Genomic DNA, 104,658 nt, shown 5'->3' with positions numbered 1-104,658 from the left:
CCACTCTGTCGTTTTGTAGAATCGATTCTTCAACCAGTGGCCGTGTTCAGAGGTTGTTCACAAAAATTCATTTTTTATATAGCCTAATAGTAATTGAAATTTTTATAACTCACAACACAGTACACTATATAAAGATTTTAAGATACTTTAATAATTAATAAAATAACATAAAAACAATTTAAAAGACATTTAAAATATTTAATTTCGTAAAAACGGATTTAAAGAAATAAATATATTTAAAATTAAAAATTGATTATAATCGATAGTATTTTTGTCTTGTCAAATACATCGGCAATAAATATAGAAACGACTTCATCAATCAATAATAAAAATTAATTGATTAAATCACCACAGAACACATTTATTGGCAAGATTCATGGGCTTATTACTGTCACACTTAAATGCTTCAGAAAATTCTTTCGTGTTTGATAATGGCCCTAGGACCCTGAAAATTAAAAAATTGTATTCATAAAATTAATAATTATTTTCATAATTTAATTATTTTAGTACTCTTAATATACCTGAACTTGTTCGGACAGTGCTCATCGGTGTTAACTTTATATTTTAATTCTTCATCTAAACTTGCATCGCAGAATAACTGCAAAAACACTTTAACTTTTTTAAATTCTGTTATATTATTATTCTATAAGATGTACTTATTAATAAACGTAAAGCCTTCAAACATAATATACAATATAAAATTAAATAAAATTATTTTAAACGCTCGACTTCTTACTTTTACTTTCTCAAATCAATTGCTATTTAGATAACTTTATGCTGATTAAACTTTAAAAGTTTATATATATATATATATTAGGATTTACATATGTGTACACACGTAATTTTTTTCTTTATTACAAATAATAATAATCTATTAACCGTGTAGGGGAAATACTTACAAAATGACATAGGCAACATAATTCGAATTTGGCGGTCTCAAGCGAGCAAGTGAACACCACACCACGTTATCCGAGCGGCTTTTTCTAACCTGTCAAAACGTGAACGCATTCCTCTCATTCGCCCGGGTGTCATGGCCGACGACAAGCGTTGATACGTTACGAGTTTTTTTCCTTGCAACAAGTTTTTTGTATAGATGGTACGTTTTTCACTATTTTATCTATTTGTGTAGCATCTATTTCAACCCACAAGAATTTGTTGTTTCACTTAAATAACTTTTTCCATTAAAAATATCATCTTTGTATTTATTTTATAATTTTGTTTTTTATAACGTTATATGGACAAAACGACATACATAGGCAACGGACATAATGACATGGGTATGTCATTTAGTCCATGAGAGCTGAGTCAAGGAACTTACCTTAACCTCTTAACGTTTTATTAATTATAAAAAATGGCTTCCAAAAATAATCTTTCATTATTGTTTAAAAGATTGAAGATTGGAGGTGTCTTCCAGCAAATTTTAATTTGCTGGAAGACACTTCCAATGAGCAACGTCATCAGCAAACAAGTCCTGGTCCAGTTTCCATAGCTGGGCCATCTAAACAGCAGCAAGATTATTCATTTTCGCTTCCTGTATCCAACATTCTTTAGATTTCTGCAACTACACAACCTCATTATCAGCTACAGAGATCCCGTGACGTCACACCTAACGACAATAATACAGCTAAAATAACAGCACCTACCGAACAACAAGCCGATAATTCATCTCTGGTTCCATCAGCAAACACTGAGCAAGGACTTTTTTAACTCATTCAATTCAATATCAATCATCTGCTGCTACTAAAGAACATTCATCGTCCTGTACTCTTGCTGTGTCTATTGAGGAGATTTCTCCAGTCCCAAATGACGTTTTATAAGTGGTCAAAGACTCGACAAACTTCTTTAGTTTTAACTTCTACTCTTAATACGAAACCAATTAAATGAAAAAATGAGCCCAAAGCTCCGCCAGAGAAAAGGAGACCAAACGTTACTAAATCGTTACTTGAAGAAGACAGTGAAGAAAAAAATTTTCCTGAAAACTCTCAAGATGATGAAGAGGACTGTCCTTGCATATGTTGCAATGATCTTTTCTCTCGATCTAAGCCTGGAGAAGACTGGTTACGATGCTTAAATTGTTTGCGTTGGGCTCACGCTTCTTGCGCTGACGTTTCTAAAAGAACCAAGCGTTTTATTTGTGTACTTTGTCAGTAATTTTATGGTTTTTACGTGTATGTCATTTTGTCCTTACGTAATGTGCCATTTTGTCCACATGCTATGGACAAAATGGATTTTGGCTGATCTCAATTAAACTAACAATATTTTTTTTCTATTATTTTTATATTATAAAAGTTTATTATATTTCGTAGGTAAAGAACCATAGATGATTGGTGTAGAATATGACAGTGCTGTGATTTACCAATAAAGAGTTATGAACCTAAAGTAAAACCATATGTCATTTTGTACGTATTTCCCCTACTTTATATAAAACTCCACGATATACTCACACTTGCATATGATATAAAAAACATTTGTTCTGGAGTATAATTTTCAAAACCTATTAAAGTATGAGTATTTGATGTTTTATTGTTATTTATATATTCTTTATATGCCTGTAATAAGAAAACATAATTTAATTTTAAGAAATATTTCTTAAATAAATAGAAATTTCTAATATAAAGTTAATTTATGATTTTCTACTTCAACAAAATACATGCTAATGTATACTAGTGTGAAAAATTTATTATAAAAACAGTAAAAATTTAATATAAATTTAGTTTATATTCTTATTTTCATATTATTGTTGGCAAATGTATCATGCAAAATCTGCTTATATATCTTTCTTAAATTTGATATATTTTTATCTTTTCAACCTAAATATAATTTAAATTAAATTAAAATTTTAATTAAACAATTGCTAACCAAATAAGCATGCCTCAAACCTCCGTTGTCTGCCATATTTTCATTTATTGTTTTCTTTCCGTTAATCTGCAATTAAATAACAATATATATCATAACCATTTTCTATTATATTTATTTAAGTATATTATATTATAAAAATAATAAAATTCTTATTAATAAAAACTATACTTTACAATAATTTACCTTAACTGCACTTAATATTTCATATGATCCATATTGATTTATCAGACACTGCATCCTTTCAATATACTCTTTATTTGAATTTTCTGACCATAGATTCATCACGTTTCCAATGCTGCTCCTTGTAACTTCTAAAGATTTTTAAATATAATTTTCAAGAGTTATATACAAAATATAGAATTAATTGAGAGATAATTCATAATTAAATTTCATTTTATTGTAAATGTATTCAGCTATTTTGAATAGAAATTGCTTCAAAATGAAGGGGAAAATCTCAAAATTGACAAAACTTATCGACAATTTAAAGTAGTAGATATGATCTTTCATATAAAAATAATTACTGTAAAAATTGAAAATTTATTAATGATAAAACATACCTCGTCTATCAAGAGAATGAACAATTTCATGTGCTAGGATAAATCCATATCTTGCAAAATTCACATATCTAGGAATAAAATAATAATAATAATAATAATAAGCAAAGTAATTTATAATCAAATTAATAAATAGCTTAATACGGAACATTTGTAAGTAACTAATGCTTAGATTTTTGTGTCGGTACATTCGATTTCTGCTCAGCTTTCATTTATTTAATACAAAGATTACAAGACTATTCATTTTTATAAATCACTATAACCTTGTTCTCCGAATATAAACAAAATTATACAAAAATTCTGAGTTCTATTCGACTAAAACATTAATTCTTAAAACATTTATGGACAACACTGAAACAAGAGCTACGAAAAGTCATGAAAATACTTGAAAAGTTTAGAGAAAACATCAAACACAGTCTACTGTACAGAATATATTATAAAGAAACTAATAACAATACCAGTGCATTATATTTATATTTTGATTTTAAGCTAAATGATTCACAATTTAAAACGATCGAGTCTTAGACAAAGACATTGTTTGCTTATGCTTAAGATAGGCACCGGATCCATAGGAAAGATTGAAGTTTTTCTTCTTTTACTGTGTAATAGATGGAGGAAATAAAGTTCTTTCGTAGTATTAATATAATTTAATATCAAAATATTTTAAAAAATTTATTTACTTACGCAGGATAATTGACGTTCAACATAAAATCAAGTTGAAAAAACTGAGTAATAACTGAAAAATGCGAATAGAAAATATTGAAATAATACTAAAAATATATGAACCAGAAATATATATATATATATATATATATATATATATATATATATTCTCCATTTGTAAAGGATTAAAATATATAAGTTTGACTTATTTAAAAAGATCGGTTAATGTAACCCTTGGTGCCAAGATGGCGGCTCGTCTCTGATTCCAGTAAGGAAACGGTGGGACACACGTTCTAAAATAACCCAACCTATTCTAATAATTTGGTTGCTAATAATTATGGTAATTTATTAGAATAGGTTAAGTTAGGTTAGAACGTGTGTCTCACTGTTTCCTTGCTGGAATCAGAGACGAGCCGCCATCTTGGCACCAAGGGTTACATTAACAAAAAAATCTTACCAACTTTATTCTGATGTGATACATAACGTGGAGAAATTCCCGTTGCTGAAATTCTGCTGTAAGTATCCGTTTCCCATCTATCAAGATAGACTTTTCTTATTATTCCTAATATTACTTTTAAATCTGTACACCAAAATATTTTATAACATTCCTTACGCTTCTCTGTTATTATGTTTGGATAGAGTTTCGAGAATTTTTCGGTAATGAAATTTCTCTAAATTAATTATGTTTTCATAAGGATTCGAAGTCATAATTGGCAACTAATAATGAATATCATAAAATAAAATAAGATTTATTTAAATTTTAATAATATCTACACAATAATTATTTAATACTCACGTCTTTATAATATTGAATAAACGTGTCTGTATTTTCAATAAATTCGGGAAATCTTGTTGTTATTATCATTTTTTTAATCTAAAAAGATATATTAATAGACATTATTAATTTTATAAATGCCTTTCTACTCGATGAAATAACGTGTAGGAATAAATTGCCGAAATTGAATTGGATAAGGCAATGCTACACATGGGTAACCTACCAAGAGGAGTACCTTTCGATAGAAGTTTCTATAAGAAACTGGTTCCTATTTAGGTATCATACACGTAAAAAAAATCCCGAAATAATCTACTGTTGGGCACGAACCCACGACAAACTAATGTTCGGGCTTGAATAATTAAAAATTAAAATATACAAAACTCACCTTATCATCAATTACTCTTTTCGTTTCGGCATCCAACCAAGATTTATTACTCAACGAATGAGACATGAATTCCTTTATGTGATCAGTAATTTCGCTAGTAAAATTTATTTTCTGTAACTAAAAAAAATGAAAATATTAAATTGAATATAAATACATATAATTTGTTACATACAATTTACTTCAAACAGAAATTATTAATCCCTCACACAAGAACGTAATTCATATTAAATGTGATACTCGAAGGCATACTCTTCAGTTCAACGATGGAAGATAGTTATTTATTTTCATGAACTGTTAGCTCTTGCTTCTCAAGAAATTCTCATAAAAAAAATCCCTAGAAGTATTTTATTACACCAGATATTAAGAGTTTAATCAAGTCTCTGATGGATATACCTTGTAATATACTTCTTATGTAAATACAACAAAAAATTTGATAGATTTTAGACAAAAATAAGCCTTTTTCTTATATATTTTTAGAAATAAATACGTGTAACATGATTTTTGTCAGAAAATAGCAATTTTAGTGCAGTTGTTAATAAATTTTCTCCACAAGAATTGTATTTCCTTAAAGAAATTCATAAAAAGACAAGGTTGCACTTACTTGAGTTTTCTTGTGATGATAATATAAGTAGTCCAGAGCATAACCAAATGAACTGCTTAATTTCTCCATTAAATTTATTGTAGAAGAAATAACTTTCCCCGTTTCATTCGAAATTAAAATGGTATCTGCGAATTTCTCGGTCAACGTAACACAAAGATAATTTGCTAATTGTCTAGAAATATTTAATTAAATAACTTCTAATCTTTATTAATATAAATACCGAATTCCATTGAATTGATTCTACCTTTTAGAAATTATCCTCTTATAAATTTTCTTAATAAACTTCGATAAGAATGTTTTCCCCACTAACAGAATTTCTGTATTAGAAGTCACTTTTAATTTTGTAGGTAGATGAATATCTTCGAAAATAATCTGAATTAATCGTTCCCAATTAACCTGAGTATAATAATAATTATTATTATTACTAATTATCTCAACGTTAAAACAGTTAATATAATTAAAAACTATATAAATACTTCTGGTATAAACTCCTCTAATTTCTCAATAGTCATAAACTCAGTTTCTTTTTCATCCATCATTACATCACTGGCTGCACTTTCCTTGCGTAAATAAAATTGTTTTATTAATTAATTAATGAAGCAATATAATTATTAATAATCTGGAATTTAGAAACTCACATCTAGTAATAGTTCTTTATCAATTTCGTCAATTTCTTTTAGTAGTTCTTCGAAATTTTCCTGTGTTAAGTCAGCGAGGAAAGGCAAATATGTCGTTCGTAATGCACGGTTTTTTTCATTATTTTCTGGTGTTAGAAACGTTCTCATGATCTAAAACAAAATAAACGATTATTCATTTTACATCCCAATAAAAACTAATAACTTTTATTTAAAAATAAATTTACTGTAATAATATTTCTTTTTGTATTTCTTCTGTCCGGATTGACGGAAATTGAAAATATTGGCGTATGAGCACCCATTTTCATGGCTTTGGCATAACTTTCTTCCCAGTTATAAATATATTCTCTCCAATTTTCGTCAATTATTGAACATCCTCCCAATTTATAAATAAGTATTTTTATCCATTCGAGATCCTTTTCTTTTACATATTCTGAAATAAATCGAATAATATATTTAAGAAACAGTGTTATAATTTATATAAATCTGTTTTTATAAACTTTGACTTTACACTATTAATCCAATTTTATTTTATAAATTCGTCCAGCCATATTATTTTAACCTGTGCCATCTTCTTCAGTGCTTCTTTTAGTTTCATTTATGCTAATTACTTTACAAACACGACTGTAAAACTCAAAGATAGCAATGTGGCTATTTTACCTTTGCGAAAAATAACATGAAGTGATCGCGTATGGGGGGCCCTATTGCATGCTTTTTCTTGTTTTAAATAATAACCTTTCGGTTAATGTTACCTATGGTTCCAAAATGGCGGCTCGTCTCTGATTCCAGCAAATAGAAGAAAGGAAACAGTGGAGACGCACCTTCTAACCTAACCTAACCTATTCTAATAATTTTGTTGGAAATAATTATGGTAATTTATTAGAATAGGTTGGGTTAGGTTATAACGTGCGTCCCCACTGTTTCCTTTCTTCTATTTGCTGGAATCAGAGACGAGCCGCCATTTTGGAACCATAGGTAACATTAACCAAACTTTCCTTGGTCTGTCTTACGTATTTCGTTAATTTCTTGTATCAATAACATATCGTTCATTGTTATCACAATCTTCTTCTCTTTCCATTTCATCCTCTTTCTAGTTTCTCCTTTAATTTTCTTCCATCCTCTCTTCAATTTCATTCTAATTCTTTTAATAGTCTTTGTTGAAATCGTAACTATTTTTACTTGTTTCGTTAATTTTATTTATTTAGGCCTATATTTTTGGCTTTTTCGCATAAGGATAGGAACTTATACTTGCACCTTGCTTGGCTCCATTGAGTTCATTCATCTTTTTCAATCTCCACTCACTGTAATGCAATATTAGAAGCACCAAAATCTAATTCACATACAAAATCGAAAACATTTCCTTTTTTCTCTATATTTTGTCTTAATTTTGGTACGTAGTTTTTATTAATTCTTTTATTAAAATATTGAAAATTATACTTCAGAAACTCATTTGTATAAGTATAAGTAAATATTATTCTTTATAAATTTCCTTTGAGTGAGTGTTTTTCTTAAGGTACAATACAATACAATCCATACAATCCATACAATCCATACAATACAATCCATACAATCCAATACAGTACATACAATCAAATCTCATCTGACTATATATAATTTTAACATATTATAATAGTAATATGATATAATCAATGAAATACTTACGATAACTAGTGTAACTGTTATACACAATGAAGAATTGTTTAAGGGGATTTGGTAAGTTCGGAATAATCCAAGCGTCGTCGATAATATCTGATTAATTAATAATGAATTATTAAATTGTGTTTTTTTAATCTGTAAGGAAGAAAATGATATTTACCTTTTAGATTTTTTATAAAATCGCTTCTAATTTCACTAATTTTATCATTTCTATTAGCATTAGTGTATTTTCCACACGCAAACGTATAAAAATCTTCACAAGGATCTACAGATTCGTTGATTCCCCTCTTTAAATCTAATGCTAAAAAAAAAATGCACATTTTAAAATTTAAGTATAAGACCTGAATCATAAGACGTAGATTGTAAAATTTGGCAGTTTTATTAGAATAGATTATTATTATTATTTAATTTTACCTGCTTCTAAACAGCTGATAGACCTGCAGACTTCATTCTTTTCTGTAAACAATGTTAAAATTTAGTTATTTTTTTAATACAAAAATTGTATTAGGATCTCTAGGATTAAAATTCTTCAATTAAATTTCATTAAACTATTATCCTTTATAGTATTTAATAAAAAATTTGAAAATTAATTAATACACTAAATAGATCTGACGATAGAGAGGAATATCATTAATATATATACATTAATGTGTTTTATTTTATTATACAAAGCAGTAAAAATCTTTGGCATAATCCGATAATATCACTATACCCATAAATATCAATAGATAGTTTACATTATTTTCACCAGATGTTATCAACGTTTCTGACTCGAAAATAAACCCAAACAATAATTATAATTATCGTTCAATGCGAGGAAATTAATACATTGTAAATACATATTTGTTGACGTTTAAACTACTTAACTTTACTTAACGAAGTATTCATGACTGACGTCATAGTGTCGTTAAATTAGAGTCCAATTTGTGAATGGCATTCTTGGTTTATATATTTAGAGCGACGACTACGATAAAGGTTTATTTAACGCAGGATTATTCTTTTAAAACATAAATACAAACGTTACAAATATACGTACAGACACACATACAAACATTTATATACATACCACATATTATTTCTCTCTGTTTTTGCAAAATAACTCCTGGTAATTGCGGTTTATATTTTTTGTGGGGCCCTTATTGGTTAATGTTACCCTAGGTATACAAAATGGCGGCTCGTCTCCGATTCCAGCAATCAGAAGACAGGGAACAGTGGGGACGCACGTTCTAACCTGTCTTCTGATTGCTGGAATCGGAGACGAGCCGCCATTTTGTATACCTAGGGTAACATTAATCCAATTATTTAAGTAAACGTTTATTAAATAAACAAAGAGAAACGTTCACAGAAGAAACATATTGTATATCACTATTTCTCTGTATACATAAAAACAAAGCAATTATTAAGAATATATGCAAGCGTACATATGTGTACGTATATGTGTATAATTTTGATTTTTTTACGGCTTTATAGACTTAGTAAGTATGGCATTTTTTTTTTATAAAAAATAAAATAAAGACTTACCTGGCCTATATGAGACGATAATTATCAGAGCTATTAAAGCCGACGCAAATAATAATACAAGTATTATAATTACAGTCACAATCTTTTTGCCTGTCCATGTATTGGAAACACCTAAAAACCTATTATTATATAAATTTCGTAAGATATTTAACATAAGATTATACTTCATGCCGTAACATATTTTTATTTATTTCCGTTATAAAACAATACACCCCCGTATTTCCTTTTATATTAAAATATGACATCTACTCTTTACATTTCTATATGAATTTATTATTTAAATTCCCGCTTACAAGTCGACGTCGTAAAACGAGCCTTTCCTTTGTAAGTTAGTGTTATGAAACAAACTGGGATTGTCTTCCTAGAAACCATTTTAATTATATATAATAATTTAATATACTTATTTGAACTTATGAGTATTACAGCAACATAAGTTCGAATAAGTATTTATAAGTTCCTCGTTAGTTAGAATAAGGATTTGTATTGTTTAATGTTGTTTAATACTGATTAATCACTTACCTTGAAATTAAAAAATAATGTTTCTCGACTTTCATCTCCGCATTTTTCCAATCATAATCAACATTAGAGCTAAATAATAATTTTATACATTATAATACGAAATTAAATTTTCTTATAATTTATTTTAATTATAATTAGGAATCAGATTAAAATCAGAATAAACTTCTTTTCTAATTGTCATAAAAAAAATAGATGCAAACGTAATTAAATTTCTTGCTTTATATTCTATTTTTTAATTAAATATTAAGGTTAAAGAAAGTAATCTTTTCCTTATGAAATATTTTCTTCTTTAATTTCCTTTATTTATAATTAAATTTAATTATAATTAAGTTTCTTGTTTACGATAATCTGCATTCAACTTGCAATAAACTAAACATAAGAATACTGTATGTAATTAATTTTGCCATTGTCAATAAACGTAATTAAATGTCTATTTTTAGGAATTTCCAAAATAATTTTGGAAATTGTCACTTACGATTAATCCTACGTAATAATTGATTTTACCAATTAACTTGTTTAAAGGTAGTCAGGAATGATAATAAAGGTAAAGTTTAAGCTACTTGACCTCCCCTTAATAACATGCTGACATAATGTTTTCTTATAATAGATTATTATATTTTAAATAGCACACAGAAACACCACTAAGTGAAATACTTATTGGTGACGTAATAATTATATTTTGGTTAATTAATAATTAAGCTCGGTCGTTGACGTAGCGATGAAATCACTTCGAAGAAACTCGTTTCGTCATTGAACACGTGTGCGGTTTTACGAACAGGTTTGACAATTGTTGCAACAATCATTTCGCTTCTAATGCCGATCCAACGGGTGTGATTTTATATAAGTGACGTCATAAATAGCATTGTCAAAATATATTTTCTATTAAGATGAATGCGGATGATATTATGACAAGATAATAAAATTACGGCTTGTTTGGAACCATCTATTATGGTTTATTTTGGCAGAAAGCTTAATTTTGACCATATCGACCCCATTGGGAATACCTAGCATCGAGATAATGGGCATGCTAAGCTCGATAAGCGATTTTGGGCACTGTTAGATTTCGGACCAGATGATTAGAACGAGCAAAACGAGTTTAAGATTTGGGTTTCAATCGAATCCTTCAGTATAAAGCCGAGTTTATGAGTACATAGCAACACACGAAATGATAATACAGTATTCATATCTAACACAAAGGAAAATATATAAATTTATTCGTAATAGAAATATTTTAATAGAATAGGGGCCATTGTAATTTGTCCGAATTACTTTCAATTAGATTAATTGTGAAACTTAATGTCGTATTTATTAATTACAAGATGATCTGTGTTGTACTGTACAGTACGTTTGTTTCAATTTCTTACTTCATTTTTTTATTTTACAATATACTTTATGTAATGTAAAATACCTTTTTTTTTAAATAAAATGGTAGCTTATTCGAGGTTTTTTTTCTGTGTGGGTCGATATCAAACAAACAGTTTATTAGTCTCATTCACAGTCACTAGCGTGAAATGTGTTGAATGGTAGCAGATATTAGCTGAAAAAACAAGTTGTGTAACGGAGACGTTGCCAAAATTCCAAAAAATATCAGTTTTCTACGAAGCATCATATCTTAATTACTGACGATTATAAAACAAACGGAACATTACAAATGCCACCTGTGTACTATTGAAAAACTTAATAACTGCAGTATTAAATTGCAATATTTTCTTACGTCTTACTAACGATTTTTATTATTTTTTTAATTTTTTCATTTATAGATTAGATTACCGTAAATAATATGTGTCGTTTATAAAAAAAAGGTTTTAAATAAAAATATAAGGAAAGCGCCGAGAAACGTTGAAGTTGGTCGTAGTCAAGGGCGGAGTCATTAGTATTATTACTCGTAACATGATGAGTAGAGCAATAAGCTTAGTATTAGTATTAATAAAGTTATTCAGATGCAAAATAAGTAATATTTTAGTTGCTTAAAAGTTAAATCAGGAGGAAATTTTCTAAAATATTTATTTATTTATTGGAACAAATGTTACGATTACTTTTACTATGATTAATATCTGATGTCGATAATTACTTATTATAAAAACACGAAACATGATAAATATGAACTAATTTTTGTAATTAAATATCAAGATTAAAAATTTAGATTATGATATATCTTTCCTTCTCATGGCAAATAAAAACATTACATATAAGACACAAAACATTTCAAGCTGTTGAAGGTGAAAATTAATCATTCCGGGAAGAAAAAGATGTATCAAGGTTAAGCATTAAATAAAAAGAGTAGTGTTAAAAACAATCATTTTTCCCCTGTATTATAAAGTTTATATCATATGTTAATATATAAAAAAAGTCATTTTTCATATTAATTTAAGCTGATGAAAGGGTTAAAGATGTATCATTTATATGTATAAAAAATTAGTAAACATTCTTTATTATCAGATAAAATATTAATGATAATGAATATTAGTTTAATACGTATCTAAGCACGTATAAATAATATTCATTATTCTGTTATTAATTTTATTAATTAAATGTTAAATAAATGCAATTTTATTTCTCGTTAATTATTTTTAAGATTTTTACTTGTAATAAATCATACACACAATTCATAAGATAAAGAAATTACTTCAAAAATAACAATATATTCTATCATTAATATTAATATCAGTAATTAATATCTCATTTATCATCTTAAAAGAAAAACGAGATACAAAATACATTCTGACAGTGTGATGACACTTTCATATAACTGTTTCGTTGTGTTATAATTAAATAAGAGTTAATGTTACCTATGGTTCCAAGATGGCAGCTCGTCTCTGATTCCAGCAAATAGAAGAAGGGAAACAAGGGGACGCACGTTCTAACCTAACCTATTCTAATAAATTACCATAATTATTACCAACAAAATTATTAGAATAGGTTAGGTTAGGTTAGAAGTTTCCTTGCTGGAATCAGATGAGCCGCCATCTTGGAACCATAGGTAACATTAATCTAAATAAGTAAAATACTGAATGTATTTTTAGTAGATTTAATAAAAATATTCAATGTGTGTAATAAATTATACAATTATTTTTCTCTCTTTCAATGTATTATATACAGTAACTAGTTTTGAATTATTGGTATAAATGAAATGAACTTGTAATTTTAATATTAAAATTTAAGATTTTAAATATTTAAAATTATAATTTTAAAGATGTTTATTAAATAGAAAACATTCTAAAATATATATAAGTATAATTAATAATTTTGTTTTTTGAAATATAATCCTCAAAGTTTGGATATAAAAGAAAACAGCCATATTAAAACGATGATTAATGTTAAGTGATGAATATAATCTCCCTAACTTATATAATTTTTTTATACGTAATAGCCTACTTTTTCTTTTTATTAAAAATATAAATATTATATTAAAAATTAAGTTTAAAGTTTATACGAATAAAGTAAGATAACTTTGTTTAACTTACGGCTTTAGCTTCGACTCCATTATCATTTGGCTATTTTGGATGCTAAAAAATGTAAACTTGAACAACAATTTATCCACTAATTGACCGGAAAGAATTACATTTTAACTAGCACCATCTGTCTACTAAAATATGTAATACTTAGTCGTAAACAATGTAAACAAAATAATTGTTTTAATACGCGATCGAAATGTGCTACAATGACTAAATTTTCCATCATTTTACGAACGTAACTTTTGATTTTAACAATGCAAAATTTTAACGTAGGACAGTTGTATATTAGATAATAAAGTGAATTAAGAATGGCTTAATGTAGGCGTAGTTTTATACGAGATAATCGGTGTTCTGCGAAACAAGTGCGGTCACATCTTCAAGGTTATAAACCTAATTCGTAAATCTATACGTTAGTCGAGTGTTATATAAAACTGATAATTTATTATTTAAAATTGAAAGAAGAGTGTAAATATTTTAATAAACACAGTATAAAAGTACAGATAACGCATTAAGCAAATGAAATCAATCTCATTGTAATTGTAAGGTATTTTTTTTATAAAATATTGGGTAAGACGTATTTATATTTACATAACTAGACGAAATATATTTGCATGTATGCAAAATTTATGTGGTAAGTTGATATCCTTATTATTAACTGTATAAGAAGAGTTTCTGCAATTTAATAATGGACTTTCGTACAGTTGTTAGAGAGCGATTCTGCCTCAAAAAAATTAAGCTATTCTTTTAATAGTACTTTATCTAAATTCAAAATGTAGATCACATTAAAAGACTTCCACCAATAAACCTAATGAGTACTAACTTTTAGTGTTTTATATATTTATACTCTCTGCCAAAAATGGTCTTTTTTATACTAAAATAATCGGTTGATGGATAAGGCAACGAAATATATAAACGATCTTTCAAGAGATCCCTCCCGGAGGGATTTTCTCCGAAAAACTGGCCCACATATATTCACGTGAAGAGAACACGGAAAACTTTACTTCAGTGCCAATGGGCAGCCCATTGATGAAGCCCATTGATTTTAGTGGTTTTGTCCACTCGATCACTCTTAGGCTAGAGCTATAAAAAAAGTGTGTACTTTTAAAACACAAGATGTAAAATATAAATTACTTGAAATATGATAGTGTTAGTATGAGATATATAGTAGCATTTGTTGCAAAAATTAAAAAAAAGTGTTATTTTATGAATCTGTTTCTAAAAGAATGAATGCAGATAGTTAAGTCTCGTTTCATATATAAATTAGTTTACTATTTACCTTAAACTCTAAATTTCATTGATAAAATTTATGCCAATTACCTCTTTATGTGTGTGTGTTGAGATTGTTGTATGTTACAAATAGAATTTTAAGAAGAGAGAACATAAAGTTCTCTCTTCTTTAAGAAAAAACACTAAGTCTTCTCTTGTTTTCCCTACTAAAAAAGTACTTAATATTTGTTTAAAAATTTATAGATTTATCAATAAGTACAGTACATAAATGCTTAAAAAATGTATTATGAATATATTTAAACTATTTATATGTACTGGCACATTACTTATAACCTTGCCATCTGCAGCTAAAAGATTAAAGGGAGGGAGGGGGGAAAAAACTATTTTTAAATCGTTCAAAGAAAGACTATTAAATGCTTACAATATGCAGTTAATGTGTTAAATAGGTCACTAGAGATTTGTGTATTTTTCAGTGTATTTTTAAAGAATATAAAATTACAAATATTAAAAATATACAACAACGAAATATTTATTATTCGAATAAATGCTTAATTTTTACAAAAAAAAATCTATTAATTAAAGTACTTTTAAAATTTAATAAAATAAAATAAAAAATACATTTATCGATTAACAATTTCTTAATATTTTCATAAAATCATATCAATAAAATATATTAATTTTTATAATGAATAATAATAATAACAAATATCAAACAGTATTTATATTTAAATTCCTTTAAACATATTTTATTAATATATAATTGAATATGAAAACATACCATAGAAAATGTAACATATTTATCCACAAAACATTATATGTATGTTACGTTATTAACGACAAATGTTATTTTAATATGTATACAAATACAATAATTCGGACTAGAAAAATAATTTGTATTTGCTTACAAAAATAATATATTTAAAATATTTATTTTATAATTAATAATGTCTTATAAATATTTAAATTTTCTCAAAATAATTGTTTTATATAGATATATATATATATATATTTTACAATTAATTTTACAGTAATATAGAATATCAATTCAAAATTATGTACTTATTTGAATTACGTGTACAGTAGACATAGATATTTTTGAAAAATAATATAATATCTTTAATAAATTTCAAATTTAACAAAGGTTTTTATCAGTATTATTTTAATACTATAATACAAAAATAAAGGTTTTCTTTTGCAACAAACATAAAGAAATGGCAGTGAATATTCGTATACAAAATACACTAAATGAATATTTGTTATAAGTATATATAAATTAAATGAATATGGAACAACATTTCAAATTTTTCCTGATTTTTTTTTTTTTTTCTTTTTTCTGGTGTCAAATTTTCACCAAATGATGCATTTATTTTTAGGATTCATTTTAGATCCTGATTTGCACTTGAAAACTTCAGAAAATTCTTTCATATTGGCTAAACTACCAATTACCCTAAAAGTTAAAATTGAAGTATAATATATTAGTGTTATATTATAAAAGAGAACACACGATTATAACGTAATTTTTACCTGAATTGATCAGCAGTATGGCTATCGTCTGCATGACTAGTGGCTAATAAGGACGGTGGATGAATACTGCTACACCATGACTGAAAGAAAAAACATTTTATCACGATAACTATTGAATTAAAAATTTTTAAAGTATATTATTTAATTAGAATGTTACCTCGGCGAATGCTACAAAAAACAATTGCTCGGGACTGTACTTTTCTAAACCTGGAAGTCTTTTCTCTTTACCGTGATCTTTCACCCATTTTTGGTAACCCTGGTTTTATAAAATTATAAGAATATATAAAATTTTTGTATAGTACAATTAATAATTTATTTTATTTCGGTATTTAAATCAGATACAATTACCAGATAAGCCTGACGTAGCCCACCGTTATCGGCAATGTTTTCTGATAAAGTTTGCTTTCCATCGACCTAATAGGTAAGAAAACAATTTAAAATTTATCTAAATTCGAAAGTAACATGATGTTGACATCATTATGTTATATTCCAGTATATTTTATGTGGAATTGTTCTTTTGTAAAAACAACGGAAGCGTATGATCTGCATGGATGCTATTGAAAAGGATGGTTGCTTTTATATCTTCTATACACTTCTAGAGATAAGTGGTGAATTATATAACAAAACTATTTGATAAAATTAATATAAAATTAACCAATAATTAGAAATAAATTGATGATTTTTAACTTAATAAACAGTTATTGTTTTTTTCTATCACGTTACCTAGCAGTAACATTATGTATTTATAGAGTTATAGAGAAAAGCATGTAGAGAATATTTTTATTAAAATGTTTTATTCTACTAAATATAATGAATGATTTAAGATAGCTTTCTCTTGTTTAAGATAGTAAATAATCATCTAATACACAGTAATTTCAAGTGTGTATAATTACTAATCTTTTACAATTGATATATACAATATCCTCGCATCAGTAACTATTTTATAACTATACTATAATTTGAATAAGATTTATTTTTGTAATTTTACAATGCTTTTATAAGATAACTACTTTATTTCAAAATATTATGCTTAAAAAATGAATATATAACCAGCTATTTATAAGGGTTGATAAAGGAATAATTAGCCAAAAGAAACAGCATGGCTGGTTGCCCAATTTGGTTATTTATTTATCCACTTTTATATATTAAAATTAATTATTAAAAATGTCTGATAAAAGGTAAACTTACAGTTATATCCAATCCTTCGTATCGATAGGAATTATATTGGTCTACAAAACATTTCGATCTTTTCTTAAATTCTGTCTTCGATTTATCTGTCCACCAATTTTTCAAATTTCCATATTTATCTCTTAAACTTCCTAATGGTATTAAAATATATTATATATAAATATCTTTATAAGCAGTACAATAACTGAAATAAATTCAAAAACAAATACCTGATTCATCAAGACCGTGAGTCATTTCGTGGCCATAAATAAGACCCATTCCACCGAAATTCATGTAACTAAAAAAAAAAAATGAAAAATTTATTATTTTATTCACTCGAAAGTATTTAAAAATCTTAAAATAGCTTTAGAAATTTTTAAATCAATATTTACTTAGGTCGATCGGCATGATAGTAAGGTAGTTGTTGAATACCAGCAGGAATTACTGAAAACATTAATTATTTCTATAAATATTTGTGATTGCGATAGATAAAACTGTCACTAGACATAGATAAATTCCACATAAATTAATATATATATATATTTTTTTCGAATTTCTTAAAGTTTTACGGTATTTTCAAAGCAGTGTCCTGTTAAACAGATGGCTAAATATGACCTTCGCTTTATTTTCAGAGCGATAAAAAACAGAAAAGATAACATTGCTTGAATAGTTTATGTTACTAAAACAGCATAATACTGTTTCGCAGGAAACGTAGATAAATCTATTGAAATGTATTTCTCTCGTAAAATTTACGATGCTACATTTATAAGAACTCGTATATAAAAAAAATAACTGTTTACACTATTAAATGTTAAGAAGAAATCCTTGAAAATCTTATACTTTTTCTCAGTTTATAAATAATTTGAATACCGATAGATTTATTTAATTAATATGCAGCATACTATAATGATTAAGAAAGTCATTCTTGCATGATTTTCTGTGCAATTTAAACGGTAAAATTTATTTAAATGTATTTTAAAATAGAAATATTTAGAAGTAGAGTATTAAGAGATTTTAATAATCTTTAACGATATAATATAAAACCTACCAACAATGTTAAAGTCTGGTACGTAAAATGCATTAACTTGTGATCCTCCCATTTCGGAAAATCGCGGCCACCTAAAATAGTAATTATTTATTCGAGTGTTATAGAATAAAATTTTAAAAAATAGAAATTTTTATATGTAATTTAAAGGTAAAATTTACTTGTATCTATCATTTTTCCTTCCGCGAAATTGAACGAGTTTTTTAATGTCGAATTGTTTTATGTTTAACGCATTTTCGAAAGCATTGGACGTCATTTTAGGAAGCTAAAAATTAAAAGTAATAAATAAAAGAATTAATTTATTTTAAAAAGTTTTAAATAACTTTTATTATTCATGCTTTTTCGGGTTGGGAGTGATGTGGGAACATCACTCCCAACTTGATAAGGATAATGGACACCACGCCACATACAGTGTTTTCACACATACATTATGTTTAAATACTACATTTGATTATGCTTATTCAGTTTTGTAACGGAGATTCAAAATGATTTATAATTATTTATAAATTTTTTAATAAATAAAAAGAACCGACACTTACGTCTTCAAAATACTTTTCTAATTCTTTTACGTCTTGAGTCCATGGTGGTAGACTTACGAATGCAACCATATTATTCAACTATTTCGAAAATATCTTTAAATTTGAAACTATTTCGAAAGACTGTTGTATTTACATTCATTTATTTCCACTTACTTTATCTTGGACAGCATTTTTTGTCGGTTCATCTAACCATGTCGATTGAGCTACCATTTCTTCCATCGCTTTCACCATATAATCGATTAATTCTTTGTCCTGGCGTAAAAATTTACTTAAATCTCTTATTGTAAAACTTAATTTTTTTTCCTTCTTTTACTAAACAATGAAAGACATAAGCTAGCTTACAATTGTTTTTTCTTTTCTGTAGTTTCCATAAAGATAATCTAAAACAGGACTGGCTGTTTTCGTTAAGTAGGTTTTGCATTGAGACCATTTCATTTCGCTACTCGAAGCGGTAGTTTTTCGTTTTAATTTAATGTTAACACCATTTTGTGGAACAAAATGGAAAGTCAGCAATTCGTTGAGAAACGTAGCACCACCATAATTCAATAACATTCTGAAATATAAAACATTTTTAATTTAAAATAATGGGATTGTTCTTTACATAGCAATGCTCTTTGGGCATTGCCATGTAAAGAGTTGATAAAATGTCACAAAACATTCAGAAGAAATTACTTAAAATGTATTAACCTTTCTGTAATTTTTTTGCTTTCAAAAAGCTCTATAATCGTCTGAATGTAACTTTTACCACGTAAGAATACTTTATCATTTTCGGTGATTTCATCACCTGGCTTTAAATAATCTCCGAATAAATCCGTGAGAAAATCCAACCAATCTACCTAAATGATTTATTTTTTAAAAAGAAGTAAATAAAATCATTTTATATTTAAAATTATCGTCATTATATCTAATTTTTACATACTTCAGGATATAATAGATTTAATTCTTCGATCGTCACCACTGCATATTCTTCCGGATCGTCCATTAATTCCGGGTATGGGCGTGATAACTGTGTATAATTTAATAAATTATTCTTAAAGTTTAATTTGCTTATTAAATTATTATTATTTTGTAGGGACATTTCTTACATTAGTAACTTTTTCTTTCAACCAAAATATATCATCGATATCTCTTAAGATGGAAACATTATTCGGATGACTTTGGAAGGCAGTTGAAATTTGATATAATGTTTCTCTTTCCAGTTCTGGTAATTCCGATTCTAAAGCAGGTTGAGAAATCTGTAAGCATACATTATAACTATAAATTTGTCATGTAATAATCTTTAATTAATAATAATAATTCTGTTGAAATGCAATAACGACTTACATGTATTATATTTTCACTAGTGTCTAGCGGATTAGCAAAGACACTTATCGATAAAGGAAAGTCAATTATGTACGTTTTGTACTGTTTCTGATATAATTCTGTCCAATCCGCAGTTAATGATCTACGGTAATTTTTATCAATTAAAGGAAAACCTCCGGCTTGATGACTTTTATTTCTTATCCAAGCCATGTTTTCGGTATCTAAACCTTCTGCAGATTATAATATTAACTATTGATTATTTTATTTCAATAATTCTTACTTAATACAAAGATAAAATTCTAATATTTTAATATTTTTTTTACCATAATCCACGCAAGTTTCAAAGGCTTTAATGATTTTTTTTACACTTATGGGTAAATCATCTTTCTCTTTTGCTAATTTAAAAATTTCTGCAAAAATTTATAATGATGTTATAACATTAAAATAATTGTAATAAATATATTAAATAAAATAAAACCTTTAAAATCTTTCTCCAGTTTGTCGCTTGCCATCTGCAACGTTCTTGTTCCGTGTCCTTCCATGTGTTCCGATATCCATTTACCACAACTAAACTCGTAAAAATCTTCGCAAGGATCAGCAGAAGTATTCATTGAATTCAATAAAAAGTTGGCTAACAAAATACACAAAATTTCTTTAATTATATAATTTTTTGTTTAAAAAAAAAATTTAAAATACGCGCTTTATTAAAAAAGTTACCTGATTTTACACAGGAAGGATCTGTACAAATTTCTTCCATTTTGGACTTCCTCCCTTGAATAATAAATTATAACTCACGTTATATATTATATAAAATACTTATCAAATATATAAACAATAATTATATATTATATGAGCAGTTTTCAAGATAAGACAGCTGCGATGGTGTAAGATACAAAAAAGAAAATGCAGTGTGTTACAAACAGTAAGTTGCCTGTTAAAATTTTAACGTGGATAAGTCTCACATCTTGAAGTCTTGATGCGGTTCTCGTGATTTTTTAATGGATAATTTGGGTCGACATATCGTTTTCAAGTCTTTTTATCTATGTAAACTCCACTCTGAGTTGGTGTAGACATAATTAGTACTACACTCGATTTAGTACGAATTTCAGAACTGTGGCGCTAAATCGAAGTTTGTATTTATTATTTACAATAAATTACATACTAATAATTATAAACTCTCACATGTCTTCAGTAGAATGCACTACTTATCCACCTTACATCCTATTAACAGCCAAGGATTAAGTAGTAGAATTAGAGATTAACTAATTATCACTTATGGTACGTTTTATTAATTACTTTTTAATTCAAATTCTTGATCTTTGATTGTGAATTTTCGAAAATCAGAGGTTTCGAACATCATCTAAATTGATAAAACAGAAGCTAATGTTATCATCCATTTGATCCTGAAAACCTCGCAAGAAATGTTCAGTTTTCTGTTTGTTTTTAAAAAATATGTCAATAATTTATCACTTAAAAATTTCGGTTAACGTTACCTATGGTTCCAAGATGGCGGCTCGTTTCTGATTCCAGCAAATAGAGGAAGGGAAACAGTGGGGACGCACGTTCTAACCTAACCTAACCTATTCTAATAAATTACTATAATTATTACCAAAAATATTATTAGAATAAGTTAGGTTAGGTTAGAACGTGCGTCCCCACTGTTTCCTTGCTGGAATCAGGCAAGCCGCCATCTTGGAACCATAGGTAACATTAGCATCAAGTGCAGATTGATTGTGTGGGTTTAGCACTATGAATTCAATTAACACGAAAAATTCCAAACAAATAAACAACTGTGAATTTATTTTTAATGCTTAACTGGAATTGAAACAATTGTTATTGATAATTTTGTTATTTGAGAAACTTATTTTTTTATTATTATTTTCAAGCTTGAAAGTTCCGTAAACGTTAAAACTTTGAAAACTACTACTGTTTATACTACTATTAAATTAATATTAGAAATAAATAAAATAAATTTAAAAATCAATTAAACACTCTTACCTAAAGTAGCAAGTAGAATTAGAGCAATTATGAGACCGCAAATTAAAATAGCAAGAACGATAACAGCTATACGTAATTTTTTTTCTCTATCTGTATTTTTCTCCGTATGTCTATTATATATATTATATATATATAAACAATTACATATACCAATTATTGATTTTATATACACAAAATACTTCTTCCAAAACTACTTACGTAACTTTACTTCCATTAGCTTCGACATCACGCATAGGATACGAACCTGCACTCATCTTTTTTATCACAGTTACTTTTATCTAAAAAATATTTTTGGTATAAAATAATTATTTACATAAGCAAATTATATAAAATAAAGAAAATTAATAACACAAGAGTATTATTACAAACTTCTTTATCCTGGCTGAAACGAAATATAAATTGTTACAAATTTCACCGTATTCGATTACCACGCATTACATAATTCCATGTGTAAATTTAATATTCCCTTAAACATATTTTACATTCCTCATACATCTCCTCAACGTTATAAAAATAGTAAAGCGTATCTGCTGTCAATCCCAACAGTTTTGCATTACAGATGTAAAAAGAAAAAATAACTTAACAGGGCTAAACCCATTTATATTTTATATCTAGGGGCTTAAAATTGTTACCTTTTTATAACAGTTAATAAAATAAACCATCTGTTTACATATACATTTAAAAATGTCAATAAAAATTCCATTAATAAGCGAATGTTCTTCTTCACATCCTCTAACGACGTTTACAACTTAAACAATTCGAAAATTCGCGTTGTATTAGTTAATTACGTGTTATATTCCTTTGTATTTTAATAAACACTTTAAAATATTTCAATAATTTGATAAATATTAACAGAAACATCTACTCTAAACTAGGATATTAATGTTTTATCTTTATAACACGTTGTAAACTACAGATATACTTCGATAATTTTGTAAAGCCGTGAAAGTATTGATAATCATTCTTTTCTAATAAGAAAAAAGAACGAAATTTTATATTTACGTTACTGCATTAACTGGAAAACATCCTTACTTCTTAACTGACTCCAGATATTTGCTGTCCTTAAAACACTCGATGTTATATTTAGAATCGTGATGCCCTCCCTGTTCATGCTTATCTATGCGACACATACACACATATTCACTTTCTTGAAAGTGTTTTACTTTTTTTATATTCATTTTTCCTCCCTTTAACCTTCAATTCGGCGATGTAATTTCTTAATAAAGTTACTCATTTCGTTTCTATTAATTTCTAATCGGTTAACACTACAATATCCTTCAATCTAATCGATTTAAATTCAGTGTTATTATTTTAATTGCCGATGCTTTCGATAAAAAAATATATATGTGTGTGTGTTTCTATTGGTTATAAATATTTTGTAATATAGAAATAAATTTTAAATTATTCGTCACTTCGAAGTACAGTAGATGTACTTCGAAGGAACACTCCTCCAATTCTTTAAAAAAAATTAAAAATGATTTAATTACCATTTTTTTTCTATATAACATTCAAGGTCTAAGTCATTTGACAATTAAAATTATCTAATTGGTATTTTTATAAAGGCCTGCGCGACGTATAATTTAATAAAGAAATTTAAAATATTTTACTTTATTCCTCTCGCGTAAACGTTTAAAACTGTTTCCCGCAAAATTATTTTAAACACGTGAAAATAAACATTTCAATGGCATCTGATAAATTTCAAGTGAATAAAAAATAAATAAATGAATAATTAAAATAATAATTAAATGCATTATTAATCATTGGCTATTCTGTAAAATAGTAGCAATCAAGGGCAAAGTAAATTTAATTACATAAAGCACCAAACAAAGAATTTTATTAATGAGATTTGATAATTTTAATTCAATGTTTTATACAAAAATATTCCTTTATTATTCTGTTAAATGTAAGGAAGAGCGAAATTAATATCAATTTATAAAATATTAAATGTAATTAATACTTAAAATTCATTTTAAACAGGTCGAAATATGTTATTATAATCAACTTTTTTCTATTTTATGATAAAAAATTTATCACAGTTTGAAATAAATATTAATGATTTCGTAGATAATTTTATAAATATTATTTTACTAACTATTTTAAAAACGACTAAATAATTTAATTAAATTACTATAAAGTGATTTTAAAATATTACACAGGAGCTTATTCAAAAATAATATAAAAACACACATTGATAAATACAGTAAAGTACACATAGTTCTATTAAAAATATTTAACTAGCAACTAGTAAATTTATCAAGATAGAAATATATTATGATTGATATCTTACCTCCTACTAGAATGAGGATTAGAGAGTGTTATTCTAATATATCTATTCGCAGAAAGTAGTTGATACTGTACATGTGACACGTGATATCTGTCCAGATGACTTCGTCACCCTATACACTTTTAATTGTCGGTTTGTTCTACCCATCCAATCAACTCCTCTGCTGGATATAAAGATAAAAAATATATACTGTATATATATATATATTTACTCACACATACTTTTCTTACATTGTCATTTAAATACCGAATAGAATGTGTTTATTATTACTTTATAGATTTTCAACTAAAACTAATTAGTCCTATTTAACTAACAGTAAGTGACCACACGTATAATGATGATATTCCAATTTGGAATGATCAGCTACCGGAACAAATGTAACGCTATTAAAGATGATGATAATGTCCTTGGTATGTGCGACAGAAGTACTTTTAACTGTTACTTAATACGTGTTTAATATATGGACAGCGTAAAATATTCCTAGTAAAGTCTTAAAAATTAATTATCACGTTAAATGTGTATATTAATTACACAGAATGTGTGTGTGTGTGTGTTTTTTTTTCTTTGTATATTTAGCTACTTTGTCTAGTTTGTTAAACGAATGGTTACAATTAATTTTAAAGTTAATTGTGTCCATTTTCTTTATCTTCGTTTCGTTATTAACTTTATTAATTTATTACTGCGAGCAAACGACCTTTTGATTTCTCAAATAGGTGACATCACCCGAAATGATTTCATAAATAATTCCAAGTTAAATAATAAATTTTATTTCAGGATGAGTTTTATTACACTACTTCCAGTGTTTATTATATTGCGCTCTCTTCCGTTATATTATTAAAAGTTTTTAAAAACTTTTTATATCAACTTAGCACCAATCGTTACATTACTCTATATAATTTATAAACAATAGAAATTACTTATAAGCTATACACTTAGGTTAAAAAATTTGCCCCCTCAGAATTTGACAATAATAGACAGAATTTGACTCTCGATATCGGCAAATTCTGCTGAATAATAGACAAAAATCACCCTAAGTATAATAATTCAGAATTAAGAGAAATACAGAAAGAAGAGGAAGAGTGGAAAGGAAGAATGGGAAATAGAGACAGCCTTCTTGATTAGAACTATTGATATCAGCCATAGGTATCAGTAATTTCAACGCTCCTCAATGGTAAATAAGTACGTATTTGTTTATAATATCACGTTAGAATGTGGCCAAATTTATTAATAGTTTGATGTAAATATTGTATAATAAAAATTCGATAGGAAATTTTTAGAAAATTTTTCATATTTGAAATAATTATTTTTAATTACAATAAATGATTCAGCATATCTACTAAGAAAATGAATGCCTTTGGAATATAAGAAATGTTTAATTAAATATACTTAAAAAAAAAATATATTATTTATTAAGAAGTAAGAAGTATAATTGCCGCATTGTATGAAGGCATGGATTTTACTAATTAGTTACAGCTATGTCAGAGATTAATACCATAACCACAACGAAAACAGTGCTAACCAATTTCTAATACGGCATTTTTGGATAGGTCCAATTACCACTAATCGGAATTGCAGAGGGGGATGTTGCGCCTGAAGAACTTTGTGGTGACAACGAATATGATGGTATCGAACGTATGATATTTGCATCCAATGAGGCGAGGGGCATGACAATAGTACAGATATAGTGTGTTCAAATTAGGACCAAGCAGAATGCGCGGACTTTGACTAAATCGATGAGAATATCTTAAATTTCTTTCGGCAATGATGAATATTAACAGTAAAACGAAGCGATTCTTTTCATTGATTAACACTTTCATATGTTGCAAGTATACATGATAGGAATTGTCAGAGGAACATGTCTGGAAATCCCACCAAAACTATATTTGATAAAAAGGTTAATTTTCAATGTTTTCGATTGATATTTATATGTAGCTATGTAGAGCTAAAGTTGCTAATTATATATAGCTTTTGCACATGTAACGAATGAATTTTCTTTTCGCTAACATTTCTCCTTTAACTTGTCCACTTTATCTTAAAATAAACGTATCAGATAGATGCAATTACTATTCTCCTCTTTATATCCCTATAACAGTGTGCAACGATAAAAGGAAATTCAAAAAATCAATGAAATGGTTCTAAAAATATGAAGTTCTTTGGGTTTAAAAATTCAACAAAAACATCTGAAATGTAAAAAGATTATAACGATTCACGAAGCAGTACCCATAGCATTTTTACGTGTATTATTGTTTCATACATTTCGATTTAAAGCTCCAAGCCTACCTTTACTAAAGAAAAACTCATAAGAAAAAATTTTGACTGGTATTTATATTGTCATATTGTTTTACATGGCGCAATTTTTTACATCCCAGATAAATTTGAACTTTTGTTATTCTAGATAACATTTTGTTCCACGCAATTTTATCTTTATAAGCATTAGACATGACCATTGACAATACCAATTATGTGTTGTATTAGACATGCAGATGATTCTTATAGACAATCATAATATATAAATTTTCATAATTCGATTGGCCCAAATCACTTAATTATTTAATATATAGGTTAATGTTACCCTTGGTGCCAAGATGGCGGCTCGTCTCTGATTCCAGCAAGGAAACAGTGGGACGCACGTTCTAACCTAATCTAACCTAATCTAATAAATTACCATAATTATTAGCAACCAAATTAGAATAGGTCAGGTTAGGTTAGAACGTACGTCCCACTGTTTCCTTGCTGGAATCAGAGACGAGCCACCATCTTGGCACTAAGGGTAACATTAACCAATATGTATATATATTTATATCCATTATCAAATCTCTCAACTATCCGTGTTTTGCGCGGACAGTCCGCTTTTCAAGGATTCTGTCCGGTATAAGCACAAATCAACTAATCTTTTTTTCTTGTTGCTTCTTTATATTTTTAATTATTATTGAATGACAAAAACCTTAATTTTGAGGGTAGTGTTGAATTCCTAAAAATTGTAAATGTTAATAACGAATAACATTTTCATTAAGTTTGTCCCTTCTCGAGATATGGCACACGATACCCCTCTATCTCTACACCCCTCGACCTTTCACAACCAAAATTCAATAGCATGAATACCCCCTTATATACAAGCTACCATGCCAAATTCGTTTCTTAATCTTCACTCCATTTTGAGATATTAAACGAAATAGACACCAACACACAAGAGAAGGAAAACAACTGCAGAATTTTGTAGTTATAATAGTTGTTTTATAACTAACAAATAAACGATATAATGAAAATAAACTAATGAAAGCAAATCTCACCAAAATTTTCGAAATTAGAATAAGAATACTTTGTACTTCGAATGTTATATTAATATGGAATAATAAAATTTAAATGTGTTCAATACTGTGTTATTTAAAAATTTAAATTTAAGTTTAAATGACGTACAGTACATAACGACGAGCAACCATCTAGCGGACATTTTGCGAAACGTAACTTTTTTTTTAGCTAAAAATCGATCGAATTTCATAAAAATTTAGGGTCGAAATGAATAGCAGAGCATGATGATACTCGTATTTTATTGGGATTACACGTATATATTTAGTTCTTTAATCAGTGCTGTTCCAGTGGCGGCCTTAGGGGGGTGGCGAGCAGGGCAATTAATATGTTTTACAGTCAATTTGTAATTTGACTGTAAAACATATTTGAAAAAAGTATTACTATTTGAATCTTGCGCCTCGCGCACTAGAAAGCCCACTTGAACACGTGGTTTTGTTACTTTCGTGATTCATCGTGTTTACGATTTACACTCGGGGAATCCCCGTGTTTCATTTCGTTCGTTAACCATTGTCACCTTACGCTTATTTTGCTAGCAGCTGTATGCGTTACATAATCGTTTGTATGGCACATATCTTTCAGTAGGTAAATAAACAAACATTAAATGATATTAAGTTTTAGTGAATCTTACATTATTAAATGCACTTATGGTAAAGTACTTAAAACATTTTACACCTTCTATCGCTGAGAATACTTTATTTAATTAAACACAAACGTTCTCAGCCTAAAGTAATAGGCCGTCCTCAGGTGAACTGGCATTCGAACGTATTTCAAAATTGTAATAAATAGAACGTTCGATCATTATATATTCAAATTTAAAACGAAAAAAATAGATAAATTAACAAAATAAAATGTAATAAATACACTAAAGCCACAACAATATAAATAATAAAATAAATACATAAAAAGGCATCATAATATAAGGGCAGATACGGAATAAAAATTTTTATATTTTAATTTTTATGTAGAACTTCCATTCAGAAGCTAATCCATCCGCATCCCTTGCATTAATACAGCCATCTCTTAATTTACTTTTATAGATTTCAATCTTTTCTTGTTGCAAAGCTAATGATGGGGACCGCATGGTCTTGAAGATAGTTGCTTCACTCCATTTAACTACAGAGTCCTCCGCTTGTGCCATACTTGACAATGTAGTTAAATGGAGTGAAGCAACTATCTTCAAGACCATGCGGTCCCCATCATTAGCTTTGCAACAAGCTTTGCAGTGTCCTTTATTAATGTCATATTTGTGTTCCTTAAGTCTAATAGCTAAATTCCTTCTTGTGACTCCAATATAGTTCTTAATTCCTAACTGTTGATTTTCAAACACTATATACGCCCGCTTTTACTTCTTTCTTAAATATGTCTTTGTCATTTACTAAAATACTATACAAATTAGGAGGTCTTTTTAAACTATTTTGGAGGGTTTTTTGTCCGATACTTGTTTCATGATGTCCTTGATGTTTTTATTATAAGTGAGCTTTGCGATTTTTAACTGATTTGTTTAGGTTCTTAACCTTTTGCCTCCTTCATATGTTTTAATTAGCTCTTCTATTGTACTTTTTTTATATCCCAAGTTTGAAGCTATTTCTTTGATTCCATTAATCTCCTTTACCCTGTCTAGTACATTAGAGCAATATGAATACGCTCTTAATGAGTGCACGAAAAGCTGACGGTTTGTATCCATACGGGTCGTTCGAGTTAGTTGGAACGTAAAGAGGACTGTGTGTTGGTTTTATGTAAATACCCATTGTTATACAATCTCCTTTCAATTCACCTCTATATCTAGAAAATGTATTCGTTCGTGACTCTTTTGCTCTAGTTTAAGTTTTAATTCATCATTGTTGGTGTTGTTGATTGCTTGTACGGAAACTCGTGTATTCTCTTGCCGTTTTTCCAAATAATGCACACATCGTCCACATATCTTTTGTAAAATACAATATCTTTTCTGAATCTATTAATAATGTGTTTCTCCAAGTTGCGTAGAACCAGCTCACATAACAATCCTTACATTGGGCTTCCCATAGGTACTCCTTTTGTCTGTATGCTTATCGAAACTGAAGAAGGACTCATAGCCTATCAATTTGGCTAATTCCATCAAATCATTCGCAAATGCACCAACTTTCGGTTTTATGTAGAGCATATTAATTCATTAATATGCTCTAAATAAAACCATTTGCTTATTTTTTACCTTGTGGGAGTCACAGCTGGAATCTCATCCTAGGAGATGCAACATCGTCTTGTGTTCAAGCAAAATCGTTCTTTGGTTTGCCACGAAGACTGTACACACTGTTTGCCGGCTCGAGTCAGCGGTGGGCTATTTTAAAAGCACACGTAAAATCCTTATCGCTAAAACCACTTTCAGAAACTAGATGGGAATGCAGGGTAGAATCGGTGAAGGCCGTTAAATACCAACTAAGCGATATATGTGATGCTTTGAAGGATCTAGCAGAAAATACAACAGATTGTCGGTTGGCTAGTGAATGCCATTCTATAGAAAAGGAAATAACTACCTTCGAATTTTTGTTGCTCTCGTCGTATGGTATGATATTCTTACAAAGATAAACGTTATAAATAAAACGTGGCAGAGTAAAAAAATGCACCTAGATGCGGGGCATTTACACATTGGATTGATAATTATCGAGAAAATGGTTTCCAATCATCCTTAATAACAGGAATGGAGCAGCAGCTGCTCCATTTAGTAATATTCACTTCCCATTACCGTTCGTTCGTTTACTTGACGGCTTGCCTCTACCGAGCCTTATGATCATTTATTTAAAACTTAAAACAATCGCTAAATAATAATAGTTTATTTATAAAAATCGCTATTAATTATTTCAATTTAATTTAACTTTAAATATAATTTTTATTATAACTTTATGGATTTAAATATATCGTAGATGTTGCAAAATAATTCGGTCAAAAATTTCTTGTTTTCAGGCATAATTTCAGCTATTGAAAATCTTCTGTACATTTAATACTTGATAATTTATAAATATGCTTAATCAAACATTGTTTCTATCATTAATTACAAAATAATTAATTACAAAGCTATAAAGAATTTTTATTAAGGATTGTATCTTAATCGATTTATACATTTAACAATACAACTCATGACCTACACTTATGCTACAGACCATTTGCCTTACAAGTTAATAGCCGTTTTCACTATGTAATTAGCTGTCGTTAGCTTTCAAGGAATTCTTGTGAAACTTACTTTAGTCATCGTCATAATGATAACGTAGTCAGAGGAATATGTCACAGATAATGAATTTACATTGTTGAATGTATTATTTAATGAAGATGGAGTTTTTAGAATTTAGAAAAAGTATTTATGTTTTTATACTAAGAACCTAATTAAAAATAAAACTAGAGATTAGACATATTCAAAAGGACTTTCTAATAGGCTTTCGCGTGTCTTTATGTGTTAAGCACCTAAATAGGGCAAGTTTCCCGTAAAAGTCTTCCCTCCTTGGCAGCTCGCCATGTGATCCCATCGACCTCAAACCCCAAACAAATTCAAAAGCTAGGAATCGTAATGTTACATCCATTTGCGTTGTATTTTAAATCTACACCTTTTTATCACCATCAGAATTTAATAAATAACATTTCCAAGAGTTAAAACTTCAAATCATTGCATAAATAAGAATAAATTTTGCTACTATAGTTAGGAGTTTTTACAGTTGAAAAGAAGTTTAATTTAGTTTGTCACGTTTCAAGTAAATGGGAAAAATAATATATATATATTTTTAATATAAACTAATTAAATAAAAACCTTACCTCGTTCATAGGCGAGCTGCTAATATGTAGGATACAAAAAAGAATGAAGTACAGTACTTTAATTCTTACGTAATAGCTACGGTGTACGTGAAACGAACAAACACGTTTAAATGGCAATTCATTCCGAGTCGTATTATTATTAATTCTGCATCGTTATTTAACAGAAGATAATTTTAGATAACTTCTACAGATATCACATTTCCTTTCAAGTCTTTATCATATTTCCCAGACAATATTTATACACACCCACATATATATATAAATTCCTAAAACTTTTCGTTTAATTAGAATATTTCCTTTCTACGAAATAATTTTTATTGATCTTATTTGTATTTTAACAATCGATATTTTATTTAAGAATTAATCAATATCAGTTGTCCTATTCAAGGAAGAAAACAAAATATAAATATGACAATGCCCAATATTTTATTTTTAATACAAAATAAATATGTGAAATTTATACCATAAAATAAGTCATAATACATATGTAATAACTCATTATTTACCTTATTTAACTGTAAATTTTTTTCCTTGTAGTAAAAGGTGTAGTTGTATTCCTGCATGGATAATTTACACTAAAGAAAAATACTTCTCCTTTTTAAATAATAAGAGTTCAACACGTAATGTTTAGATTATTTTAATACAATGAATAGATTTAAAATTTATTACATAATAATTAAACATTTTATGGAAGTTATTCTAATTTAAATCAGAAATTACAGGATAAATTTTATTGATAAAATTGCATTATTAAGATAACGTAATAAGAATGATTAGAAGTTGAAAACATTTCTGACTAATTGGCTTATTGTTTGGATATTGATAACCATCATTATCCATATACCATGAGCAAAAATTATAAATAATTACTTTCTTCATAATATTTTCCATTTCTTTTTACATTATTTATTTATTTTCAATGTACTATAATGTTGATATTGTAAAATGAACTCCTGAAATATAGAATTTATAAACTCTGGCAGTGGCGTGCCGTCCATGATTCTTCCCTTGTATTTTCTAAAATATAAATACATATTGTATGATTATTTTCGTATTTTAACGTACTTTGAATTACTTAAAATTAATATTTTATTATGTGTTTTATTACAAATTTCTATACACGTGAAAAACAATGATAAGATTGCTATTCTATATCCGAATATAAATTCGTATATGCATATTCCCAATGAAAGAGCTGTATTGTCGAATACGGGATAGCTTCCACGATGAAAATATTTGAATTGTGTAAAGTAGCCAGATTACAGGCATATTAATATCATTAATTTTTTTTACCATTACCATCTACGAGTGCATTGTTGAGCGCCATGAAGCGAATTGATACATTGGCGAGAAACACTCAATCAGAGGAAATATTTTCGTCACTAGTGTTGCTTTCAATAGAAACACACCGCCACTGAAGTGTTGACAAGTTTATGTCTTCTTTCAAGAGAACTTGATGCTCCATCTGTCAACAAATATTATCACTATTTTCTTCGAATCTATAGTCTTCGATTCATACCGTACCGCACTATCTGGACTGTTTTTTTTAATTTAAACGCTTTTTGCTTGTCGTTTATCAAAGCCTATCTCATGGTCTTAGTCCACAAAGGGAGCGGCTGGGTCATCGTAAATACGACCCGTCTTCGTGTCTCTAATATCAAGTTTAAAATTTTGCAAAAGATCTTAGTCCTCAAGAAATATTTGTTCATTTACAAAATAATAAGTAGATAGTCTTTTACTTACGTTCATGCGGACTTACGGCGGTGCTGATCATCCCATAAACATTATCATAGATTGGACAAGGATCCTGCCTGAAGAATCAGCAGACACTTCTGGAAGGCCTTCTAAACAGTCTTATAACTCTTGACTGAGGCATTTTATCGTTTTCCTGGTTAATCATGGTTGCTCCTCATATCTTAATTTAACAAAATTGAAAAAAATGAGAGGGAGCAAGCCATTTTTCAGCCATGAGGATTGTAGTAGGGCGCGAATTACTACTGGTCAAATGCAACTTTTCCTAAACAGTGGGAGTCTGCTAGGAGTTTGTGAAGTACAAAACGTTATTGATTTAAGTATTGTATTGAACTTCAACTATTATCTGAACAGGAATTTTTTATTCATATAAATTATCAATTATAGCTTACACTTCGTGGCAGAGTTTAACGGAGAGATATCACAAATGAACATTTGCGTGTCACAAAAACACTTTGCATTTGCAACTATTTCCGGATTAATTAAATTTCACAGACGTGTTTGATGTAGAAAAAAAAGCAATGGACAAATTTCACGAATGAGCGGAAGGATTTCACCTTGAACGTACGGCGTGGCTAAAAATACGACTTATTATGAGGAATAGAGAGAACGAATCCCACAATTTAACGGAAGATTTCGCCTAATTACGAACAGATTTGTATGTTGCTCTCGCAAAAATTATTCTGATTTTTATTCTGTCGCATTGTGTAAATGTATGTTAGAAGCAACTCTCACTAAAGAATATAACAAACTGAATTTTATTTGCTATCATTCCGAATTAAAAATTTAGTGTCTCGCTGATATAAAGGCAGGCATACGTTACATAAAACGAATACTTCGATGAAGTTATACTAACGGTAATACATTATATGCTCCAAAGAGCATAACTCTCATATGCAGGTAAAAACGATAGAATTCAATGTCCAAATTCATTGTATTGATAATAGGGTCGATGACACGCAACAACTCATCAGTTGTTGCAGGTTTGAGTGTAGCATTGTAGTATCTGCTTTTGAATGTGGAGAAGCATTCTTCCATAGTTACGGTGTATACGGTGGTTAGTATTTGTAATTTATGGACTGCTCTGTCAAATATGTAACGATGTTGTTCATTATTAAATGGAATCCCACATATCGTCACAATGTTCACATAAAAGGACACGAATTATTCCCAATCTTTTACAGCCCTTATGTTTCATAATTCCGGTTGGACCCAAAATAGCTACGGGACTTACATTCTTTCCTTTATTCTATAGACAGGATGATAGTCACGTTTATATCTTCAGGAGAATACCCATAATGTCGGCGGGTGTAGTCCTCAGTCTTTTCAGGGTGATGTTTGCGGCCCTGGTATAGATTTTACTCAGAAAACAACTTTATATTATTACTTAAGAGTACAGTAAATTTAAAGAAAGTTTTCGAGAAAAATGGAACAAATTACGTTAAAAAATTAAATTAGAATTTCGTCTAAATACAAGAATAATGTGAAAAGGAATCAGCTAGGTTTCCTGGTCCGAAATGCATAATTTTAATAGAAATAAATAAGAATAAAGTTGTCTTCTTTTGCTTCATACCAAATAGTTCCACACGATTACTTTAACTCTCATGCAATCATTTACAATTAACAAAAAAACGAAAAGGAAAGGAAATTATTAAACATTTTACTTACGTTTCTACTATAATAAATAACATGTTACTCGGATGTTTTTGAATATACAGTGTAAAATTTTATTACACTCAGCACTTGAGAAAAGTACAAATGCGAACCAGAGTATCGATTACAGTGTATAATATTCAGTGGTTCTCCATATTCGGCATATCAGAAGCTGGAGAAATATGGTTTTTATGATTTTAAGAGAGATTCAATGGCAATAGGAATGTTGCACAATATTTTACACATTGATGTAATACTATTATCACTTCCTTTCCAATTGTCTTTTGGAGAAACAAAGCGATCGGAAGCTTGTGCTCCTTTCGTTTTTAATTCTCTGAACATTACTATATATAATGTTAAAATATCGTCATCTTTCCTTAAATTTCGTTGTCTACGTTAGAACCTTCTATTTTCGTAGTTTTTATGATTTTAATAACTTTTTTTAAAGGTATGCTGTAGAAAATTACTTCTAACTCTTAAATCATTACTTTTACAATACAATGAATTACACAGGAGAAATAATCAGAGTACACATAACAGTCAGAATAATCTCTGCGCATCCAAAATTTAATCTAATCATTTGTCTACTGCAAAAATACGAATCGCGTATATTAATATCGCATAAAATTACTGTATTATATTTTTAATTTAATTACTTTTATGTTCGTTTTTCAAACTATTAATTATCGGCATGTTCTAGGGTCATATTATAAACACACAGTAGATCCTGTGGAACCTCCTACCTGAAGATTTCACAGTAGTGTAAAACATACCTTAAATGATCTCTTGCTTCGTCATGAAATAAAGAATCGTTCCTTTGGTTTCAATTTCGTCTTTTTGTCATTTTATGCGGCAATATTCCATACAATAAGGATTCAGTACCGAATGAATCACCGTGTAGTTCTGACTAGAAAAGGAATGGACTATAATCATTAGTCAGTTTTTTCTTCAGCGAAGTTACACTCCGTTGCAAAATTTAGCAAAAGTATTTCACGAAAGAAAGTGTGAATTTCGAAATTAAGTAGACTTTTGTAATTAATTTTTACAAAGATTTCAAGATTAATGATTAAAAAGTTCAGGAATTCGCGAACGGTGTGCGATAATAAACGAAAATTCCTCGCGATTTAGCCAAAACTATTCACGAAATACTAAATAAAGGTGACGGAATTTCACAAATTAAAGAATATATATGTATACAGTAGATCCCCCTATAACACGGTAAATAAGTTCCGTGTTGTACGAGTCACTTAAATACATGAACCAATCACAGCCCGGCACACGGGCTGTGATTGGCTCATGTATTTAAGTGACTCGTACAACACGGATTCATATAACACGAAACTTATCTACCGTGTTATAGGGGGTCTACTATATACAGCAAATAAAACTATCAAATACCGTTTTTATTTAACCTTAGAATGAGTGTATATCATATTTTAAATAATATTTTCGTATTAAAATACGTCTAAAAATAAGAAACAAAAATTAAATTTTAAATATTTTTAAAAAATTACTTAAAATATAATAAATAAGACAAGCAATAAAAATCGCCTTATGTTTACAAGGTGGCTACTAAATGTTATAAAAGTTAATTTAATTTGCCAAAATATGCTTCAGTTGCCACTGTCCATCGGATAGAGAGTGGCAACTGAAGCATATTTTGGTAAATTAAATACATGTAAATTAACTTTTATAACATTTATAAAATCATTTTTCAACTTTAAAATATGTGTGATGTTGTTTAAGTTACAAGTAACAATTGTAATTACATTACTTGGAATGGATTGCCATTTAAAAGCGTATGTTGTGTTATCAGTACACGGTGACTATTACATAAGTATTAAAGGAACTTACAACCGATTCATATGGTATATACCAATAGATCGTTTAGGAAAGAAAGTTACCTTATCATTTGGAGGTAAGAATTATAATTTTCTCTTGTTTTGAATAAAAATTATAATTTTATATGTTAATAGAGTTATTTAATACCTTAATATTTCTATGATATTATGTATATTTTATTTAAAAATTATTAAAGATTTTAAATATATATTTATTTTTTTATAATAGACTGATATGCGCGTTAAAATGATACAATAAATGCCTACTTTAACAAAATTTATATAATATTATTTTAGGCGAATTTAAGCATTCTTTGAAGCAGAGAGAATGGTTCATAGCTCGGTATAATAAATCATATTGCAGTAAATAATGTCGTTGAGCTAGTCATAAAATAAACAAGTATAGTACTTATTTTTCTGATTAAATCACTAAAGGCAAAGACGTTTATTCAGATTGAATCAAATAAAACAGGGAAAAAAATTGCATATTATATTAAATTGCATATATATTTCCTTATACTTCCATATTTACTTCCTTATTTCCTAGATTCATATAGCCTAGTTTAATTTCATATTACACAATATTTTACGTTATGAAAAATTTGTTCCGTTTAGAATTATTCAACTTTACTTTTGTAAGTGTTTTTTTAAATACTGAAATAAATAATTCTTACTAAATTACTACTGAACAAAACTTTAAAACGTTTTATAAATATTAACAAATTTTTTTTATGTTTTACCGTAAATTTTTTCTTCTATTTTCTCACTTGAAATTAATGTATCGGTTCGCACTTATCATCAGATAGATCAGAATACGTGGTCTATCTGATGATAAGTGCGTGGTTCGTGGGTTCTCGCCCCACCAATGTGGAGTTTTCTGGGTTTTCTTCACGTTTGTAACACCTAAATAGATGCCAGTTTCTCATAGAAAGTCCTCCCTTGCCGTAAACGAATAAGCCAAACCAAATCCTTATCCATGTACTTCTATGAAGCATATTATAAACTGTTAAATTATATAAACAGTAGGATAATAAGTTTCAATGACACTTCTACATTTTTAATGACAATGATTACAATTTTTTGTACAAATAAGAATTTATTATATAAGAGAGTAATAGATTCATTTAAACTATGAATAAGAAACAATATCCTATCCACTTCAATGTCGTTAATGAAATAAAATCATTAAAGGCATTGACAAGTTGATTCTATTCTTCACTAAAAAATTCAAAATATTAGATCTGGAATGTAACTCGTGTATTATATCCATTGAAAGGAAAGTACACAATACCTTATATAACGCGGTTTCCATATGAAAAGAAATCATCCCTTTTATCTTATTCCAGTAAATGTTCTTTACTTTCCTATAATATAGTTCGTCAATGTAGATTGCGTGTAAGTATGTAATTATACACCGGAAATATCCTTTGGCAATTTGTATGTAAGCTGCATTAATTGCTTATAATTCTTTTTCCTCTTGCCGTCTTGGAACTATCAATTAGATAATAGTTCATTTCATAATTGAGTATCAATCCTAATCGATTAAAATCGTATTTCACGAATTTTAAATAAGCTTTATTTTTGTTTTATAATTCACGATAGTTAATTTTAAAATTAATGTATAATTCGAATTTACAGGTTTTTCCCTACCCCTTTTATGAATGATCTGGTATACAATCAGTATTTATTTCAATGTCAGGTACTTTTCACTTGTGTAACCTCTTTCATACAAATACTGAGGAAACACGGATGGGTGAAAGAGAAATTTATATAACAAAATTTATTTATACTTCATACATTCCAGAAAGGGAACTTATCATATTTAGCTTAATGATTTTTGCGTAAATGTAAATACATGCAGGGAGTGATAGGAATCACTATTGGTGTGTAAGTTTTCTTTGAGTATGAGAAAAAGTAGCCACCTCCACCCTCTCGATGGCCCTAATACACCAGTATGGTTGATTTTTTGAGTCTTCGAGGTATGAAAGAACCTGAGGACATTGATGGTACAGCGGTTGTTCACGAAAATCCGTTTCGTCATGTGTTGCCTTTTATGACAAGGCTGTTTTCCAGCAAGTTAATGCTCCGCCTCATACAGTTAGTGTTTTCCAGATCCATTAATAACGTTTCATTCGATTTCAACATTTTTTTCTTGAAATGTAACTTTGTCAATGAGTGTAGGGAAATATAATGTATTATAGGCTGTATCTTTATTTATATTAATAATAAAAAAATGAGAATAAAAACGATAACTGTATGCAGAATTTTTGAATATTGTCTTCTATAAGAAAAACTGATTAATATAAATTATATGGTAATATAGCATAATTAATGTTAAAATAAACAAAATAAGTATTAAAATATATAAATTTCGATGTGTTTGAATATTGTTTATATATTATTTTTATATTCACTATATATTTGCCATTTTACATGCAATTGAATGAATGTATTATGGATTATTTTATCTAGGTAACATCTGTGATATTTACTTTAACCGGATCGAAAAAATGACGCCAGATACACATCCAATATGCGATTTAGAAGCTGACGGAAGCATAAATCAGTGGGTATTTTAATAATAAACACGGTAGAATCGCTTATTGTAATCACTGTGCGATTGACAAACTGATAATAATAACCGACCGATAATATTATGAGACTGAGTAAAAAAACATTGCAATTACCTAAAATATTGGTTTTATTGACTTTGTCATTAAAATTATATGTTAAAAAAAGTAAAATTATATAAATATTTATTAATCTATCTATATACTACTAAAAGCCTGATATCGTTTGATTGGTTGATAGTAATTAAATATAGATAAAAACGGCACAAAATACAATCACACTTTCAAGAATCTTACCCCCAAATTAGAATATAAACAAAATAAAACAAATTTAGTTAAAATCAGGCGACGGATTGTCGAGTTATCACCTGTTTTCTGCCCTTGACCTTTTTAAATTCACATCACTCTGCTGAAGGAATGTTCGTGTAGAACATTTTCTATTTATTCCGTACACAATAGATTCGATTGAACGGCTGTACTATATGACGTAAAAAATGTTAATATTACAAAATTCACAAAAGAACGAAAAAAAAAAAAAAATGATAGCAGCACCCGGTATTCCCAGGTCGTCTCCGTCCCAAGTACTGACCAGGCCCGACACTGCTTGACTTCGGGGATCAGACGAGAACCGGTATTTTCAGTGTGGTATGGCCGCTATCGAGAGATTGTTTCTCTTATGCTCTCTTTTATACATACTTATGTACTACTTTTATCCAAATTGCATTTTGTATTGCAATTTGAAGAGTTGTAGACTTATAAATTGCCACTGTCTTACGTCTGTCTGTCTGCATGTCTGTCCTTTCTTAATCTTGAGAACAAAGTCAGATAAATGACCGACGTGACTATATTGCTAACAGGAAAAGTATGATGTACAGGGGCAAGACACTTCTAATTTGATGTAAAGAGCATATATTTTAAATTGATTTAATTAACAATCTGATTAAAAATTGAAGTCTGGCATTGTGATTATTTATTTGTTTCTTTCACTCCAATCTCGCCCACTGCTTATTCGGCATGACATCAAATACGGTGACAGAAGTGCATGTACAGTACAGTACTTTATACTTAGCTAATGCACTCGCAATTCTCTCTAAGTTATACGAGATATAATTGGGAGAAAATTGCGAGTGATTGATGTCATAATAGCATGTTTGATGTCATGCCAATAAGCAATGGGCGAATTTGGACCTGTACGTCATACTTTTCCTGTTAGCAATATAGTCACGTCGGTCATTTATCTGACTTTGTTCTCAAGATTAAGAAAGGACAGACATGCAGACAGACAGACGTAAGACAGTGGCAATTTATAAGTCTACAACTCTTCAAATTGCAATACAAAATGCAATTTGGATAAAAGTAGTACGTAAGTATGTATAAAAGAGGGCATAAGAGAAACAATCTTTCGATAGCGGCCATACCACACTGAAAATACCGGTTCTCGTCTGATCCCCGAAGTCAAGCAGTGTCGGGCCCGGTCAGTACTTGGGACGGAGACGACCTGGGAATACCGGGTGCTGCTATCATTTCTTTTTTTCGTTCTTTTGTGAATTTTGTAATATTAACATTTTTTACGTCATATAGTACAGCCGTTCAATCGAATCTATTGTGTACGGAATAAATAGAAAATGTTCTACACGAACATTCCCTCAGCAGAGTGATGTGAATTTAATAAGGTCATGGGCAGAAAACAGGTGATAACTCGACAATCCGTTGCCTGATTTTAACAAAACTTGTTTTAAGCAAAGAAAAAACAAAGTCTCATCTGTATTAATTGTTCTTTTTAACTGATAAACGAATAAAACTGAAAGTAATTAAAATAAATAGGCACAAATGACAATGCTCAACTCAAAAAAATGATTTCTGTTAAAAAGTGAAGTTTGGCAGGTTTCGACTTCTGGGCATCTATCTTCTGAAGAATGCCAGATGAATTTTCTCCCGTTTAAAATCGTTCTTTCCTCTTTACTGCCTGCTAAGTGTGAGTATCATATAATGCAGGCAGATTTTCTCTCCATCTGTCTGTTTGCCCAAGTATGCACCTACCCTTATCATTTAGTTACCCTTTTAAGGTTACGTTACTAGTTATGCTTACAATTCGAGTGTATTTCGCACTACAAAATAGTCAGCCAACTTACAAAAACATATTTGTATGTAGTATGTACCGAGTTTATATATATATAAATTGTATAAGTATAGCCCTACGGGACTTCTAAAAGAGCCCCAGTTTGACCACCGCCAACATGCAACGCTTAAAGAATAATAACGTTTGCTCGTTCTCGGCCAGGTATTGAGGTAATAACGCGATAAAGATGTCAATTTACCTGAAGGTTATGATAACTATAACCGAAATTCCGATTATCATAAGCAAAGTTACATTAGTGTGTGTGTTTAACATATATATAATTCTGATAACATTACGGGACTGATAATAGCCGTGATTACAATAAACGAATTCGCTTATTAAAACCTTGGATTTTTACAAAAATGCATTTACATTATGATTTACAGTGACTTATACTTTATGTTACAGATTTTCGGGGAAAAGTAAAAACGATAACAACAGATTATGTATACCTGTAAGAGCTTTTTTGACTTTGATAAGCTTTATTGTCATCGCTGTAACTTTAACAGTACTTTTGGGTAAGGAAGTTAATTGTTATTTCTCATTTCATCGTAATATTTATTAATTTAACACAGGGGTTTCCAACCTTCGTCATGTTTGACTCGCTCTGCATGATTGTGCTAAAATAGAATCGTTATTCTCATTAAATATATTTTATTTTTCAAGCGATGAAACTTCAATTAAAAGATGTTCGTACTGAAGATTCTTCAACAAATTTTGGTAATTTAATTGAAATTTCTTCAAAGTTTAAATCATAATTTTTCGTATATAATTTATAAAAATTTAATATTTACTCAATTAGCTCAATTTATACTGAATTCAATGGATGAATCGGTTGATCCTTGCGAAGATTTTTATCAATTCAGTTGTGGTAATTGGATAGAGGATCACATGGATAGAAATGGAACGAATGTTTTACAAATCGTAAACGATAAAATGGAGAAAGATTTTAAAAGTTGGCAAGAATTTTTATTTAATTTTCTTCTTATTATTATTGTTTGAAAATAAGTTTATAAAATATTACGATTATTTTTCCTAGAAATATTTAGTTTAGCAAAACAGAAATATTTGCCAAGAGGCGTAAAAGAAATCATAAAAGCTTTTGATACTTGCTTAAATTATAGTAAGTAACGGATATAAATAATGGAATTTTATTTTAAATGATAAATGACAAGAAAATTAACGATTATTAACAAGTATTCTTTTCTTATAGATGGTTTGGATATCGATAAATTATATTGGATAATATATGAGGCTATTAAAGCTGGAGGTTTCCCATTGATCGATAAGACTTTTAATGAACGATTATTTTATAATTGGCCTGATGTTTATATCAAGCAATTTAAAACTTATTTCATCTCTTCCCCGTTATCGATAAGCATTTATTCGAATTTTTTAAATACGAGTGAAAATGTGATATATGTAAGCTATTGTGATATATTTTATTACATGATTTCTATTGTAGTTAATGCAAACGAATGATTTTATTTGATATTATTTGTTTCAGATCTCTGTACCTAATTCAGATGTCTCTTCTCCGAATAAAGAATTTTTACATACAATCGCCTCGTTCTTCGGTAATAATAAAACCGCTGATAAAGATATCGAAGACATACTTTGGCTTCATAATTATATTTCTAAAGTATGAAATGTTTAAATATTTATTCAGATATTAATACTTTTATTATATATAAATAGGTATTTAATTAAAAATTTCTATAGATTTCACGTCCATCCTCTGAATTATTGGAAGATGATCAGGAGTACGAGTTAATAAAGATAAATGAATTAAAATCGATATATCCAGATGTGAGTATTCGAATAGTAATAAAAGTTTTCACGTAAATTGTTATAATTGTTTTCTTTTTATATTTATTCAGATCGATTGGTTGTTTTTTCTAAAAAATCTACTTGAAGACTTTCTAGAAACAGGAACCACTATTACTGGCAACGATAAAGTCTTCTTGCTTGGAAAAACATATATTAAAACTATCTTAGAACTTCTCAACAATGGAACAATTTCTCAAAGGTTTGTTTTACTTCAAATAATTTCTCATATATCCTACTTGTAAGCTTAATTTTTCAAGAAAACCCCCCAATTTTGCTGCATTTCTCGACATTTTAAGGTTTCCTAGACCAAAAATGTGCTCTTCGGGGTCATTTTTTTGACCCGCCAAGTTATATACGACAGCCAGAAAAAAAAAATATTGTAATGTTATCAGTTAATGGATTTAAATACATTTATTTGATTTTAGTTTTTTCTAGTTAAAGCTTTAGTCATTACGATTAGTGTTACCTATGGTTCCAAAATGGCGGATCGTCTCCGATTCCAGCAAATAGAAGAAAGGAGGTTAGGTTAGAACGTGCGTCTCCACTATTTCCTTTCTTCTATCTGCTGGAATCAGAGACGAGCCGCCATTTTGGAACCATAGGTAACATTAACCGTCATGATTGTTGTTAAATTAAACACTTAATCCTATTTATTTATTTACTTATTTACTTTATATTAGGTTATTATTGAATTACGGCGGTTCTGCATTTCTGACAGAGTTATTTACGTATAATTATTTTGAAGGAAGTAGTCTAAAGTTAAAACATAACACAGCTACAAATGTAAAATGGTCCCAGTGTAAAAGATTCTTTATACAAACAGTCAGTCCCGCTTTGGATTATTTATATGGAAAATACAGAGAGGAAAAATTTATTGTAAGGAGATAATTTTCATCGTTAGTAATAAAATATACTGTGTAATGTTAATAGTTTAATGATTTTTTTTCTGTATTAGAGTGAAGAATTGATCGATTATACGATGATGGCTGTGAAAGAAATGGTAAATCAATCGACGTGGTTGGATGAACCAATCAAAGAAGCAGTCCAAGACAAAGTAAGTAGAAAATTAATCACTTTATAACGTTGTGCTTATTCAAACAATTTTTAAACATGTTTTAATATAGTTGGATCACATGATAATACACGTGGGTTTTCCATCTTGGACTCAGGACGTTGAAAAAATAGAAGAATACTTTAAATTTGTATGTACAGTAAAAGAGTATACAGTAGAGAGTCGTTAATCGGAATCAATTGGGGACTGGGGTTGTTCAGATTAGTGATTTGTTCCGATTACCGATTATGTACGAAAAAATACATTAACCTGTCCGATGTTCAAATTTTTCTCCGTTGCGTGTCGCTTCGTGTTGAATTTTCGTCGATTTTAAGCCTAACGAAAATTTTTATAATAATAATCGAGGCTATCGTATCGTTAAAAATTATTTCTTTATTTTGTACAAACAAAATAAATATATTGAAGAAAATAAAAACATGAAAATTATACTTTAGAAGTAAATCTAGTATCAAAAACGTTCGATTCAGCACGACACAGTCCGACTGAAAATCGTGCTGATTACCGGCGATTCCGATTACCGGGGTTCCGATTAACGACTCTCTACTGTATTTGGCTTCATTATATGTTATTTATTTATATTTAATAACGTCCATTGTAAATTTTTATAGCTTCCTAGAATGACTAAAAATTCTTTTGAAAATATGAATAATTTAAATAAGTTCTCATTAAAGAAGTTATTCTCACTCTATCGGAAGAACAATGATAGAACCAAGTATGTTGATTTTAATTTTGAATTAATATATAAATATTTCATAGATTTAAAATTCTGTTATCGTATTATAATCAATTATTATTATTATTTTTTGTAAGATGGCCACCGTATTCGCGATTGGCAGGATCGCAAGTTAACGGATTTTATGTACCTAATTTTAATTCTATTGGTGAGTAACTTTACGTTTTAAAAATATTATATTTTATTATTTCAACATTCAATTAAATTTTTAATTAATAACATTAAGGAGCCAAATGAATTATACATTTAAACAATTGTAATCACGAATACAATGCAGTAATATTTTCAGTTCTTCCCGCTGGTATTCAACAACTGCCATTCTATCACGCCGATCAACCAAAGTAAATATATATCTGAAATATTTATTAAAAATTATATTGGCTTATATATTTAAATAAATAATAATTTCTACAGATTTATGAATTTCGGAGGAGTGGGGTTCATATTTGCTCACGAAATTACTCATGGACTTGATAACTCAGGTATTCGTTTGAAATAATTTTACCATATATATATGACTGATATATATTAAATTTTTATTAAAAAAAAAAAATGGTTAATGTTACCTATGGTTCCAAAATGGCGGCTCGTCTGATTCCAGCAAGGAAACAGTGGGGATGCACGTTCTGACCTAACCTAACCTATTCTAATAATTTTGTTGGTAATAATTATGGTCATTTATTAGAATAGGTTAGGTTAAGTTAGAACGTGCGTCCCCACTGTTTCCTTTCTTCTATTTGCTGCAATCAGAGACGAGCCGCCATTTTGGAACCATAGGTAACATTAACCAAAAAATACATATTAATAATTTTTATTTTCAGGACGTTTAAAAGATAAATATGGAAATTTAAACAATTGGTGGAATGAGAAATCGGAAACGGAATTTGAAAAAAAATCGGAGTGTTTTGTCAATCAATACAATTCCTATCATTACGATGGACTGAGTACAACGGTAAGTCCTGTATCGTATAGAAAAAATTTTCGGATAATCGATGCTTTTCTGTATTAATTTTTTTCTTTTAATTAAATCTAATACAGAATTTTCATAAAGTGAGATATATTTTACACTTGTTACACTGTATTTTTTAATTATTATTATTATATCATTAACGTACAGTACTTTTACAAATTTATCTGTAAGACTATTTTCTACGTGTTTTCAAAGGTCGGGTTGCATATTAAATTCGAATTTATTTATTTTTGCAAATATTTTCTTTATATTTCAATTATAGGTTAATGGAAAGAAAACTTTATCAGAGAATATTCCAGACAACGGTGGAATTCGTCAAGCTTATTTGGTAAATGTGTATTAATTTCATATTAATTATATATTTAAATCATAAAAAATAAAGTTTTCGTCGTCATTTTAAAAAAAATTAATTTAAAAAATATTGAATAATTTAAATCAGGGTTATCAGAAATGGGTAAAAGATAACGGAAAAGAAAATCATCTTCCAGGTTTAGAAAAGTACAGTCCTGAACAATTATTCTTTATATCATTCGCTAAGGTAATTGTTTTTAAAAGTGAATAACTAATTTAAGGCTAAATATTTAACATATATTTTATATTATAGTCATGGTGCAGCAGCATTCATCCGCCATCGTTACTAGCAAAACTTTATGCAGGCGATACCCATTCTGCAAATCCATTCAGGTAGAATCTCAGAAACTTAATTTAATTTTATGCTTACTGATTTGATTTCTCTAATTTAATTATTTAGGGTGATCGGCAGTTTATCCAATATGAAAGAATTTTCTGAAGCTTTCAATTGTAAACCAGGATCGAGAATGAATCCCGAAAACAAATGCATCATATGGTGAAAGTATGGAATCAAATCACAAAAACTTAAATGACAATGTTGTTCAAATTCGTTTAATTTATATTTTTGTATAATAATTTTATGTTTAGTAATTATACAAACGAATGTTTAAAGTTTTGTGGTATTTTCGAAAAAAAAAATCTTAAATTATTTTATTTTTTACGAAGTTTTTAAAGTGTAAAATATATGATGTACATATTATCAAAATAGTTATTTATTTTATTTAATATTTATATGATTTTTTTTTACCTCTTAATATGATGTAATATCATAAGCGATCTCTCATAAAATTACTTATTTTACATTTATACACATAAAATTATGTAAATTTGTATCTAAAGATATTGTAAGATATATTTTTATAATAAAAAATTAATTATAAAAATTATTTGAAATGTTATTCTCTTATTCTTTCTATCTCATTCATTCTTTTTTCAATCCCCTCCTAATATTTCACTTATTAATGATTTTACAAACACAGAAAGCTGGGAAACCCTAATTTCATGTGCTATAGCTAGCTAAATAGCTAGAAAATAGCCAATTTAAAAGCTTCGGTTAATGTTACCTATGGTTCCAAAATGGCGGCTCGCCATTTTGGAACCATAGGTAACATTAACCGAATCTTCTATTGCTTTCTGTTTTTAATGACATTGCATAGATGCATAGATGTGTAACTTTTAGAAATAAATTCTTGCTATATAACACACTGAAAAAGTTACAGATGTAATAAATAATTTATTCTACTTATTTATTAATAGAATAAATAATAAATAAAAATGCGTTAATTCATTCTAAATAATAATTATTAATGCTATATTGCAAAATCAGATATTTTTAAAAACAAACGAGTAATTATTTATCGTGACATCATCACAATGCCGAACTGCAATTCAATGTTTTAATAATATTTTTAATTAATTTAATTTAAAATATATTTTCTCAATCTCAAATTAGTAGTGGCTTGCCCCTGTACATTATAATTTTCCTTTACAAGGCAAAGCAGGAATCGATTAGTGACCAGCTTTCGGAGATTACATGACCTTATTCAAGAGTTCTTATTTGTTTTTATACTGTAGGTCTAATCAAAAATTTTGGAGCGAGGATGTTAACATCTTTTAAGCTACTCCTAGTGTATTTCTGGGAAAGAAGTAAATTTATTATAGCTTTAAAATATATTCAAAATAGTTTATAACAGCATTATTTTTAAAACAATTTGATTCGGGTTAATTTGCAATGTATCATTAATAATTATATTATTTGTAATGAATCAACATTTAAAGTTACTTTGATCCAGAACAACGTGACTAGAAAAAAATATTGAAGAAAACGTATATCGGATTCATATCGTTCACATCAGCATATGAACTAGAAAATTAAAGTCAGTTTATTATTTGGAGGTAAGAATACATAGACTACAATTATGTGTATTTTATTTAAGTGTTGAGTCTTACTATCAAATCTGTTTCCATTGTTCTTTAGCCGCAACTTTCAAACGGGTTTCCTTTATTTAGATGTTTATGCTGAGCTCTAGTTTCTCAACCTAGTTTCACCAGTTTTTTAATGGACTTCTTAAGTATTTTTCAGTCATATATAACTTCACAATATAATAGAATTAAAACTTAGTTTCTCAGGTAATAAATATATAAAATTTGATGCAGATCGGGCAGAGTTTAGAAGTTAATAAGAGGGGTAAAATCAGGGCAAGTTTTTAGGTTTAAATTGTAGTCTATACTTTCCTTGGTGTCTCAAAGAATAAATACAGTAAATAAAATTTGATGCAGATAGAGCAAAGGGTATATATAGGTTCTATTTTAAAATCATTTGGCTTGTCTTAATTGCAAAACATCACGTCACCTGATAAACGATCGACCAATGAAATGTTAATATTTAAAAAATGGCCTATAATTTTATATATACTCAATATTTTTAAATAAAACAATCAAAAGGACCACAAAAGAAGTGGTCAGCTCTCGAAAATGATATTAAGCATACGCAGACTCCTTCTAGATTTTCCGGTAGCTTGGTGTCGCGAAAATCTCTCGGGGCCCACCAAGGCCCAGACGGTTCCGTTCCCTGAACACTGAGAGTTCGAGCCTCGCCAGGGTTTTCTCCGCGTCTCTAACGCCTGAATATGGCCAGTTACCCTTATAAAAACCTCTTGGAAGGCCTGTTGTTCAGCCAGCCAATAGTGCAGGCCGTATCCGACGGTGTTCCAGCAAGCTAATGCCTGACCGCACGTCGCATGATGTACTCTCACCAGCCTGAACGGAATTCATATCTTTCTTTGGTCGGTAGTCTCGCTCGATCTAAACATCCCACCAAACATCTGTGGGACCTCGTCCTACGTAAGGTACACTGGAGACCACCGCCAAATACCGTAGACGAAATACAGTGGAAGCCTTGGCAAGGGATACCTTAGGTAACCATTTATCGCTTCATTGATAGTATGCCTCACCGTATAGATGTCTGTATAGCTGCCCGTTGGGGCCATATTCGTTACTGAATAAACAGGTGTCTTCTGTTGCTTATCTTTGTTCTTTCATTCATTTGCATTTCTCTGTCACCTCTACCGGTCCTGCAATGTGCAATGTGCCCAAGCGCATTCCTTTGCGGTGTTAAGTTTTCACTTTTGAGGAGTGTAACTGGTTATTTAAACTTGCATTAAAATTAATCATTGTTTACATCATTGTTTATATTCCATTGTATTGACTGTATGTTCTGTATATTATACGAATTCAATGGATTATTACAAACTGCATTATTTAGGCAATACCGGGTGATACTTTAAAGTAACAGTCGAAAAGATGGATACAAGACCACTATCTGTATATGATAGCGAAGTTGGAGGTACAATTGTGTGAGTATTTTATTATGAATATTAAAAACTCTAATTTCACGAAAAAAAAATCATTTACATCTTTCATTTTTAACTAATTTATCCTCTATAAATAACAGAAATTTGAGAAAGAATATACTCAAAGAAAAGGGATTATGTATACCAGTAATCGCACTTTCGATTTTGTTGTTCAGTCTCATTATTGCTGTAATTGTATTAGCAGTTTCACCTTTAGGTAAGGAACGTTTATTGTTATTAGTATTATAATATTTCGCCAGTTTTATAAGTCCATATCTTAATATCTATTAATTTGAGAAGATATAATTTATTTTTCAAGAAAGAAAACCTGAACTTGAAATGTCTGAAGACGTCTGTTTAAATGCCGATTGTTTAAACACTGGTAATTTAATTTTTCAAATTCCTTCGAAATTTAATTATAAATATCGTAGATAAGAAATCATTTTATAAAATGTATATATACATTTTTTTTATTTTTATCAAATTAGCTCACTTTATGTTGAATTCAATCAAAGATTCGGTGGATCCTTGTGAAGATTTTTATGAATTCAGTTGTGGAAAATGGATAGAGGAACACCCGAAAAAAAATGGATTGTCAGTTCCAACTATTCTATATGATAAATTGGATAAAGATTTTAAAGGTTTGCAAAAATGTTTATTTTTAAATGAAATTATTTCTGTCGTTGAGAGTAAAATTCGCGATCTCCATGAGCATAAAACTCCACGTGATCAGCCCGTTGACGAAACTCGAACCCAAAACTAGAGTTTAGTGCTTTGTTTTTGGTATAATTCTGTTAAATTATATTACAATTGACATTGATGAATTGGAAAATTACTTCGAAGACAGTGATTTCGAATCAAATATAATATAATCTTTTATTTGTTTTATAGAAATGTTTAAATTAATAAAAGAGGAGAAAGATCTGCCAAGAAGCGTAAGAAACGTTATGAAAGCTTTTCATGCTTGCGTACATTATGGTAATTCACCAAATAAATATGACTTTTTTACTTCGCGTGATGGTTATGAGGAAACAAAAGGGTATTAATGAGTTTTTCTTTATATAGGTGGTTTAAATCCTGACAGTAAAGCTTGGATAAGAAATATCACTAGACAAGCTGGAGGTTTTCCATTGATTGGAGAGAATATTGTAGAATCGTCATCACATTTTAATTGGACTGATATTTATTTGAAGCAATTCAAAACTTACTTCACGAGTTTTCCATTTTTGATAACTATTGATGTAAATCCATTCGATACGAGTGAAAATATAATACACGTAAGTCATTGCGAGTATTTATATCATTCATAGGTCAGACCTAAACGGCAATCGCGATTGACGGAGTTGATCGTTGCTTTCATGGTGGGCGGGCGATCTGCAAAGGGGATGCCTCCATGAAAGACTTTCCTTGGAAAGCTGGTCTTTATTTAGGTGTTATACGGATGAAGAAAACCCTTAAAACTCTACATGGTAAGTCCGTTGGTGAGGCGTTCAACTACCAGTGTTCAGTGGTTTTATCCACTAGTGGGCCCAAATTGATCGCCTCGGGTCCTACCAACAGGGTACCCCAAATCAATCTTTTAGAAACTCATTACTATAGTAAGAATATTGAAATTTAAATTCGGACCACATCTGGAGATCGATTCAAATGAGAATGCGATTAGAGTCACGTCTTACTGGAACATCATGGTCTGAAGGTCTTTCAATTGAAGCTGCCCAAAATGCGGCGAGAGATTGAATATCGTATGATGTCATTTAAGAAGCTCAGAAATTATTTTTTAAATTATACTATAATTTTTCAATATGTTTTTATATATATTTTTTTCCTCTTTCAGATCGGTGCGCATTTAGCCCCATGGCTAAATCAAAATCGATTATTCAAACTTGTCGATTTGTTCGAACAACGCTCGTATAACAAAGAGAGAGATATTTCCGAAATACTTTGGTTTAGAGAAACCATTTCTGAAGTACGAAATGTCTAAATAAGTATCGAGTATTAATATATAAGATTTATTTATAAATATGTAAATATCTAATTTAAAATTTGTACAGTTAACAGATTCATATGATCAAATGATAACAGATGACAAGGAACATCAGTTAGTAAAAATTGATGAATTAAAATCTATTTATCCGGAGGTAAGTATTTACTTTTTAATAGAAATTTTCCCATACTTTATTCTAACTATTCTTTTTTTTTATTTTATGCTTATTTAGATCGATTGGTTACCTTTTCTCAATAATCTGTTTGATGGTTTTCTAGAATCAAACACCGTCATAACAGGTGATGACAAAGTCTTCTTACATGGAAAAACATATATTAAAAGAACTTTCGAAATTCTCAAGACTGGACAAGTTACTAAAAGGTTTGATTTACTTTGGTCAATTTCTTATGTTCCTATAAGATTCTATGAATATTTCCACACATATATTATATCTTTGTCCACCACTTTGCATGTTCATTTATATTAGATTATTGTTGAATTACGGCGGTGCTATTTTTGCAATGGAATTTCTTGATATTGAGCATTCTCTTGACGATGAAACGATTAATTACCTTGATATTACCCCATTACCTAAAGAACCTGATTATAATGATTGGGTTACTTGTAAATACTATCTAGGAGAAACAGCTGATCCAGTTTTTGATTATTTATATGGAAGATATAAATATAAAGATACTACTGTAAGCATATAATTATTTAATCGTAAGAAACTATATATTCAATATATCATAAAATTGTCAACAGTTTAATATTATTCCCCGTGTTAGAGCAAAGAAATGTTCGATTATATAGGAAAGCTAAGAAAGAACTGGTAGATCAATCGACATGGTTAGATGAACCAACCAGAAAAGCAATTCAAGACAAAGTAAGTAGAAAATTAATCATTTCATAACGTTGTGCTGCTTATTTAAACACATAAATATAATATATTTTAATATAGTTGGAACACATGGTGACATTCATAGGTTTACCATCTTGGACTCAAGACGTTGAAAAGTTGGAAGAATATTATAAATTGGTATGTCCAAAAATAAGTTTTGTTGTATATTTTGCATGTGTATCTAATAATGCTATATAATAATCACTATATATTTTAATAGTTACCCGAAATGACGGATAATTATTACGAAAACGTGTACAAATTAAATAAATTTATGAAGAAAAAACAGGCTTCATTTTATCGAAAGAAAAATGACAGGACTAAGTATGTTGGTTTACTTTTGAAACTAATAAAATAATCTTAAAATTTCATCAATTAATTAAAACAAATTATTATTTTGAAGATGGCTACCATATTTCAGAGTTGGAGGAGCACATGCTGAAGTACTTACTTCACTTGAATTTAATAGTATTGGTAAGAAAAAATAGACCGAATTTTGCACATTTTTGTCATATTTTAATCATAATAAGTACATAATATTTTCAGTAATTCCTGCCGGTATTCTTCAAATACCAATGTATGAAGAAGGTCGACCTAAGTAAATAATCATATGAAATATCTATAAAAACCTCTTGTTTATTTGAATGTTTGTAAAATAATTATTTTTTTTTTTACAGATATATCAATTTTGCAAAAGTGGGTTTCTTCTATGGACATGCAATGAATCTCGGTTTGGGGAATTTAGGTATTCTTTTGGAGTAATTTTATTGTAAATATTCACATTCCAAAGAAACACTTAATTATTTTCAATCGACAGGTATTTTAAGAGATAAATATGGAAATTTAAAAAACTTATTGACGGAGAAATCGAAAGATGAAGTTGAAAAAAAGATCTCAATGTTTTATTGATCGATATATCAATAATCCCTATCATTACTATAAACTGAATAAAACTGTAAGTTCTCTACTTATCTTTCTTATTTTCTTCTGTAATTAAATGTATTAAGAATTTTTCTATGTGTACTTAATATAGTCTTTGTTGGCCATATTGGTTCCATCTTACAAACAGTTTGGTTTTAAAAAGGGAGTTGTTGTGACAAAAATATTAACTGAAGTATGGTAAAGTTTAAATACAGTGCTATAATTGTATGGCCTGCAAAAATTACTAACCGCCATTCGGTAGTTATAGAAGAAAATAATCTGTCTAATAACGAGGAACACAAATTACAATGTTCTTCATTTGTCTGTTGAGTTTATCGTGTAATTACCTAGATCTTATTGTGTACAATTATCTTATACTGTATATTAATTGATTTAGCTTCACAGAGAGCAAATTTTATCAATGAACGTAGCTGATAATGGTGGAATTCGTCAAGCCTATTTGGTAATTGTATATATTAAAATTAAAAACTAACTTTTTATTAATTATAAAATTCATAAATTTTTAATTGATTTTTTGCTATTTAACTTTAAATAAGGGTTATCAAAAATGGGTTAAAGATAACGGAAAAGAAAAATCCCTTCCAGGTCTACAGAAGTATAGTCATGAACAATTATTCTTTATATCATTTGCTCAGGTAATTTTTCGAACGAATAATTAATTTGAAGCTATTTTTTTAATATTTACCTTTATTTTTTGAATATTTTAGTCGTTTTGCAGCAACGTTCAACATTCATTAGATACGGTTAAAGCTTCCGAAGGCGTGAATACTACTGTATATCAATTCAGGTATAATTAATCGAATTTTTGTTGAGAAATATTAAAATTTAAGATCAATAATCTAATTTATGTAATTTTAAAATTTAGGGTAATTAGTAGTTTGCCAAACATGAAAGAGTTTTCTGAAGTTTTCAATTGTAAACCAGGATCGAGAATGAATCCCGAAAACAAATGCATCCTATGGTAAAAGTATGGCGCCAAATCAGAAAAGATTTTTTTAAAAAAAAAACATTATTTTAAATATATTATTTTGTACATTCTTATAACTGTCATTTAATAAATTTTGTATACGAATATCCACCGACATTTCCTAAGTTGTACTTCCTTCGCCATATTTTATACAGAAAACGTTGTGCACAGACTGTACTTCAATGCAACCATTATTAAAACATAGTTGATCGCTCGATCATACCCACCAGTGGCCGAATGGATAACAATACCGAATACTGGTAGTTAGTTGGTCGAGGGTTTGCGCTTCGCAATGGGATGGTACTGTACATGAAGCTTTCCGGGTTTTCTTCACGTTAGTAACACATAAGTAGGGGTTAGTTTCTCATAAAAAGAAGACCTTCCATGTGTCGCGTTGCCGTAAACAAATAAAACAGTGTGAAACAAAAGTGTATAATATCATTTCAAGGGTAGAAGAAGGGGAGCGTGCAGAAAGAAGAATGGAAAGTGAACGAAATTAGAACCAATTGGAAGAAGAAGCTTTGGAAAAGGTTGAACAAACGCTTAGAAATTGGAAAGAAAGTGTTCGCTAGATTCAGAAGGAAGGTCAAGTGACTCACAAGAAACAAATGTCTGCTACGGAATACAAGACTAAGCAATTCGTAACTGAAAAACGCCCTTCTGCAAAGCCGAAGTGATGGAGTCTCGAAGGCATCAAACAATTTTGATATGGTTATAAACGAGTCCTATTTCACTTTTGACGGGAGTGAATGTGTCAATGAAAAATCACTATTTCATCAGAGAATGGCTAAACGTGAATCCTGAAGTCAAATTCAAACGACAATCAAAATTTTCGCCGATGCTTCTGGTTTGGCCGGCAGCCAGTCCAAAGAAACGTTTACGGATCTTCGTGCTATCGGTCATCAAAGAAATTTATGGTAATTCATCTTGCGTATATTTCTACACACAGTAAATTATCTCTCTCTCTCTCTCTCTAATCTTTTCTATTTTAAATACATTTATAATTATGTAATACTATTTGTATTACCTAAGAAAAATATAAAATACAGTACTGAAAAAAACCTTTATTTAAATAACAATAAATTTTTAATTAATAAAAATATTGAAGTTTAATAATAAACATCTTACATAAAAAATTAAAATTACATTTTAAAAACAGCACTTAAATTACTATCAATTTTCAATTCAGTTAATTATTATTCACATTTTCATTATAAGATGTTGCACTTCTTACTGCGATTCATTTTACTGCCTTTCTTGCATTTAAAAGCTTTAGAGAATTCCTTCGTATTAGTTACAGTTCCTAAAATTCTGTAATCATGTTTTTTTAAAAAAATAAACTATTTTAATAAAAATAATATCAATTTAACATGTATTGAATTATCCAAATACTATCTTTAATTATTTCAAATTATGTTTGTAAGAACTCACCTAAATTTAGATGGTGAATGATCTGACTTATCGTTTTTCCAATAATTCTCAGTCGCTTCTTCAGTTTGACACCAACTCTAAAACGAAATGATTTTTCTGTAAATTACAGTAAAAAGATTAAATTAAATATGATGTAAATGAGTGGCATACTGTTGCAAAGGATATAAAAAACAGTTGATCGCTTGTATACTCTTCTAAACCTGCAAGAAATGGTTCCCGTCCTCGAAGACGTTCTTCTCTTTTAAAAGCCTAGTTATACAATGAATTAAATTAATTTCACTTCATTTTTCATCGTCTTAACTTGCCCGGAAGTAAATAATAAAACCCACTCTATAACTTATCCTAAGACCTATATGGTCAGCAATATTTTGAGAAAGCGTTTTCTTGCCGTCCAACTATACAGGGAAGAATAAATAAATACAATATAATAATATGACAATAAATGATTGAATATAGACTACATATTACTAAATTATTATATAATTCATTACCTGAATACCGAATTTGTTCAGTGTGTAATTACTGTACTGATCTACGAGACATTGTGATCGTTTCAAGTATCCTTTTTTGAAATTGTCGTTAGTCCAGTTTACCAAAACTCCGTGTTTATCTCGCTGAATACCTATAAATAAATTCATTTAGGTATAATAATTTAATTTCTACTTTTTATGGTCTTACTGTATTTGTCGAATCCGTGTCCCATTTCGTGTCCTATTATCATTCCAACAGATCCGTAATTAAGGTAACTGTTAAGATATTTTAAATAACAATTTTAATTTAATACATTATAACAAGTAAAAAACTTAAAAAGAAATCAAAACGGTTAATGTTACCTATGGTTCCAAAATGGCGGCTCGTCTCTGATTCCAGCAAATAGAAGAAAGGAAACAGTGGAAATGTGGAAATAAATTACCATAATTATTACCAACAAAATTATTAGAATAGGTTAGGTTAGGTTAGAACGTGCGTCCCCACTGTTTCCTTTCTTCTATCTGCTGGAATCAGAGACGAGCCGCCATTTTGGAACCATAGGTAACATTAACCGTCAAAACAATTACATGCCTTAAATAAATGCAAACAGAAAAAATTCGAAAGGACTTACTTCGGTCTTTGTTGGTTAAAAATCTTAGGATGTTTCAGAACGAATGGTAACACTAAAAATTATAAAATATAAATTAATAATTATATTATTTAAATATATTAAATTAAGTATTCAAAAGACTTACTGACTGTATTAAACCCTTTGAGATAATATGCATTCAACGTCGATGCCGATATTCCTACGAGTAAAGGCCATCTGAAAGTTAATCAGAGAAGTGTTCAAATTTTATAACATATTATTTTGTAATAATTTTACAAATAAATACTTCAGTCTGTTGTTTTCATTCGTAATAAATAGCAAATTTTCTCTTCGTGCAAATTGGACCATTAGCAAATAATTTTCTAAAGGATCATTGGTTACTTCTGGAAACTATAAGGTTTACAAATTATAAAAATAACTCAAATATTTTCTTCAATTCTTTACGTTTTTATTAGAGTAAAATGCGTACGCTTTCGTAAAACTTCTCGATATTAGACGGATCGTTTATCCACTTCGGATAATCGTATATCGCGGCCATTTCTTTTTGCTTTAAAAAATTAATATTTTTGTACAGTAATGTAAAGAATAAGCTATCAGAGAATATTCACAGCTTACTTTATCTAGAAGGAACTTCTTCGTATCCTTGTCTATCCAATTTTGCTTTTTTAATATTTGTCTCAGAGATATACTTAAGTTTTCGACTACGTCATTCAACTAGAATAGAATAATAATTATATTAAAAAAAATGTTTTTAAATTAAAAATAAACAACATTATACATCTCTTACTTTTGATTGCCAAGGTTTTTTCCGTGTTATAAACATATGATCGACGGCGAAGTTAAGAGGTAACATGATGGAGTACAGACAAACTATTTTATGTGTTTCTTCGGATGTAAATTCTCTATCTGTATCGGTTTGATTAATATCTATTACACTCCTTTTCATATATTTCGGTCGAAAATTTTCGATCAGATAGTTTGAAGACTTAGGAAAATATTGTATTATTTTTACGAAAGCGTTATAGCTCAGAAAATTGGCAATCGTTCTATCAATCAATCAAAAAAAAAAGATTAATAAAACCAATGAATATATTTATTCAATAAAACTTTTTGTAAGTGCTCATCATTTACCTTTTGCTGATTGTTCCATTGTTAATCATTTCTATTAAACTTATTATATAATGTGCCGATTTGACAGCAATATCATCATCTTCATTAATTGTTATCAAATGTCCCGTGGCTCTTCTAAGAAAACCAATGAGATCGATCTAGAGCCAATTAGAATCCATACATCAGCATAGATTTTCTATAAGCTTTACTGTATATTAGCTGTACTTACAGAAGGTATTAAGTTCTGGAGATCTCTTATTTTCATTATCGATTCTAATTTATCAGTATCATCAAAATCTTCTTCATATTTATAAATCTAAAATAAGAACATTAAAAAATATCCATAACTTAAATTGCATTAATTACATACTTTAATACACTCACAGAATTTAATTTGTCTTGTAAAATGTTCAAATCCAATATATCATTATAAGCAGTTCCTCCTCTTTCTGTTGAAATCTGTTCCCCTCTGGCTTTTGCAAAATATAACGGATAGAGAGCTACTGCTTTTATATTAACAGCTTCTCCTCTTGGAGGTTGACTTATCTGTTTCAATAATTTACATATTTATTCTTATTAAGTTACGTTAAATTTATTTTTATTCAATTAAGTTATTCATAATATAATACCATTAAAATATTTCTTGAAGGATTTCTGTTGTCGATTGTCGATTGTACCAGTATCAGTGGTTCTAAATGTACTATAAGAGAAAGTTGAGAGAATGCTTCTATCCAATCGTAATCGTCTTCGTTCCATTCGGGATTTAACATAGGAAAACCTCCAATTTTCTCGAACAGATCCTCAAACCATTTCACCGTATCATTGTCAAAAGTCTCTAACAGAGGAACGATAATGATGGAATTCAAGAAAAAATCAACTATTTAAAAAATTTAATGCTTAAAAACTGAGCTTAATTAAAAAACTAAGGAATACTTCAACTTTTTACATTGCCTGTGTATTTTTTAATATGGATTCCATTCGTGGTACAACAAACATCACGTCAATATTCCACTTACCCGCATTCATCACTTCCATCAATGTGTAAGATCTCACAGCTGCAACAGGAACTCTATTCTTCTTTATAAAGCATCGAGTGAATATGGAAAAATAGAGACCTAAACAGTCCTTTACATGAATTAAATCAGGAGAAGAACCGAGAGGCTGAGATATAATGGCTCCATCGGCCAATCTACGAGTCAAGAAAGTTCTAAATACTACTATAGTGGTTCTTATCTACTGTAATTGTAACCTCATGTACTTATTTTTAATTGTCAATTCATCTATATCTACATAGTCATATCTATACCTTAATGCCTAAAAGTGTTGAAAGTTAAGAGGTCCACTCTATGATTATTTAAATTAAAAAAATAAGTGACTTACCGTAAGCTTTGCATGTATTATATATCTTAATAATTTTACGTTCTATTTTTGTTAGGGATTTTTCTGGAGCTTCTTCTAATACCTCTAAATGGAAAAAAAATTATAATTTTGCAAACATCTTTACTTAAACTGAACGAACTTTTCATATTTGTAAATACTGTACACCACCGATTTTCGGTATCTTCGGTTCAGAAGCTTTGCCTGATTAATGGCTCGGCCAGATCAAACATATTAATAACTCAACAGTAAATCTCCCACCACTGATGTTTTGCCTGATTGTTTCTTTATATCATAAACAATTTGCTTTATGACATAAAAAATACTAAATGTCACAAAATGACCTGCAATGAGTAAACGTTAACCCATCTATTGCCATTCATTGAACTACTAATTGATCTTTTATAATTCTGTTTAAACTAAAAAGAAAATCGATGGTGTAACGGTACAGAAAATTATAAAATTCTTTTGCTTTTAAAAGTAATAATTACTTATTATATCCAGCAAAATTTCCATGCGGATTGATTTAATTACATTGCCATCTAAATGCTTCTTTTTCATCCAACCATCGCATGAAAAAGAATAAAAATCTTCACAGGGATCAACTGATTTATTCATACAATTCAAAATAACAGTAGCTGTTCGATCAAAATCATAAAATATCAATAAATAATTAATACAAATTCAATAAAAATATTATTTTAAAAAAAAATACAGACCAGAGAGTTTGCAAGCTTCCGTTTCGCAAATTTTCTTTTTAGAAGTATTGTTTTCATCTTTCGCTATATTAATTTCATTTAATTACATATTTGTGCCTTTTAAAAAATATACTTTTTAATTCTCTTACCTTGATTAGCTTCGTGTAATAAAACTATTAACAATAACCACATAAACCAATTCATCTTCCTGAAATATTAAGTAAAACCTATTTATATATTTAATGTAATATTACAAAATATAAAACCTTACCTAATTTAAGTAAACGTTTCATACGTTATATAGATAAAATTATCTTCATCAGAGGAAATCCTCAATTCTGAAAAAGTTTATCTAATTTTATTCTTTGAATTTTTTTGTACTATATTTTAAAAGTAAATAAAAAGTTAAAGTTCTATTTTATATTAATTTAAATATGTAATATATATTGCATACTTTGATGTGATTCAAACGGTATATAGTATTATGTGCATACATAATTGCATACGTATTTAATTACTTTTATGTACTGTTTAACGTAAAAATAATTAATTTTTTTTAGTGTATGAAATTCAAATGCTTTATCAAGATTTATAATCGTATATTTTTTAGAAAAATAAGAATTTCCTGCACAAAAAAAGGATATCCTTAGACAAAATTGAGGCATTTTTTTCATACATAACATCCTCTTTCGCATATTGTTTTATAATTGGCCCATTAAAAAACGTTCGTATAAATTATTCTCGTTTTCAATTCGATAGTTGTTTAATTAAATTTCTTCTTATTAATTTATTGATTCCTATATACTATATGTGACGATATACACCTATAATATAGATATGTAATTGTCTGTTGAAGGTATTTTCCTCATTATTTATTATTCCAAAACATTCCAAAGAATTTATATATTTCGTAAAGATGCATGAACTGTATTTATACATTTTCTTTATACATTACTTGTAAATTATAAAGAATTACGTTATTACATAATATTTCAATTATAATTTTGTTGAATAACAACAGATGGCGATCCGATCGATAATATAAGCAAAATCCGTTGATCAGTGCTGCCATTTCCATTTTGCTCGGTCTTCAGGCCCTTCAAGCTTGTCTACACTTACCTTGTAATCCCCTCTGACAGCCATTTTCTTCCTGTTCGTTCTCGTTTGCACGTATTTAGAGGCGCACCAAAACGGTCTTTTTCATTTAAAATTGTACACTTCTTGTCTTCACGTCGACTGGGCCCATAACCTATTACTTTTTTTTCATTGAAATAAAGAGTTTTACACGTGGACTTTACGAGAAAACAACATGGCTGACTTGCACGTGGTTGATTACGAAAATAAACCGTTAATTTTACATGATTATGTTGTCTATAAGCTACACGTATTTTTTTAAATTAGCAATGAATTAATTACTAAGCGATATATGATCAGATGCATCCGCTGAATTCATTTACGTGGCAAACATCTATGGATCTATGTGACATCTAAGTCGTAAACTCTTATTTTTTTTACATTTAAATGGAGCCTAATTACATTTTTGGATTCCTCGTCGCAATTAATGGAAAATTGCAACGTTTCGACAAGATCGGTCCAACAAAGTTTGGGATCTAACGCAATTTTTTAAGTCACATAGAAGAGAGTTTGCTAACGTTCCGCCTCAATTAAGTGTGCTAAACAGATTTAATTCAATTTCTCTATTATTTAGCATTTTGCACAATAGTATCAATGCAAAGTTTTAACTTTTTTGAGAGATTTCCCACATTAATTTGATTATTTTGCCAACGTTGATGAGTAGTACTAGGTTTCGTCCCTGTTACACAAATTATATATATAGTCTACACATAATCTGACTGACAAGGACGAAAATATACCTACCAATATTGCATATATTGATACAGTAATTCGCTTTATACTTTCAAATTTCAATCCATTATGAAATTCTTTAGGAAACTTCATATTGCATTTAGATTTAATTGTTTAAACCGATTGATTTCCCCTTAAAAAAAGTAAATTCTAGTAAATTCAATTAGAAAACCGTAAAAATTCAGATTGATTTTAATTATATATTTATTTTCCATTTTAAAAAATCTATTTTTAAATACATATATTTAAAATTTCAATCGACATATTATTTATTTCTTTATTACTTTTATACAAATTTTAAATTTTACAATGGAAAGTATTCAGAAATTCATTCATTATATGCACATCTTGATTAAACCTTAAAAATAAGTACAAACGTAAAAAAACGTAAATAAAAAGCAATAAAATCATGCATAATATAACATATTTTTCTTTAAAAATTGCTTAAATTTACCTCGAGTATTGTTCTGAACTACACCACATCTAAATATATTAAAAATTATTATTATTATTATTATTATTATTATTTTCATTCTGATGACTAAAACAAATATTTTAAAAGGTATTAATAACAATTACCAATTGATGGAAAATAATAAATAATTCTTCCTTCGAATAATTGATACCAGGTAATTTCTTTTCTTCGCCATGTTCCAGCTCCCATAATTTATATGCCTTAAATATATATAATAAAATAATAAAAATTGAATTTAAAAATATTTCAGGAAAAAAAAATAAATATTTTATTTACCAAAAATGCTAATTTGATTCCTGAATTATCATCAACAAATTCTGGAAAATGATAGCTTGTGCTTAGCTTCAAAAGAATATATTATAGCAATTGTAAACTTTTTAAATATAATGTCGAATAAAGTGTGTTTAAATACGTATTCTATTCTAAATATTACCACGTTTAGGCTATTGTATTCTTTAGAAAATTCCTGCTCTTTTTCCTTATTTTCCATTGTGTTTTCATCACTATCACTCGCAATTTTGTTGATATCTTTAAAACGAGAATGAAGAATAAAATAAATAATTAAAGTATATGAAAAAGTAATTTATATTTAACTGAATACTTACTAAATTTAAAAAATTCTTTAATAAATTTATTCCCAAAAATTGTTCCAACAGCGGCAAAATTCATCAAACTAAATTCAGAATATGATTAATTGGTTGTTACCCTAGGTATACAAAATGGCGGCGCTTCCGACTGTTCGCGCTCCCGACAGTTCCTCCCGGAGGGGAGCCGCCGGCAGACCGCCCAGTGTTTAACGTTACTAGTTATTGATTCACGGTAGTTCTTAAACAAAAGAAAAAAAGGAAACATCTACTAAAAATATAGTTAATCTAACGGAAACGAAACGAACCTAACCGAAGCGCCGCCATTTTGACTACCTAGGTACACATTAACCGATTAATTAAACGGAACGTTTTATTTTAAACAAAAATGAACCTTTGTTTTATTACTTACTTCGGATAATTGGATTTATAAAGAGGATAGTGTGTCATAAAAGCTGGAATAACTAAAATTAATAATTAAAATAAACTAATTAACCATTTGTTTTATATGTATATATATATAATAACACATAAACGTTAATTACTTAGAGAATTAAGATGCGGATTATATACGATTTCATTATCAGATAGGGATACAGTCGGTGGCCAGCTATAATTAAATTTATAAAATGTTAATTGTATTTTTTCTTTATTAAAAATTAAATTAAATAAAACTTACTTATCTCTTGTATTGATACTTCTGAGATTTCTGAAAGAAGACATTAATGAATTCGATGATAATTTAATAATACTTTCTAAAATATTAAAATTCAATTCGGGTATCTGCAAAAAAACAAAAATCACATTATATTAAAATATGGTTAATGTTACCTATGGTTCCAAAATGGCGGCTCGTCTCTGATTCCAGCAAATAGAAGAAAGGAAACAGTGGAAAATTATTAGAATAGGTTAGGTTAGCCGGCGGCTCCCCTCCGGGAGGAACTGTCGGGAGCGCGAACAGCCGCACGTTTTAATCTAAAGACGAGCCGCCATTTTGGAACCATAGGTAACATTAACCTAAAATATAATTCCATCATAATATTTTAAAATGAATATTTACCTGGTTGTATAACTCGTCTATAAAATCCTGTTTAAATATCCAATCTGGAGCATTGTTTATTATTATTAAATCATTCAGCTAGAAATTATTAATAAATATATATAATTTTAGAGGGAGATAGAAGAAAGGGGAAGATTCTTTTTACGTAAATTAACCTTTAAAGTAAGAGCTTGTTTATCAGAAGAAGGCAAATTTTCCATCTTTGAAATGATATATTTCATTGCTTTCATCAAGTAACCATTCATTTCTTCTCCCTGTTTATTAAATTATAATAATTTCTATTTGTTTTTACAGAATATTTACAATTTTCTGTACTTACTTCGTTCAGTTTCAAGTGGCTATAAACTGCCAAAAGATGATCGAATGCATAATTCATTGTATTCTTCAGAAACTGGATACAATAAAAAGAACTAATACTACCAAAACCGTTGATTCTCGTTGGCTGATCGAGGAAGAATTCTTGTATTTGGAAAGGTTTATAAAACCAACGAAGTAAATTTACAGCAGAATTCGCTCCTATATAATTGGCTAGAATTCTAGAAAAATTATTGTTTCAAGCGCTAAATTGCTTGTTTAATATCGAATAAACTTAATATTATTTAAGAATTAAACAAGATTTTCTTTACTTACCGCTTACTAAAAGTTCTGTTTAGAAGCATTTCATTCATATTAATAAAATATTCTTTATCTTCTAACATAACAATCTCGTCATCATTTATCGAAATATTTGAATATTTAAAAGTGGAATTAGTGATGACGTGTACAAGTTTTATCCAATTGATCTATAAAACATTAACAACATCATTTACAATTATAACTTTAATATAATTTAATCATTTTAAACAACTTACCGAAGGTAATAAACTGTGTAATTCTCTTAACGTTAACTTTTCGCTTTGATTATCCGTTTTTGGCTGATCAAAACGATAAATATAAGATATAAATCATAATAAAAATGACTATTAAGATGAATGGAATTTATATAATATTTAATCTCACGTAATTAATTATTCTATCCACAAGTTTAATACGTCCTATCTGGGTTTGTAGTTGGATGTTGTCATTAGCACCCACACTAATGGCTAGTTCTTTAACGGCTTTAAAGTAATTGATAGAAGATATATCGATGGAATTTTCGGGTTTCTTTATCTGATTAGGAAAGAAAAACGTAAATTATACAACGATACAACAAATAAGATGATAATTTTTACTTTCCTGGCTGTTATAACATAATAAAGTAGCCCCTGGTTGTATCGTGGATTCGGATGTATCGAGCTTTATCTATGTCTCCCTTACCTTTAGGATGTTTTTTTGACTGTTGTTTTCGTCTAATTGAGTCGAAACAGAAATAAGTAAACTGATTCCGGCCATGTTGGCAGCTTTTCCTATAGAGTAAATCCAATCAAAATAGAGCCCGTCCCATTGTTCTTCGATCAAAGGCCATCCTCCGAGATCGCGAAGAAACGTTCTCAACCAGTACAGGTGTCCTTCATCCAATTTATCTTAGTGCAAAAAAAGAAAAAAAATGATAGTTTTTAGTCGTGGCGTAAACTTTAAAAACAGTATTTTATTTATATATTTACCGAAAACTTTACAATTCCTATAAAATGTTAACAAATTCCTGGAAGATCTAGATCTTATGGAGTTTTTATTAACAGTCTCCAGCATCTCTGGAATTATGTTATCAACGTAAACCATCGATATAAAGAATTAATTCTATATATAGAATGTCTAGCACCTCTAATTTCTTTGTCTAAAGTTAACTGAGTTTTTTCTACATTCGGAATGAATGTAGGTCTTGTATGATTCCAAACGGGGCATATATCAGATGCTAAATCTTCACAAGCTTCGGAAGAATTCGAAAGATTCAGAAGAAAATTTGCTAAAAATAATTTTTTAAATAAGAAAATCATTTTTTTAAATTTTATTTATTACGTAAAACGTAGAAACACTTACCTACTTTCACGCACGTTTCTGATATACAGACATCAGTTTCGTTCGATTTTTGTTGGTTAGCTACTAAATTTATAAATTTATTAAATGTTTAAACATATAAATAATACCTTATATAATTTAAATTAAAAAAAAAACAATTTTAAACGCTTACAATTTCCAACAATTATAAGATAAAGCAAAACAGAGAGAATGAAAAATATTAACAAAAGTATTATGACGATTACAATTAACTTCCCTTCCTGTCTCGAATGTATCCTTAAAATTCTAAAATAAAATAAAATAATTAATTAAATTAACAAATAGACAAGTTCATTAACAAGTTAAACTCATTAAAAAATAAAGCGGCATTACCTTGGCATGTCAATTTTTAGTTCTTCCTCTACATTAACTAATCTAAATATTAATAGAAAGTCGTTTTTAAACGTAAGGAAACTTAACCTTACTCTACTTAAATATAATTATTAAACTTACGCCATAGTAATTACTAATTTTATTACTAATACTAATGGCTAATTTTAATTAAATTAATTATTTTCGATAGTTAATTAATTGGGAATTTAAATAAGCCAAGAGATGCAGATGATTTACTTACAGTTGTTTTCAGACTGCTGAATACACTGAGTTTGACTGTGTTTAAAAATAGTCACTTCGGTTTATCCGAGCTGGCAGATTGTTTAAAACAGTAAAATATATTATCGATTTTTAAATTAAAATTAATTATTACAGTTAATAATTTACTTACACAATAATAATAATAATTATTATTATTATTAATGGATGAATATTTGTATAGATTTATTCTTATAAATTTAAAGAATTTACTTAAAAAATTAAATATTTTTTAGTTAATTTTCCGAATGTTTATGTGTAAATATCTTTTTTAAGTAGCATCTAAAATCAGTCAAGGATTTTTTTGGAGCAAGAATGGAGGATTTGATGCCTTTCCAGGTTAATGAGGTTAATGCATTCTGTAGGAAAATACACTTAAAAAAGAAAAGGATTAAGATTTTTTGAAGGATTTTAGAGTTTAACGAAGCTTTCTGTCGATAATTCTCTTCATAATTACGTTTGTAACGCTTCTGTCGGGTTAATTAAATGCATAAAGAAGAAGAAAAGTTATGAGTTTTTACACGCCGTGACATAATTAACTACAAATTAAATTTCAATACCAAGACCTAAATAAGGCAAAGAGTTTAATAGGTAATGTCTTAGTTAATGATCTGCATCAGTTGAGAGATTCAGTTACGATCAGGTGGTTTGCTCGTGGTTTCGTGTAACACGAAACGTTACGTTATATTTACGATTAAACAGTTTATAATAACACATTAACACACAATTATCCATCTTTCTACGTAGAAAAAAAGCTCAATAAATCATTCGAATAATATATATATATATATTTTTTTTTTTCTATCTTCAGTTTTAAATGCTTTTGACGATGCTGAATTGAGTCTTTTAATGGTTACGTGTATACAGTTTACCGGTTTTAGTACCATCACTTTTATTAATGTAATAAATACTATTATCTGAACACAATCACGGTCAGTCAAGCCCAAAGAATGACTTTATTCGAACCATAGCAATTCGGTCCAGTACACTTGGTTAGTCTCTTGTCCTTTGGTCCTTTCGGAGTCAAGTACAAAGAAACAGTTATTGTGACGAAGACAGTAAGGTTAAAGATTAGTGTACATTACTGGTTGCTCTCCTGTATCCTCGAACTTCTTTATGAAACCAGCCGGATAACATATATTAATTTAAGTCTGGAATTTTATGAATTATATCCTTGTACAAATGATAGAAAATCATGGGAAATTTTGGAGGTAAATTTCTTATTAAAATATAAAGTAGGACCTATTTTGAATTATTTTTTAATTAATTAATTATCTTGAATTATTCTTACAGGGCAGAGAATGACCACAAATCGACTAACACAATTCTAATCAGTGTAATCCTCCTCACTATTTTAGCCATTCTTCTTTTAATAACTTTGATAATGCATTCGGGTTTCGGTAAGTTTTTCGCGATATAAATTCAATTTTTTTCGTTTTAAAATTAATTTTAATTTATTTTACTGTGTATACAGGATACGAACCATTGAATATTAACAAAACATGTACATCTAGTCATTGCGTAAAATTAGGTAAGAGTCTTTGCCTGGTGCAAATTTACATTTACACAAGTCTATCGTATACAGTAATAACGAAAATTTCTACTTGTTTTATTTAATTATTTTAAAAGCTATGTCTATTATGCAATCCATGAACACATCCGCGGATCCTTGCGAAGATTTTTACAACTTTGCATGCGGTAAATGGATCGAAAGAAAAGTTAAAGAAGGGATAGAAACATCTACATTCGAGGATTTACACAAAAGAATCCTTATCAGATTTATAGGTAAATTGCTTTATAATATAAAAAAAAACAATCATTTTACCTGGAGAATGTAGATTCGAGAAACTTTAAACAATTCCAGACTCACTGGACAATTACCGAAACGTAGATTCTTTACCACATTCGTCCAAGATGGCTCTACAAAATTACAGACTCTGCAGGAATTTCAGTGAGTGAATATGTGATGAAAATATTCAATTTCTCATGTTAAATTATAAAATTTACTGGAAAATTTCTAGAAAGATTGGAAGCTCAACATTTCGATTGGTTGAAAACGTACTTGAAACAATTCGGAGGTTGGCCAATCATCGACGAAGAGTGGAGCAAAGAAAATTACGACTGGATACAAAGTATCGCAACCGCTACGAGAAAACTGGAAATATTTTCTATATTACCCGTTACGGTTAGTTACGACAGTAGAGATACGAGCAGGAATATTATCGTGGTGAGTAAAAATGCTATAGGTTATATATACAGCTGCGAAGTATGCTCAGCTGAGTGGTATTCAGATAGGGCAAAACGACGAACCAGATAAGCTTAGTATATCACAAATGATTAACTACATCATGGCCATAGCTGTGTATTTTGGTGAATTGCCGTATACTTTAATTATGGAAGATATAGATAAAATGCTGAAGTTAGAAACTAAATTATCATCCGTGAGTATGAAATTTATAGGCCTATATGTATATTTTTGGAGTGAGAAATGGATACAATTTTTTTTCGATTATCCAGATGACCGAAGATGTGGCCGTCTTAGCTAATGATTATAAAATAATGACGATAAGACATCTCCACGAATTGATACCTACGGTAAATATTTAATTAAATTGAACTTTATTTAAACTTTGCAATCATTATTATTGTTTTTTTCTTAATTTTTCTGAAGATTAATTGGCTCAAAATGGTACAAGCTATAACTGATGGTTCTTCGATTGTTATTGACGAAGATGAACCGGTCGTTATAAAGGGAATTAACTTTCTAACCGATTTTGGTAATCTTCTAAATGATAAATCCTTTTCTTTCAGGTAAGATAGTTGATTTTTCGCCATTAAAATTACTTAAAATGTTAACTTATGACATAATTTTCAGAAATTTGGCTAATTTGGTGGGTGCTAAAGTCATTTTGAAGTTCCTTTTTCCGTTTCTTCTGGCATTGCAATCGTCATTACCGGTTCGTGGTTTCAACGACGACGAACATCGACTGCAGCAAGAAAGAGCCGAATTATGCATCACCGAACTAGCCGAAATTTTAACTTTTGCAGTCGACTTTATTTATATTCGCTCGTTAGCTCCTCAGAAAGGTGTAAGTTTACTTAATCAAATGGGAAATCGTTTAACAAAATACATATTCATCTGGAACCATTTCTAGGCAACCGATATCATTCCGTATCTCTTCAATGCTTTTCGTGTTATCATACGTAAATCTGATTGGTTAGATGAACAAACAAAAGAATACGTAGAGACGAAAGTAAATCCTTTATTTCTTTTTTAAATCTAAACACTTTAAATCATTGTTATACAAATTGCTTTTCCTCTACAGTTGAACGAAATGATCCCTATCGTCAATTATCCGACTTGGATACTTAACGAGACTCAATTAGATAATTTCTACGATTGTGTAAGTAATGAAAATACTATAATCATTATAATTATTAATTACTTTTCATTTTTCTAAAGTTTTTTTTTTCGCTCTAGTTACCAGAAATGACCGATAATCCTTTAGAGAACTTCGCAAACCTTCACGAATATATATATAAGAAATCTATTGCTTTATTACGCAAAAGAAATATCCGAAATGGGTATGTAAAAATGGAGATTTATTTAATATATTATATATTTATTTATTTAATATATTATAATGCAGTTGGCCCGTAGCTTTGCGTAAAAGTGCCTCCACAGTCGGAGCTTTCTATGTAGTAGAAGTCAACTCTATAGGTAAGACACTCGCTTTCTATGTATCAACCGATGAAAAATAATAAAAATTCTTCTATTAATCAACAGTTATCCCTCGTGGTTTTCATAATCCACCGAATTTTCATATTAAAAATCCAAGGTAAAAAAAAAATTCCCGTTTAATAACACAATTGAGTAAAAAAACCCTTTTTTATATGTTTGCTCCATATTTAATTTTAGATACATGACCTATGGTTCTATGGGTTCTGGAATTGGCCATGAAATCACTCATGCTTTTGATAATATAGGTAAACGATCGTAAATTTCTATTTTATTGTTGTTTTACAACTGTAAATGCAGCCTAAAAACTTATCTTTTTTTTTTTATTTTTAATCAGGTAGATTTCGAGATGATCAAGGAAGATTAAGAGATTTGTGGACAGAACATTCTAAAAATGAGTTTGCAAAACGATCGCAATGTTTTGTAGACTTTTATAGCAAATACGGTTTCTCCGACGTTTTTGTAAGTTATTATATAAATTTCCATCCATTCGATTTTCATGTTTATGGCTTATAAAATCTTTTCTTCTGCAAAGGTGAATGGAAATTTGACATTGTCTGAAAATATTGCTGATGTGGGAGGACTGAGACAAGCGTATATGGTATTCCCATTATGTTTAAGCATTTTTATAGTAATATATATATTTCTAAAACTGATTTCTAATTATTTAACAGGCTTACAAACTATGGGAAAAAGATCATGGTAGAGAAGAAAAGTTGCCTGGTTTGGAATCTTTTACAACTCACCAATTATTTTTTATATCTTACGGAATGGTATAGATAATTTACAATTTAGAGAAGTTAAAAATAATTTTTAAGTACTAAAACTGTACTCTTTTCCCCCCCCTCAGAACTGGTGTGATAGTAAAAACCTAAACACACTTAAAGAATCTTTAATGCAAGATGATCACGCACCCAATAAATATAGGTATTTTGTGAGTATAATTTACTAAAAGATACAATTAACTATTTAAATTTACAATATATAATTTCTTTCAGAGTACTTGGAACTCTCTCTAACATGAAAGAATTCTCACAAGTGTTTAAATGCAAGCCAAATTCCAACATGAATCCAACACAGAAGTGTGTGATTTGGTGATTGTCAAGCAAGAAGAAGAAGAAGGAGCAAGTTTTACTTTGTATAATTTATTAATGGTGTCTTTATTATAAAGATGCTATTAGTATGATCATTAGTGCAATAAAATCTATCCACGATAACTATGCACTAATCAAATAATTTGATTAACGCATAGTCTTATTTACAAAATTATATGAGAGGGGGGAGAGAATTTTACAATAGACAATAGATCTAACAGTTTTTTCCCTCGTAAAGTTCTTTTTTTCAAGCTATTAATTAGCTTTGGTTCGGCAATTTTATGATCGGAAAATGCAAACACTTAGTCTACATCCAAAGACATGCATGACTGAATTTTGTCTTGATTTTTTTTCATGTAGTAGTAAGAAACTTATTTAAACTAATATATGTATGTATCTTTGTATAGTTATTGTATCAATATATATATATATAATGTTACTAAAGTTAATTCTTTAATACAATTGAAAATAAAATTATTTTATTTGTACAATTATATCTAATTGTATTGTCTGTAAAGTGATTTTTAATAATAAATTTTATAATACAATAACAAATTTAATTGGCAATGCTTAAACTTCATTAATTTAAATTTTTTCTCCTCTTTAATAGTACTGATAATAATAATAATTTTAGAAATTTATCTAATTGTTATTAAAGTTTTATATTTAATTATATAATTAGACATTCTATTAGATAATTAAATCTAACAATTATAAAAAAAATTACATTTATTAAAAGAGAATAAATACATTATAAAATTCCCTCAATTTAATTGTTTTAAGTACAAAGAAAAATGTTATAAAAGACTATCTATACAGAAAATTTTACTTCTTTTGTTCTTCTAAAGCAGTTTATAGAAAATTACATTAGCCACAGGTATATTTTAGAAATTCGATTAGATGGATGGGATAAGGCAACACGAGTGATCTGTCAAGAGAGCATGACTACCCGCAAGACTTTCTATGGAAAGCTTGCCCGTTTAGATGTTACAAACATGAAAAAAACTTGGGAAACGTCACGTGGTCAGCCCATTGGTCAGGCACGAACCCACAACTAATGTTCAATGGTTTTATCTAGCCGGGAGGATTGGCTTGGCTCGATAGAAGGCAACACGACACTTGGGAAATCTGCCAAAAAGATCTCCTAGGGGGCATCTCGTCTTCCGGGAAGATGTTTTACAAAAAGCTAGCCCCTATTTAGGTGTTAAAAAAAACTCGAAAACTTCCCGCAGCCCGGGGACCGACTAAGTGTTCGCCAATTCTATCCACTCGGTCGTGGTGGGCCGCCGTGTATTTGGGGAATCATACAAAGATATATTATGAACAATTATATTTCTTGCATAGAATTTTAACGTGTATTATATTAAGTTATATGATATGAATATATATATGTTAAAAATTTGTTAATTTTCTATAAATTTTCTATGATTTTGGAAGTTTGTAGAAAACTAAAACATTTTGAATCACATCCCATAATTGATCTGGGAGGGAAAAAATGCTCTCTTAATGTCTACAGAATGGAGAACATTCAAAAATTAAAATAAAATGTGTCTCCTTTGCAATATTTATCATTTCAAAACCATTACTTTATTAGTTGAAACAATAAAATTGTGACTTTCCAGTCAAAATGAGAAATAATGCAAAGTTAGATACAATCTAAATGTGATTTATCATAGCTAATACATATTGGAATTATGTTGAGATTAGATAAGCCAACTACATATTGTATAAACATAGACTCAATGCCAAAACACAAGTACAGCTGTCTGTCTATCTTCAGAGTATGACTAATGTAAGTCAGTGTGGTAAGCAAACAGGAGGAAGCAGATTTACAAAAATTAAGAAAATATTTAAATTCATCACACAAATGTTCCAAAAAATTGGGAATACCGTATACTTAATACAAATAATGGTTTGTTTGAAACTGTCTTATGTTTGTAGTAGATCACAAAATTTATAAAAGTCTACGAAAGGTTGAAATAGATGTTATTTTATCTAAATTTTTATTGTTTTACTTTCCAACTAAATTTTTTAAATGTTTTTATTAAGAGAAAAATTATTCGATGTTTTTTGGAGGCCCTTTCCATTCTATTTTGCATGAAACTTTGGATACCATCAAATTACATTTTCTAATGTTCTTTTGAATAAATGTTATGTTCTTCATTTGTATCATTATTCAAAATTATGTTGTATGCAGAATTTTTAAACATATGCATGAAAAAAAGGTTAAATTGTGCAGAACCAACAGGTAACATGTAGTGGGGTGAGTGGTTGGGCTGACCACAACTAACCATTTTGCCAATTCTTCTCGACATATATTACTGCCAATTGAAAACATGTAATATTTTCTCTTACTTTCAATTTGTAATGAATAAATACACACCTACAAGTGTAAATTTCTTGACACTTTTCTAAAAGCAGATGCCTGTTGTAAATAAAGGACTCTTTCAACTTATATTCCTTACTGTTGAAAAATGTCATATGACAAATGAATCATTTCTTTAATCTGAGATTGTAGTTAAGAAAAAATGTTTATTCATTATTTACATTTTAAGAATTTAATATATTTATTAATTAATTATGTTTTTTACATTTGACAATTACACAAATAAAATTCTTTCTGGAAGAACTTGCAAAAACAAACATTAATTCTAGATATTGCTTTATTAATTTAATATATTTTTAATTGTTATATAAAAAAGAGCTTTGTGAAGAAATTTTAAAAAACTTGACACCATCTTTACAAATAAATAAATCGAATCACTGGTAGTGGTACTAATTGGTGCCAAGTATTTTGTGAACTTTTATAAGTGAGTCACAATGCTAGGCAAACAACAAAAAATTTGCTTCTGGCTTCTAAGAAATTAAAACTAATTAAATATTCTTTAAATGTGTTATTGTGTGTTTATATATATATATGTTTTTTCAAGTTTATTTTAGTAAAATATAGTTATCCAGTCTATAGAAAATTTAGTTCTTCAGTAAATTCTATGTAGGAAAAGGAGCTTTACTAAAGAAATAAAATAATAAGACACTATTCAGTTTAAAAGACACCTTTATTTAAAAATATACATTATTTACAGTTAATATTAATCCTAATAATAACCAAATACAAAATTAATTCTTTTTACTAATTTGAAGTTGACATTCTTGTTGAAACTGATCTATCAACTCCTGCTGTACATCTGGTAGAGCAGGTGAATAACGACTATACTCCATGGTGAATTCTCCCTTTCCCTGACTCGAAGACCGTAAGTCGGTAGAATATCCAAACATTTTGTTAAGTGGTACCTTTCACATATTTTTTACAATAAGTTTATGTATATTTGATCTATCTTAAAAATTTAAAGACACTTACCTCTACTCTGATAATAGACCAGCCCTCATTGGCATCTGTTCCAAGTATAATTCCATGACGTCTAGACATATGCGTCATTACATCGCCGTGAAATTCTTCTGGAACTGTAATTTCTACAAACATAATTGGCTCTAAGATATGCCAAGAACCATATTCATAAACTGTAATAAGAAAAGATACAATAAGCTTCCAAAACTAATATTTGATTTTTCAATAAAAAACAAATTTAAACCTCAACCATCAAAATTTATCTATTTATCAAATATTCTCAGCTGTCTAAGCAAGATCCAATGGAAAAGAAATATCAATAGAATATAATAAAGAATTAAATACATATAATTTGAAATTGGACAGGAATTGAATTTAAATATATTAAGATCATAATAAGAATTACAAAATAAATAAATAAAACACAAAAGAGTATGTAAATAAAAGAGTAAAAGAAACAAATAAAAACACAATAAAACACATAAAAAATAAACAAATAAAATATAGTTACAAGTTGGTCTCTACCAGACTTCAGGAAGTCATTAAGAAGTTAACTATAAGCATGCCAAGAATAATCTCTGTATATGCTATAAAACTGAATGCCTGCCGAATAAAGCCATAAAGATGCAGGGTGCCTTTCCTAAGTATGTTCCCATGTAAGTATTGTGTATAAATACAGCAGAAATATTAACTTAAATAGGGTACTCTATTTATTTAGTATACTACAAGCCGTTTGCTACGTATATTTGTATTTGACGTACTAGGACAGGTCAATGTTGAAAATTCAAAACAGATAAATTTTGAGGATTGAACAGGAGATTAAATCAAAACCTGACAACAGTGAAATACTAAAACTGAATGATGTGAGATCCATCAGAAAAATGCATTAATGTGTTTATAATTAATTTTGTTCACTGCAGTTTAAGCATATGATAAAGGCATCAGCCTGCCACTCTGAGGAATCAAGATTCACTGCCCAGATAAATCTGGCCAGTGAATCTTGATTCCTCAGAGGTTCATTTTTTAAGGTTCCTCAGAATCTTGATTCCTCAGAAAATCACTTTTTGAGGTTCACTGCTAATCTGGGCAGTGAACCTCAAAAATTTTTCATCTGGCTTGTCTCAGGTATGTCAAGCCCCTTCCCTCATAACCTGTTGCTATTGTGGGCATAGAAAAACAATCATCTTAGAGGAGGTCCACAAGGTGAAAAGAAATAAAAAAAGAAAAACATTCGTATTGACAAACCTTGTTTAATTGCTCCTTGAACTGCAAGTGAAAATGATAAATCATTGGAATCTACTATATGATGATCTCCTAGAAAAAAAAAAAGGAAAAATAAAAACAATAATTACTAAATCTGATAAACAATTTAAGTCAATCACTAATAAAAATACATACCATCTGTCAGACGAAATCTAACACCAGCAATTTTATGACCAGACAGCAATCCTTTCTCACAGCAAGACCTAAATGACTAAATGAAATATTAATTCACATATAAACACTACAGTTAATGGAATTTTATGAAATTCTGAGATGATAACATTAAATACTCTTTAATTAAAAACTGATTAAAGTAACTAATAAGTAAAAAATTTCAAATTAAACAGAAATATATCAACAATATAATTCTTAAAATAAAAACTGTGATAATAGAAATTCAGACTCTCGGGAAACCTTCACAAGCAGCAAAACCAATTTAACTACAAACGTTTTCAGTCATTTTTAAAGACCATCCTCTGGTAAAATACAAAAATCAAACTCAGCAAAAATAGAATATAATGGATAAACTTTGAAACATAGAATTCCGGTTGATTTAAATTAAAAATTAAAACAAAGGAATAAAAATACAAATAAATGTGAAGATAAATGAAGAAAAATAAATAAATAAAAATTATATTATAAGTACATAAAAATCTACAATGTGTAAATAAATAAGAAATATATATATAAAAATACGCTGCTTGTCAAAAGTTAAGCACAAGAAATTTCAAAAGGTGAGAAGACAAAAGACTGGTTTGGAGGTCGCCGAGAGTTTGTGGAGGGGATATGACAATGTTTTCATAAAGGTATTGGTCAACCAATCTTGCTCAATGTGGACGAGCATTATCATCTACTAAAATAAAATTTTCTCCAATTGCACTAGCATACGGTTTGACATAGTGGTCCAACATCTCATCCGGAGACCTCTGAGAAGTAATGGTACCTCCATCAAACACATGGAGGTCGGTGCATCCACCTAATGAAAACCCAGCCCAGACCGTCTTTCTACGACCACTGAAAGCATGTCTTTCCATTACATTTTGTGGTTTGTAATGGATTTCAACCTTGCTCCATATCAATATATGCCTGCTGTCAGATTCCAGGGTGAACTTAGACTCATCTGTGAATAGGACATGAGCCTATTGTTCTCAAACCCAGCCTACATGCTCCTGATAACACTTCAGGCAAGCCTGTCTACGTCTGGAGGTTAAAGCACACATGTCAGTTGACAAGCATAGAGACTAGCCTTATGAAGCCTTCTGATAACAGTTGAGACAAACACCTTCCTTCCTGTGGATGACACGAGACTAGCATGCAGAGATGATGCAGATGACCTACTGTTTCTTTTAGCTAGGAGCCATTTAAAACGATTATTCCGAGATGGTGTCATCCACGAACAACCTAAAACTAGTCTTATGACAATGGTTCCTGTTGCTTGGAATTCTCTCTAAAGCCTTGATGGACATTAAAGAATCTCACCCCTTTGGTAATTGATTGATCAACCTCCAATCTTCCAATAGCCATCCATTTTTCTGAATCCTGTAAACATCTTTGGGACATGATTATGTACTGTTTGCACCATAACAATTCTGTTTTCTGTTCTTTACTGTCTACAGTACTATTTTAGCAAAAATAGCACTCTCTGGAAGATGCTGGTATTGCCCCGAAACATATTTATGTATATTTTGCATAATTTTAAAAGGTAAATGTTAGTTCTCATATTAAATTATATCTATACACTAATTTTCATTAAGCTTCCATGCTATTTAGGCATTTATTTAGCCAGGTGATTCATGCTTAACTTTTGACAAGTAGTGTATTTTTGTATATATTTATTATTTATTTACTCGTGGATTTTTATGTATTTATAATATCATTTTTATTCATTTATCTTTACATTTATTTGTATTTTTATTCTTTTGTTTTAACTTTTAATTTAAACCTACCAGCAGGTTCTGCATAATTTACTCATAAGCTGCTTGCAATTTTTTAACTTTTTTAAAACACTATTTTTATAACTGTTCTCAATATAACAGAAATATTTTAAAATAGTAATCAATAATTTATGCTACTTTTTAAATTATATCATTTTCTAGTTTTTACTTGAAATGTAATACAGTAGACCCCCCTATAACACGGATTCATATAACACAGCAAAAAAATTGCGATCGTATTCGTATAACACACTAAAAGAGACTCGTATAACACGGTAAAACGTCATCACCGACTCGTGTCACGATAGGATTGGTCAAATCTGGACCAATAGTGGATATTGTACAAACCGTTGAGTTTAAACGAGCAGCGAACCTACTAAAAAACATTTATTATTCAACGAACATAAAAATTATATTTTTATTAATAATGTCTCCAAAGTTAAGTTATTTTTCTGTGAAAAATTCGCTGATCAGGAAACACGCGTCCACCGTTCGACGAGCCGCTCCATGACGAAAACAAGCTTAAGCAATTGTGTCGTCAAACAGTGCGCACTCGGTAAGTAATCCTACAATTTTTTACATAGTTTATATGGATTATTCCTAAAAAAATTATATGTGATTTGGAAATGTTGAGTCAAATTAGTCTAGAATCAATTAATTTTATGGAAGAAAACCTTTCAAACAGCCGTAGCCCCTAAACTGCACACGTGCTGGGCTGTGATTGGCCCATGTATTTAAGTGACTCGTACAACATGGATTCATATAACACGAAATGTATCTACCGTGTTATAGGGGGGTGTACTGTATATAAATTATATTTCAAGAAAGTCTGTTTCAAGTGCTACAAATTCTGAATAAATTGAGAAATATAAATTAAAACTTAGATTTATAAAACTTTTTTCTAATCAAGATATAATTTAATATGAAGTTGCTGATCTGATAGCAAAATTAGATGAGATATTGTTCTTTATTCATTATATTATAGATTAAATCCAATTCAAGTATCAATCTTTATGTTTATTAGATTTTAACAGGACTTCATCTATGGAAGAAAGATTATAATTATTCTTTTAAAATCAGTCATACAAAATTATATAAATACAGATCATATAAAATTAGTAAATAAATAAATAATATTTAAAGAATTTTAAATAGAATAGAATAATCATTAATTAAAGAAAAAGCAAACAACATTTAAAATTAAGATTTTTTTTACATTAAAACATTCTACAGATGTTGAAAAATAAAGTCTATTCATATTATCAAAACATTGAAAACAATTAAACTGGACTGAAAAATTATATTAAGATACGCAAATGAGATTATTTGCATTGAATATTTGAATTATAAAATAACTTTAACATAAATTGCTAAAAGTTAAAGGTTAGAAAATACACATGACTATATATTAATATACAGATCATATGTATCACAGATCAAAATTAGTAAATCTTTACATACCTTTTCAATTGCAGGTATAAATTGTTTTGGAACATTCGGTCCTACGGTCTCATCAGAAAAAATCAATTGAGTATTTTGATCAGGTGGAAGAGGCTAAAAATGTAATAAATATTACAATTATCATTCCACAGTTAAATAAATCTTTAATCATAATGCATTGCTTTAAAGATATAGTACATAGTTTTAAATACTAAACTTAAATAATGTAAAATAATAATTATACATATATATATAGAGTATATTATATTTTCAACAAATCAAGTATCAACTGTTATAAACATAATAATTTTCTCATTTAAACAATACATGTAATAAATACAACAGAATCCACTTATGGTAATCATTATAAGACTCTATTCTAATAGTATTAACTCTGATAGTAAAAAGACACATTAAAACAATTAAAAAATGTATAACTTGAGAATTATTAATAAATTCGCAGCCTAACACAGAGGCAAATATCACACATGAAAGACCACTACATATTATTCAACATATTTTTCCTTAGTCTCGATGCACTAGCTACAGGAACATTCTAAAGTTTTTATCCCGTTATAAAAAAAATTCAGAACTTTGGTCCTCCAGCCACTCCTCCATAGTCTCTTTCAAGTGTTTTTTCAAATGGAGAAACAGTTAGTAATCCTAAGCAACTAAGTAAGGGAAATAGGATGAATGTTAAACCCATCCGAATTTCAGTTCACTGAAGTTTTGTTTCCATTTTCTGAATGGTGTGCGCCAAGTCTATTTTGTCAAATTAGACTTTGCTTTCTACCATTTTGTTTTTGTGACTTCACTTGCCCAAAAGGATGCAAAATTACCCTTCATTTTTGGTAAAAGTATCATCAAAGATTTAATTTATTCTATCATGCTGCATTATTCTTTTCTGCCAAATATATTATTAAATAGGTCAGACCTTATTATTATTATTATGTTACAAATGTCATGCTCTGCTGATTATGGTGCCAAGTGCTATGCCAGAGTAAAGTCAAAGTATAGCTACCAAACAAGCGTTTAAGCTGTGTTATTGGTATGTGTGTCAACATCTAGAAACTTCCTAACAATGTGACATGTGTGCAATATTGAAGATTTCTGTAGTGCCCTGTATATGTTTTTATTAGGATTTAATGTTTTCAGACTTTTGTGTAGTATATGTGGTAAACACCAGTAGAAAAGAGGACAACAGGTATGTACAATAAATACCTTATCTAGCTCCACTCTGTCTTATTTCTTGAGCAAGTGGAGTGTATTTTTTCAATGGGAGCATTTTTTATGTTATGAGTGTTTGAAACAGATGTTTATTATATAAGTGATCTTACTGCATTTGTCAATGAAAGTGATGTCGGGTCTATTGTGATGAATTGTTTTATCTGTGATTATAGCTATGGTACCTGGATGTTTAATAATCTGTGCGTGCAAACTCTTGGTATATTATATTTGCTACTTGATTATGCCTATGTAAAGAGCAAACTCTTGTGCTAAGAGCTTGCAACCAGAAGTTATATGTTGTATTGTTTCTGGCAGAATGTGGCATTTTGTGCAAGAGTCATTTGCAAGTGATGTATCCTTCAGGACATGTTTTCTGTAGTGTTTAGTGTTTATGACCTGATCTTGAATGGCAATCATTAATCCCCTAGCTCCCCAAAGAGATAGTCCCTACTCAGCCAGTAGTTTGATGCAGTTTTGTCAACATAGTCCTGAGCTAGGTTATAAGCATGCCTGCCATGAAGTGCCTTTTGGGTCTATTATTATTATTATTGTGGTGTTGGTGAAGTGGATCCTACTCAGCTTATATACAGATGGCTAATACTATCTCAGATAAAGATCAAGACATACAAAAGTAGCTATTATTATGTTTATGTGTATATTGTGTTTAAAAATTTCCCATGTTACATGTGTTTCATATTGCAGCTTTTATAGTGTAATGTATGTGTTGTTGTTGTTGTTGTTGTGAAACACTAATATTTCTGAACTTTTGTGTAGTTATGTGGTTTGATGCTTATGCAAAAAGGAACTATGAGCACAATTGGTAATCAATAAATTCATCTAATATTGTTTTCCTGCTTATGTACCAGCTTTAATAACAGCTTACATATATAGGAAATAAGAAATTCCAGCAATTTGAACCACTGTGCTGAGAGCAAATAATAATTAAAGCAATTAATGTTTAGCATTTATAACACTCATTTAGACTAATAATAATTGCTCATTATTAGCCAGAAAATAATACTAATAGCACAAAAAGTGCTTAAAAATTTCAGTTTACATAAAATTGATGATGATGATGACCAAAATTTTTAAAATACACTTAGAAAACTATTATTATAGCTTGCATGATTTGGGACATACTAATTCTAATGACTGACGATAATATCCTGGACTACAATAAGCAAATTTTACTGTATTTTTATAATTTTACATCAATTATTATTAGAGAAACATAATGATACCTCCATAATTCCGATCACTCTACCATACTGACCAGCACCACCATGTTGTTTCTTATGTAAATAATCAAATTCACATGCTTTCAATAAACTCTCTCTAAAAGCAACTTTCGGCTTTCCTAAAATCACAGGGCAATTATATTCTCTTTCCATTCTCTATTTGAAAAGAAATTTTTGTTAAAATAAAGTTTTAAATAATTCAAATATATTATAAAAATTATATTTTTAATTAATATTTTTAAAAACATCTTACCTGGGCATAAATTTCTAAATGTAATTCTCCCATTCCAGAAGCAATTGTCTACGAAATTTTTCAAAAATCACTTATATGTAGCAATTTTTAAAATATTTTAATTTTATTTATTTCTAGGAATAAAATATATTAACCTCCTTAATGTCAGGATCATAGTGAATTCGATAGGTAGGATCTTCTCTAGTATATCTGCCTAGACCTTTCGCAAAAGCATCTAAATTATGTTTATCTTTGGGTTTGATAGACATTGATATCACAGGTTCAGGAACAAACATGGGTTCCTAAAATATATATTTAAAAAATTATTCTAAACCTTTTAGTTATTTTCCTGTCAAAATACCATGATTAACATTTACCATAGATAATTTTAAATTTTTCTCTGTTACAAATGTATCACCAGTAGCACAATCAACCCCAAACAAAGCACATATGTCTCCAGCATAGGATTCTTCAATATCTTCCATCTCATCCGCGTGCATTCTCACAAGTCGAGATACTTTTAATCTTTTACCAGTTCTTGTATTAAATATCCAATCTCCCCTTTTTATCACTCCTTGATACACACGTAAATAAGTTAACTGACCAAATTTTCCAGCCTAAAATAAACACACATTTATTTGTATTTAATATAATAATAAAAATTTAGTATATAATGCTGAATATCAATAATGGAAAAATTACGAAAATTACTTACTTCTAACTTAAAAGCCAAACAAACGCCTGTTTTAGAGTTATTTCTTGTTGGATCCATTACTACTCTCACAGCTTCATTTCTATACCAAATTTTTAAAATAAGTTTTGTAAATCAAGATGTATTATTGAAAGTAAGTAGAATAAGTCTATTTTGAGACGTAACAATAAAACACTTGTACTATTTAGGGGTATATTTTTTCTTATAGTAAATCTATGGCAATTTAACAATATACTTTGGCACACATCAATGTAAAATTCAATATACTTTGGGATATATTAATTCAAACTTTTCAATTTAAACACAAAACTTTATTCAGCCTTTACTTTTTTATTTTCTAAATACAGTGGACTTTCATTATAGCACTGCTCACTATACTGCATACTCGATTATAGCGCGGGTGATGTTCGCAATGCAATAAGCTCAAACATGTTTATACAGGTCCGTGCAGCATTAGTGAGTAGCACATTTTATTGTTACTGCGTATTGAGTAATTGTGTATGTATTGAGTTCCTGAATGTATTTTGAATAGTGTTTAATTATTGTATGCATGACGAGTAAAAGAAAAGCTTACAGTGTGAAAGAAAAGCTTGACATTATTGCTAAAGTAAAGAGGTGAACCGCGTTACACCGCGCCGCTCGGTATAACGCGGTTTACCTTATAACGTGGGTGTTGTTTCCCGCCCAACATGCGCATTATATCGGGGGTCCACTGTATAACTTTCAAAGGTTTTAATAACTTTTTTGTTTTCATTTGAACTGCCAATTAAGTCACTTCAAAATTCTGCATCTAAAACTTTTTCATTTAATACAATATAGGTACATTTTTAATCTTTGCAAAATGTCCTCACTTGAAGTCACATTTATCTTTATGCAACAACGTATTTTAAGTAATTTTTACAAGCAACACAACAAATCAGGAAGTTCAAGAAAAGACCTTGAAATTTCCTGTCAAAATACCATGATTAACATTTACCATAGATAATTTTAAATTTTTCTCTATTTGAGCTTATTGTGTCATGAACATAGCCCGCGCTATAACCGAGTGCACGGTATAGTAAACAGTGCTATAATGAAGGTCCACTGTATTTAGAAAATGAAAAAATAAAGGCTGAATAAAGTTTTGTGTTTAATGTAAAGAGACCTTGATTATAATTCAATTTATTGCTAACAATATAGAACAGTAATGCTGCCATCTTTTTGTCTCTTCATTACTGTTGTATATTGATTTTTCTCAGGAGGTACACAAGTATGTAAATGTTTATTTTTAAACACATACACACAATAATTTTCACATACATCTATATTTTTGTATTATATGTGTACAGTGATACAAGATTTGGTTTCATTTTTGTATTTAGAGTTGACGAAATATTAAACAGCAAAATAAAATTATATTATATTAAACTATATAAAAGTTTAAAAATAATCATAATGCATCATAATTCCAGTATACTAATCTTTATGCTACATGATAATTTAGAATAATTATATTCCAAATTATAATTTGGGATATCAAGTATTATTAAAGTGATCGTTATAAAGTAATTCCTATACTTTATAGCTCGTGCTCGGATAATAAATAAGACAAACGATTCTATGACACTGATCCCTGTACTATTATCACGAAATAATAATTAGAACAATTCTTAATTTATTGTTTTAAAAATCTTAATAACTAAAATGTCTTAGGATTTTTAGGCTTTATCAGAGGTTTACATCTGGTAAAGCATAAATTTGAATTTGAAATTCTGAATTTACATCTGATATGGAGGTAATTGATGTTTTAGTTTGGTAATCCCAATGAGAAAAAATTCACCTGATCTTTAAATCATCATAAAATATATCCACAAGTCTAATGAATGCTTAACTTAATTTTATTTAATTCACTTTCAACATGTGTTGTGTATCTTAGCTGAAGATAGAAAATTAAATAAGCTATTCAGTTGATTTCAAACATACTGTAATACATAAATGATCAGTTTTTTAAATTAATTAATTTATATATATATATATAATATATTTGTGTTTTAACATTCACTTTGAAGGTTCAAATGAAACCACCAATCCGCTTTATTCCTTTAGCTTCTGTTGTCCTATCTTAAAACCCTCCATTTACAGGGGAAAACAAAATGGTTTTAGGCTAAAACTTTTTCCAGCAAAACTTGTGGTGCAATGGGTAACAGCATCAAATCACAGGACAGTTTTATCCTAGATTTACCCTAAATATAAGACTACCCTAAACATTAATTTAGAAAAGGGCAATTACCCTAGAAACGGCAGCACTGCATATAATATACATATATAATACTAATTCACTAACCATAATATAACATATATTTTCATCTGCTAAAGATTCATAAATATAAGTATACTAAACATCCTGAAATCCGATACTTAGATACTCAACCAAATGATTGCCTTAAACAATTGGACTATAAATCTGCTATTATTAATAATTAAATACTAAGTAATTTGGTACTAGAGGTAGACGTTAGACACCATCTCTTATTTAATTAATAATTATTATTTTAATAATTTATTAAATAATTTAAATTCATCTGGAGGAAAAAAACTAGTCTGGAGTGAATCTGCAACCTCCACTTACAGTGTGGTGTACTTGCCAGTTACATCATCCAGACCTCAAGCAGGCCTTCCTTCCAGATTTATTTCAATTTAGATATAACCTTACGTGGTTATTCACAGCACTGGCTGGGGATGATTCCTTTAGGATATTTAGCACATATATATATACCTCACTAGGTAAAGCATTACCTGGCTGAGTGCCATTGTGGAGACGTACTTAGGCCGTGGACACAGGAGTTATCTCCAGCCAGCGCCGTGAGTAAACGTGTAAGGTTATATCTAAATTTAAACACATCTGGAAGCAAAGGCTTACTTGGGATCTGGATGGAAAAACTGCACAGTAAGCAAAGGTCATGGGTTCAAGTCTAGCGGGCTAGTTGTTTTCTTCCAGATGATTCTAAATTAGTTAATAAATTATTAAAATTATAATTATTAATTTCGATAAGAGATGGTGCCTAACATCTACCTCTAGTACCAAATTACTTAGTATTTAATCATCAATAATAGCAAATTTACAGCCCTATTGTTTAAGGCAATCGTTTAGTTGAGATTTAAGAATATTAATTGTTTTAAAATAATATAGAATACATAAGTAATAATATTTAAAATAAACTTTTAAACATTTTAAATAATAATACTCACTCTACTTCAGTATATGCAATATTTTCTACTTCAGAAGGATTTGGTAAGTAGGAAACAATAGCATCTAGTAATGGCTGAACACCTTTGTTCTTCAAAGCAGTTCCCAATAAAACAGGATGAAATTTTCTCTGAAGACAAGCTCTTCTGATAGCTGCCTGAAATTGAAAAATTACAAAAAAGAAATTAAACAAAATTTCTTCAAAAATTTTAAGAATTAATTATATACATTCTCATTTCATATAAATCAACTTCTAATTATTATTATATATAAAAATTTATTATTAAATAATAACTTAAACAAAAGTCAAGCACTCAAAAAATTTGTTAATATATAGTATTTATAAACATTCGATGGACAGGTATCCCTCGTACAACACGGTACTTCTACACAGTGGCGTAATGAACATAACTGGCGCCTGGGGCACGACACTTTATTGGTGCCCCCTCCCCCTCCAGAAAGACATATAGTTTGTCTTGGAGACCATTTGAACGCCCCTCTGCAAGTGGCGCCCAGTGCATGATACGCTCCCTTGCACCCCCTCGCTACGCCACTGCTTCTACAATATGGTTTTGGAAATCCTCTGTACAAAATTTCACAAATTTTTAAGTGTAAGCTTCACTATTCAATAACTTTTTTTTTATTCAGGTAAGCATGCGTGTTGTCTCAAATTTGCCCATAGATTTTAGAATATTGAAATTTTCAATCATTTTGTGCTTTTTGTCAGGTTTACTTTAGTGCAAACTGAGAGGACAAGGAAGAAAATATTTGCACTAACTTTCCTATCAACCAAGTGTCGTCATTATTTCTTTCAGACTTCAGCTCTTAAGACTGTCACTGTTTTCTTTTTATTGATTAATCTTCATATTTAGTAAAATTTATTTAAACATTTTTAGGTAAGTGTTATTAAACTTTTTTTAACCATAGGTATTACTTACTTATGAATGAAGTAATCATTCATATACACGATGAATGAAATACAGCGATATCTCAATGTACTCAAACACAAATTCTGGAAAAAAGTCACTCAATATTCAACTGAACAAATGTGACCCGCTAGAACAAATTTTCGATTAATAACATTTTTATTTCGTCATCCATGAAAAATTTTTATGATAAAAATAAAAAATATGAAAATGTTACTGATACTTCTGATCAAAATCAACAAAAAAGCTAAGATGACAACGATACTTTGTAAAAGAAAACGCTCTTGTTTAACTAAAATTAATATTAATGCATAATACAGTACTTTTAATTGTGATTTTTAATTAATTATTGATTGGGAAATAGATTATCGATTGCTTTCGTAAACATAGTGACAAAAAATAATATTATACTTTTGCTAACTTCTGGAACATAACCCTTTTGTTCATTTGTTTTGAATTAGTCCTTTGTTTTGTATGGCACAGATTCACATAATAAGCACTTTTTTGGAACATAACTACCGTATTATGTGAGGGTACCTGTACACAAATAATATATAAAAGTCAATGCCAGTCAATCAATCACATATGAAGTTGAAGTTGAATGAGTTAAACGAGAATGACGTCATTGTTATTCTAATTTCGTAAGACTTTTTGATCGATTCGTTTATAACTAAATGGCTGTTTCTAAAATCAAAGATATGAATGTTGCTAGTGCAGCCTTATCCGAAATATTTTTCTTAGATTGCTTCGGGTAAACAGTTATTTCTATCATTTCACCTTTTAATTCACAATTTAAACACTCGAGTAGATTTAGAAACATCGATATCATCAGGCACCATTTTCTTAACGAAGTAAACTAACTCTTTCCTTTGTAAACTTCGTTAGAGTTTCATTCAAAACGTCATCACGGCAGAGCATGCGCAACTGAGCGAGACTACTTTTTGACTGATTCATTACTAACGTGTTTAACTCATTTGACTTTATGAACGTATCCTTAGAACAACGAGTTATTTTATCTCATTGCCCTCTCATGGTCGCGCCAGTGCTGCCAGCTAAAATACGCACACCAACAAAAATAATATTGGAGTAGTTGGAGTAGCTCAAGACAGCCAAATATTTCAGCACCACAGCACTGACAGAAATTTGAATTTGCCAACTGGAACGCTTTCGGTTAACCGATGTTTCGGTTGATTGGTATTCAGATAATTGATGCTCTACTGTAATTATATGTTACTAAGAAAAATAATATTCCTTACTATTATTATATTGTGCATATCAAAAAATAAATTATGAAAATAATCTTTACTAAAAAGGTTTTAAAAATATAATTACCATTAATTCTGCTTCTGTTGGCTTTTTATCTTCTAAAAACATTTCTCCCAATGTATCATCAACGTTTGAAACACTTTCTATTAAAAATATAATAATTTTTACATAATTATTTTGTTACATACTATTACAATTAAATATATATGTAGATATACCTTGACTTACAATGGTCTCCCATTCTGATAGTCTAGTAACAAGTTTACTGAACATAGTACATGCAAACGAAAATATAATGCGAGATGGTAAGGTCACACGACTGCTACCAAAGTATGATACTGTGAGACACTTTTATTTTTATGCTAAGGCTGGCTCGGGTGCAGGATTTTTAAAAGGATGAGATTTAAAAACACGTCACCTTTTCATAACATAGTTTATTAATTTTTACAATATAGAATAGAGAATTATATACTTATAGAAGGTAACACAATACAATTGATCAAAGAGAAATGAATGCAAAATAAATATATTCAAGTTATATTCAATATACTATTTAATTTTACATTTTTTTAAATTGTTAATTCTTTCCAAATATGAAAAGTTAAACCCCCAAACACCCATGAACATGGCCTTACGCTAAGGTGACTACTATAAACAATGTCAGTAATGATAAAAATAAAATGCACAAATTATTTAATAAAGCAAGTTATTATAGCTATTATGAAGTGTATTAAAGAGACCATGAGATTATGTGTAGTTATGTAGCTGGTAGCATGGTTTCTTGTTTTGTTTTAACCATATGTGCCTCGCATTTGTTGATAAAACTACAATGAATGCTTTATGAATAAATTGTAACTTCAAATATTTATATGTTGAGGGGTTGTAAGTCAAGGTACAGTACATATGAATATATATTTATATAATTTAAAAACACATATACTAATGTAAAATGACAAAAAAAAATCAAATATTGAAAAATAAGAAATATATTTTCCAGTTTTTCTTGTTAGATGAACAATGCTTAATACTTTGAGGTCATTAAAAAAAAAAATACCAAAATTGAAATGAGTGATATCAGATTCTATGGAAGATCAAACTCATATACACTAAAACTAAAACACAAACACTTGAAAGATTATTAGTATAAATGTTTGCATAAACAAAATATCAGCTGATTTCTTGGTAAAAAGGGCTGGCAAAATTACTATTTAATAAAAGGTAAAATTACATTACGGATGGATACTAGTCCTATCTTCACTGCTTGCCATGTCCAATGCTGCAATGGAAATAGTTGTTCCTAGTGATTGGGCATGGCAAGCAGTGAAGAGAGGACTAGTATCCATCCGTAATGTAATTTTACCTTTTATTAAAATACCAGCTGAGCTTCATAACAGAAATAAAAGGTCTCAAAAAACTTATATCCAAGATCAATGGAATGATTTTCATGCCAAATACTGTATAATAAAACGGAGAAAACACAGAGATCAGCATTATATGTACATTTTCTTATCAGAAGCACTTTCGATGAACCTATAAGTTGTCATCGTCAGGCAAATACGGAAATTTACTAAAAATAAACAGAAATAATCCAATGAAAAACAGAACGCTTACAATTTAAATTAAAACTTTTGTCAAAACCATTAAAAACGTGTAACAAATATTCAAATGTGTTCAAAATTAAATGAGTGGTAACCTCTGTGATATGCGAAGTGGCGCATGCGTGGATCCAGGCTCATGCTACACATATACTGGAGGATGCTAATAATTGCTTAATCGCTTGTACAGTGTGACCCATACACTGGGCAGGTTGAGGTAGGGGTGTTGCATGTATCCAAAGTAGTAGTAAGAAGAGATTCCCATATAAAAACGAGTTTCCGATTTTTACATCTCTTGAGCATAATTGATTGGAACCATAACAAGTTGTAACCTTGCTCAAGTACTTTTAAGTTCTGTGGTGTGCGTATCCCTCACAACATCCAACATCCTCTTGGTGTTCCACAAGGCGACTGTAGTAGTTCTAGTAGTGGCCCCGATATACCTTGTGTTTACTGCCGTTGCAAGATTCTCCAGTGGAACCACATAGTCCCTGACTTCTTGAGAGTATAAAACTTGTCCCTATCAATACTGGTAGGACAAGGTTACATTGCTTAAAAATACGGCAAATGCGTATAGAAAGGGGTCCAAGGTATGGCAACGATGTTGGACCACAGAAAATTCCCTCTTACTGCATAGCATAGTGCTTGGAAATAGTGATTTTTTACCATACTGAGCACATGCATAAATTTAGCACATGAAAAACCAGCAGTGCTTACCATCAAACTGATGTTGTCTAATTCAATGTTTACCAGCGCTTGCGAAGATGATAGTGAGAAAGCTCTTCTGATGAGGGTGGCAATGGCAGCATTAACATATCATGAAGACTGAAAGGCCTCTGCTGAGATAATGTGTGTGGTGCCATGTTAGATTTGTAGTGAACAGAGAATTGTGGTCCTTCAGGAGATTTATGTATGTGCAAATCTAAGAATGTTATTGCAGCATCATTTTCTTTCTCCCAAGTAAAATTGATGGAACGATGCTTGAGAGTTGCTGCATAAAGGTGAGAAATGTCTCAACTGTGTCTTCCCACGCTTTGAGAATTTAGCAAGCACTTTTTAGAAAAAGCACTTGCTTAATTCCTTCGCACAATAGTTCCACTCTCTCCATATGTTACTCCCTCATCTGTAATTGCTAAATCCACCATTGCTTCATGCATTGGTGCCCTACAGTCAGACACCTACACCTTCTTCAAACTAGATGTAATATCTTTATATCCTTCAGTGCCCACCTTCGAGACTGAACTGATTGCAAATTCTCTGCTCCTAAAAAAGGGCTTTAACATCCAACAGGTTCTTGATATATGTGATGCGCTCACCTTCGTCACCGAGTATAATTATTTCTGTTTCAATCAGAAAATCTATTTACAAAAGCAAGGGGTCCCTATGGGTTCCCCTTTATCCGCCATCCTAGCAGAATTCATTATGAGAGAGATTAAGCACAGAATGTTCAATTCCCTGCTTGCCATCCACTACTTGTGGCTATATTTGTATTATGTTGATGTTCTCATAGCATGGGAAGACACAGATGAGACATTTTTCACCTTTATGCAGCAACTCTCAAGTATATATCCTTCCATCAATTTTACTTGGGAGAAAGAAAATGATGCTGCAATAACATTCTTAGATTTGCACATACATAAATCTCCTGAAGGACCACAATTCTCTGTTCACTACAAATCTAACATGGCACCACACACATTATCCCAGCAGAGGCCTTTCAGTCTTCATGATATGTTAATGCTGCCATTGCCGCCCTCATCAGAAGAGCTTTCTCACTATCATCTTCGCAAGCGCTGGTAAACTTTGAATTAGACAACATCAGTTTGATGGTAAGCACTGCTGGTTTTTCATGTGCTAAATTTATGCATGTGCTCAGTATGGTAAAAAATCACTATTTCCAAGCACTACGCTATGCAGTAAGAGGGAATTTTCTGTGGTCCAACATCGTTGCCATACCTTGGACCCCTTTCTATACGCATTTGCCGTATTTTTAAGCAATGTAACCTTGTCCTACCAGTATTGATAGGGACAAGTTTTATACTCTCAAGAAGTCAGGGACTATGTGGTTCCACTGGAGAATCTTGTAACGGCAGTAAACACAAGGTATATCGGGGCCACTACTAGAACTACTACAGTCGCCTTGTGGAACACCAAGAGGATGTTGGATGTTGTGAGGGATACGCACACCACAGAACTTAAAAGTACTTGAGCAAGGTTACAACCTGTTATGGTTCCAATCAATTATGCTCAAGAGATGTAAAAATCGGAAACTCGTTTTTATATGGGAATCTCTTCTTACTGCTACTTTGGATACATGCAACACCCCTACCTCGACCTGCCCAGTGTATGGGTCACACTGTACAAGCGATTAAGCAATTATTAGCATCCTCCAGTATACGTGTAGCATGAGCCTGGATCCACGCATGCGCCACTTCGCATATCACAGAGGTTACCACTCATTTAATTTTGAACACATTTGAATATTTGTTACACGTTTTTAATGGTTTTGACAAAAGTTTTAATTTAAATTGTAAGCGTTCTGTTTTTCATTGGATTATTTCCGTTTATTTTTAATAAATTTCCGTTGGTCGATGATGACTACAGATTCGTCGAAAGTGCTTGTGATAAGAAAACGTACATATAACGCCGATCTCAGTGTTTTCTCCATTTTATTATCTTATACCCATGCATACATTGATTCTTATAACCTTTCAGATACTTGTCTTTGAATTTAATGTTTGTAAAATGTTTCCACATGTCTTATCCAACTTTTCAATTCAAAATAATCCAAAAAGTTGGATACAAACAATACTTATAAGATTATATGTTAAAACAGATGTACATTGAAGAATAATTTTATTTCTGAAATATATTCATGTGTGAAAACTTTTAACACATAAATAAAGGTTTTTGGCAAATTTGTCTGCTTATTATATATGAAACATACAGTTAACATATATAATTTAAAAAAACCAATCTTCTAATGATGATTTTAAATAAAATTGAAATTATCAAATTTCAATAAATAATCAATAAATAATTAATATTTTTGAATTCAATGAATTAAAAAAAATTAATGAAATATTTAAGTATAACCAGAGGAGGAAAAAATATTCTTATTATGAGTTTTTTATATTAAAATACTTGTGCTGTACTAACTGTTATAAATTAATAGTTGTAAATGATTTATAAAATAAATATACCTATCAGCTCTTGTCTCAATTCTTCTATTTCTACTTTCATATTTGAAGGTGGTTCTCTTTCTTCTACAATTTCACTATAAAATAATTACATAATTTAAAGGAATTTATTCATTACAAATGTAAAATTAATCTATAATTTGCACTAACCCAAATGAACCTTCAAAATAAAAAGCTTTTCTATGTATCAAGTCCACCACAGCTTCATGTTTTCCTTCTAATCCAATAGGAAGTTGCAACAAAGCACAGTTATAACCTAATTTTGATCTGAAATTTTTTCATTCATTTAAAAATGACATGTATAAAAATAAATCAAAATTAAGATAACATTTAAATAATATATATATACCTCATTTGGGATAATACTCGAAAATGATTTGCACCTACTCTATCCAATTTATTAATAAATGCTATATTTGGAACATTGTAGCGTTTCATTTGTCTAGATACAGTCATTGTTTGGGATTGCACTCCACCAACAGCACAAAGCACAAGAACTGCACCATCTAATACTCTAAGAGCCCTTTCTACTTCAACTGTAAAATCCACATGACCAGGCGTATCAATGATATTAATATTCGTATCCTTCCAATTAACGTATGTTGCTGCAGATTGTATAGTAATTCCTCTTTGACGTTCTAATTCCATAGAATCCATTTTAGCTCCTACACGATCCTTGCCTTTAACCTTAAAATAAGGATATTTAATATAATTAATTTATTTTAATTACCACCTAATATCTATTTTTATTCTTAATGTATATACACTATATAATAATACATATTACACAAAATTATAAAATTTTATGAACAAAAACAGAAGAAAATGTTTTATTTAAACTAAAAGGTTAAGGACTGTTTACAAAAACATTATGTAATGCTAGAGTCTCAACTCTTGGGTAACAATAATGCATTTTTGTTATTAGTGATGTGTTGCATAGCAAATTATAATCCTTACGTTTCTATATTCATCGGTTGACTCAACAGTGAATTTTCCATTGAGTCCCTTTGTTGAACAATTTGACATCATGTTTTGTAGAAAAAAGAAATGTTTCCGTTGAAAGGGCACTTTTCATGATGGCCAACTTAAGGAGAAGGCAACGATTGTGACTGTTTTGCTAAATAATTAAAGTAACTCGCTTAACCATTATTCAAATAAATCCTTTTATTCAAATGAACTTCCATATCTGTATCATTTTCTTCTATACTGGGTCTTTCTTTAATAATTTGAATTTCTTGAATATTTATATCATTAGGAACAGAGGGCCAAATATTGGTCATAATCAATTTTGGACAAATTCATGGAGGTAGTTTGTTTATGAAACAAAGTTTAAGATTTCAATATTGACCAAACTATCCGACATAATCATGCAATCACATGTTTTATCATATACAGAACATTCATTAATCTGTCCACTATTACAGCATCCACAGCAACAGCAAATGGATAGTTTCTATAAACGAAATTTACTTTTTCATGGAAACTTCCATGTTAGTATGTCGAATACTCAACGGTCTTTCAGGTTATTGAGACCGTTAAGCTCAACGATGAAACGAGGTTGATGTTACTAGTCTCAACAGAGAACTCAACAATCCATTTAGAAACGTCATTTTCTAACTGTTGAGTCATCCGTTGAATATAGAAACGTACGAAATGTTTGTCACTGCTATGTATGTTATACAGGTACTTAATAAAATAATGTAATATTTAGTATCCATGTTGTGTATAATTAATATACAGTATAAAGTACTGAACTCAAATCAAACACTTTCTGAAAAGGTGTTCGATTTGAGTTGTTGCATGATGACGATGTTTATATGAATATCGAAAGCGCTAGCAAAGGAATTAAAAGCCCTTTAACACCATTTTCTGTTGATTTATTCTTTTCTCTCAAGTAAAATTACACATAACTTACTTCATGCATTTGTTTTATTCTCCCAGTATAGAAAAGTAATCTTTCAGTTAAAGTTGTCTTTCCTGAATCAATATGTGCTGAAATACCAATATTCCTTATATCTTCAACATCTTTATGGATCTAAATAGCAAATTAAAAGAAACATTAATATATTTCAGTAATAACATTACTTAAAGGATACTATATTACTGTTTAACATTATTAAACAATTGTTAATGTTATTATATTGATTAAAAGAATACTTACAACATTTGATGATGTTGCATATCCAGAATAAACCTGAGAAAGAAAATCTTTGCATTAAAAACCCCTTAAGATGATAATTTTAACTTCACATTCACTATAAGTATATAATTCTCTATTCTATATTTATATAAATCTTTAAATATAATTTACAAACCATATTAAAGGTTCTCCGGAATTTTAATAATTGTGAATAATTTAATTGTAAACGCCACATTTTGATATATTTTAATCTTCTGTAAAGTAAATCACAAGCTCACGAAACGTGAATGTCCATGCTTTAAATTAGTGCCAATATCCAACAGCAGACGGCGCCTTTCGAACCCATTTTGTATTAAAATATAATTATATATTTAAATATTATAAAATAATTGTTTTGATAATAAATTTGTTTTTACATAAAATAAACAATAACTTTAAATTTTTAAATAGTTGAATGTTATAATGACGTTTTATTACATTAAAACTTTTTACGTTTTCATTTTTGCTCATTTTGTCCTTGTGTTTTTTTTTTTTTTTTTAACTCTTTCCGCCCTGTGGGCACTAAGAGGGCCTCTTTTAGTAGGTCCATTATGGGGTTCGGCCAGGCCCACAATGGGGCGACCGGGTGGTGAGGGACGGGGCCCGACATATCCGAACGGACCACCCCCCGAAAAATTCCTGGGGATTATTCGACCCGTTCGGATTCGATCCCGGGTCCCCTAGAGCGGTAGGCTGCCACCTTGGCCTCTCGGCCATCCGGCCGTTTTTGTCCTTGTGTTATTAAATAAAGGGTTAAATAAAGAAAGGTCTTATTTACTTCCAAAATTTAAAAAAATAAAAAATAAAAAAATAAAAAAGAAGTAGGGTCATTTTGACTCTCGCCATCTTAGTTTAAAACGCTTTCTTTCCTTTGCACACTTTTACACAACGAATTAGAATATTCTAGTTCCTCGCCTTTACACAACACAAATGGCAATGGCGTCTAATTACAGAACGATTCCGTAGCCGTAGTTATGTTTTTTTACCACGAGATGTTGCTACTTTGTGATGTCAAGAACAAGGTCTGTATAAAAAGGTCAGGACACGCTCCCGTGATTCTATGCGGCAGCGGCCATGTTGGGGCATATCGATAGAGATACGTGGTCCCTGCGTGAGTCGACTATTATTACGTATATACGTACTCAGAACGTTAAACAATGGGTTATTCTATGGCACCTAATTGTAAAAGTAAGTCTACCAACCTTCGATCGTTTAGATTTCATGCAGATAAGCAGAGGAAAGCGAAATGGGTGCAGAACTGCAGACGGGATAAGCGGCAGCCAACTGAACATTCTAAACTATGTGAGAGTAGTGTATATTATGTATTTTTCTATAGGTACTGTGTTTGAGATATACACTCAAACCTGTTTTTGTGCGGTGGATAGGGACCGCATAAAAGAAAACGCATAAAAGAAAACGCACAAAACTTTACGAGTAGCTATAAAAAATAGTTTTCGCAACACAATTAAAAAGTATTCTTTTATGCGGTGAATAGGGACCGCATAAAAAAAGTCTCAAGTAGAAAATAACTCAAAACCGTACGAAATAACTAGGAATTGCTTTTTTAACTCCTTGGGCCTTTTTCTGCAATCCCTAATGGGGAAAAAATCCTCTAAGAATTTTATTTTTTATATTAATTAATTATTTCCACTTAAATACCAATCTAACATTAAAAAGTTAAAAATAATCGTTAAAAAATGATTTTATTTGATAAATATAGCTGCAGAAAGTGTTATTTCATTTAACAAGGCGTGAAATTTCACACCCGCAGTCTAAAGCCGGAGGGGAGCTAACTTACCGCATCTGTTCAAATATAACATAATATTTATGATTTTTATGCTATTAAAATGAGAGGGGACCGAAAAAAACGTATGAGAAAAAAAATTTTACTGAATAAAAAATGAAAAAACCTGCTGATGTCATAGAAAACATCCAATAGAGTTTTAAAAAATTTTACAGGAGTCAATTATGTTCCAATTCGATTGAAATTTTCATATACCGCACAAAACAAATCGCACAAAAATAGGTTTGAGTGTATACGTGAGCTCACATTAAATTATTTGTTGTTCAGCTTCATTTCGAAGAATCTCAGTAGAACTGTTAATCTCAACTTTTCTGTCAGTGAGATTACATATTTTTGCCAGAGATATGAACAGTACTTTGAATGTAAAAAAACTGTATGGAAGCAAAAACTCATTTATGCGTACTTCTGCTGACTTCCGAAAATAGTATTTTATTATATTTGTATCTTGTGTGTTTACAGAGAAAGAAGTTATGTCTCAGATAAGCTCTGTTAATAACCATCTTGAATATTGTAAGTACGAAAAACCGTGTAATGCTACAAAAGTTGTAAATTTTAAATCATATTGTCTAGTAAGTCAAAACCGAAATATATATCTTATGGAGATAAGTAAGATTTTTTTTTCCAGAACAACTAAATTTAATGTGAGAGAAAAAGAAATAAGAACAGTGAATAAGAAGTATTTGTTGAATGGATACCAGGGAAATTGTTAAAAAAGTGGTATGATGATTTCATGTTACGTAGATATCAAGTAAAGAAAAAACAGGAAGTTAAAATGCATGTATCCTTTCCGTATATTAAAGGATTATATAAAAAATATCAAAAAATTTTTAATGAAACTTTAATAAAATTAGCTCCTATCGAAAAAAATAGGTTGTCTGAACTAATGAAAATAGGTAATACTGTATTAATAAAAAAGATCCGTTGGAAGAAAGAGTGGTGTACAGATTACAATGCACGTACGGAATTCCAAGTTTTTACGTTGGAGAAACAGAACGGAAGTTGAAGGTTAGACTATCGGAACATCTTGCTGCGGTACGACTAAAAGTTAGTACTTCACCGGTATTTTTGCATTGTAATGTTCATAATTGTCAAATTAATATTAATAAAGTAAAGATTGTATACAAAGAAACAAACTGTGTAAAAAGAAAATTTAAAGAACACTTTGTAATTGTTATGCAAAGTAACTCTGTAAATTTGAATAATGGCGTGCTGCCAGCGTAATGCTGAGTAAACCTTGTCTGGTATAAAAGTTGTAAACACGAGATAAGAGATGGTAATGGATATTTGTCATTGTTGGCTTTATGAATTATGTTTTGTATTTGCAAGCCCTACTGAAGAGGCCGGAAAAACTGGCGAAATGCATTTAGGGATAAATATCGTGTAATAAAAAAAGTATTTTCTCTCTACAAAAAAACTTGTTTGATTTTTGGGGATATTGCAGACTTTACCTATGGAATTTCGGGTCTTTGGGTATATATCCGAACTCAGGAGACCGAGACGAGTTCAACGATAACCTACTTTTACGCCGGAGACGAAAAATAAAAAAGTTATCATACTTTTTTCCAGCGATCGCGCGATGATAGGGAGTCGCGTCGCTCTCTCCGCTAAGTCGGCCTCGCTATCGCGATCGGGAGTCGCGTCGCTTGCCGTTAAAATTGCCTTTAGTAGACGTTTCTCTCCTTTTTTACTTTGTTCAAGAACTACCGTGAATCAATAACTAGTGACGTTTAGCACATGGCGGCCTGCCGGCTCCCCTCCGGGAGGTCAGTCGGGAGCATGAACACTGGGAACGGCCGCCATGTTCGCTGCCATAAGTAACATTAACCGAAATGGCGATCGCGCGATGATCGGAAGTCGCGTCGCTCTCTCCGCTCTCGTATCGCGTGTTTAACCCTATTGGAGATGACCGTAGTCCGACGTCATGGTTTGTAGACTTTACCGCAAGATGGCAGTACTAGCAACTATGGTGCCGTCTTCATGAGAGCATTAAAAAAGTATAGTAACTTAAAAAGTATGATAACTTTTTTATTTTTCGTCTCCGGTCCAAAAATAGGGAACCGTTGAACTCGTCTCGGTCACCTGAGTTCAAATATATAATTAAAGTCCTGAAATTTTATAGGTGGTAATCTATAGTACACCCGACTTTTTAACTTTTTAAAAATTCAGTTTCATTTTTTAACAAATGATTTACAGTTAAATTATTTTTTAGCCCTCTATAAGTCAGAAAAAAAAGAAAATTTAAATTTTCGTGTACTCTTTGATAGTACAATTACGTCAGATTGAAAAATTCTGACTCAATTGCTTTGAATAATTTTTTATTTTTACAATCTATTAATTGTATTGTTATTCGTATTTTAATTCTTTGTTACGAGCATTATTTTTCGGGGATGATATCAATAGTGTTGTGACATTTTGTTTTGTATGTGTAATAAATAATACATAACTACTTTTCAGCAAAGAGTATTTATTTAAAGCTAATACTTATAATTTAAAAAAAAAAAATATTTTACAAATATTATTTACTATTATTTCATATATCAACGAAAAGAATTTTGCAAAATAGTCAAAAATAAAACGCTGAAATTCAAAATCGATTCTATTTGATACGAGTAATTAATTATGTAACAAATTTTAGTTATAATTCCTTTGTTTTCAAGTTAATGCAGCCTCTTCTATCATTAAATCTCCTTTTCTCCCTGAAAATCAAATGTAAAGATGCAGATTTAAAAAAATAAATAAAAAAAAACATTATATCGAGTTATATATTTCATTAGTAATTCATAACTTACGGAAATCTCACTGATATCCTCAATTTTTGCTCTTTTTTCTGGAGGTTCCTCTGATGAATCTCTTTGCGGCTCCAACGATTCCGTTACGACTGTTTTTGATGGAGTCGTTTCTGCTGCTACTTCCATTTCAGTTATACTCGGAGCAGAAGCTGCAATGTCACGAATTTCTTCAGTTTGTCGTTCCACTGACAAATCCTTTATAATTTGTGGGTTCTCATTGCAAGTCACAGGAGAACAAGGTCGTTCGCAGATCATATCAAAATTCTTAAATTCATCCTCAGATTTGTCTTTAGGCTCCTTATGAAACAGTAATTCAGATAGTAAGATGATTATTTATTATATCGAGCTATAAATGTCATTATTAATAATTCATAACTTACGGGATCTTGAATGATACCCTTAACTTTGAGATGGAGGACTCTCATGATTGTCGGTCCGCGTGCACTCATTGGAGACAAATAACTCGTGAAAAGTTATGTTTCGAATTATGATTATTTGGCCTTTTTTATTTTTATTTTTTGGTTTATAGGGGTTTGACAATGCTGGAGTCCTCTCATCTCAGAACTAGAATCTTACAATTCAAATTGCAATTCGTTTATCACGTGTTCTTACCTCTTTGGAATCATTGTGAGGTTCGATGGCAATTTCTGGGTTTTCGTTATTCTGCTGGAAATTTAAATATCTGTGTTTAAACGTAACAAAATGTTTGGAAAATTGAAACAAAACTTCAACTTACTTCAATAAATTCCGCCGAATCCTTAACTTGAGCAGCCAATCTGAAAAGTATTGAAATTACTTAATTTGTTCGATTCTTCGAAGAAAATAAAATGAATCGAATGATTTGCTTACTGCTTCTGTTTCGAACACAAGTTGCCCATTTTCTTTTTCTCTTGGAATCAACCTTCAAATCGAACAGAATATTAGTTTGTTGAATTTAATTAATAATAAGTCGCTAAATTATAACGCAATAAATGCTTTTTGATATTATATCTTCGTTTTGCATTGTCGAAAATGTAATTGAAATACTGGAAACATAATAAAAACACTGTAAATCTGGGGCTTATCCAGGAAAAAGGGTGCATATGATATGATGCGACACTCTTGATACCAAAGAAATCAGTTTTGTTACTTTAAAATAAAAAAACAAATATAATAACGTCTATCGCATGACTTCAATTAAGTAATTTTAAGCAAATAAAGTAATTTTAAAAGAAATTTAGTAACATTGTCCGAAAAACAACCCAGTACCTCGAATCTACCCGTATTTTCTAATCCTGGAGCCACTGCTGTAAATAATTAAAAAGAACTTTACTAGAATATTCTTGTGCAAAACTTTATGGTTTTTTTAAATAATGAATTTGTTGTATTAAATTATATATGGAGTACTTGATGTAATACATCGCATTTCCCCCGCTTTACGACTTTGTATACACTTTCTATTATGACTGTAGTGATTTTTGTTAGTCATATCGGTGTATGTTATAAAATAATGTTGTAAAGTTTCCATTTGTTTGCTTCTAAAATATATTAACTAACTATTTCGAGGATGGTTCGTCCGGATATGTCAGGCCCCGTTCTTCACCACCCAGCCTCCCCATTGTGGGCCCAGCCAAACCCATAATGGGCCTGCTAAAAAGAGGCCCTCTTAGTGCCTACAGGGTGGGGAGAGTTAAAAAAACCATCGTACTGAAATTAGACTAGAGTTTATCAATTCCTAACTGGAATTGGCAAACTTTCAGCTAAGTGTCCGGAACACTGCGCGCCAGAAAAATTAGATACACTTAGCATCGAGAATGATCCAAACATTGTATCAGAATAATAAAACGAAATCTTTTTCCCTCTTCAGTACATTAGAATTTGGGCCTGCCAGTGGCCAAGCGGTCTTCGTACCCCGAACACTGGGAGTTCGGTCGTGGGTTCGCGCCTCGCTCGGACGGGCTGGCCAAGTGGAGTTTTCCGGATTTTCTCCACGTCTGTAACGCCTAAATAGGGGCAGTTTCCATTAAAAAACTTCCCGAAAGGCATCTCCCTAGGCAGATCGCCAAGTGTTGCGTTGCCATAACTTAACGAACCGAACCGAACCAAAACATTAGGATTTGATATTAGAAAATGTAATAAACAGGGCCGTGTTCAGTAACGCAGAATTCTTGCTAAGTCTAGTTATGCTGTAATGTTGAACTCGTTTCTAACTACTGCTTGACTCCTCCCACCACTAGCTTCCTTTATCTATTCTTAGCTCCGCCTACTAAGCCACTCAGAATTCTAACATAGGTGTTCTGCGTTACTGAACACGGCCCAGTATAAGGAAGTAATTTGGGGTTTAATGCAAAACATGTAAAATATCGACTGTTATTTAATAAAAGTTTTAAGTTTAAAAGTAAATAATAATAAAAGTTTAATAAAACTACTTTAAATGATGGATTTATGATATTTACCAAAATGAACGTTCGTAGGGTTAGTTTATATTTTATTGCTGCTTGAGATACTAACGATTGATCTCTTACAACATAAACATTAATCTTATTAAGAACATCCATTTCATTTTTAAAAATTATAGATATAACTGCTGGAATCTTTCTGGGGATTTTAAACCGATTCGGATGAATTTTGTTTTTTTTGAAGCCAGAGTTTTACCCGTTTAGGTACGATCCAAGGTGCCGCTCTGGGGACCCGAATACAAACCCGGACATCAGGCACCTCAGAAAAACCTCCAGGAATTTTTCTGAGGTGCCTGACGTCTAGATACATCGGGTCCATTTCTGACCCCCGACATTATGGGCCTGGCCGAACTCATAAAGAAGGTCAGAGGGCCCACAGAGCGGAAAGAGTTTAAAAAGAAAAAAAACCTCTATTAACTGTAATTTTGTAGAATGGAGTAATTTCCACAAGACATGCAATTTTATGATCGTCATTCTCGTGTAATATAGGCTTGTAATGACAGTTTATTTACTTTTTTTTTCTTTCGTTTTGCGATAAAAACTGTAATTAAAAACTTATAAATGTTAATCATGTAGCTAACAGATAATATTCTGATATTTTAATCGATTACTAGTTGTTGTACATATATACGCACTAAACAATTAGTTTATCGTATTAATCCCAATTGTGACTGTAGAAGACAAGAGTAGGGAAGCGCGGTGTTAAAGCCTGGAATAAGATAAGGCGACGATATAGTAGGAGTCTTCGAGGTGTTTTGCAGAAGGAACATCAAAACAGGAAAATTCGAGGAGAGGTGCAGAGACTGCCCGAAAGTGGATAACGATCCGGAACAAGGAAGTTAAGTCCACCTGAACCACCAAGGGAACATTTAAAACAATCGGGTACCCCTATCCTATCTCTCTTCCTCCTTCATCTATCTATGTCTGTCTTCTATCATTTTTTATAAGTAGGTTAAGGTAAATTTAAAGAACCCCGAACATCACAACAGCAATGCAACGCAAAAAGACAGACAAAAGCGCGGGTGTAAAGTTAGATTTCTCAATCGTTTTTACGATTATAATCTGTAGAATTTATTTGATTTCAGGGGAGGGCAAGTGTTCCGTTTGCTTCTCTCTGCAGACGTCCATGTTGCAGAATATTTGCAGCATTTCTTCTTTATTATTTAGCATAGTTTAATGCGTTTCATAATAAAATGCATTATATATCACAAGGTATTTGTTTTCTTTCTGAATCTTCATTTTATAAGAAGATACAATATAAAATAGGTCTACTCGCAATTCGCGATCTAAATCCCTAAAGTTTTCCTGTGGTTCTATTTATTTCGCATAGTTTAACGATTATTCGATCGTTCTTATTAATAATATATATTTGTGAATGTAATAAGCCGTTATTTTCCTACAAAATACTTTAAATATTTAATTAATTTTTATTTACAATAAACTGTGTATAAAATAAAATTATTAATATACCATACTTAATTAATTTCGCTTCTCAAATTACTCCATCGTCGTGTTAATTATAGTTTTTTTCTATTATTCATATAATTACGAAACAACTTCCTCTGGCATTTCAGCAATTAACGGAAAACCTGTACATCAATTGATATTAAAGTGACGTTGTTTCCTATACGAGAAACTTCATTCATTAATACAGTATATATATATATATATATATATGTATGTGTGTGTGTGTGTGTGTGTGTGTGTGTGGCGCGTTGCCTAGTAAAGCGGGTTTAGTACAGTTGGATACAAAAAACCAATTACATAGACTGTATCAAATGAAAAGGACTGCCATTGGTGGTTTGTCCAGCTGTATTAGAGTCGCTATACTAGATAGGACGTCCGTAACCGCATTTGAAATTGTTAGTCATTGCAAAAAAATATGTATTGATAACATCTGATTTGCAAATAAGTATGTTATCAAGGCGTT

The 104,658-nt window shown here is 29.6% G+C and overlaps 8 protein-coding genes, 2 long non-coding RNA genes and 2 other non-coding genes across 16 annotated transcripts; 6 read left to right on the top strand and 6 right to left on the bottom strand.

Annotated features, from left to right (window-relative positions):
- Positions 1-336: 336 nt before the first annotated feature.
- On the bottom strand, positions 337-13,911 carry LOC136968719 (endothelin-converting enzyme homolog). Its single transcript, XM_067262749.1, has 22 exons — positions 13,633-13,911; positions 10,169-10,237; positions 9,650-9,768; positions 8,543-8,584; positions 8,289-8,429; positions 8,135-8,221; positions 6,700-6,905; positions 6,476-6,625; positions 6,314-6,397; positions 6,082-6,233; positions 5,838-6,009; positions 5,237-5,353; positions 4,873-4,950; positions 4,690-4,793; positions 4,534-4,610; positions 4,098-4,149; positions 3,417-3,484; positions 3,043-3,170; positions 2,860-2,925; positions 2,445-2,549; positions 522-598; positions 337-445 (listed from the first exon to the last, which is right to left on the bottom strand). Exons 1-22 carry the CDS (start codon positions 13,656-13,658, stop codon positions 346-348), a joined length of 2,220 nt encoding a protein of 739 aa, XP_067118850.1. The 5' UTR covers positions 13,659-13,911; the 3' UTR covers positions 337-345.
- Positions 13,912-16,011: 2,100 nt separating this feature from the next.
- LOC136968728 (neprilysin-1-like) lies at positions 16,012-24,872 on the bottom strand. 3 transcript variants are annotated; one of them, XM_067262759.1, is made up of 22 exons: positions 24,713-24,872; positions 22,624-22,703; positions 22,426-22,535; positions 21,145-21,198; positions 20,906-21,058; positions 20,751-20,837; positions 20,449-20,657; positions 20,211-20,360; positions 20,045-20,131; positions 19,813-19,961; positions 19,468-19,678; positions 19,279-19,377; positions 19,126-19,203; positions 18,748-18,851; positions 18,590-18,660; positions 17,934-17,985; positions 17,772-17,839; positions 17,563-17,693; positions 16,723-16,788; positions 16,532-16,630; positions 16,375-16,454; positions 16,012-16,297 (listed from the first exon to the last, which is right to left on the bottom strand). In XM_067262759.1, exons 2-22 carry the CDS (start codon positions 22,677-22,679, stop codon positions 16,198-16,200), a joined length of 2,214 nt encoding a protein of 737 aa, XP_067118860.1. In that variant the 5' UTR covers positions 22,680-22,703; positions 24,713-24,872; the 3' UTR covers positions 16,012-16,197. The 3 variants fall into 3 exon arrangements, with proteins under 3 accessions (XP_067118860.1, XP_067118868.1, XP_067118865.1); XM_067262767.1 differs by lacking the exon at positions 24,713-24,872 and adding an exon at positions 22,777-23,080 and having other exon boundaries at positions 22,624-22,696; XM_067262764.1 differs by lacking the exon at positions 24,713-24,872 and adding an exon at positions 22,795-23,079.
- A 12,107-nt stretch (positions 24,873-36,979) lies between these two features.
- Positions 36,980-47,224, top strand: LOC136968848 (membrane metallo-endopeptidase-like 1). Its single transcript, XM_067262901.1, has 20 exons — positions 36,980-37,118; positions 42,397-42,450; positions 42,533-42,685; positions 42,770-42,853; positions 42,944-43,152; positions 43,238-43,372; positions 43,453-43,539; positions 43,611-43,759; positions 44,241-44,436; positions 44,516-44,614; positions 44,685-44,762; positions 45,241-45,344; positions 45,443-45,513; positions 45,655-45,706; positions 45,780-45,847; positions 46,187-46,317; positions 46,598-46,663; positions 46,775-46,873; positions 46,940-47,019; positions 47,087-47,224. Exons 1-20 carry the CDS (start codon positions 36,980-36,982, stop codon positions 47,184-47,186), a joined length of 2,154 nt encoding a protein of 717 aa, XP_067119002.1. The 3' UTR covers positions 47,187-47,224.
- Positions 40,152-40,270, bottom strand: LOC136968883 (5S ribosomal RNA). Its single transcript, XR_010879716.1, has one exon. It is a non-coding gene; the product is annotated as a 5S ribosomal RNA (ribosomal RNA).
- Positions 41,016-41,134, top strand: LOC136968888 (5S ribosomal RNA). The gene has a single exon (XR_010879717.1). It is a non-coding gene; the product is annotated as a 5S ribosomal RNA (ribosomal RNA).
- Positions 47,225-48,456: 1,232 nt separating the features above from the next.
- LOC136968318 (uncharacterized) lies at positions 48,457-50,251 on the top strand. Its single transcript, XR_010879641.1, has 4 exons — positions 48,457-48,485; positions 48,543-48,582; positions 49,952-50,042; positions 50,141-50,251. It is a non-coding gene; the product is annotated as an uncharacterized lncRNA (long non-coding RNA).
- A 390-nt stretch (positions 50,252-50,641) lies between these two features.
- Positions 50,642-51,341, top strand: LOC136968311 (uncharacterized). The gene is made up of 3 exons (XR_010879638.1): positions 50,642-50,680; positions 50,931-51,017; positions 51,105-51,341. It is a non-coding gene; the product is annotated as an uncharacterized lncRNA (long non-coding RNA).
- A 755-nt stretch (positions 51,342-52,096) lies between these two features.
- On the top strand, positions 52,097-54,501 carry LOC136968327 (neprilysin-1-like). Of its 2 annotated transcripts, XM_067262337.1 has the most exons (10): positions 52,693-52,724; positions 52,812-52,909; positions 52,985-53,062; positions 53,145-53,248; positions 53,328-53,398; positions 53,471-53,522; positions 53,602-53,669; positions 53,742-53,879; positions 54,243-54,308; positions 54,403-54,501. In XM_067262337.1, the coding sequence occupies exons 3-8, from the start codon at positions 52,994-52,996 to the stop codon at positions 53,831-53,833; spliced, it is 456 nt and encodes a 151-aa protein (XP_067118438.1). In that variant the 5' UTR covers positions 52,693-52,724; positions 52,812-52,909; positions 52,985-52,993; the 3' UTR covers positions 53,834-53,879; positions 54,243-54,308; positions 54,403-54,501. The 2 variants fall into 2 exon arrangements, with proteins under 2 accessions (XP_067118430.1, XP_067118438.1); XM_067262329.1 differs by lacking the exons at positions 53,145-53,248; positions 53,328-53,398; positions 53,471-53,522; ... (2 more) ...; positions 54,243-54,308; positions 54,403-54,501 and adding exons at positions 52,097-52,177; positions 52,256-52,404 and having other exon boundaries at positions 52,511-52,724; positions 52,985-53,066.
- Positions 54,502-55,901: 1,400 nt separating this feature from the next.
- On the bottom strand, positions 55,902-60,816 carry LOC136968295 (neprilysin-1-like). Of its 2 annotated transcripts, XM_067262300.1 has the most exons (21): positions 60,802-60,816; positions 60,680-60,738; positions 60,552-60,614; positions 60,324-60,470; positions 59,836-59,919; positions 59,085-59,290; positions 58,840-59,001; positions 58,685-58,771; positions 58,477-58,613; positions 58,133-58,391; positions 57,961-58,059; positions 57,815-57,892; positions 57,632-57,735; positions 57,491-57,561; positions 57,367-57,418; positions 56,943-57,010; positions 56,756-56,886; positions 56,594-56,659; positions 56,415-56,513; positions 56,265-56,341; positions 55,902-56,144 (listed from the first exon to the last, which is right to left on the bottom strand). In XM_067262300.1, exons 2-21 carry the CDS (start codon positions 60,732-60,734, stop codon positions 56,045-56,047), a joined length of 2,145 nt encoding a protein of 714 aa, XP_067118401.1. In that variant the 5' UTR covers positions 60,735-60,738; positions 60,802-60,816; the 3' UTR covers positions 55,902-56,044. The 2 variants fall into 2 exon arrangements, with proteins under 2 accessions (XP_067118401.1, XP_067118409.1); XM_067262308.1 differs by lacking the exons at positions 60,324-60,470; positions 60,552-60,614; positions 60,680-60,738; positions 60,802-60,816 and adding an exon at positions 60,001-60,038.
- A 2,030-nt stretch (positions 60,817-62,846) lies between these two features.
- LOC136968840 (endothelin-converting enzyme 1-like) lies at positions 62,847-67,085 on the bottom strand. The gene is made up of 21 exons (XM_067262890.1): positions 67,064-67,085; positions 66,823-66,864; positions 66,623-66,735; positions 66,472-66,534; positions 66,254-66,397; positions 66,099-66,185; positions 65,812-66,017; positions 65,515-65,664; positions 65,367-65,429; positions 65,146-65,297; positions 64,835-65,051; positions 64,671-64,769; positions 64,516-64,593; positions 64,135-64,238; positions 64,001-64,065; positions 63,868-63,919; positions 63,477-63,544; positions 63,305-63,399; positions 63,148-63,213; positions 62,976-63,071; positions 62,847-62,879 (listed from the first exon to the last, which is right to left on the bottom strand). Exons 2-21 carry the CDS (start codon positions 66,828-66,830, stop codon positions 62,847-62,849), a joined length of 1,959 nt encoding a protein of 652 aa, XP_067118991.1. The 5' UTR covers positions 66,831-66,864; positions 67,064-67,085.
- A 1,177-nt stretch (positions 67,086-68,262) lies between these two features.
- LOC136968834 (endothelin-converting enzyme 2-like) lies at positions 68,263-72,292 on the top strand. Its single transcript, XM_067262884.1, has 20 exons — positions 68,263-68,291; positions 68,374-68,480; positions 68,555-68,611; positions 68,710-68,865; positions 69,102-69,307; positions 69,372-69,521; positions 69,598-69,675; positions 69,752-69,891; positions 69,956-70,169; positions 70,236-70,334; positions 70,407-70,484; positions 70,562-70,665; positions 70,731-70,801; positions 70,868-70,919; positions 71,000-71,067; positions 71,157-71,281; positions 71,355-71,420; positions 71,494-71,592; positions 71,670-71,746; positions 71,818-72,292. The coding sequence occupies exons 1-20, from the start codon at positions 68,263-68,265 to the stop codon at positions 71,915-71,917; spliced, it is 2,076 nt and encodes a 691-aa protein (XP_067118985.1). The 3' UTR covers positions 71,918-72,292.
- Positions 72,293-74,950: 2,658 nt separating this feature from the next.
- Positions 74,951-95,963, bottom strand: mEFG1 (mitochondrial translation elongation factor G 1). The gene is made up of 18 exons (XM_067262735.1): positions 95,834-95,963; positions 95,680-95,712; positions 95,434-95,553; positions 93,868-94,205; positions 93,669-93,785; positions 93,522-93,595; positions 88,790-88,866; positions 86,534-86,688; positions 83,309-83,387; positions 82,971-83,210; positions 82,749-82,895; positions 82,615-82,662; positions 82,365-82,517; positions 79,918-80,010; positions 76,658-76,733; positions 76,505-76,573; positions 75,272-75,432; positions 74,951-75,204 (listed from the first exon to the last, which is right to left on the bottom strand). Exons 1-18 carry the CDS (start codon positions 95,891-95,893, stop codon positions 75,031-75,033), a joined length of 2,214 nt encoding a protein of 737 aa, XP_067118836.1. The 5' UTR covers positions 95,894-95,963; the 3' UTR covers positions 74,951-75,030.
- Between the last annotated feature and the right edge of the window lie 8,695 nt (positions 95,964-104,658).

The sequence above is a fragment of the Centruroides vittatus genome, unplaced genomic scaffold, assembly GCF_030686945.1.
Source record: "Centruroides vittatus isolate TY-2023 unplaced genomic scaffold, ASM3068694v2 contig_1033, whole genome shotgun sequence".
Taxonomy (NCBI): Eukaryota; Metazoa; Arthropoda; class Arachnida; order Scorpiones; family Buthidae; genus Centruroides; species Centruroides vittatus.
The sequence above is the reverse complement of the archived record's forward strand: the minus strand, read 5'-3'. Positions and strand labels throughout refer to the sequence as shown.

Bases quoted from the DNA above. Each gene is read 5' to 3' on its own strand.
- LOC136968719 (XM_067262749.1), bottom strand. From the start codon at position 13,658: ATGATAATGGAGTCGAAGCTAAAGCC. The intron at 6,906-8,134 runs GTAAGTATTTCA...GATTTATTTCAG, and splicing joins TAACAGTTACACTAGTTATC to AATATGTAAAAGAAAAGGAT. The intron at 6,626-6,699 runs GTAAATTTATTT...ATTTTGTTTTAG, and splicing joins CAAAAAGAAATATTATTACA to ATCATGAGAACGTTTCTAAC.
- LOC136968728 (XM_067262759.1), bottom strand. From the start codon at position 22,679: ATGAGTGCAGGTTCGTATCCTATGCGTGATGTCGAAGCTAATGGAAGT. The intron at 21,199-22,425 runs GTAAGAGTGTTT...TTATTATTCAAG, and splicing joins AATTCTACTTGCTACTTTAG to GGAGGAAGTCCAAAATGGAA. The intron at 16,298-16,374 runs GTAAAAATTACG...TTTAACTTTTAG, and splicing joins CATACTGCTGATCAATTCAG to GGTAATTGGTAGTTTAGCCA.
- LOC136968848 (XM_067262901.1), top strand. From the start codon at position 36,980: ATGGATTGCCATTTAAAAGCGTATGTTGTGTTATCAGTACACGGTGAC. The intron at 42,451-42,532 runs GTAATTTAATTG...TTACTCAATTAG, and splicing joins AGATTCTTCAACAAATTTTG to CTCAATTTATACTGAATTCA. The intron at 45,514-45,654 runs GTGAGTAACTTT...TAATATTTTCAG, and splicing joins ACCTAATTTTAATTCTATTG to TTCTTCCCGCTGGTATTCAA.
- LOC136968327 (XM_067262329.1), top strand. From the start codon at position 52,112: ATGATAACAGATGACAAGGAACATCAGTTAGTAAAAATTGATGAATTA. The intron at 52,178-52,255 runs GTAAGTATTTAC...ATGCTTATTTAG, and splicing joins TAAAATCTATTTATCCGGAG to ATCGATTGGTTACCTTTTCT. The intron at 52,725-52,811 runs GTAAGCATATAA...TCCCCGTGTTAG, and splicing joins ATAAATATAAAGATACTACT to AGCAAAGAAATGTTCGATTA.
- LOC136968295 (XM_067262300.1), bottom strand. From the start codon at position 60,734: ATGAATTGGTTTATGTGGTTATTGTTAATAGTTTTATTACACGAAGCT. The intron at 56,887-56,942 runs GTAAGACCATAA...ATTTATTTATAG, and splicing joins ACACGGATTCGACAAATACA to GTATTCAGCGAGATAAACAC. The intron at 56,514-56,593 runs GTGGGTTTTATT...TTGTATAACTAG, and splicing joins GTCTTAGGATAAGTTATAGA to GCTTTTAAAAGAGAAGAACG.
- LOC136968840 (XM_067262890.1), bottom strand. The intron at 64,239-64,515 runs GTAAATATTCAT...GTTTTTTTGCAG, and splicing joins TAGACGAGTTATACAACCAG to ATACCCGAATTGAATTTTAA. The intron at 62,880-62,975 runs GTAATTGTTATT...TAATATATTTAG, and splicing joins TTATTATTTTCCATCAATTG to ATGTGGTGTAGTTCAGAACA.
- LOC136968834 (XM_067262884.1), top strand. From the start codon at position 68,263: ATGATAGAAAATCATGGGAAATTTTGGAG. The intron at 70,335-70,406 runs GTAAATCCTTTA...TTTCCTCTACAG, and splicing joins AAGAATACGTAGAGACGAAA to TTGAACGAAATGATCCCTAT. The intron at 71,747-71,817 runs GTATTTTGTGAG...AATTTCTTTCAG, and splicing joins CACGCACCCAATAAATATAG to AGTACTTGGAACTCTCTCTA.
- mEFG1 (XM_067262735.1), bottom strand. From the start codon at position 95,893: ATGTGGCGTTTACAATTAAATTATTCACAATTATTAAAATTCCGGAGA. The intron at 86,689-88,789 runs GTAATTATATTT...TTTCAATTTCAG, and splicing joins CAACAGAAGCAGAATTAATG to GCAGCTATCAGAAGAGCTTG. The intron at 83,211-83,308 runs GTAAGTAATTTT...TGTTTATTTTAG, and splicing joins GTTTGGCTTTTAAGTTAGAA to GCTGGAAAATTTGGTCAGTT.